This window comes from Strongylocentrotus purpuratus, unplaced genomic scaffold (assembly GCF_000002235.5).
Source record: "Strongylocentrotus purpuratus isolate Spur 01 unplaced genomic scaffold, Spur_5.0 spur5_scaffold_15, whole genome shotgun sequence".
Lineage (NCBI taxonomy): Eukaryota > Metazoa > Echinodermata > Echinoidea > Camarodonta > Strongylocentrotidae > Strongylocentrotus > Strongylocentrotus purpuratus.
Window position 1 is genome coordinate 13,518,290 of NW_022145600.1, and position 144,179 is coordinate 13,662,468.

The 144,179-nt window shown below is 38.0% G+C and overlaps 4 protein-coding genes across 4 annotated transcripts; all 4 read left to right on the forward strand.

Moving 5' to 3' along the window:
* The first annotated feature begins 13,893 nt into the window (after positions 1 to 13,893).
* Positions 13,894 to 17,456, forward strand: LOC115924041 (ras-related protein Rab-21-like). The gene is made up of 4 exons (XM_030985624.1): positions 13,894 to 13,969; positions 14,783 to 14,854; positions 15,190 to 15,406; positions 16,410 to 17,456. Exons 2-4 carry the CDS (start codon positions 14,792 to 14,794, stop codon positions 16,538 to 16,540), a joined length of 411 nt encoding a protein of 136 aa, XP_030841484.1. The 5' UTR covers positions 13,894 to 13,969; positions 14,783 to 14,791; the 3' UTR covers positions 16,541 to 17,456.
* A 2,749-nt stretch (positions 17,457 to 20,205) lies between these two features.
* LOC115924139 (ras-related protein Rab-31-like) lies at positions 20,206 to 26,592 on the forward strand. Its single transcript, XM_030985959.1, has 6 exons — positions 20,206 to 20,260; positions 21,489 to 21,568; positions 22,443 to 22,524; positions 24,874 to 24,945; positions 25,261 to 25,477; positions 26,429 to 26,592. Exons 1-6 carry the CDS (start codon positions 20,225 to 20,227, stop codon positions 26,590 to 26,592), a joined length of 651 nt encoding a protein of 216 aa, XP_030841819.1. The 5' UTR covers positions 20,206 to 20,224.
* Positions 26,593 to 50,174: 23,582 nt separating this feature from the next.
* On the forward strand, positions 50,175 to 117,160 carry LOC100889688 (baculoviral IAP repeat-containing protein 1e). Its single transcript, XM_030985960.1, has 16 exons — positions 50,175 to 51,021; positions 52,116 to 52,276; positions 53,292 to 53,557; positions 63,391 to 64,964; positions 66,158 to 66,313; positions 67,554 to 67,727; positions 68,652 to 68,825; positions 69,850 to 70,038; positions 82,090 to 82,278; positions 84,768 to 84,941; positions 100,475 to 100,648; positions 107,953 to 108,126; positions 109,911 to 110,084; positions 113,240 to 113,622; positions 114,577 to 114,684; positions 117,083 to 117,160. The coding sequence occupies exons 1-16, from the start codon at positions 50,368 to 50,370 to the stop codon at positions 117,093 to 117,095; spliced, it is 4,737 nt and encodes a 1,578-aa protein (XP_030841820.1). The 5' UTR covers positions 50,175 to 50,367; the 3' UTR covers positions 117,096 to 117,160.
* Positions 117,161 to 125,354: 8,194 nt separating this feature from the next.
* On the forward strand, positions 125,355 to 133,630 carry LOC115924042. Its single transcript, XM_030985625.1, has 10 exons — positions 125,355 to 125,429; positions 126,229 to 126,510; positions 127,597 to 127,732; positions 129,022 to 129,284; positions 129,626 to 129,772; positions 131,003 to 131,226; positions 131,550 to 131,738; positions 132,027 to 132,201; positions 132,511 to 132,662; positions 133,159 to 133,630. The coding sequence occupies exons 2-10, from the start codon at positions 126,343 to 126,345 to the stop codon at positions 133,451 to 133,453; spliced, it is 1,749 nt and encodes a 582-aa protein (XP_030841485.1). The 5' UTR covers positions 125,355 to 125,429; positions 126,229 to 126,342; the 3' UTR covers positions 133,454 to 133,630.
* The last annotated feature ends 10,549 nt before the right edge of the window (positions 133,631 to 144,179 follow it).

Below are 144,179 nucleotides of genomic sequence, written 5' to 3' on the forward strand. Positions count from 1 at the left end.
CTTTTTCCATTTAGCGAAATTTTCGGGAAAAAATATTACAAGAATCCTGTGTAATCTGCAATAAATTGTTTTTTTTTCAGCTACAGTCCCACATGTACGTTTTTGATGATAGTTTGAGATCTTAGGAAATCAACAAAAATGAAAAAAAAATTGTATTGAATTTGAAAGGCCCTAATGTTTTATTAACATCCATGGCATAAGGTTAGTGATAAATCAAAGAATTAACATAAGAGGTACATTTCTTTTTTTGATGTCATGTCCTTCTTCTCATGGAATGGCCCTGCAGCATAATATTTGAGAACAGTCTCATGCACCGAATTTGGAGTTGGATCTTTAGCTATTCGATCGAATTTTGCGCTCATTAAGCGAGCGTCGTAGTTGTGTAAAATCGAAAAGGTTATGGCGCGCCATATGCCCAATAACCCCGAAAAACACGGTTTATCGCCGATAAACAAGGGTTATCGACGAAAAACAAGGTTTATCGAACGAAAAACAAGGTTTATCGAGCGATAAACCTTGTTTATCGTGAGAAACTCTGTATATCGACTGATAAGCACAGTTTCTCTCGATAAACAAGGTTTATCGATAAACAAGGTTTATCGAAAAACACGGTTATTCGTATTTCGTTAGGAGAGGGCGCTTTTTAAAGTTGCACCCAGCTAGCTCAGAGCACTGCTCCGCACCTGCGCTTTACACCGTAGAATATACCAACACCGTAACACTTGCTCGCGCTCATGACCACGATCGACATTTTCTGAGTGGAGGTATGGCGAAGTATTCCAGGCTTTTTCCCCAATTTTTGAAATGTTATGTTTATATATATATCTCTCTCTCTTTCAAACTTTCTGGCCCGAATTCACAAAGCAAGGTTTAGCTCAGACCAAGGTTTAAGTTTAAACCTCCGTTTGTTTCGCCAAACCTCCTTTTGTTATTTATAAACCTGGTTTGTAAATAACAAAAGGAGGTTTGGCGAAACAAAAGGAGGTTTAAACTTAAACCTTGGTCTGAGCTAAACCTTGCTTTGTGAATTCGGGCCAATAGGTTTTCCCCTTCTCTTATCTCTCTCACTCTCCCCCTTTCTTTCTCTCACTCTCTCTTTCTCCTACCCTCTCAATATAACCCTTCTGTCTTTCCCTCTCTTTCTTCTAATTCTCTCTTTCCCTTTCTCTTTCCTTTTTCTTTCTCTGCACTCCCTCTCTGCCTCCTCCCCTTTTATCTCTTTCCCCTAGTATGAGAAATAGGGTAGAGATAGATGGTTGGAGAGAGAGGAGAGATAAATGAGAGATAGAGGAGAGATAGAGCAGGGTAAAAGGAGAGATAGAGCGGGGATAGATGGATGGATATAGATGGAGAGAGAGAGAGAGAGAGAGAGAGAGAGGAGAGATAGAGGAGAGATATTTTAAAGATAGATGGATGAAGACAGAGGAGAGGTAGAGCAGGGATAGATGGATGGTTATTGAGGATAAATAGAGGAGAGATAGAGGAGAGATTCAGCGGGTGAAAGATGGATAGAGATGGATGGAGAGAGAGAGAGAGAGAGAGAGGAGAGATATAGAGCAGGGATATATGGATGGAGATTTGAGAGAGAGAGAGAGAGAGAGAGAGAGAACAGAATGATAGAGCAGGGAAAGATGGATGGTGAATAAGGGTAAATAGAGGAGAGATAAAGGAGAGAAAGGATAGAGATAGAGGAGAGATAGAGCAGGGGATAGATGGATGTAGAGAGAGAGAGATAGAGAAAGAGGAGATATAGGGTAGAGATAGATGGATGGAGAGAGAGGAGATATAAATGAGAGATGGAGGAGATAGAGGAGAGATAGAGCAGGGAAAGATGGTTGGAGAGAGAGGAGAGATAAATGAGAGATAGAGGAGAGCTAGAGCAGGGGAAAAGGAGAGATAGAGCGGGGATAGATGGATGGATATAGATGGAGAGAGAGAGAGAGAGAGAGAGAGAGAGGAGAGATAGAGGAGAGATATTTTAAAGATAGATGGATGAAGACAGAGGAGAGGTAGAGCAGGGAAAGATGGTTGGAGAGAGAGGAGAGATAAATGAGAGATAGAGGAGAGATAGAGCAGGGGAAAAGGAGAGATAGAGCGGGGATAAATGGATGGATATAGATGGAGAGAGAGATATAGAGGAGAGATAGAGGAGAGATAGAGCGGGGATAGATCGATATCTCTCCTCTATCTCTCCTCTATCTCTCCGTTATCTCTCCTCTCTCTCCATCCATCGAACCTGCTCTATATCTCCTTTATCTCCATCTATCTATCCCTGCTCTATCTCTCCTCTAGCTCTCATTCATCTCTATTCTCTCCTTTATCTCTCCTCTATCCCTGCTCTATCTCTCCTATCTCTTTCTCTCTCCGTCTATCTCCATCCATCTTTCCCTGCTCTATCTCTCCTCTTTCTCCTCCATCTCTAATTTATATCTCCTCTCTCTTCATCCATCTATCTCTACCCTATATCTCCTCTTTCTCTATCTCTCTCTCTACATCCATCTATCCCTGCTCTATCTCTCCGCTATCTCTCATTCATCCCTCCTCTATCTCTCCTCGATCTCTCCTCTATCTCTCCTCTATTTATCCTCAATAACCATCCATCTATCCCCGCTCTACCTCTCCTCTATCTTCATCCATCTATCTTTAAAATATCTCTCCTCTATCTCTCCTCTCTCTCTCTCTCTCTCTCTCTCTCCATCTACATCCATCCATCTATCCCCGCTCTATCTCTCCTTTTCCCCTCCTATCTCTCCTCTCTCTCCAACCATCTATCTCTACCCTATTTCTCATACTAGGGGAAAGAGATAAAAGGGGAGGAGGCAGAGAGGGAGTGCAGAGAAAGAAAAAGGAAAGAGAAAGGGAAAGAGAGAATTAGAAGAAAGAGAGGGAAAGCCAGAAGGGTTATATTGAGAGGGTAGGAGAAAGAGAGAGTGAGAGTAAGAAAGGGGGAGAGTGAGAGAGATAAGAGAAGGGGAAAACCTAGAAAGTTTGAAAGAGAGAGAGAGAGATATATAAACATAACATTTCAAAAATTGGGGAAAAAGCCTGGAATACTTCGCCATACCTCCACTCAGAAAATGTCGATCGTGGTCATGAGCGCGAGCAAGTGTTACGGTGTTGGTATATTCTACGGTGTAAAGCGCAGGTGCGGAGCAGTGCTCTGAGCTAGCTGGGTGCAACTTTAAAAAGCGCCCTCTCCTAACGAAATACGAATAACCGTGTTTTTCGATAAACCTTGTTTATCGATAAACCTTGTTTATCGTCGATAAACCTTGTTTATCGAGAGAAACTGTGCTTATCAGTCGATATACAGAGTTTCTCACGATAAACAAGGTTTATCGCTCGATAAACCTTGTTTTTCGTCGATAAACCTTGTTTATCGGCGATAAACCGTGTTTTTCGGGGTTATTGGGCACATGGCGCGCCATTAAAGGTAACGAACAACAGTCAGTGTGCCTCGTCAACCTTGCTTAAAAATGACCGCGTACGTCGCAGTCCACTTATGAACGTGCAAATCGAAAAGTCCCTATTAACTCTCATCAGGGGATTCAACATGCGATGTACGCTGACGACACTCAGATTTATATAACTCTTAAGCCTAACGGGAAGGATGATGCGACTCGGAAACTCAGCAGTTGCCTTGAAGACATTAGGTTCTGGTCTTCTAACAATAGACTTTGCCTTAATGAACGAAAATCTGAAACGATCCACATTACTTCCAAATTCAGAAACACCGATTCCTTCCCCGACTTGGTTACCGGAGATGGTTCACTGAAGGGTAGTGAATACGTTCGAGACCTGGGTGTTTTAATCGACAAAAATCTTACATTTCAGCAGCACATTAAAAACGTATGTAAATCGGCATCTTTTGGAATCTTTAAAATTGGGAAAATTAGGAAACTACTTGACCGGCCCACAACTGCAAAATTAACCCATGCATTTGTATCCTCCCACCTTGATTATTGTAATTCAATTTTTTCTGGTCTTCCGCATTCGTCCCTACTTCCACTTCAAAGAATTCAGAATACTGCTTGCAAGGCTTGTTTCTCTCTCGAGAAAGTTTGAGCACATAACCCCAATATTGCGTTCTCTTCATTGGCTTCCCATACACCATCGTATGACATTTAAAGTTCTTCTTCTTACATACAAAATTCTCCATGGCCAAGCCCCTAAATATCTTTCAGATTTGATTTCCTTACGTTCTTCTAGTTCTTTAAGACCTCTTCGATCATCATCAAGTTTGCAGTTAACCCTCGGACCTCGTACCGTTACAAAATATGGCGATCGAGCTTTCTCAGTAAATGCCCATATCCTTTGGAATAAATTACCAGCGCACTTTCATAATATTCATTCTCTTGACCAATTCAAGGCCTTGCTGAAAACGCACCTTTTTAATTCATAAATAATATTCTGCAGTTGTGAGTCGGTCAAAGGAGGTGCACACCGTCTTATTTCTTGTTTGTTCGATCCTATGTTAGATCCTATGTTTGACCTCTTGTATGTATGTTTGATCTCACTCTTAATTTGTATTATTATTTATGCATGATTTATTGAATAAAGAACAGATGTATAAGTTGTGTGTTTATTATAAGTTTTGCTAAATAATTGTTTAGTCAGAATATGGTGCGCTTAGAGACACCAGTATTAAGCGCCTTATAAATATTGTATATTATTATTATTATTATCCGCTTATTTAAGCAAAAGGCAAAAAATTGCTTTCTTCTCACCTTTAGATTTGATAAAGGTTCCTAAAAATATAAATTTTTAAGAACTTTTCAGTAAGTTAGTTTTAAAGAAAAATGTATACGTCTATGATAATGAAACATTTGCAAATAAGAGCTCAATGGTATTTGCCCCTTGGCATTTTCTTCTTTTAAAATCAATAAAATATAAATTCTTAAGAACTTTTCAGTAAGTTAGTTTTAAAGAAAAAATTATACGTCTATGATAATGAAACATTTGCAAATAAAAGCTCAATGGTATATGCCCCTTGACAATTTCTTCTTTTAAACTCAGTTATGTTCTTAACTATCCCCTTTCATTTCCTTTACTCCTAACAGGTCAAGTAGAGCTCACAAAGAGTTCAATAAAAGAAACTGGATACAAGAATCGTCAGAGTACGGTCGATGTCTCAAACTCCACCAATTCTGATGGAAACAACGGCGGTCATCGCGGTCCATGTCGATGTCAGAGCACGTGATCACATCATCAAACATGATCGCAAAGGCTTTCTGAAATCAACGTAAAAGCAATTTCAGTAGCCTTTTACATAGCCTTTTGAAATGCGCGAACCTATTACTATTACTTCAACCGAACATTCATTTCTATACAGGGAATACAATAAGATATTAAAATTTCCCCTGAGCTGATTAATCTCTTTGCGAACAGCTATTATCAGCGTTATCAAAGCTCTTTGCATGCGTCAAGTTCATCTCGGACACTCAAGAGATGTAAATCGAACTCGCAGTCAGGCACCTGGATGCTCATCTGACGGTAATTAAAACTTAAAAGCTTAAAACCCCTGACGCCAATTAGTGGCCTGCCAGTGTCGCATATAAGGTATCAAAATATGTTCATCTGACCGTAATTAAATGCCTGAAACCCATGAGTTTCTGGGGGCTTCGCCCCCTGGAACCCACACCAATTCGTGACCTGCCAGTGTCACAAATAAGGTATAAAAATATGCTCATCTGACGATAATTTAATGTATAAAACCCATGAGCTTCTGGGGGCTCCGCCCCCTGGACCCAACACCAATTTATGTCCTGCCAGTGTCACAAATAAGGTATCAAAATAAGCTCATCTGACCGTAATTTATGGCCCAAACCCCTGAGCTTCCGGGAGCCCCGCCCCTGGACCCCATCCCAATTCGTGACCTGCCAGTGTCACAAATAAGGTATAAAAATATGTTCATCTGACGATAATTTAATGTATAAAACCCATGAGCTTTTGGGGGCTCCGCCCCCTGGACCCAACCCCAATTTATGTCCTGCCAGTGTCACAAATAAGGTATCAAAATAAGCTCATCTGACCGTAATTTATGGCCCAAACCCCTGAGCTTCCGGGGGCTCCGCCCCTGGACCCCACCCCAATTCGTGACCTGCCAGTGTCACAAATAAGGTATAAAAATATGCTCATCTGACCGTAATTTATGGCCAAAAACCCCTGAGCTTCCGGGGGCTCTGCACCCTGGACCCAACACCAGTCCTGCCAGTGTCACAAATAAGGTATCAAAATAAGCTCATCTGACCGTAATTTATGGCCCAAAACCCCTGAGCTACCGGGGGCTCCGCCCCTGGACCCCACCCCAATTCGTGACCTGCCAGTGTCACAAATAAGGTATAAAAATATGCTCATCTGACGATAAATTAATCTATAAAACCCCTGAGCTTCTGGGGGCTCCGCCCCCGGGACCCCACACCAATTTGTGTCCTGCCAGTGTCACAAATAAGGTATCAAAATATGCTCATCGACAGTAATTAAATGCCTATATCCCCTGAGCTTCTTGGGGCTCCACCCCTTGACCCCCGCCGAGAAACGTTCAGCGGGGCATGTAAGAGTGGGGTGATGGGGATCTTTTGTTTCCCCCCCCCCCCCCCCAAAAAAAAAAAAAAAAAAAAAAACGTTTTTGCCACCACTGCCGGTGTCACAATTAGGTACCAATATTTGGCTCGCATAATCTCAAATTTGGGCCCCCTCCCTAAGAAATCCTGGATCCGCGCCTGCGTGTCGCTGTCACATGTTATTACCAATTCTAGAAGCGATTAACTTAACTAGTATCAATATACCGGTACGAAGAAAATGTGATTAGATCAGCACGTAATTGTGTCCTTGGTTGAGTTGCGATCGGAAAGATCGAGTGCGGTCGAGAAGTTCTCGGGATGTGATCGAGAAGCAGTCGAGAAGTGAGAGAGTTCGGTCGAGTAACTGTTTAGGGCAGACATCTTCCGATTGTGAAGCGGTTGAGTTGTTGATCGAGTTGATCGGGAACCAATCGTGTAGAAGTTGTGTATAAATCGAGATGATCGGGTAGTGATCGGCGGAAAAAACCCACCCCGACCAAACTAGACCTCTATACGATCGATTCCCGATCAGCTCGACCTCTACTCGACAAATACACGATCGCTGTACGATCGCTTGCCTTCTCGACCCCTACACGATATTTTTTGACATGCCAAAAATTGTCGTGTAGGAAGCCAGATCGATACCGATCAAGGTAGACCGACCCCGATCAAGGTAGACCGACCCCGATCGCCCTTGCCGACTGAGCCCAACCAGGCCAAAATAGCTTGATCGGGCTTGGTCGGGTTGGTTTGATCGGCGGTGGGAACCTACCATTAGAATGGGAAAAATGCCCTGAAGTAAATATAAATTGGGGGAGGGGAATAGGAGGAGGAAGGTGGAAGAGAGAGGGGGAGAGAGAGAGAGAGGGGGGGGGCAACATTGTCCTTCCCCCTTTTTTCATTATTATTTAAGAGAAGGATCGAGGAAGCAGTCCGTTTTCTATATTAAGGAGATAATTATCATAATAAACATAATCAGGACTGTGGTACTGAAATAAAAGTTGCAGTGTATTCAATTTATTGGGTCATGAAAGGGGTTGAAATTTCGTTAAAATTCTATTAATTTCATTTGACTTAAGCTAGAACATGACGTCATTTAGTTAATGACTGACTTTAAGTCTGTGAATAATGAGTTATGATATTGGGTATCCAGCAAATAAGGTATTGCCCAACGAATTACACGGCCTTTCAAGGTCCTAGAAATGTCAATATCGCAGAGGATACGGGGCTACACTCCTTTCTCACGGCTAGGGAGAACCCCCCCACCTTTATGAGAACACAGAGATAAGCTGGTGAAAGAGGGCGATGTTTCGTACTCTATGGAACGCTCTCTCTCTCTCTCTCTCTGTTCATGTTGTTGGAAACATTTCAGATAATGGGCTTCAAGCCTTTAATAGTAGAAGATATGGATACTCGCCTCCTTCTTTTTTTTTTGTTGCTTTTATTGCTTGTTGGTATGCTTGTTCTTTGTATCGCCTGTTTTGTAATCATTCAGTGATTCTGAGATGCAGTGGACCATATTGGCCTCACCATAGTTTTCGGAGAGAGAGTCTGTTGTTTCAGCATATTTCGTAAAATATTTGGTGAAGCTATTTTCATATTTTGTCAGTTTTAAAAGGTAAACATTACTTGGGTGCTCCAGGGAAAAATCCACCACCTTACAACCCTTTTCTTTCCTTTTTTAAGTAACCAAATATAGAATGCATGTGGAGCTAGTGGCAAGTTTGGTTGCCCCTCCCTCATCCATCACGTGATTTTTATCAAGCATAATTCTGATTAGTACGTTGCTCATAAGGCCTGTGGTACAGCATATGTCTATTCATCTAAATAAGTTGCATATGCTTTTATAATTTAATTAATAATCAAGACCTATAAGTATAGTTTGATGTTTGTGATAGTAACACTAGTATCTGATGGTAGATATAGGCCTATATACATCCATTAATGATTTCAATGTAAGATGGCATGCTTAACCGAACTATTTGTACCTGTCTGTATCAATGATATATCTCTGTCAACGAAAATTTTTGATAATGGAGACATGTAAATCCAATAAAAACATATTTATGATATATATTACCAATGATGACATTTTTTCTTTCGTATTTCATTTTTTAGAAGGCAATATGGTATGGGTTCTTAATTGACAAGAATTAATCCAAAGATGGACTGTGATGTAGATATCAGGCATGATCGGGGGGGGGGGGCTTCCTCGATAAGTAAAAAAATGAAAAAGACTCACAGAGAGAGAGAGAGGGAGAGAGAGAAAGAGAGAAGACGGAGGAGGAGAAGCGAAAGAGAAGCGAGAGGGAATGTGAAGTGGCAAGAATATGAAAGACCCTTCCACATTGAGCCTTTCCATTTCATCCACCTAACTGTTTATCCTGTGGTACAGTAGACTTGTTCTTTCCAGTTTGATATTGGTAAAGCCCTTATTCAATGTATCGAGGGGTCAGTGACACAAAGACGTAAATCCATTTTGGCCATTTTGAGAAAAAGTGTTAATGTGTCACTGAGCACTTGGGCCTTAAGGAGTTAAGTCTATGTTTCACCATTGACTTCAATGGGTTTTTTTTGTTTTTTTTTGTAATAATTTTTTTTTTTTTTTTTTTTGTTGAAATTGTGGTAATGGGTACCCCAAAAAAGCTTACCTTACCCGCCCCCCCCCCCCCCCAACGAAACGAAATATCGATCGGCCAAATTTTGGACTAAAAAAAAAAGGTGTATATAATGCATTTATTTTTAGCATTGCCAGAAATATATCTAAAAAGATGGGTCCGCTTTCATTCACAGATGGCTTGAAAATTTCGGGTGGGGGGGGGGGGGGGATTCACCTTTTCCAATCCATGATTTCTGCCTTTAACTTTTGCATTAGTTGTGCTGCCCATATCTTCAACAGCTTGCTGAGTACCGAAGTGCTAACGTCGTATTCGCTCCTCGTCTCGGTTATTGGTTCCTATAACAACAGAGCCTGCGCATGAATTTCACCGCGATATCATTTAAGCAACGGGCTGGAGCAGGAAAAATTGTTTGGCGCTGGTGTGAGCATTGTTTGGAGCCAGCTACCTTGACAACTTAGCTAATATGACGTCATACTTCGGTACTCTATTGATCGGAGAGTAAAGGTTGGTTTTGAGTACATAAACAGGTTACAAATCTGAAGAATTTGGAACCTTTCAGTAATTTTCGCCTTGTAATTTATACTGCTTGGAAAATAATGTTCATATTTCGACCCATCACTGAGTGCGATCATAAACAGTTCGCAGGATCAATATTTATTTGAGGTTTTGTTCCGTTTTCGGTGCAGCTTTGGAAATCCCCCAATTTAATTGGACTTTGACTTCAGCGTCTGAAAGAAAATGCTGTCAGTCTCTGGTCCGATCGCCCACGGAATATTATTGTCGCTGAGAATATGCCACAGAAGTCGATTAAAGTGTGCCTTCTCGGCGTAAGTATATCACACAGACAATCTTTTCGAGAGTGTTTTAGTTGCTATATTTTGTCAACAGGAATTCGAAGCGCGCTTAATCATTTTTCTTTTGCATTTCCTTGATATTGATTGTAATTGAAAGAGTGTAATCAAATGAGGTATTTAGGTATTATCTCAGTCAGGCATATAGATTATCTTATCAACCTCATAACGTGAATTTCCTACGAATAATAGTTATGCCTCACTGACATACGCATGGTACATGCTTGCTTAATCATTAAAAAGCACAAAATGTTATTGCTCTCATTTCCTGCCATGACGTTGGTTTGTAAAACACAACGGTATATAAGACATTTCATGGTCCTACGTATCATCTGCGTTGAAAATATAATTCACTTGACATCATTACGTGCGCATGTCTGTGCGAGGTTTGGGTAACAAAAGGGGACTTCCTCATTCCTGCCGGGTAGTGTGTGTGTGTGGGGGGGGGGGGGGAGGGAGATGTTCACTAAGATCGAATTTAAGTCGGAATTAACTAAGGCAGGCTGTTCATGCCACTACATGATTAGTTCCTCTTACCTTTCCTGGCATTGGTTTCTCAAGGGACGTACAAATCATTGTCACAAATCTACAACATTTGCATTGTTGATAGTTCATTATAATTGAAGGACAAAATATTATCTAAAGATCATAATTGAGAGACCAATGGTAAGAGCAACAAGTGGCATGAATGGCCTGTCATAGTTAAGTCCAACTTAAAGTCGATCTTAGTCTTTTTGAAACACCCCCCCCCCCCTGATCAGGCATGCGTGAGTTCTAAACTGTAACAATGGGATGCGTAACACTCCACTTGGCTTTCAAGTTCCTTGCTCCGAGGCGCTCTTCATCTGCGGGAATCTCGGAGGCCAGGCACAGTTTCACATTCAAAATACCGGCAAAATGTCAGTGTAAATTATCAAATTTGTTTGGGGATTGTATTGGGAATAGTGCATCGAACAATTTGTAATGAATACCATGTACTGTAGACATTATGATCGATCTCTGTACCCCCCCCCCTCTCTCTCTCTCTCTCTCTCTCTCTTTCTCTCTCTTCAAGACGCCTATATACTGCCGTGTCGCTCCACATTTTCCTTTCTCAAAGATTCTTGGAGCCCTACCCTTCCTTCCCACAATCATGATGATGATGTGTGTTTACTTTCATGTCATTTATTATAGAGTCTCTGTGTAGGGAAAACCTGTATAACCACGCGATTCGTCAAAGGAAAGTTTAATGAGGAATACTTCAGCACTATCGGGTAAGCTTCTACCCTCCTGACCACTTTCACAATACAATACACAATACCGCTAATTTATTATTATACAATGTATCATATTACAACAATTTCCTACGGCAGGAGTCTAGTCAAAATATAGATGTAAATTTCTTTTCAACGAGAATTTCGTTGTTGTACATGTCTGTACCAAATACCGCCTTAAACATTGGTTGAATGGCCAATATGTTTTAAAGCGTAATCTTTAATCTCAATAAGGTTTTTCTTGGCTTTATTGAAATTATAGTAATGTCTTTATGAAACTAATTAGAAGGAAGTAAGTCTAGAACAGTAATATGAATAGCAAAGTCCGACTCGTACCATTCTGGATACACTGTTAGAACGGTGTTTAAAATATCACTGTTTAAAAGAATGTTGTTTAAAAAAGTAAACAACGTTGTTCAAAATCGAAAAATCAGTGCTCGATTGGCTTAAACAACTATGTATTAAAAAACAAAATAATTTAATTAAACAGAGTTGTTTAAAAAGTCCCGGGGGCGTCGTTGATATTTTCTCGATACGCGATTGCAATTTGCGCACACACATGCGATATGCACAAAGAACGTACATAATACATGCATGCAAGCATGCAGTGCTACTGCTAGTGTGCAGTGCAAGTGCTAGTGCAGTGCAGTGCAGACGAAAATGGCGGAACACGGGGCAAGGCGACGACTTGGTTCTTCTCGGCTTCGCCGATGGGGTTTAGGTGAAGTTATAGAGACAAATAATAATGTTGTCTGTCACTGCCATGAATATGATGAACAAATGTTGAAGTAAATTGGCAACAAGCTCTGCATGTTACACTGTTACAGTGTATAAATCGTTGTGATTATTGCAGGAGTGGTTGCAGTAGGTCATTTCACAAATTCAAACAACCAGATAATAACCATTAAACAGTTCTGTTTAAAATTTAAGCAACTCCTTTTAAACAACCCAGTTGTGCAGTAATACTGAATAAACAACAGTTGCTTAGTAATTTAAACATTATTGTTTAAAATTTAAACAACTTGCTTTAAACAACCGAGTTGTGCAATTTTATTACTAAACAACTGTTGTTTAAAAGGTTTCCTAATTTTTAAACAACTAAGTGTTCAAAATGTAAACAACCTTAATTTGTTTAATTTTTAAACAACGTTGAGCGATTCACCGGTTAACTCGGGGTTGATTAAAATTTTAAACAACTTGTTTAATTTTTTTCTAACAGTGTATAAATAGATGTGAGACGTTTCTCTTGAGTCTGGGGCTAACAAATATCATAGGGGTTGCACACAATCAAATTTTCATAAACTTGTTATAATGTATACCGTAATTTTTGGTTTCATAACTATCAGAACAATGTACCTTTTACATCTTTCTTTTCAAGGACACGACTATCATTTCATGCATTACACTGTTAGAAAAAAATTAAACAAGTTGTTTAAAATTTTAAACAACCCCGAGTTAACCGGTGAATCGCTCAACGTTGTTTAAAAATTAAACAAATTAAGGTTGTTTACATTTTGAACACTTAGTTGTTTAAAAATTAGGAAACCTTTTAAACAACAGTTGTTTAGTAATAAAATTGCACAACTCGGTTGTTTAAAGCAAGTTGTTTAAATTTTAAACAATAATGTTTAAATTACTAAGCAACTGTTGTTTATTCAGTATTACTGCACAACTGGGTTGTTTAAAAGGAGTTGCTTAAATTTTAAACAGAACTGTTTGATGGTTATTATCTGGTTGTTTGAATTTGTGAAATGACCTACTGCAACCACTCCTGCAATAATCACAACGATTTATACACTGCAACATGCAGAGCTTGTTGCCAATTTACTTCAACATTTGTTCATCATATTCATGGCAGTGACAGACAACATTATTATTTGTCTCTATAACTTCACCTAAACCACATCGGCGAAGCCGAGAAGAACCAAGTCGTCGCCTTGCCCTTGTTCCGCCATTTTCGTCTGCACTGCACTGCACTAGCACTTGCATGCATGTATTATGTACGTACTTTGTGCATATCGCATGTGTGTGCGCAAATAGCAATCGCGTATCGAGAAAATATCAACGACGCCCCCGGGACTTTTTAAACAACTCTGTTTAATTAAAAAAAAATTGTCTTTTAATACATAGTTTTTTAAGTCAATCGAGCACTGATTTTTCGATTTTGAACAACGTTGTTTACTTTTTTAAACAACATTCTTTTAAACAGTGATATTTTAAACACCGTTCTAACAGTGTAGTCTTTTAATTATGAATACAATACTCTGTATTTTCTTCCTATGCATATGAAATTAGTCTAGTCCTTACTGAAACTGACATTCGCTAATTAGCTATTTTTTGGTAGTTCGCATGTTGTTTTGGTCATAAAACTTTTCTGACTTACTCTCCCTCTCCCTCCCGCTCTCTTTATGTCTCTCTCATCTTCTATTTCTTCTTCTCTCTATATATTATATTTCTTCTCTCTCCCTCTTACTCTGATTTCTCTCTCTTTCTCTGCGTCTCACTCTCACCCCTCTCTCTCTCTCTCCTCTTTTCAACTTCGTTCCTCTTCCTCCCCACTTATCATCTCTCTCTCCCCCCCCCCCCTCTCCCATCATATCCTCGCCTTCTTGTCAAGATCACTCTACTTTCAGAACATCGAATATAGTTTTGCATTATGGGATACGGCGGGACAAGAAAGGGTAACTATGATTTTCTCTTGAAGATTTATTGAGGAAAAGAAAAAAATTGCCAGCTTTATCGGAAATCATAGGTGTAAAATCATCTGATTTTCATATCATGTTTTGTCGTTGTTCACTAAATGAAATTCTGTTCCATAACAGCAAACAATAAAAGAAATGATCTCTCTTTCATAATGGGGCGACCATTATTCTCTAAATATATGGCATCATTTGTATATAACTTTGGAATTATTAAGAATTAGAATTAATATATATGTTGGTGGTTATTTAACCTGACTGCTAGAGAAGCATAAACGCTTGTTACTAGTAAGCTACAATCTAAAAACTGAAATGTTAAATCACCATTTAAAAGGGCCGAGGAGTGACCACTCTTTAAAAATGGTAGATTAACACTTTGAACATGCTGGATCCAACACTATGAAGGTTGAATCTAGGATGTTAAAAGAAACAATCTGACATTTTGAAAGAGTGGTCACTCCTCGGCCCTTTTAAATTGACATTTTACATTTCAGTTTTTAGAGTGTACAGGTCCACTCCAAGGGACCTGGTAATGAGGATTAATGCCTTACCAAAGGGCACTAGCGCATCGACATGGTATCGAACCCGGCCACCAGATTACGAGACCACTGCTCTAGCAACGAAGCTATGGCGCCTCCTTATCAATAGACAGCCAGTTTGATGACAAACGAGTATAATGTGTATCTAAATGTCATAAGATATCTACATGGCATAATTCTTATTGATTCACGAATAGCAGGAAATATAATTCCATACAGTTTTTGTTATTAGCACCTGTTTATTTGTCTCACACAGTTTCGTTCAATGGCCCCTCTGACGTACAGGTCTGCAGCCGCCGCACTCATCGTTTATGACATCACAAATCAGGTAAAAGAAAAATATAGATTTTTCTCTTAGGGTGACTGAAGCTAAGTGGTATCCCACCGGGGAGGGAATATGTTGCCCCGCCGATGCATACAAACAATTTTCAACCGATTTACTCTTTTTTCTTCTTCTTCTTCTTCTTCGTGTTTTTTAAAAATTTCTTTTGATGAAAAATCGACATTCTTGTGTGGTGTGATCTGAGGGGTAAGACTTTTGTATGCAAACACTGCATAAATACAAACGCAATATCGCATTGGGGAGGAGGGGCAACTGCCCAAATAAAAATAGCAGCAAAGGTCAAGGACGTTTCATTTTTCTTCATAACAAACAATATTTAGAAATCGTTCGAAGATGTCGATTTCTGGATCTCAGAGCTGAGGAGGGATGGTCCTGAGGAAATCTTGATTTATGTGATTGGGAACAAAGTAGACCTCGAATCGTCCCGTGTTGTCGACCGGGAAGTGGCAGAGGGTTACGCCCAAACCAAAGGAGTGTTTCACTTTCATTCCAGCGCCAAGACTGGCCAGGGTGTCGACGAAATCTTCTACGATATCTGTAAGTATTTCCATTTTTTAACACCTATTCTATGTATTTCCAGACTTAATCACGAGCGATAAAGGGATGCCATTTATCCGAATCGACGGCAAGTAGCTAAAGTTTAAATGCTATTTTCACAACAGTACTCTTGAAAATATGGGGCGCAGTTGATCAATAATTTACATAATTTTATATAAGTGTAATCATTATGATCTCGTCTCGTCTTGTTCTTTCACGTGAAGCAAATTTGGGAAACGACAAGGCAGAGGCGGATTTCCAGAAAACAGGGGAGTCGAAGGAAAGATTAAATGTAGTCCATAAGATAAACCCAAGGGAGGGTCCCTGAGTGTGACCCTTTTTTTAGGGGGGGGGTCTGTCCTTTTCTTGGATCCGCTAGAGCAAAAGGCAATCATTGCCTTCTTCTCATCTTTAGATTTGATTAAGAATCCTAAAAATCTGAATTCTAAAGAACTTAGTTAGTTTTGAAGAAGAACAAAATTACGTCTATAATTTAAAAAAACAAACATTTGCGAATACTAAAAGTTATTACTGCACCATGCTCGAAAGGGATTTAACAAAATTACAACGACTTAGTGATAAGCTTGTTATCAATTAAAGAGAAACTTTAAACCATATGAGGGCATTCTCTAAAAAGTCATTGGTTTTAACCATTCATTATAATAAAATTGTGCATGTTATGCTTTGTTAAAATAATGATTAAATAGAGAGATCATCAACAAGTATTTAAAAATATTCGTTTGAAAACTGTAAGCATTTTTTTGTCTTTCAACAGCCGGTTCAAAATTATCGAATATTTGTTGGGCCCCACAAATATTAGCAATGGTTATATTTATGGATATTTCAGCCGTCTGTGAACTGATTTTGATCAAACAAAGATGATTTTGTCATTTAAATTGTATATGTTCTTTCGAACTCGCCACTCAGTTTTTCATTATCTCACAAAGAAATTGAATCAGTTATGTTCTTGAATATTCCTTTTCATTTCATATCCTCCAAACAGGTCAAATGACAAGATCAATACAAGAAAATAGATGCAAGAATCGTCAGAGTACGGTCGATGTCTCTAACTCTACCAATTCCGATGAAAACAGAGAAGGTGATCGCGGTCGATGTCGATGTCAGAGCAAGTGATCACATCATCAAACATGATCGCAAAGGCTTTCTAAAATCAACGTAAAAGCAATTTCAGTAGCCTTTTACATCGCCTTTTGAAATGCGCGAACCTATTACTTCAACCAAACATGATTCCTATACAGGTAATACAGCAGGATATTGAAATTTCTTTGAGCTAATTAATCTCTTTGCTAACAGCTATTATCAGGCTTTATAAACTCTTTGCCTGCATCAAGAAAAAATCTGATGTCATGGCTTAAGATTTACATGGAATTAAAACGAAAAAATCATTGCTATTATCCGTATATTCATATTAGACTTCCTAAACTGACGTTCTGCGAAATTCTACTCTGGCGACAGTGATGATTGATCCGCGCTAAATATTCTTCACTAACCGAATTCTTAATTTCAAACCAGTCTAACCCTAACCAAAGAATACCCGAATCAATTGCTCCAGAAACATAATATCTTTCAACATTTCTTGCCAATGAACAGTGCGATATAAACTTACTTATAATGAGAGAAAAAAAATGCCCTAATGTTAGGTGAGGGAGAGAGACAGAGAGACAGACAGAGATAGGGGGCAACATTGTTGTTGTTTTTTCATCATCATTTATGAGATTGATCATGAAAGCAATTTGTCTTCTATGATTAAGGAGATGTTTCTCATAAGATGCATATTCAGAACTGTGGTACTGAAATAAAAGTTGCGGTGTATTCAAATCATTTTGGCCTGAAAGGGGTTGAAATTTAGTTAAAATTCGATTAATTTCATTTGACTTTATAAGCTAGAACATGACGCCGTTCAATATTAATGGGTGATTTTAAGTCTGGTATTTGGTATTTGGTATCCAGTATAATATTTATAGCCGACGTATGGGCCGGCCTCCGTCTTGTCATTGCCCTAGAAATGTCAACAAATTGGATGTTCTGAACGGAGGGGGTGGGGTGGGGGGGGGAGGCTACTTTCATATCCCACGTCTAGGGAAAATTCCCCCACCTTTTATTAATATCTAAATACGCCACTTTTAAGATCACTCATAAGGGGGTGAAGGAGGGCGATATTCCGCACTCTACGGAATGCTCTCCCTGCACATTTGAACTTCAAGTCTGTACAAATAGGATATAATGGATACTTCCTGACTAGAGGCTGTCTTATTTTCAAGTAATTTGCTGACAAATTGTATTATGTTTGACGAAATTTAGAATTGTTGACAGTTAGTTTATCATTTCGTTTTTGAAAAAATAAATTATTATATATATTAGCTTATTTATGATTCATTGTCAGAAAAATACTTATTGTATTTTATATTACTACTCGAAAAACATTGTATTTATATAAATGCAGAAGAAAATCAAATCAAATCAAATCAAATACATGACTTTTGTGTGTGTGTGTGTGTGTGTGTGTGTGTGCGTGTGTTTGTGTATGTGTGTGTGCATGTAGGCGCGTTTAATGATTGAGCATCATCCCAATACATACACAGAGAGAGAGAGGAAGGAAACTAGAGAGCTAAAAAGATAGGTGAAGAGAGAGAAAGAGAGAGAAAAAAATATACTGCAACATTAACCAGTTTAGGCCATCTAATGTATTTCAGTTCATTGGAACTTAACGGCAGAACCCCTATCAATTATTTCACTTTAAAGTTCATTGCAATCTATATAGACGGCATCTACCGTTTAATGCAAGGGTTATTAGGCCTTGTAAACCTCGGGGAAGTCTTTAAGTCATTTTCTAATGTATGCACGCATAATAACAATGAATATGTTTTAACATGATTGCTGATGAACTGCCAAATGTATAAAAAGCAAAGTTTTGCTATTATGATTAAGACAAAATAGAGTCAATAGGACAAGAAATGAATACCTTTAATAGTCATATACGAATTACTTAATTAACTCAATGATGGAATCACATTAACCTGTAGTGGGTATTTTTCGGGTAGGTGGTATGTCGGTGAGAATTCAAAAACTAAAGTATGATATTATAATACTCTTTCATTTTATTTTCAAGTCTAGGGTTGGTTGGCTCTAGTTCATTTAAAGGGATAGTTGAGTTCTGTTTTCAGACCGCAAATGCCTTCAAAGTGCATGGTTATTGCTCTTATTCTTATCTATGACATTTCTAGTGCCCTTTTAGGACCTAAAAATTGCTATGAAGGTAATTTTAGACCCCAAAATGTGTGAAATTTAGCCAATACGATCATACCAATTCAACTCTATTTTCAAAAAATACGGTGACCGATAATTAATTGATTAATTAATAATAACAATACATGGGCCGACTGGTTGTGTGTAATATAACCAAAAAGCCAACAAACAAAAACCAACATCGGCATTGGCTGAAATACAACGTAAAAGGCGCTATTTCGTTTTTTTCAACGGCTTTTTCATATTATCGAATATTTGTGGTGGTACACAAATATTATAAATTGTTACATTTATGGATATTCCAGCCGTCTCTGAACTGATTTTGATGAAGCAAAGATGATTTTGTCATTTAACAGAAGTGCTAACGTCGTATTTGCTCCTTGTCTCGGTTATTGGTTCCTATATCAACAGGGCCTTCGCATGAATTTCACCGTGATATCATTCAAGCAACGGGCTGGAGCAGGGCAAGTTGTTTGGAGCTGGTGTGATGACCACGCCATTGTTTAGCACAAAATTGTTTTGAACCAACTACCTTGACAACTTGGCTAATATGATGTCATACTTTGGTACTCTATTGATCGTAGAGTAAAGGTTGGTGTTGAATACATAAACAGGTTTACAAATCTGAAGATACATTTGGAACCTTTCCGCCTTGTAATTTATACCGCTTAGAAGATAATGTTCATATTTCGACCCATCACTGAGTGCGATCATAAACAGTTCGCAGGGTCAATACATGACCTGGGAAGCGGGGGTGCTGGGGGTGCTGCAGCACCCCCGGAATTTTTCCAGGGGTGCATAGCACCCCTTGCAAATTTTTTCGGTATGATATATTTACTGTATATATACGAAATTATAACGTTTCTTTCACAAAATCATATAAAATTCCCCCTTCGAAACGTTTTTTTTATTTTTTTTTTTATATAAAAATAAAGAAATTGTGATAATTGGTGACCAAAAATGACAGACCTTACCCCACCCCAATACCGATCGACCAAATTTTCAAATTATGGAGATTTTTTGCGAAAAAAAAAATGTCCTCTTACCCCCCCCCCCCCCCCGCTTATTCAACGGCTGGCTGAGTCGTTGCGATTTTTCTTTGCGCCCCCCAAAAAAAAAAAAAAAAAAAGTGTACGCTTACACCCCCCCCCCCCCCCCCCCCCCCCCACTGCGACATTTCGGCTGGCTGAGTCGTTGCGATTTTTTTTGGCGTAAAAAAAAAAAAAAAAAAAGTGTACGCTTACCCCCCCCCCCCCCTCCCCCCCCCCCCCCCCGCCCCCCCCCCCCCCGCGTATTAAACGGCTGGCTGAGTCGTTGCGTAAATTTCGCAATATATATATCTCAGCGGCTCCGGTGAAAAAATCGTTCCCAGGACCCTGAGCACCCCCGGTGAAAAAATCGTTCCCAGGGGCCTGGGTCAATATTTATTTGAGGTTTTCGGTGCAGCTTTAGAAATCCCCCAATTTAATTGGACTTTGACTTCAGCGTCTAAAAGAAAATGCTGTCAGTCTCTGGCCCGATCGTCTACGTAATATTATTGTCGCTGAGAATATGCCACAGAAGTCGATCAAAGTGTGCCTTCTTGGCGTAAGTATATTACACTGAAAATCTTTTCGAGAGTGTTTTAGTTGTTCTAATTTGTCAATGAGCCCTTTGGTCAATAGGAATTCGAAGCGCGCTTAATCATTTTCTTTTGCATTTCCTTTATATTGATTGTAATTGAAAGAGTGTAATATAATGAGGTATCTATCTAGGTATTATCTCAGTCAGGCCTATAGGTTAACTTATCAACCTCACAACGTGAATTTCCTACGAATAATAATTATGCCCCACTGACATACGTATGGTAAATGTTTGCTTAATCATTGAAAAGCGCAAAATGTTATTATTCTCGTTAACTCCCATGACGTTGGCCTGTACAACACAACGGAATAACGCCTTTTCATGGTCCAACGTATAATCTGCGTTGAAAATATGTTACGTGCCCATGTCTGTGCGAGGTTTGGGTAACAAAAGGGGACTTCCCCATGTCGGCGGAGTAACCGCTGTCCTGTCCTGAATTGTTATATCGAATAGACAGTGTGTGTGTGTGAGGGGGGGGGGGGAGGGGGGATGTTTCACAAATACTAAAACTTCAAGTTGGACTTAACTTTGGCAGGCCGTTCATGCCACTAGTTCCTTTTACCATTCCTGGCATTGGTTTTTCAAGGGACGTACAAATCATTGTCACAAATCTACAAAATTTGCATTGTTGATAGTTCATTATAATTGAAGGACAAAATATTATCTAAAGATCATAATTGAGAGACCAATGGTAAGAGCAACAAGTGGCATGAATGGAATGTCATAGTTAAGTCCAACTTAAAGTCGATCTTAGTCTTTTTGAAACCCCCCCCCCCACCTGATCAGGCATGCGTGGGTTCTAAACTATAACAATGGGATGCGTAACACTCCACTTGGCTTTCAAGTTCCTTGCTCCGAGGCGCTCTTCATCTGCGGGGAATCTCGGAGGCCAGGCATAGTTTCACATTTAAAATACCGGCAAAATGTCAGTGTAAATTATAAAATTTGTTTGGGGATTGTATTGGGAATAGTGCATCGAACAATTTGTAATGAATACCATGTACTGTAGACATTATGATCGATCTCTGCACCCCTCCCTCTCTCTCTCTCTCTCTCTCTCTTTATCTCTCTTAAAGACGCCTATACTGCCGTTTCGCTCCACAATTCCCTTTCTCAAGATTCTTGGAGCCCTACTCTTCCTTACCACAATCATGATGATGATGTGTGTTTACTTTCATGTCATTTATTATAGACTACCTGCGTAGGGAAAACCAGTATAACTACACGATTCGTCAAAGGAAAGTTTGATGAGAACTGCGTCAGCACTATCGGGTAAGCTTCTACCCTCTTGACCACTTTCTCAATACAATACCGCTAATTTATCATTATACAATGTATCATATTACAACAATTTCTTACGACATGAGCCTGGTCAAAATATAAATGTAAACGTCTGTTCAACGAGAATTTCGTTGATGCACATGTCTGCACCTAATGGTGCTTTAAACATTGGTTGAATGGCCAATATGATTTAAAGCATAACCTTCATTCTCAATAAGGTCTTCCTTGGCTTTATTGAAATTATAGGAATGTCTTTATGAAACTAGTTACTAGAAGGAAGTAATTCTAGAACAGTAATATGAATAACAAAATCCGACTCGTACCATTCTGGATATAAAAAGATGCGAGACGTTTCTCTCGAGTCTTAGGCTAACAAATATCATAGGGTTTTCACAAGCTTGTTATAATGTATACACTAATTTTTCGTTTCATAACTATCAAAAGAATGTGTCTTTTACATCTTTGTTTTCAAGGATAAGACTATCATTTCATTCATAAATCTTTTAATTATGCATACAATACGCTCTATTTTCTTCTTATGCATATGAAATTAGTCTAGTTCTTACTGAAACTAGCATTCGCTATTGAGCTATTGTTGGGTAGTTGGCATGTTGTTTTGGTCATAAAACTTTTCTGACTTACTCTCCCTCTCCCTCTCTCTTTTTCTGTCTCTCTCATTCCCTGTCTCTATTTCTTCTTCTCTCTATATATTTATTCTCTCTCCCCCCTCTCTCTCTCCCTCTTACTCCGATCTCCCCCTCTGCGTCTCACTCTCATCTCTCTTTCTCTCTCTCTCTCTCTCCTCTTTTCAACTTCCTCTTCCTCCCCTCTCGTCATCTCTCTCTCTTTCCCTCTCCCATCATAGCGCCGCCTTCTTGTCAAGATTACTCTACTTTCAGAACATCGAATATAGTTTTGCATTATGGGATACGGCGGGGCAAGAGCAGGTAACTATGATTTTCTCTTGAAGATTTATTGAGGAGAAGGAGGATTTTGTGTGTCAGCGTTATTGAAACTTATAGGTGTAAAATCGTTTATCTAATTTATCAAATTTTGTTGTTCACTAAATAAATGACATTCTGTTCCATAACAGCAAACATTAAAGAAATCATCCCTATTTCTTATTGCGGTGTCCATTATTCCCTAAATATATGGCATAATTCCTATTTAACTTTGGAATTACTAAGAATTAGAGTTATTATATGTGGTGGTGGTTATTTTACCTAACTGCTAAGAAAGCATAAATGCTTGTAAGTAAGCAACCAGTGGACCGACGGATGTAGGTTCTCTCCGAGGGATCTGGTAATGAGGATTAATGCCCTACCCAAAGGGCACTGGCGCAACGACTTTGTTTCGAACCCAGTTCACCGGATTACGAGACCACTGCTCTATACTTCTACTTCTACTTCTACGACGATACTCAGCAGGATCCATAAGTCAGGATGTATAATGCTGAGGAATAAACTATCTAGTTCTTGGTCTAGATGCTGGGTGGAAGCGCTCCCTTTAAGCCCTCCAGTGAAGTAGCGTGTCAAGAGTGATCTTTGAAAGTGCATTCCACGCAGTTACTGTCCGAGGGAAAAATGAGTTCTGGTAGAGCTGGGTGCGGGATGGGATAGCCAGCAACTTCTTTGAGTGATACTGTCGTGTGTTGCTGGCAATCATGGTGCTGTGACTGTGTAATGGTGTGCATTGGTGGCTACTGTGTTGTTTTGGATCTTGTACATGAGGTGGAGGCTTGCAGCATTTCTTCTCCTCTCCAGGCTCTCCCATTTCAGATGTTGAATCATGGCCGAGACACTGGCAATGCAACGATATCTCTGGAGGGTGAATCTTGCTGCTCGCCTTTGTACTGCCTCGATTTTGATATTATGCTTGTTTGTGTGAGGGTTCCAGACCGAGCAACAGTATTCCAGATGAGGTCTAACAAGAGAGAAGTAGGCTTGTTGGCGGATCTTTTGTGAGGTTTTGCGGAGATTTCTGCTGACTAGTCCCAGCATCCGATTGGCTCGGGATGTGATGCTGTTCATGTGGCCTTGCCAGGACAAGTTGGATGAGAAAGTCAGTCCTAGATACCGGAGATCTGTTACCAACGCAAGAGGAGTGTCTCCTAGCGTGTATGTCGTGGTGATGGCTTTTCGACGTAGGGAGAATGTGATGTGGTAGCATTTCTCGGTGTTGAATTTCATCTGCCATGTGTTAGCCCATGAATGCAGCCTGTTGAGATCTTGTTGTAGGGCTTGGCTATCAGTGGCATCAGTGATCGGACGGTATAGAAGACAATCATCAGCAAAGAGTCGGATTTTGGAAGAGATCCCATCTACTATGTCATTGATGAAGGATATAAACAGAAGTGGGCCGAGAACTGTGCCCTGCGGTACCCCAGAGGTGACTGGAACCCATTCAGATGACTCTCCATCTACAACAACACGTTGTACCAACTGAGCTATCGCGCTTTCGTATCAATAGGCAGCCATTTTGATGACAAACGAGTATAATGTGTATCTAAATGTCATAATATATCTACATGACATAATTCTTATTGATTCACGAATAGCAGGAAATATAATAGTGAGCTAAAATGAAGACTATTGGCAATTTGCCAATACCAACAACGTTTTATTTTATGTTAACTTGATAAAACACAGGAAAGAAAACAATTGTAAGTCGAGTATTTGGTCATTTGGTGTCATGTTCATTACACATCAACATTTCATAAAATTATACTTCATGTTTTGTCTCATCGAAGTTAAAGTATAGGCTACTAGCGTAATTGAATTGAATTTAACTTACCATAACTTAAAATGTCTCATTTAAGTTAAAGTATAAGCTATTAGCGTAATTGAATTGAATTTAACTTACCATAAATTAAAATGATTCAACCTAAGTTAACTTATCTTCACTTAATTTTACTTAGGCTAACCATTATTATTTCATTTCAATTCAATTATTTCCACAATAACAGCAAATGAAATTTACAAAGCTTTTCGTTTTATAAAGTCATTCCAATTAAAATATTTACAAACGAAAAATATACATAGGGTACTTGCAATGCAGTAAAAAAATATTCAATTGAGACTAATTGCTTGCTGTATTGCGGAGGAAACCTAGGAAAGCAGGGCTTGTAATTTAGGTTCCCTAGCATAAAATATCATAGAAACATAAAGTAGAAAATGCAAGGAAAAGAAAAGACGGGGAAAACTGGACAATACAAAACAAGAAAGTTTGCATTCTGCAGCTATATCATGAACTAAAGGCATCATGATTAGCATCATCTGTTTATTTGTCTCATACAGTTTCGTTCACTGGCCCCTCTGACGTATAGGTCTGCAGCCGCCGCACTCATCGTTTATGACATCACAAATCAGGTAAGGGAATACAGATTTTTCTCTTAGGGTGACTGACGCTAAGCGGTATCCCACCGGGGAGGAAAAATGTTGCCCCGCCGATCCATACAAAAATGTTTCGATCGTTTTACTCTTTTTTTTCTTCTTCTTCTTCGTGTTTTTAAAAATTTCTTTTGATGAAAATCGACATTCTTGTGCGGTGTGAGGGGTAAGACTTTTTTATGCAAACACTGCATAAATATAAACGCAATATCGCATTGGGGAGGAGGGGCAACTGCCCAAATAAAATTGGGGCAAATGTAAACAGATTATTTATTTCTTCCTCTTAAAAAATAGGATTCCTTTGATGAGGTGGATTTCTGGATCTCAGAGCTGAGAAAAATGGGTCCTGAGGAAATCTTGATTTATGTGATTGGGAACAAAGTAGACCTTGAATCATACCGTGTTGTCGACCGTAAAGTGGCAGAGAGTTACGCCCAAACCAAAGGAGTGTTTCACTTTCATTCCAGCGCCAAGACTGGTCAGGGTGTCGACGAAATCTTCTATCATATCTGTAAGTATTCCCATTTTTTTATCGCCTATTCTATGTATTTCCAGACTTATTCCCCGAGCGATAAAGGGATGCCATTTATCCGAATCGACGGCAAGTAACTAAAGTTTGCATGCTATTTTCACAACAGTACTCTTGAAAACATGGGGCGCAGTTGATTAATAATTTACATAATTTTACATAAGTCTAATCATTATGATCTCGTCTCATCTCGTTCTTTCACGTGAAGCAAATTTGGGAAACGACAAGGCAGAAGCGGATTTCCAGAAAACAGGGGAGTGGAAGGAAAAATTAAATGTAGTCAGGGAGGGTCACTGAGAGACCCTTTTTAGGGGGGGGGGGGTTCTGTCCTTTCCTGGATCCGCTAAAGCAAAAAGCAAATCCTAAAAATCTAAATTCTAAAGAACTTAGTTAGTTTTGAAGAAGAACAAAATTACGTCTATAATTAAAAAAAAAACATTTGCGAATACTAAAAGTTATTACTGCACCATGCTTGAAATGGATTTAACTAAATTACAACGACTAAGTGATAAGCCTGTTATCAATTAAAGAGAAACTTTAAACCACATGAGGGCATTCTCTAAAAAGTCATTGGTTTTAACCATTCATTATAATAAAATTGTGCATGTTATGCTTTGTTAAAATCATGATTAAATAGAGAGATCATCAACAAGTATTTAAAAATATTCGTTTGAAAACTGTAAGCATTTTTTTGTCTTTCAACAGCCGGTTAAAAATTATCGAACATTTGTGGGGCCCCACAAATATTAGGAATGGTTATATTTATGGATATTTCAGCCGTCTGTGAACTGATTTTGATCAAACAAAGATGATTTTGTCATTTAAATAGTATATGTTCTTTCGAACTGGCCACTCAGTTTTTCATTATCTCACAAAGAAATTGAATAAGTTATGTTCTTGAATATTCCTTTTCATTTCCTTTACTCCTAACAGGTCAAATGACAAGATCAATACAAGAAAATAGATGCAAGAATCGTCAGAGTACGGTCGATGTCTCCAACTCTACCAATTCCGATGGAACAGAGAAGGTGATCGCGGTCGATGTCGATGTCAGAGCAAGTGATTACATCAGCAAACATGATCGCAAGGCTTTCTAAAATCAACGTAAAAGCAATTTCAGTAGCCTTTAACATAGCCTTTTGAAATGGGCGAACCTATTACTTCAACCGAACATAACAGGTAATACAACAGGATATTGAAATTTCCTTTGAACTGATTAATCTCTTTGCAAAAAGCAATTATCAGACTTTATCAAACTCTTTGCATGCATCAAGAAAATCTGATGTCATAGCTTAAGATTTACATGGAATTAAAACGAAAAAAACATTGCTATTATCCGTATATTCATATTAGACTTCCTAAACTAACGTTCTGCGTAATTCTACTCAGGCGACAGTGATGATTGTTCCGCGCTAAATATTCTTTACCAACCTAATTCTTTATCCCCAAGCCAGCCTAACCCCAACATTACACGCCAATGAATACCCGCATCAATTGCTCCGCAAACATTATCTTTCAACATTTCTTGCCAATGAACAATGCGAGATAAACTTATTTATAGTGACACAAAATGCCCTGAAGTTAAAGAATCTGGGTGGGGGTAGGAGGAGGAGGGTAGGAAAGAGAGAGAGAGAGAGAGAGGGAGGGAGAAAGAGAGAGAGAGAGAGAGAGAGAGAGGGGGGGAGGGGGCAACACTGTTTTTTGTTTTTCATTATCATTAATGAGATGGATGGATCATGTAAGCAATCTGTCTTTTATGTTTAAAGAGATGTTTATCATAATATACATAATCAGGACTGTAGTACTGAAATAAAAGTTGCAGCTTATTAAAATCATTTAGACCTGAAAGGGGTCGAAATTTAGTTAAAATTCTATTAATTTCATTTGAATTTATAAGCTAGAACATGACGCCATTCAATATTAATGGGTGACTTTAAGTCTATGAATGTTATTATAAGTTATGACATTTGGTATCCAGTATAATATTTAAAGTCGATGTATGGCGCGGCCCGGCCGCCGCCATTTCTAGGCCCTAGAAATGACAATAAATTGGATGTTCTGAACGGAGGGGATGGGGTGGGGGGCTACTCTCATATCCCACGTCTAGGGATAATCCCCCACCTTTTATTAATATCTGAATACGCCACTTTTTATACTCATTAGGGGGTGAAGGAGGGCGATGTTCCGCACTCTATGGAATGCTCTCCCTGCACATTTGAACTTCAAGTCTGTACAAGTAGAATATAATGGAAACCTCCTGACTGGGGCTGTCTTATTTTTAAGTAATTTGCTAGAAAATTGTATAATGTTTGATGTTTGATGAAATTTAGTATTTTTGACAGTTAGTTTATCATTTCGTTTTTGAAAAAAAAATTATTATATATATTTGCTTATTTATGATTCATTGTCAGAAAAATACTTATTGTATTTTATATTACTACTCGAAAAACATTGTATTTATATGAATGCAGAAGAAAATAAAATAAAATCAAATAAAATCAAATAAAATATGTGACTTTTGTGTGTGCGTGTGCGTGTGTGTGTGTGTGCATAACGGCGCGTTTAATGTTGATGTGGCTGCAGCGAGGTCGATAATAAATCAAAAGTCTGAACAAAGGCTTCTACAGGAATTCATAGCTTTAATTGGAGTAATCATGTCGTTCCAATTCATTCTGTGAAAACTGTGGATAAATCACAGATAAAGAATCATAAATACAAGTACATCATAGCATCATCAATATAGCAATAAACACAGTCTCTTTGAGAAACTTATAAAATAATGTACATTGTGTTATGATCTTCATAACTCATTAAAATAACCCCAGTCACTATTCTACTCCATATGTATTAAATGGCTTTACATAAATACAAATCACACTACAAGTGTCTCAACTAGACTTCACTATATCTTGAATAAACGATTAACTAAACAATTATAAATTCTGAATCTCTACTTACTGCTTCAGCACTCTCATAATAATCTTCAAAGTATTTAACAATATCTTCACTAGTTATCACTGTTCTTAATATAAAGTCAAATGTACATATATCATAACAGCATGGGCTTGCATGGCTTACATTACATTACATACTAACATCAACATCTCTTAGTATGAAGTACAAAATACACACACTAATTTACACTTTATGTTTCAACAATTCATAGAAATAGATTCAATATACAACAGAACTAACCTCTTTGCCTGACATAATGACAAACTTATATGCGCTGGCAAAAAGGGGATCCTTGGACCTCAACACAACCATGTTAATGTAGCCTTCTGAGAGTTTGATATCAAGAGGTTATCAATATGTGGCGCTATACGCACTTTGCCTGAGGAAGTGGTATTACAAATATATGTGTATTCATGTCATGCATCAATAATACAAGAAACAAATGACTTGGGTGATAACGTATTTAAGTGCAACTGTCACAACAGTTTAAGTATCATCCCATATAGAGAGAGAGAGTGAGAGAGAGAAAGAGAGAGAGAGAGAGAGAGCTAAAAAGATAGAGGAAGATAGAAAAAGAGAGAGAGAGATATACTGCAACAATAAACTAGTTTAGGTCATCTAATGTATTTCAGTTCATTGGAACTTAACGGCAGAGGGCGCCCCTATTAATCTGTTTACTTTACAGTTCATTGCCATCTATATAGACAGCATCTACCGTTTAATGTAGGCTAAGTGTTAGTAGGCCTTCTAAACCTCGGGGGAAGTCTTTAAGTCATTTTTTAATGTATGCACGCATGATATCAGTGAATATGTTTTAACGTGATTGCTGATGAACTGCCAAATGTATAGAGAGCAAAGTTTCGTTATTATAATAAAGACAAAATAGAATCAATAGGACAAGAAATTAATACATTTAAGAGTCATATAAGCATTGCTTAATTAATTCAATTATGGATTCATATTTACCTGTAGTGGGTATTTTTCGGGTAGGTGTTATGTCGCTGAGAAGTAAAAAACTGAAGTATGATAGTATAATACTCTTTTATTTCATTTTCAAGTCTAAGGTTGGTTGGTTCCAGTTCATTTAAATCTTTTAGGACAAGGTTTTATGAGGATTATATTGAAGATAAATAGTTCTTCAAATTGACAAGACTATCAGTTTCTTTTATTTCTACATTGGAATCTCTGAAATCAATTAATAGACAAACGCAAAAAGACTTTGTCGAAAATTTGAAACAACGGCTTACTTTGATTGAAAAACAATGTCAGACAAGCTTCAATTAAAATTCCCCTCTTCAGAATGTATTTTACAAAGGCATGTTTTTCACCCGCGTTCCAAAGATCTCTTACATTAACCATAATAATTTACTTTTAATGATAACAAAGCTGCGTAAAGAACGTAAAAATATCATTTCAAGGTGTTATTTGAGATCCAGCCTTCATATCATAGGAAAATGATACTTGAGGTTGTGGTGGAGGTGTGTGTGTGGGCCAGGGGCGTACGCAGGGGGGGGGGGGGGGGGGGGGGGGTTGGGGGGTTGAACCCCCCTTTTGGTATTTTAATATGTGTAAACCCCCCTTAAACCCCCCTTAAACCCCCCCCCCCCCCCTTTGGTTTTTTTTTATTTTTTTTTACTTATTTATTTTTTATTATTAAAAAAAAAAAAAAAAAAAATTATGCCCATGGCTGACCTAAAAAAGGAAACCTTACCCCCCCCCCAACGAAAAAAAAATGTCAAATTTCCAAATTTGGAGACCCCCCCCCCCCCCCCCCCCCCAAAAAAAAAAAAAAAAAAAAAAAAGGATCCTATTACTAACGTTTAAAGTTTACAGATAGGACATACGTGACATATTCAAAATTCCTGCAAAGTTCTACAGAATTGGATGTTGGCTGCAAAGTGGACATAGTACCTTTACAAATTATTTTTAGGTACCCCCTCCAACCTAAAGAAGAAAAAACATGATGAAGAAGAGAAGAGAGAAGGCACCATTGAAAACTACAATGGCATAAAGTTAAAGGTAATACAAAGTTTTGGGTAATTTTGAAAATTGGGTGGATAGTGAATCTTTACAATTTTGATATATTTGGATGCCCATGTGGATGTATTATAATCACTGAAAAAATTAACCCCTAAAACACTTCTGTTTTCGAGAAAAATTGAATATAAAAATTTACCGGTGCTCCCGGTAAATTTTGATAAATTTCAAATAGCGCCTACGGCCGTACAATGGTAGCTGCGACCATGAACATCTCAGAATATGTAGTTGTGATATATAATTTCCAAACGGGAATAGCTATCGGTCGATTTTAGTCAAGAAACATTGTTTCATAGCTAATTTAATATCTTGACCTTGAGAGGGAGCTATACAACATACAGAGTTTATTATTTATAATTTCATATCTTTAGACTCCATTTCAACCGGGACAACGATCAATGAGTATTGTAGGAACGCATATGCTTCCAATATGTTGATTTGAACCAAATTCATGATCCCATACCAAAACTTTGTAATACCTTTAAGACATACCTTTAAGACAGAGTATCACTAACCCGAACATTCTCATACTTCTATCAAAGTTGTTCGGCAGAAATTATTAGGTTGTTACTTACAAACAGTCCGTCTCAATCGGTTGGAGTCAGTAAGATTTGGTAGTTGTTTATATCGAATTCACATCTCTATTAAACAAAAATTTACTTTTGATCTGTAAATCAGAGTAGCTCTTAATCCATCAGTAAATCAAAGTGAACCATATGAAAAGCTTATACCAACAGCTCTACGATGCGACGGGTTGGGGTGTGGTGGTCGCAGCTCCCCCTCCCCGCCCTAAAAATTTGAAATATGCCTATCAACATTATTAATATTTATTGTCTATATTTAGACAGCGAGATCCAAGCACGAGTTATACCTTCAGATTTTTTACAGATGATTAAATAACACTAAAGTGTTTTTTTCCCGGCTCAATCGCAAAGTTCATGAGCTGGAACATTTCAAATTCAGGCAAAAGGTGTTAGCACCCTTGCGAAAAATGTGCCTGTACACCTGTTTGATTCTGGGGAAGTCTAACGAATCTTATTATGTAGGTTACCTAGTTTGCAGGCACAAACTCTTGTCATCGAGCAAAGAGTGTCTGCAAAATTAGACTATATTAGGCACTGTGCTTTAGCTTCTGTTTGACCAGGGTTTGACACAGCCAGAGCCCAACATATCTAGGATCGGCTCAAGGCTTTAAGAATTGTTGTAACGTATCCAATTGGGGTCTGTGATTTCAGACTATGTAATGTATGTGCTACCGACCTCACCACAGACTTTTGCATTTCGGTGGTTTTATCATGTTGACAGTCCTGCGAGAGCTTGAATAAGAACAAAGAACATTGTCATTCATGATGCCAGTTTTTAGTTATCCTCTGATTGTTATGTTCGGAACGGCAAATTATTAGTAATTGGGATCAGATTCCCACATGCCTGAATTGCCTCCCCCCCCCCCCCTTTTTTTTGTCCCCTCCCTTCTCTCTCTCTCTCTCTCTCCCTTTTTATCTCTCTCTCTCTATCGTTTTTTATTGAGTTTGCGCGCTCTCATTCCCTTTCTCTCTCCTGCTCTCTCTTTTTCAATTGCTCTCTCTCTCTCTCTCTCTGTCGCTCTCAGACTCCCGAATACCGTGTGAGTCAAAAAAAAAAAGTTCACACGTAGAAAATTGCTAATCTTTTCAAAAAAACTTATCTATGAGCAGTAAATTATTATACATCTAATGGAAGAGCGTTTTATCCCAAATCATTTGGTATCATTTTTGTGTGGTATGTGTTCACGCTTGGATGAACAGGAGGCATCGTTTGCGAGAGTCCAAAAATCGACTTGAGCCAAAGTAATGCCTACAGTATGTGATATGTTGGGATTAAAGTGAGAGAATGAATTGAATGTATCACATGAGATGCGTTGCATATGCTTTTTGCAGAAGCAAAGTCACACACACACACACGCGCACAAACTTTCGTTGATTATGTGTGTCAAGATTAATTTTGTTAGGGATGTTTATTTGGATGTGCAATGACCGAATTAATGCCCAAATCCCAATTGTTTTATTTGAGATCACATTAGCAACTTTGGCGCAGGTCGATGTTTGCACTATAGCAAACAATCTTTGTTTGGGCATTATGCCTCCTGGAGTCCTGTTCATCCAAGCGTGAACACATACCACACAAAAATGATACTTAATGATTCGGTATAAAACACTCTTTCATGAGATGTATAATAATTTACTGCGTATAGATGATTTATAAAATAATTAGCAATTTAGGTGTAAACATTTTTTTGACTCACACTGTAGTACTCTTTTAGACAGCTAGCTCGGGCCAAGTATATGATTTGCATAACAAATAGTTTTTCCGACTGACTGTGCAATAAATATGTATTGAAATGTATGCTGACATGGTCATGGGGATGACTTTGCAAAGCATTGCATATGAAACGTTTCATACACATGCACTCTAGCTACACCACCTTTCTGTACAAAGTAGATTTACGCACCGATGTGCCTTTCATTATCTAAGTCATGGTTTCTTGTTCGTTGATTCTACATTGGACTCGGATTATAATTATGGATAAACATAACATGCAAACGGAATCTGTATTGAGAATAATTTCTGGGGCTAGTGCAGTGCGTGTTTCAACATAGTGCCAATACCGTATTCGCTGTTTTATGAACGCCACCCCTTCTGTTTCTGAGCGTGCGCAATACAAGTATTTCAACCTCATTTTGTTTCTTCATCACACGTTCAAGAACAAACCTTTCAAATGAGTTATTACCTGTTATTTGGACTGAAATTTGAACAAGATCATGTGAACTTAGTAGCTGGGAAACATTTTGTTAATATAGTCAACACTGTTGATGAGAGGAAATATTGAAGGCCTCTTTTCATCGTTTATTGGACATAGCAGAGATTTAAGCAAACGGTAAGCTTCCACGTTAAAATTATCATGTGAATATAAAACATAACTGTATCTCTTTAAACAAAATTCTGTGTGTAATTAAAAGAAAATAAGGTCAATCACTTTAACTGTAAATAGACTACAGATGATAAAAGTCCGTTTAAGGCCATATACAAAAAACATGCTTAGCGTCCTGCCTTTATGAAAAATAGTAAGGGGGCGGTCCTCTTTTTTTTCTTCCTTAAAAATGGCCGCTCAAAATGGCCACTCGGTAAATTTTGCCTGACAGTCGGGCTATTTTTAAGATGGCCGCCGGCATTTTTTTATAATTTTTTAAAATCAGAAATAGATCATTTTAGCAGTGTTTGTCATGTTTGTTTTGTTTTGTTTTTGTTTTCTAAAAAATGAGGCGGCCCCAAAAAGGAAGCGGGCGGGGACGCTAAACATGAATACTTTTTGTACTTGGCCTAAACCTATCTACACTGATTGAGCGTGATGTTATTTGAGATACCATGATTATTATTTGCAGGCAGCAATGCATTGATCCTTGCGCGGTCCTCCGTTATATGAACACAGCTAGCAAAACAAATCTGAGGACCAATCTGAATTGTATTTGTTCAGTGTAGAACCCATAATGTCTATCCTTTGGGCAATTCCATGGAACATGGTCACTTTTTTTAGTCAAAAATCTTTAAAAACGGCGATATCTCCAAAAATATACGGGCTACCATGACAAATTTTAATTCGAACAATATATCGCTTTCCCATTCTAGCGGTATGTGAAATGGATGAGAATAAATTAAAACATGACTTTACTTAAAATAACAAACGTTTGGGGCAAAATGTGGCAACCTTTTTTGCCGAAACATACGTAGATACCATTTTTACACTAAAGCCCTTGCCCATGTTGGTATTCGTGTTAACAATGTGCCTGTGCAATACTTGTGGCCAATTCGTTGATTCCCCCCCTCCATAATGGCCCGAAATTCACAAAGCAAGGTTTGCGCTCAGACCAAGGTTTGAGCTCAAACCTCCTTTTGTTTCGCCAAACCTCCTTTTGTTCTTTACAAACCAGGTTTGTAAAAAACGCGTAAAACGCGTCATATGACGTACGAAAACCAAGGTTTGAGCTCAAACCTCCTTTGTGAATTCGGGCCAATATGTCTGTATTTTTAATCATGATAACATGTCAACATAATACGACACAGGACTGCATTTAAGATGCTTTTATTTGTTTACAAAGCTTTTAAACGTTACACCCCAAACTATATATAAAAATCAACATCTTTATAATTCCATCTATATACACTTTACTGCTTCGAAAATTAAATCAAAAGAACTCTTGAAGACTTTTGCCGCTCCAAAGCCTTTGAACGACCTTCAACTTGAAATAACAAAATACTAATCTGTTGTCATCTTTAAACCTTCGATGAACCAGTTGTTTTGGATAGTAAATGTAGAGTAGCTAGATGATATAAAAACATCTTAACATTATGATATATAATTTCCGAAATACACATGTGTTTGAAATATCCCCCATGCTCTGGAAAAACATACACAATCGATGGTAATTGGAAGAATGATATTGTAATATTATATCGTATACTGGTTAGTCATCGATAAGAATTAGTGGAAGGGATTAGCACTTACAAGTAAACCTCATTTTGGAACAATAATTAACTTGACCCATATTTTACCCATAATGCGAGGCAAACTTCTTAGCCCAGATTGGTCCTAGATGATGCTACGAATATGCAAATGATATGATTCGGAATATGCTCATTCCAATGGGTTAATTGAGTTGAGTATAATAAACCACGAATGATCGGATCAAAGGTTACAAATCGTCTTGATTTTCTTATATTGTATTAATTTAATTTTAAGTTGTGAAAGGGGATAATGTGAATTAATTGCCCCGGCTCAACAGATTGGGGGCTTGTCTCAAGAGCTAGATATGTTTGCTATTTTTGTTGCTTTTCCGATCTGAAATGTGTATCGTTTGGAGTTTGCCTCTTGCCCTATTATTGAGTTTGTGTGTCCTCGCACACATTTTAGTGACTTGTTGACTGTATGTATGTATCGCGTCCATGCTAGGGCTAGGCCTAGCGCCTACACATTTTGATTTTGTTTTGTACTGGATGATAGCTCAAGTCTTGTCTGGGGTACATCAGGGAGATGAAGACTGTCTCATTGGTATGAAATTCACTGCACATCTGCTGCGGTTGTCTGGTATTCTGGTCCTGGTTTTACTTGTTGCCTTGCTGGTTGTTAATTGCATGGCAGTCGTTGAAGAAGTTTAGTCGGAATTGACTTTTAACTTTGCCCCGGCTTCGTTTCTACTTCTAGGGTAACGGTCTAGATAAGTTGTTTGCATGCAATCTAGTGTGGGACCGTGGGTACTGGACTTTCTGGAATTTATTACCATGTGTTACATGTGTGTGCGTGTGATATTAAGACTATAACTTATTTTAAGACTAAGAGTTGATGAAGTTTGACAAAAAATTGCTCGAATTGTGGAGGTGGAGTCTCAATATAACTCTTGTGATAGGTTAATGCTTAATCAATTTTGTCTGCTTGGTCTGTTGATCAATTTCGTTGTTTGATCTGTTGTTGGACTAGAATTTGTGTTGATTCACATTCAACATTTTGTTTGTTGGATTTTCCTTACATCAGGACAATTGACCTACTTTGTGAAATTTGTGTAATTGAGAGCTATATAAAAACTAAATATTATTATTATTATTAATTAATACAGACTGGATTTATACCATGGCTGACTTAGATGTTGACAAGTTTTTGAGTCAGGAATTGACTATTGGCCGGTTACTGTGCCTACATCATACGTGTATAATGATTTCATGTCTTTTCTTGATTCTGTTTGTAAGTTAAGCCTCGGTCACAAATGCCAATACGAACTGCCACGAACGCCGTACGAACGATTTTCAGACAATGGAAATTCGGGAAGACAATGGAAAAACAGGGAGATTCGTACGAATTTATCGTTCGTACGAACCTTTGTGACCGTAGCATAATTCAGAATTGTTTTCTTGTGATCAAAAGAGAACAGTTATTGTACATACCCAGCACTGTTAACTATGCTACGCAAAGTTTGATGCATTTACAATTTCATAACAACAAAATAATTATGATAATAATTTGCAGAAAAGGCAACTGTTATCAATGTTATAGGTGTAAAACAAATTGAAAGCAAAACAAAAGTGTAGCATCACAATATGCATAATGTTGTTATACAGCTTTCAAAGATTGTTGACTGCCAGTATGGCATATTATGTGTTTGTGAGTTAACTTGATAAGTCTTGCTTATTTGTTTGTATTTAAACAAGTTTCAATTTATAGCTTGCAGCAGTCACTCAACAGGTTATGCTTCTCATGCAGTGTGTACACGAAATATGAATGTACCCTTATCCTTGCATTTAATGTCAGAAATATTTCAAATCGAGCTGTACACAGTTATGTGGATCATAACATTTTGCTTATGTACCGACATATTTAATAAGACACTGCATTCCGACATAGTAATGAGGTGTTTTGTCATAGCAACGCGTCATGTCATTCATTGTGTGATGTGTAGAGACGTGTTTCGACCACTACAGTTTGTGGTTCTTTACACAAAATACAGGCATTGTGTCTGATTTCCTGGTACGTACTTACGGGTTTCAGGAAGAGAACAAATACTGTTATCTATCGAATTTGTTTTCCTTTTTTTGCAGTTTGTGTTGTGTTGCTGAATGTTGGAATGAAGAGACCTAATCGGCTGTCTTCGATATTAGAAAGATGATGTTCATGCTAGATTTTTATACCTTTTTGTGTGGTTAATTTCACGCCTTTACTATTGTTCAGAAGAAAGTTCTAACTACTTAAAGAACCTTTCTTTTATGGAGAGAGATATGTTACGAATATGCAAATGATATGATTCGGAATATGCTAATTCCAAGGGGTTGATTGAGTTGAGTATAATAAACCAAGAATGATCGGATCAAAAGTAACAAATCGTCTTAATTTCCTATTGTATTAATTTAATTCTAAGTTGTGGAAGGGAACAATGTGAGTTAATTGCCCCGACCCAACAATGGTGCCAATGGTGCCAGATGAATGGGCCGTACTATATAGATTGGTCCATATTGTCCCCACCGTTTACGTCAAGTCAATTCAAATGATTTTATTTCTCCTGTTAAAAATAATGCAATAAAATTGCAATGTAATTTGCATTTTAATATTAGTATATTACAAAAAATAAACAATGAAACACGACAAATATAATAGTGATGGCACGAGAAAAGAGGTACTAAAAAGAAGGGCGCTTTGTTGAAGTATTAGTTCTCCAGAGGACTTTTTTACAATATGTCTGGAAAACGTAGAAAATCAGTAAGTTAAACAATATGTAACAATAAAGAAATTATGAATTTGGGGAAGGAGATTTTTTTTTGTAAAGGAAAATAGGGGAAATTGAAGAAGGCAGAAAAGAAAGAAACATAGAAAAGGAAAATGTATCATTGCAAAAGCTCTAAAAAGAGGAGGTTAGATCAGCAGAACGGAAAAGAAAGGGATTGAGTCGAGAGTCAAACAAACCGAGATTCATGCATACTACGTTCTTGTATGCGAGACCCATGTTTGAGCACTTTTAAGGCCTAGACAATACTAATGATGCCAATGATAAATGAACCTTCCTGTATGGCTTGACCTATAATTTGCCCATTTTTCTTGGAATCGAGACCAACTGAGACCAGACGGGACATAGACAATGCAAATGGAGCAAATGGTAAATGAATCGTGGTATGCCTTGACATCCATATTTTGCCCAGGGTTTTTTCATCATAATTTTCATACAGTACAACAATCATACACATCGTTTTGTAAAATTCCAAAACACAGAAAAAGCTTACGTGAACAAAAACAATTTTTGTATCGTATTTTGTTATACAAATTGGCGAGAGGGAGAGCGCCTGTTTTCAGCATTCGGCTAAAGAAAATTGTTCTTACGACAGTCAGTATACCAGGAAAGGCATGATTATTACATTTTTTAAAAACTCGAATTATTTAAATTTTGTTTGTTAAAACTTTTATCATATTATTAGGCTATATACATAATACTCTACTGAATCTATTATACAAACTTGTTTTTCACTCATGCTACCCGGGTGCCAGTCATTAACAATCATAATTGACAACATTGTCCAAGTGGTACAGTATATATTGTCCCCGCATGGCAATGAACATTAACGTGTATGCAGGTCTAAACCATAGGCCAATACAAAACATTTAATGATTTCTGACCTTCCTACCATGCAAAATTAGTCTTCCTGATCTTAATAAAAACAATGGTAATTCATTCGTTTTCCAAACAGCTTTAGTTTTTAACAATTATGCTATTTCAGGTTTTAACATAGATCTACTTGTACTTGAAATTTACTCTAGAGAATCTGCGGCACAAACTTTTTCTTTCATCCAAGCTACGGTTTCGGACGTTAACAATAATCTTTGTATGCAGTACCCATCCGCGTGAACAATACAATAATAGTTTTCAGTGAAGGTAACTTTCCATTCTGTGTATAAAAGTAAGTCATTCTTTTCAGAATATAGACGCTTGTGATGGCACTCTCCCATGTTATAGATTTTTTTATTCGTGAATGGCAATGAACATGATGGGGATGTGCGCATCTTCGGGTATACTTGTTCAGGCGCGGATACGGGGGGGGCGAGCGTGCCTTGGCCCCCCCCCCCCCCCCCACGCAAAAAAAAAAAAAAAAAAAAAAAAAGGAGAGAGAGAGAAGGAAAAGAAGGGAAAGAGGAGAGAAAGGGGAAAAAGAAGAGGAAGAAGAAAAGAAAAGAGGGAAGAAGGAGATCGGGGGGAAGGACTTGCCTCCCCCTCCCCCCCCCCCCCAATAAAAAAATAAAAGAGAAGGAAGGAAAGGGAAAGAAAAAAGATAAAGAGGAGATAAAGGGAAGGACAAAATAGGAAGAAGAAAAGAAAAGAAGAGGGATATCAGTTGCAATTTTCCCGTGTGGATCGAGGGGAGGGCAAAAGACCCTAGCCCCCCCCCCCCCCCCGTCCCCGCTAAAAAAAAAGAGAGAAGGAAGGAAAAGGAAAAGAGGAGAGCTAAAAGGGAACAAAAAGAGGAAGAAAAAAAGAAAGGGAAAAAAGAAGCGGAGATCAGTTGCGGTTAATCCCGCCAACAATGTGTGGAGCGGGTTGGGGACCAAAATGACCGTGCCCCTCCTCCCCCCCCCCCCCCACCCAGCAAACCTAAAAGAGAGATAAGGAAGGGAAGGAAAAGTGAAAGAGGAGAGAAAGGGAAAGGAAAAAAAGAGAATGAAGAAAGGTAAGGGATATCAGTTGCAATTTTCCCGCCAACAAGGTGTAGATCGGAGGGGGGGGGGGGAGCACTGGCATACTGATAGGGGAGGGGGGGGGGGGTTGGAGAAATAGAATTAAAACGTAGTTTATTTATAATTCCATAACGGTGGTTAACAAATAATGCTGAAATGAGATAATTTTCCTCACTTCATGCGTTTGTTAGAAAATGACAAATTCCTAAATTTACAGCCAGACAAGAAAATGCTTCTTGAGATGCCTCCATATCAGGGCCCGCGGAACGGCGGGGATCGGGTTCCTCGAGCCCCTCCCCCACACTTTCTTTGAAAAAGTATATTAAAGAGAAATAGAAAGAAAAAGAGCGAGAAAGAAAAAATAGTTAACTGCCAGTGTCACATTATAATGGGGTATCAAAATATGCTCATCTATGATTAAAATTAATGCCTAAAATCCTAAGGGCTCTGCCCCCTGGATTCCACCTAGGGCCCTAAGGCGGGCCCTTAGATGCTCATAATATTATGATGGTCATTTAATGCCTAAAACCCCTGATTTCTGGGGGCTCTGCCCCCTGGACCCCACGCCAAATAGTGTCCTACTAGTGTCACAAATAATAAGGTATCAAAATGCTCATCTGACTGTAATTAAACGCCTAAAACCCCTGAGCTTCAAGGGGCTCTACCCCCTGGACCCAACCAAGAGCCCTTAGGCGGGCCCCTCGATACTCATCTGACCGTAATTGAGTGCCTAAAACCCCTGAGATTCCGGGGCTCCGCCCCCTGAACCCCTAGCCAATTAGTGACCTGCCTTTGTAACAATTAGGTATCAAAATAATGCTCATCTGACCGTAATTAAATGCCTAAACTCCTGAACTTCCGGGGCTCTGCCCCCTGGACCCCGTCTAGGGCGCTAAGGCGGACCTCTGAATGCCAATCTTACCGTAAATTAAAACCTTAAACCCCTGAGCTTCCGGGGCGGACAAGGTATCAACATAATATGTTCATCTGACAGCAGGCGCGTAGCCAGGGGGTGGTGGGGAAAGGAAGAGGACGTAGGAAGAAAAGGGAATAGACAAAGAACATATTTGAAATTCAGACAAGGATTCGAGAGTTCAGACAAAGAGTCGAGAACGGTACAACGAATCGTCTTCTTTCTGTAATGAATTAATGAAACGTCAAAGCTTCCGCGCTACGCGCGGGGAGGGCAGGGGGAACTTAATTCAGACGAGGATAATTTTCGGGAACGGTACAACGAATCGTCTTCTTTCTATAATAATTTAATGAAACGTCGAAGCTTCCGCGCTTCGCGCGGGGGGAGGGGGGGGGGAATTGATTTAGACAAGGATTAAGAGTCGAGAACGGTACGACGAATCTTCCTCTTTCTCTAATGATTTAATGAAAAGTAAAAGCTTCCGCGCTTCTCGTGGGTGGGGGAAACTAAATTATTTTCGAGAGCGGAACAACGAATCGTCTTCATTCTCTAAAAATTTAATGAAACGTCGAAGCGGGGGGAAAACTGAATTTAGACAAGGATTAAGAGTCGAGAACGGTACAACGAATCGTCTTCTTTCTCTAATGATTTAATGAAACGTAAAAGCTTCCGAGCTTTGCGCGGGAGAGGGGGATGAATTAAAACGAGGATTTAAGAGTAAAAAACTGTACAACGAATTGTCTTCTTTTTCTAATGATTTAATGAAACGTAAAAGTTTCCGCGCTTTGCGCGGGAGGGGATAAACTATTTTCAGACGAGTAGGCACGTACGGAAGGGGGGAGGGGGTAGGGGGTTAGGGGGTTGACCCTCCCCCCTTCGGTTTTTTATGTGTGTATTTGGGAGCAACCCGGCCCCCTTTCTGTGTTTTTGTTTTTGTTTTTGTTTAATTTTTTTTTTTAAATTAAAAAAAATATGCCAATGGCTGACCTAAAAAAGGTGACCTCACTTCCCCCCCCCCCCAACGGAACAAAATGTCAAATTTTCAAATTTCGAGACCAAAAAAAAAAGTGTCCTCTTCCCCCCGCTTATTTAGCGGCTGGCTGAGTCGTTACGATTTTTTTTTCGGACCAAAAAAAAAGTGGGCCCCCCCCCCCCCTAAGAAATCCTGGATCCGCGCCTGTACTTGTTAGTCATCCATGCTGTGGTCGATGCATCGTTGGGTAGTTGTTCTCTGAGAGTATTTTGTAAATAGTTTTATATATTCCATATTTGTCGTTGTATTCATGAATAAGTTATCTTTGTCACATCATATGAGGGGGCCTTAACTTAACAAGCTCTGCTTCAACCAAGATCTCCTCGTCTTCCTTTATTCTACATTGTACTGTTATGATTATACTCTATTATATTTTGTCACATGTGTTTTCTGGAAGACAAATAAACTTGATACTTGATATTTGATACAAAAGTCTACATCATGGACTTTGTTAAAGTACTGGTATTAACAACCATGATATGGCAAAGGGGTGTATTAAGTAGTAATTTGTGTTAAAAACATTTCATGGTGAAAAAATTGAAATTGAAAAAATTGAAACTCCACAACTTAACTACTTCAGAGATGGTATGATGTATCTCAAATATTGTTTCACAAAATCATTTATTTTGTTGCACTCATTAGGTCAAACAATGGTTGGCAGTAATGCGGCAACAGGGCGTATCTTGACAAATCCAATACAAGCCCCTTTTCCAAATTACGGCCGAGTATTATTTTGGCAAACTGATACGCCCTTTAACCTGACTAACAAATTATTTTGGTTTGGTGAGGAAAAAATGTGTTGTTTTCAAAAGTTTCCTTTTTGTTCATACAAAATTGTTTTTTAAACTATTGGATAGATCTTTAAATATTGTTAGGGTATTTTACAGGACGATTTGAGCGGGAAACGAATTGTGAATAAATTTTAAGATCCATTTGGACAGGAAAAAAAGGAAGTAACTAACCCAGATGCGCTCTCCCGCTAAAGCGTTGTTACTTTGACAAAGTGCGTTTTTGTGTGTGTATACCATGTGAGCCCCCCAAAAAGTTTACACCGAGAAAATTGCTAATTATTTTAAAAATCATCTATGAACAGTAAATTGTTATACATCTTATGAAAGAGTGTTCTATCTTAAATCATTTGGTATCAATGTGGGGTGGTATGTGTTCACGCTTGGATGAATAGGAGGCATTGTTTGCAAGAGTGCAAAAATCGACTTGCGCCAAAGTGATGCCTACAGGATGTATTATGTTGGGATTAGCAGAGTGAGAGAATGAATTGAATGTATCAAATAAAATGCATTGCATATGCTTTTTGCAAAAGCAAAGTCACAAAAAGACACACACGCACGCACAAATGTTCGTTGATATTTGATATTTGATACCAAACGATTTTGGATAAAATAGTCTTTCATAAGATGTATAATAATTTACTGCTCATAGATGATTTTTAAAATAATTAGCAATTTTCTAGGTGAAAACTTTTTTGTTTTTGTTTGACTGACACTGTAGTTACAACCAGAAATAAGCACCTTTGATAATGATTTAAGAAACTAGCTGATCATTTTGTCCAAAATTTATTTTCAAGTAATATAATTACGATATAATTTCACACGATTTTAATGTCGAGTTTACAATTTGCAGCAAGGGCTAAAATATTTTAGATTATGACTAAATATTGCTGATGAAAATCTGAAATAAATTGACATGTAATTTACATGTATTCTGCATAGCTAAGAAAATGATACGTAAGGGTGTGAGTGTGCGTGTGTGTGGTGTGTGTGTGTGTGTTTGGAAGTGTGGATTCCTACTCTTTTTTCCATCAAAGTGAATTTGCATGTGCAAGCATGGTTCAGACGATCTGAAGGACACTTTTAAGAATATTTAGGAAGGAAAACTGCCTTATCCACTCAATTAGATAATATTTCCTAACGATTTGGCTAACTATCAAACAGAATGGGGCTCTATGCCTAAGGGTTCAGGCTGTATGGAGTTACGATGTTAGATACGTGTGTACATGGTTGGGTGTTGTATGAATTTTGTACAATGTTTTACGTGTTGGGTGGATAAGTGTTTTGTTTGGTGTGAATGGGAGTGTCTTTGGTGTGCGGGTCTTGTGGTGATTGGCTGGAGTTCCAGTGTTGTGCGCGTGTGAATCTGTGTATGTTTGTGAGTGTGAATGTGAACGGGGGAGGGGGGTGAGGTAGTAAAAGGGGTTGAGGGGTGGCGGGGGTATTAACGGAAGAGGCATCGTATACAAATATGTATATGTTATTAAAAACAAACAAAAACAAAAACAAAAATATATATGTATATGTATATGTTATTTTCCATGAATGATGGTAATTACTAAGTTCAGTATGTGATTATTATTTTTAGAAAAATTTAGTGATTTCATTCCATTATCCTTCTTCTTTGCTTACTGTTTTGTGAATAATGTATTCGTGTTATGAAAACAAAATGAAGATTTGTATTTGTATGGAATTATTTTTATATGATTTATTATGTAATGATTTATTTTGAATGAAATCTCTAATTAAAAAAATAAGGAAAAAAAGTGTACCCCATTAAATACACACGTGAAATGGTAAAATTAAGGAAACTTGAAATAGAGGCGTTGGAAACTGAAATTTAGAAAATCAGTTAGTCATTTAGGTTTATTATTAATATTATCAAGTTGAAAAAAGATAATTTGAATAAGTTTAATGATTCTCTGTCATAAGAGAATTGTATAAGAAAAGTGGAGAAATTATTAGGGATAGAAATTGAATTTTAAAGAGGTAAAGATACTTTATGCACACTTATATTCCTTGAGGAATGATAAAGGTCAAAATAATGGTTTATTTTTCAATGATGTTTCAAGTTAAATGATCAGAACAGAGAATTATGTGAAGGTAAAATGACAAAAGATGGATGTTTAAGGTTTTGAAAGAAATGAAATGGAATAAAGCCGCTAGAAATGAAGGTTTCACAGTGGAATTTTATTATAAATTTTGGCCAATGTTGGGGTATTAATTCTTCATTCGAATTTAAATTAAAAGATGATTTGAATTATAAAGAAATAATAAGTCAAATAAAAAATAAAAAAAGCTTCTGGGTTAGTAGAAACAACGGGTTTTTACTATCCTGGGCAAAATACGTTTATTGAAAACTTATGCATTAACAAAGTCAAATTAGGTTTCATCCCTCCTTGTTGTCCCTTTATGGGTATATAAAGAAGTGGATAAAATATTATTGAATTTATATGGGGAGGGAAAGATCGTATAAAAAAAGAAAAATTATGTATCAGAATGATAATTATGGTGGAGTTAAAATGATTTATTTTCAAATATTTGTTAGAACGCGGCGTATAATGTGGATAAAACGGAAATTATTTTGGGGTTACTATATGTACTTTAATTTCAGTGGGAGAAAGAGTAATTAGGTTGTAATTTGATAAAGATTTATAAGAACGAGGGATCATTATGTTGAAATATGTTATTGAAAATGGACTTTTGTTAACCTTGGTATGAGAAGTGAGAATTTGTTACAATTGATATAAATCATTCGATTCCGAGGGGTTGGAAGAATGGGTTAGGTTTGTACGATTTTATGAGGTAGACTTTAATAATAAATTATAATATAAACTAACGTCTTTTGGAGAAAATATTAAGCTTTAAGGACGTACCATCAAGAAAAATGTCTATTATTTTTATTAAAGAATTGCAATAGTCATATCATTACAGATAAGGGATTGGTAAAATAATTATAATTATACAGATAAAGAAATGAGTGACTGTTTTTTTAGACCAAGAATAACATTAAAGATAGGCAGGCCGGCAGAGAGAGTTTCAATTTAAAGGTATAGACCAGTTTTGGAACCCCCCCCCCCCCCCTTTCAAAAATATGAAATGAAAGCTCTTATTACCAATCAAGTAAAAGGATATGTTTTGACTAATACGTGATGATACAAATTTGCCGGGAAACCGCCTACTAATTGATATATTTGGTAAATTATCATATCTATCCGGCCTGGATAGATATCCCGTAGTCCCTTATACATCTTTCTGTGTACAGTGCCTGTAGCTTTACCAAGACTGAGCCAAATTTCTTATGCTTTTGATGATTCCTGAACCTTGCAGTAGCCTACACACCAATACGTATACTAGGTATAGCACACCAAAAGTAAGTACAACAAACACATGTTATTTGATGATTGCAAATGATCAAGCTTTATGAAAGCTTCAAAAAACAAAAAACAGAATTGAAATCGGTCAATGCGTTGGGATTTTATACCATTTTTTTTAATCGCAAAATTGCTGAAAAACCTGCCAGAAATGGTCAAATTGGCAAAAATGGCAAAATTCGACAAAGTTGACAACTTAATTCATCACTTTTTCGGACACAAATACTAAATTTAATTATCAGACACTAAAATATCATCTTTGTGAAAAAAAAATAAAAAATTCATATATCTATTACCGTTTTGAAAACAGAAGCCAACAAAATGAGTAATTATTGCCATTTTTGCGAATCTGTAGATATGAAAAAGTTGTGAAAATAACTAAGTCCACCTATTTAATATGCGCATATGTAAGCAAATCAAAACCGAACATGATACATCAGTGAAACCTATGTATATCAGACAGGTATGGAAATATTTTTTTAAAAATCATGAATATTCATCAAATATGCAAATTAGGTCATTTCAGCTAATTATATATTCGCGCACTAATTATGCGAATTAGGAAAGTCAAACTATTCATTTTTTGGGCATTTTTTAAATCATATATTCATAATATAGATCATATTTACTCCAAATATTAACCTTAAATTCCAAATATTTTTGCAATGCCAATAAAATATGGCGATGGAAATTACTTGGATCACCGTCACAGCTATTTTCTCATGTGTTTCACAAATTATTCAGAAAAACCGATCATATGATAAGAATTTGTAGACTTTCAGCTACATCACAGTATATTTGGCTATTTAAAATATGTCAGATTTGAGGATTTATGACGATTTTCCGAGAAACCATTCAAGAGGCCATAAAATTCCACAGGGACTGAAATTTAGAGTACCAAAAAGTTTGGTGACCCTAGTACAGTTGTGGCTACCTTCATTGTAAATAACAAATTGATTCAATGAGTAAAACATATGAGGATATTGCATTGTGTTGGGGAGTTTTATACATTGAGGCGCATTTTCACCACGCAGAATAGCAGTGCGAGTCAATGGGCGATCAGCGAGCCATGTCACACATGGCTGAAAAGACAATATTCTTATTAAATAATTTAACATATATCCCAATTAAATTTAAAAAAATATTGTTTAGTTTTTTTAAAAATAAATTTACAAAAATTGCTATTTCTACCAACTGACTGCTGTTGTGTGTGTGTGTGTTCGCGGGGCAGACTGTGTGCACAGGCAGCGTGATCACCCTACTTATATGCTAGATGATCAACCTTTTCTGATCGATTCTATGTTTCTTTCACAATGCAATCGCATGACCAGAACTGGTCTACACTTTAAGTTAGGCCTACTACATGGGGCAAGATTTGTTGAAGTTAAATCATCATCATACTGTAAACAGGAAAGGGAAACATATTCACATATATTTTTGTCTTTTTAAATGTTAAATTGATATGGAAAGCTATAGTACATTGTTTTGACTTAGATAAAAACAAACAACTTAAATTGGCGAGATATATATTTGTTGGCTTGTGAGATACTCAAATAAAATAAAAAAATTGTAACACTATCAATTTTATTGTAAAATATATTTTATTTGTATTAAGGAAAGAGGGTGTATTACCAACCATTAATAACATAAAGAAACTCTTATTGGATTATAAGGATCAAGAAAAGAAATAGCAATTAAAATTGGGAAATAAGGGCTACACTTACAAAACTTGGAAACAGTAAAATTAGAATAAGATTTAAATTGTAAGGCAGTATAGAAAAAACCCTATATCCGCGATGTTTCTCCCGTGAGCTGGTAACATTTTAGAATATTGATAATTATGTATTTGTATAAAATATTTCTAAAGGAATGTGAGCAGATTTCCAGGACAGGTAACATCAAGTACAGAGTATGCAGGGGTTAATGTTGTTGTTGATTTTATTTAGACATGGTAAAAACACACTTTCAGCCAAAAAGGCTGTATTTAGTATGTCCGTGTGTATGGTACTACACAAATAAAATTGAGAACAAAATTACCAACAAACGTATTTCAAAACATAAAGCATTACATATAAATGAGTGATTAGTTATATAGAGTTTTACATTATAGGTCCTAGGGTGGGATGGATGGGGGTGTAGGGGGTAAAGGGTGATTCTCTTCTTTTTGTTTTAGTAGGATGGGTGGTGGTTGGGGGTTGAGGGTGTTTTTGTGTGTTTTTTTCTTTCTTTCTTTTTTCTTTCTTTTTCTTGGCTTTAAAAAAAAAATCAAGATTTTCGTTATTCGTACGTAGTTCATAATTATGTGATGTATTTTGTTTTATGTATGTTATTTCTTTTCTGTAAATAGAGCATCCATGTATATAATGCAAGATTATGTTCACGAAATTGTTATTGATGTTTTTATCTGCTTATTTGCAGGAATAATACATTAGCAAAATAAAAGTGTGTGTGTGCATGTTAGTGCATGTAGGAGCATGTGACTGGGTTTTACAGACGTGTGCCAATCATGCATGATCAATTGGGTCTCGGGACCGAACTCTTTAACAATAACCGTCACAAGAAGTCTTAATTTTCATGTTTATGGAACTGGTCATAACAAGCAGTTATTTAATATGGGTTCAACATGAAAAATCCTTGGTTATGGGGAAATATTCCCCTTCATTTTTTTTTTAAGTTTTCGCCCTCAAACCTCAAGAAGAAGACAAAGTGAAAAAGAAAGAAAGCATCAGCGAAAAATGACGACGGTATAACTTTAAGACAAAGTAACACTAACCCGGACATCCTCATACATCTATCAAAGTTGTTCGGCAGAAATGATTAGGCTTTCAAGACTAACAATAAAACAAATAAGAGGATTGTGTCGCCAAGAAAAAAATATTGTGTACCAGTTCAAGTTTGGGAGGCATACATAATATTCATTTGTTTAAGTTGTGGAAGAAGAAAGCACAGCAAAGAAAATTTGATAGCAAGAAATCAGAAATAATACAGAGATAGTCCTACTATATGCGATCACATTAATGTTTTCATTGCATGTGTATTATATATACATTTCTTTTATATTACATTTTGTATTACATATACAACGAAACCACCCCCTTTCCAATGAAAATAAATAGGAGGTGTTTAATTTCTTACAAAAGAAACGAGAAGTTGTGGCAAAATAACATCACCTACCGTCACCGACTCATCCAAAGGAGTAGCTCCATATCAATTTGAGTGTTTCAACACGGTCAATACATTTGTGCATCTAGAGACGCCTCAGTCAGAATAGAGTCAGAGACTGTCTGAGGGTTTGCGTCATATATCACCATATGGAACGAATATAATAATAATCGCGCCCAACTTCACACGTTGAATAATGAAAAACACCCTAATTACCCGATAATATAGACATCTGGGAGGGAACCCTTTGTTGTTTGAAGGCTAGCAATCCTTTGTGCGTGAACTTGGCGCGTCAGCGCCACTTCATTTTTTACCCCATTATGCCCCCCCCCCCCCCCAAAAAAAAAAAAAAAAAAAAAAAAAAAAATCAAAAAGGATTGACGCCCCTGGCCACTAAACATTGGTTCCCATGGATATAAATTAGGTGTTTAAGAACCTGTCCGCAGCAGCCACATGTCTATTAAGGCAATTTTTCACCCTGGGTAGCCATTACCGTGCGTCCCAAAAAAGACTCTACACTTTTGAAATGGCTGCCGAATAAAAAAATATATAATTTTGGGGAAAAGTTTTATATGTATGAAAAGCTCATAAACTCAACTTTCATATGCTTGGGTGAGCACTGCTTACTTTTGTAAAGGGTATGAAAATTAGTTGGTGCAGGGATTAGCCTTCCAATTTGTGAGAGGTAAATCCTTTGGGCTTACAAAATTGAGGATGATATGATACATTCATGATTTGCTGAGTGAATCTCATGGTTTATTAAACCAAACTTTTATGCATGAGTGAACAGGAATTGCATTTTTTATTGTAGCATTGTAACTTTCCCTGGTAGACTCAGTGGTGTGTTCATGGGAGTCAGGATGGGGTGATGGTACATGTTGTAATTTCCGTGTTACAAATGTTTTTTTTTTTTTACATCTGTGACTTTGAATGAAAACCTTTACCCCACATTTCAGTTACCATTAGTGAAGAATAAGTAGCCGACATCTTGGACATTCCTTTTTTCAACAAACCGTATTTGAATATTCAATTTACATAATCCCTACCTGGGTATTAAGTAAATCAATGAGATGTTTAACTAATCTTACAATAATTGAAATGTGGGGTGAAGGTTTTTATACAAATTCACAGATGTAAAAAATAACAGTTCGTAATATGGAAATTACAACACATGTATGACGCAGTAATCGCCAACACGACAACCACTGGCGATCGGGAAATTGGCGGCTTACTGAGAAAGACGTCTGAACTCTAGACATTGAAACTGTTACAGGTAAATTTTCTTTTTGAATGTGATGGAATAACTTTAAAATAAGTTCTAATAGTAATTGTTTTCTTTATTTAATTTGTCACACAGCATCTGGATGTCACCATGCCTGTGTCTCTCGGTGAGTGGCGTGTCAGGATTGGCACGTTTATACGTCGGCGGAAGAAAGAATATGACTACAACTACTTTTCGAGGAAACTTTTCAACTTGATCAAAAGAGCCAAGAATTTTCAGTCACCCGAAGAAAACAACTCAGAATGTAATACTTCTCAGACTCAGTCACAATGTGACGGTCCAGAGTGTGATGCTGTCAAGGAGAGTGGATCCTCGTGTGATGTTAAAAGCCCCGGACCTAACGAGGTCTCTCACTCTGAGTCTTCGTGCGCTGAAAACAGTAGTTCTCCAACAGCAAATGAGACCAACCCTCTCCATGATACCACTGACGTTCAGAACCCAGATCCCCGACCATGTACGGAAGATACAGTGGACAATAAAAACATAGCCATTAATCTCATGTCACCTGACTACCCCACCAAATCCTCTCAAATAAGTAAAACAGACCAACCCGAAGTTGGCACATCAGAGTCGTACTCACATGTACCTGCAGCCGTTCCTGGTGAGCCAGCTCGTATCAAACTACACAAGGAGGAGACATCAAACTCTACACCGTCGAGGATAGAGGACCAATCATTGGGCTTATCGCCTAAACCCAGCCAAGATACAACGAGAAATACCGAGCAAACAACACCATCTATCAAGGTATGATTGCGATTTTTTATGTATTTCCGAGAACCACCCCTCTCACATGAAAACAACAAACAAACAGACAACTTTACAGTGCATCTCTGAAAATAAAGAAAAACGATAAAGAATTCAATTGGTTATATTCAACAAACTGTGAGCTGTATAATTATACTTCTTTGCTTTCCATAAAGTAATAGGCTTTCAAATAATACAATGATCGCATTAATCTTCACTGTGGAACATTGTTTTGAATCCATTTTTCCGGATTTTTGTAAGCCGTGGAAACGTTAATATCGCATGCGAACATGTCGTAAATGAAATGTAAGTGTGAAAAGATGATTAGGGTAATGTGCAGCAAAAGAAACAAAGGCAGGGCCGCACACCACAAGATATTCCCCCGAAACAAAACAAAAAATAGCCCTTGAGAAATGAATAGTTCGTCTTTTGTGGTTGAAAAGGGTGCACTTCCTGAGAGAAAAATGACACATTATGACCCATTTTAGTACAATAAATATATACCCTATTTACCCTTAACATCGACATTATCTCCACTGTCCATTTTTGTTGTTATAATAGCATAACTCTTGTCCTCATTACCAAAGAAACATGTTAAATCAATCTTCGTATTAGATTTTAAAGTTTTTGTTTCTCTCAGGTCATGTGATCCTAACATTTTTAAGGCTTTAGCCAAATCTTGCACTATTGGATTTTGACACGAAACTGTCAAAAACTTTTGCTCAGTGGAGCGTGTATGGATTAATATAATCATTGTATCTTTTGAAAGCATACAGCTCATAGTTCACAATAATCATTTTTTGGAGGGTTTCATGCTTTTTTGTGTGAGACGCACTGTATATGATATTTCTTTTTGTCATGTTTGTAAGAAGGACTCTTTTTTTGAAAGAGTTATAAATGAGAACGATCTAGATTGCTATGGAGATTATATTTTTGACGTCCATTACACTGTAATCAATAGTTAAAATGCCCTTTACTCTTAGATAAAAAAAAATATTCATTCGTGATTCTATATACTTGTATCATGGTCTTCTTAACAAAAAATGTCTGATCATCCTTTTCAAAACTTTCTTCCGTCCGTAATTGTCCTCCAGAAAGTAAGGGAATATCATGGATCACCGACCTTTCCGGTCCTCGGATCAGGGATAACTAGCGGTAAAGCAGATGCAATCAAAGGGAATGGCTGTCCAGGCATGAACAACATACTCCTATTGAGATCCGGTGACGTAGAACGAAACCCTGGTCCTAACGATAAGTAAGCAGCATGAAGAGTAACTAAATGACGATTGAATTCCATTATTCTATATTCTACTAACCCGACTCTGGATCTAAAATCACGTTTACCGAACGATAATTCAATTATACCTCAGAATAATTTCCTTTGTTAATCCCGAGGCTGAACAAAGCGTCAGGTTTGAATTTACGTAGAATAACTGCAATTTACTTGCTGGTAAACATTAATCGTTTCCATTGATGAATGAAATCAAAATGTGTAGACATTTTGCATATTCTCATAATTTTTAACAGGACCAAATATCTTTTAATATTTTGTAGTGTTGTTGGAGTGGCAGCATTATAGGTAATGTGAATAATTATCATAAAACAGAAAACAGTGAATTCGCTATATGAATTTAATCACATATGGCTCCGTTTAGTCTCATTTCACGACGCCCCTATCGTCAGAGCATGGTCAGCGTCAGCAGCCTAACATGTTAGCCTATGGACGTTTTTTTAAAAAATCGTTAAAAAATTCATTTTTTTTGTTTAAACGAAAAGCACATCCACCCCGACGTACGTTATCACTAGCTCTTTCATTTGAGCCCTCATGTCTCATTGACTTTTGAAAGTTCACCCACCGTAATTTTTCAAAATAGGTTGCAAGCACGTCATTGCCTATAATACACATGTGAAACAAGTCTAACTTTGGACTCAGTTTACCAAGCGATTTGAAGATTATAGGTCGAGCACACGAAACATAAAACGCATGAATTATCATAGATCACTTCTGCCTATTTCATTATGTCCATTTCATCCAACCCCCCACCGTAATTTGTTCATTTAGTAAAAGCAAACATTTTGCCAAGTTTAGCAAAAACATGAATATTCATGAACGGTCAGACAATACAGCCTTTTAGTACGTAACGTATAGTGAATGGGAATGGGCGATGATCCGTTCAGGAGGTAGAGGTCAGTGGTTTGTGCTGGCAATGTTCACGCGAGCGAAAATGAGACAATCGAAGCAATATGTTTTTCTTTTGCCTATAATTTAGCCCTGGAATTCTTACCGAGCTCGAGCTCTATCTCCTTGCCGACGGTATGGATCCCTCAGATTTCAGGAAGGTCGGACTAGCTTTAGGATCCACTGAGGCTCAACTAAGTCGGTTTGAGAAAGACAAGCCTGGCAACTCCATGGGAGCTACCTATCAGATGCTTTACGAATGGCGGAAGACAGTACAAGAAAGTGAGGCGAGGGATATACTAGTCAACAAGTTAGACAGCATTAAACTGGTTCAACTTGCTGATAGTGTACGGAGAGGTAAAGTATTACACACATACATATACACACAAACACACACACACATCCTCATCAAACATGTAAGGCCTATATATGCAGTATCCAACAAAAGTGAGCACACCCCAACAATAAAGTTGATTATACAACGCCTACTAAGATTCTTGCAACCTCATTAGTCAATTATTTATCACATGACATGCGCTATAAGTACTGTTGAACGGCATCATTCTCCAGCCGTGCAATTCCGTTTGATCATTTCGCACCATTGCACGCTGACGTCACTAACGATGTACAAAGTATATGGTGAGGTTAGTGACGTCGCCGTGCAATGGTACCAATGGATCAAACAAAATTGCACTCCGCGTCACAATAAACATAAAGCTTGGTACGCGTGGCGCATGGTATGCGCACGGTTTGCTGCCTGCATGCTTAATAGTATAGTATTAATGACTGCTTTGAGAGAAATAGTTGTTTTTATACGCTCAAGGGAAGGTTAGAATTGTGCTATTGCCCCGAGGCGTGCCGAGGGCAATAGCCCAATTGTAACCTTCCCGAGAGCGTATAAAAACAACTATTTCTCGAATATTAAAGCAGTCATTAATACTTTTATATGCCGAAAACAAAAGAGGCAACTATAATGACACCACCTTGGCCTTTCTCTAGTTTATCTGCACGATTGTTTTTTATGAGTGTATCTTTGAGAGTAGACTAGATCTAGATTCTAGTCTAAGCAAGATATTTTTACAATTTTGGGGGTGGACCGGCCCTGTGGGGAATAGAGAGAAGAACCTGCGCTTTCATATGACACCTCACTTATTGAGTATCACCTTCAGGATCACAACAGATAAAGGTTTGAATCTCGAATTGAAAAAAAACTTTTTTTGCATGGTCGCGCAATGCACGTAGACTGCATAGAGACTGCATTGCGTGTAATCTCTATGGGAAGAATATAGCACACAACATCGGGTGCGCGATCAGACACCCTGACAACTAGATCTATTTTCGTCTACGTCTATGCTGGTACTCCATTTTCAGCAACTAAACTAACATGATTATGGATAATTTCACGTACCCTTTTTGTTGTTCTTGCTGTCAGCGAGTCTTGCATTTGATAAGTTGAAATCTTGGGACAGTTTCTTTAGCCATTTTTGTCTTGTTTGGAATTGTCTTGTCTTGTATAAAAATACCGACCAATTCTTCGCACACGTACGGTATCCTCGATCGCTCAAACCATTTTTTAACATGTAAACCGATGGGGTAACCATGGAGACTGAACTATTTTCCCGGTAACCATGGTTACTGGGATTTTAGAACTGTTTTAACCATGGTTACTGGGAATTTTACAGAAATAGTTAAAGTTTATGAATGCAATTTCGACCAATCAGATGGCTGGATTTCTTAAGTGAGGTATATAATGCGCGCTCGATCACTATCGGCAATTTCATGAATACACCAGTTTACGGTAATATCAGTGCGCATGCGCAGACATGTAATTGGCTTTGAAACAAAGCCAATGACCTGAGGTTAGTGGTATTTATGCGTAAATTAAGATTGCGCCCATGCAAATTATGATGTGAGCGCACAACGCAGCGCGCAGGCAGTAATATCATCATAATTTGCATGGGCGCAATCTTAATTTACGCATAAACCACTGACCTCTAGAGGTCATTGGCTTTGTTTAAATGGCGCCCGTAACCATAAACTGGTGTATTAAAAACAAACAAAAACATCGCTGAGATTAAGGCCCAGGAAAACTGTTTTAAGCCCATAAACGTCCGAGGTGTGATATAAAACAAATAGTGAATGGTCTTCATTCGTGCAATGAAACAAGATTTTGCAAATCGGTGAAAGACGAGACGCTCCATTCAACTCGGCTGCGCCTCGTTGAATACAGCGTCTCTTATCTTTCACCTCGTGCACAATCTTGTACCATTGCACTCATGGCCATTCACTATTTGTATAATATTCAACCTTAACTTTTAACAAGTCTATTTTTAAAAGGCGGTGCATACTGATAAAGCTATAGGTAAACTTACGTATTCCATTAAAACAATGCAGCAAACTAATGAGTAGCCTTAAATCACGGCGGCTTTGGTGCTCTGGCACGTCGATCCCATGGTCGATTCTCAAAACGCGCGAAATAGTCCTCTGATTGCACGGGAAGTCGACACACACATGTGCGTCTCATCCACAATCTGGACGTTTAAAAAAAAATCTTTTTCCCAATCGCGATTTCTCCCATCTCTTACCTGAGGTACAACATCTTGACAACATCTTTGTGCGATTAGGGGAGATCATGGTTCAGTAGTGGAGATTATTGACAATTATATTTCATAGCATTTTTTTAAAAGTCTACAGATGGTTAATATATTTCCAGGTGCTAGGCAGTGAGACCGCACAAATGAAATTCAAAGGAATTTAATATTCAAATGAAGTATAATAGGCCAGTGTGCGGTAGTAGTGTCACGGCAGGGAGCAGCATTAAGACAGCAGAGCAGTTCAGGGTCTACTACTACAGTTGCAATGCAGCAACCACCAGCAGCCAGGAGAACCGGGGTTCCAAAGACTGGCCTATATTAGATAGCAGCTCAGCTGAACCAGCCTTGGTGGTTAGTTTGTGGACATGTCGTCCAACAAACGCTTACAGCCAACTCCGCCATTTGGTTAAGCAGGTGGAGACTGCAGATCTTCTGATGCGATGGATTTGTTGCATTGCCTCTAACAGCTACGATACCTATTTAAAGTGGACATAAAAGCTTTAGACCATCTTCTTCATCAAGTGCTTTCTAACGGAAAGATCGATGGTTATGACGCCGTATGACGGCATAAATAGAGCTGTCAATGTCTGCATAATATATATATACATATATATTTAACCTATACGATAAAGGCCTTAACTCATAGCCTGACATAAGACTGCATGCACGCTATCGCTATGCTGCTTTGTCCATGCGAGAGAGCTACCACTCGAGTGCCATCCCCAGGTCGAAATTCCAGTTGATACCAGTTGATAAAATTTGGAAACTAGTAGAAATACCCGGCCCCCCCCCCCACACTCCGAGAACGGACGGACCCCATGCGTGTTACCAAAATGTCCTTTCGTAACAAAAGAAAAAGGTCGACCCGTATTGACTTTACACACCGGACTTTTGCTGAAAAGGGGGGGGGGGGGGTGCTGAAAAAGGCTCGTATAACAAAAGAAAAAGGTCGACCCGTATTGACTTTACACACCGGCCTTTTGCTGAAAAGGGGGGGGGGTCGCTTTAAACACGCATGTGCGTACCCTAAATAACACTGAGTGGGGGGGGGGGCCGGGTAGAAATACCAGTTGACATCTGAGATCAGTTGATATTACCAGTTGATTTACCAGTTGCTTTACCAGTTGAGTAGATGATTACCAGTTGATTTACCAGTTGAAAACCAGTATACGATTTACCAGTTGATTTACCAGTTGAAAACCAGTAGATGATCACCAGTTGATTTACCAGTTGAAAACCAGGAGATGATTACCAGTTGATTTACCAGTTGAAAACCAGTAGATGATTACCAGTTGCTTTACCAGTTGAGTAGATGATTACCAGTTGATTTACCAGTTGAAAACCAGTATACGATTTACCAGTTGATTTACCAGTTGAAAACCAGTAGATGATCACCAGTTGATTTACCAGTTGAAAACCAGGAGATGATTACCAGTTGATTTACCAGTTGAAAACCAGTAGATGATTACGAGTTGATTTACCAGTTGAAAACCAGTAGATGATCACCAGTTGATTTACCAGTTGAAAACCAGGAGATGATTACCAGTTGATTTACCAGTTGAAAACCAGTAGATGATCACGAGTTGATTTACCAGTTGAAAACCAGTAGATGATCACCAGTTGATTTACCAGTTGAAAACCAGGAGATGATTACCAGTTGATTTACCAGTTGAAAACCAGGAGATGATTACCAGTTGATTTACCAGTTGAAAACCAGTAGATGATTACCAGTTGATTTACCAGTTGAAAACCTTTAGATGAGCACCAGTTGATTTACCAGTTGAAAACCAGTATATGATTACCAGTTGATTTACCAGTTGAAAACCAATAGATGATTACCAGTTGATTTCCCAGTTGAAAACCTTTAGATGAGCACCAGTTGATTTACCAGTTGAAAACCAGTAGATGATTACGAGTTGATTTACCAGTTGAAAACCAGTACGATTACCAGTTGATTTACCAGTTGAAAACCAGTACGATTACCAGTTTATTTACCAGTTAAAAACCAGTAGATGATTACCAGTTGATTTACCAGTTGAAAACCAGTACGAACACTAGTTGATTTACCACTTGAAAAACCAGTTCAATGTATCTTATGCATATTCATGATTGATATGCATGTTTTCACAGAAAATCTAATTATCATGATCTGTCAAGCAAATGTGACAATACACATAAATGTTGTGATTTACATTTTCTTAGTTGATTATTGACAAATATATTACACATGTCTGATCATGTTCATCTAATTTAAGACGTAAAATTTGATATATTGATATATGTAATTACTAACCAGAAATAAAGTGTATAAATTTGTATATATGTATGCACGAATTTTAAATGTCGACTCACATGATACACATCTGTAATCTACTTCAAATGATCATTGTGATGGGGTAATTGCAAGAGTTAGTATATGTGGTCAAGTTGGTGGCCAGATGCTAATAATGATTATCGATTATCAGTTGATTGCTTACTGGATAATCATCTGAAAAATCAACTGGTAATTCAACTGGTAAATCAACCGGTAAAACAACTGGTAATTCAACTGGTAAATCAACTGGTCCCGGTAAGTGTTGTTTTCAATTTCCATATTAAAAACCAGTTGAACCTACCAGTTGTACCTACTGAACCTACTGGTGTCAACTGGTACCAGTTGCCTACTGGTTTCAACTGGAATTCCGACCTGGGCGTGCAACGCAGCATTCGTAATAGCAGTTATTGTTCATGCTCATTGGACTGTATTTTGCACTCGCTATTCATAGAACCATCGTGTTAATCAGATTATCTCCAAACAACCTGGCAAGGGGGGATTTGGGGCTTGGCACAATGGGGATTAGCGCTGTGGCATGATAAGAGTTAAAGGTAAAGAACAATTTGGGAAACGTCCTCCTCTCAAAAAATGAAATGGAAGCTCTTATTACCAATCATGTGAAAGAATATGTTTTGACTAGTACGTGATGATACAAATTTTGCTGGGAAACCGCCTACTAATTGAAATATTTGGTAAATTATTATATCTATCCGGACTGGATAGATATAGGGTAGTCCCATATACATCTATGTACAGTGTTTGTAACTTTACCAAGACTGGGCCAAATTTCTTATCATTTTGATGATTCCAGAACCTTGTAGTACACACCAATACTTATATGCTAGATGATCAACCTTTTGTGATCGATTCCACAACGTTTCTTCAAAATGCAATCGCATGACCAGAATTGGTCTATACCTTTCAGTATAGGAACATCTCATGGATGTTAGACGTATTCATTAATTAAATGCATATGTTTCGTTTTGTTTCATTTAGATTTACTGCACCAGTTTCATTTTTAAAAAGCCCATATTTTGTTGCTGATGTATCTCCGTAGATAATTGACGTCATTTTAAACTAAGATGTAAGACAATATGCAATCAATTTCCTCGGAAAGATCTGCTTTCAGTTCACACCCAATTTCATTTCCTTTGAGTTATCATATAAGGTATCACGAAGGGAGCCACCCTGTGCCGATCCTGAGCGACTCAGGTTTTTGTGTTTTTTTTCTCTAACAATTTCCGAGAAACCCTAGTTTTATACGAGCGGGTTTGTCAGGAAGGTGCCGAAAGAAAGGACATGATTCGGTAAAGCCCCCATCACACCGAACTAGTTCTCAATACGTTCGGGAAAATGTTGCCAAACGGGTTCAAACTGTGTGCGACCGGATTTGAACGAAGTAGATCTGTTTAAGAACTTTACGGACGGGCTCGGACTGCTGGCTATACGGGAGAGTGCTCTAGAAGTTAGAGCCTGTTCAAAATTGTCCGCGTCCTGCAATTAGGCGGAGTGACTACGTACTTAAAACGAGGAGGACGTACTACAAACGGACTGATTGCCGTACTATGAACGGAATTGCCGGGCTTCGAGCCTACTAGGAACGTGTTACATCGTAATGTGGTCGAGCATCAATCAGCAGCAGCTAAGCCCCCATCACTCCAAACAAGTTCTCACTACGTTCCAGAACCGTCCTAGAAAACATTTTTTAAGGTAATGGTCGTGGCAGATTGTGTAAATAATGTTTATGATACGATCCTAGATCGTTCATAAACCGTCCTCAATACGTCCATCTCGTATGTACCCCGTCCATAGTCAGTTCATATCGAGTTCAGATCGGGTACATTTGCCATTTCCAAGCAGTCTAAGCTCGTCCGTAATCAGTTTAAACTACTTCTTAACTAGTTCTACCTCGTTCCCAATACGTCCAAACCAAGCTAATTCGTAACACTTTCGTAACACGTTCATAATAGGACCGAAGAACGGCAATTCCGTTCGTAGTATGTCCATCTCGTTTAAAGTATGTTGTCAATCCGTCTAATTGCAGGACGGGGACAATTTTAAACAGGCTCAAAGTTTTAGAGCACCCTTTCGGTCCAAGCCAGTCCGAGCCCGTCCATAGTGTTCTTAAACAGACCGTAAACAGTTGCTTCTACGTTCACTCCTTTCGCACACAGTTTGAGCAAGTTTGGCAACATTTTAGAGAACATAGTATACAAATATACACTGTCTTGAGAGGTTCTGGTTAAAACTATTGGCAAGAGGTGACTCCAATAGTACTTTTGGAGTCACCGAGTGCCAATAGTTTTAACCAGTTCCTCAAAAAGAAGGCAGGGTATATTTGTTTTATATCCTACATCAAAAATTTATAATCAAGCAAAATAATTCACAAATTTATAATCAAGCAAAATAAGTCACCTTTAATATTTGCTCGGTTGCTCCTGCCTTGAGGTCTCCAACTGGTTTTCCACTGAATCCAAACATTCCAAATCATCTTACTCTAAGTCTAACTCGAACAAGTTCCAACGTCAACGATTGTCAACGATAACATATTTACAGTGTTTCAAACGTTTAACAAACAATGTTTCAAACATATATACATCCTTCCATGTTACATCTGGTCTACTTGTAAAAATTCACCACACAGCTATTAAAATGAAACGGTTGTGGGTAAAGATTCTGCTGGTTCATGTCAATGTTTATAGTTCCAAACATCCTGTCTTGCTGTTGTTGTGGTTGTGGAAGTTGGGCTGGTGGGATCACTTGCAAGGGAAGGGCATCCATAACGCGTAGAAGCTGACTATCTGTGAAGTCAAAGATGTCTGGATCATCGTCATTGTCAATGTTTTCTATCTCATCTAGATTAGAGGTTGACGCTGTTGCTGTTGATGTTGATGGTTGATCTGGATGAATTCTAGAAAGAGTTTCTGACATTTCACGCTTCTTTAGCTCACTAGTACGAACATAGTTTTTGATCGATGTTTCGGAGCGGTGGCCTGAAACGGACATGATATCTCTCGATGCATGCCCTGTATGATCGAGCAAAGTAATACTTGTTGCACGCACGGAGTGGTTGGTGTAGTGATTTGTGCAACCAGCGGCTTTACAAATGTTCTTCGTCATTTGAGAAAGGGTCCACTTCCCAACAGGGGGATTCGAATACCACACATCTTCCTCACCGACTCTCTGCTTTGGCCTCTGCCACATCCATTCACACTGAGGATTCAGTTTCGACAAGTTCTTTTTCATGTTCATGACAGGGCACCTGGGGTCTCCTGGGAGTGCATGCATTTGTCCACCCTGAACTGCGACAGAAACTGCAAAATTCGCCAAACACTGACATTCCATACTTAATTTGTTTCTTTGTGTTGTCGCTGTCCATAGAATAAATAAAATCATTCAGATCTTCTTCTTCTTTGACATTGTCAAATCTCCGATTTGCGGAGGCCGCCATCTTTGCAGACGATCATAACAACCACAAATTCAAGACCGAATGCTGGCGCTATACAGGTAATGCAGTTTATACTGTGACTCAAGCGTAATCTTTACGTCTTGAGTGCCGTGACACCGCGACTGCAGGCATTTGAAATCGTGTACGCTCGCTGAATTTTCAAAAAAAAGATCAACTCCCAAATAGTACTTCTAATCCCGAATAGTACTCTCATATAGTACTTTTTCAGAGCAACCTTAAAATAGTTGGAATATTTCTGGTTATGTGACGAGCTCTCAACCAACCAAAAACAAATAAATTGTTGATGCATGATGTAATGAGAACTAGTTTGGTGTGATGGGGGCTTCACTTAAATATCTTGATTTGCACACCTTGAATCATTGAAGTTGAGCGGGAATAAGGAATGGCAAGAACGCGCTGGGGTTTTATAACCAGGACGTGATTTCACACGCTCTAGGAGCGCGTTCGATCGCACTAAGAACGAGATGAGGACGAGCCGAACTCTCTCTAAACTTTTTAGAATGGGTTTGGTCGAATTGGGAACGAGGTAGAACTAGTTATAGACGGGTATAGACTGACTACGGACTGGCTTGAACTGCCTGGAAATGGCAAATTTACCCGATCTGAACTTGATATGAACTGACTGTGGACGGGGTGCTGACGAGATGGACGTATTGAGGACTATTTATGAACAAACTAGGGTCGTATTATCGATATCTTTTACAAATCCTACTCCGACCACAACCCGTTTTACGATTTTCTAGGACGGTTCCAAAACGTAGTGAGAACTAGTTTGGTGTGATAAAGACTTAACCTGGCGTAATAACATAACTATTAAAAAAAAAAATTGAGACAAATCCAGCGACATCAATAGTAAACACAAATAATATAAGAGAGAGGTCAATTAATTTTCATAATTAAAGTTTCTATTAAGAAACGAGAATTTGGTTGGTGATAATAATAAAAAACTGACTAATTGCCATATAACACTGAACGACTACAACAACATTATGCAGTGGGTAAAGGCGGCGTGCAGCAAGCTATGTCGCATTCCCGCGCAATCAGAGAACTATAATTCCGCGCTTCAGTTCGAGGATCGACCATGGGATCGACAGAGAAATAAAACCGCTGTGATTGAAGGCTAACTAAGGAGTTAAATTGTAATATTTAAAGTTTTTTATAAAATAGGGGGTCATAAATAATGGTAGATACTGCATTGAAAGAGAGAGAGGAATGGGGGAGGAGGAAAGGGAGAGAGAGAGAGGGAGAGAGAGAATAAGAGAGATAGAAAGAGAGAGAGAGAGAGAGAGAGGAGGGGGTGGCAATTACAAGGGGATTTCTTCCACGCGCCAGTGACCCAAATATAATTTTACTGCCAACATTTATGAAGTTAATAGCCTTACAAGAGATTGGATCAGACCACAAAATAATGTAGTGAAATTGCACATTTGTTCATGTACGTTCTATATAACATTTACGTTATTTGCTTAATAGAATATGGGCCCGAACCCAAATTTTTGACCAAATAGGTTGACATTTTAGCATCGACCCGAGTAACCCTTCCCCAGGGCAGTGACATCGGGGCACAATGTCAATCCATTACTCAATGTGAGGGCCCATTTCAAAGAAATGAATGATTTCTCAGCCATTGGTTATGATCCGCGTGCAAATTCAAATTGAGATTTGAAAGTAAGTTGAACGTCCATTGATAATACATTTCTGTGATTCATGTGTTTTGTTTTTGTTGCTGTTGTTAATGCTGTTGTTGCTGTTGTTTTACTTTTAAATACCAGTGTCAATTAAGAGTCAACGTTCTTCCCCCATTCCATCACAGGTCAGGTTGGTGATCATATACCGTCAATGACAGAGAAGGAAATCGATCGGGTTGCTGAAGATGTCAAACGCTATTTGGCAATTCTTCTATGTCAGATTCAAGCCGATCCACTGAACAGCGAACTTGTACTTGCATTTGAACGCATCTTCACCAATCTAACGTTAATGGAAGAAGACAAAGGTACCAAGCGCAAGGCACCGCTTCTATACGACGACCTCCTCGGGACCAAAGTCAACGGAATCTATCCTAAACGCTTGTTGGTGGAAGGTGAAGGTGGTGTGGGGAAGACCACTTTTTGCGCCAAGATTGCTTGGGATTGGATCCACGGAAAAGGCTACAAAGATTTCAAACTTGTCCTTGTCGTCCTCCTTCGCGAGGCAAAGGACAAGACTGTTGGAGAGGTAGTGAAGTCATATCTTTCTGACAACAATCCGGTCACAGCCAAGCAGCTAGACAAGTACATCCTCTCAAATCCAGATGACGTCCTTCTAGTCCTGGACGGCCTAGATGAGTTTGCTGTCGATCTTAACAGCACTCAGCAAATCGCCCTGATCACCCTCAATCGGTTGTTCAAATCAGGCACAGTACTAATCACATCACGGCAATGGAGATCAGATGAGATTAGGAAGAATGCCTATCTCAGGAAGGTGTTTGCTTTCATTGCCATAGAAGGTTTCTCTCCTGAAAACCTCTCTTCTTACATCACCAAGTTCTTTCATCCAGACAAAGCTTCCTCTGAAGATCTGAGCCGATTCATATCAAATAACGCTGTGATAAGAGAGAACATGGCTCCCTACCCCATATACACAGCCATGCTGTGTATCATGTGGAAAGAGTTTGATGGAGAGCGCCGAGAGGCAATGTCCAAGCTGCAAACATTCTCCCAGCTATTCGATGAGATGGTTCGATTTTTGGTTGATCATTACCTCTCCAAGCTCACTGTACCCTCAGCAGATGCTGATGAAAAATTGGATGAAAACCGCTCGGAAATTCTTAATCATGAGATTTACATTGGTTGTGTTGCCTTCCAGGGTCTTCTCGAGAGACGGTTGGTGTTCAGTGAAGAAGAGTTTCAGAGCTGCCCGGGATCTGTGGATACAGGTTGTAAAGTTGGAGTACTTACTAAAGAAAAGCATATTCCTTCGAGGAGAGACAGAAGACATCATTCCCACTCTGCAGGCTTAGCTGTGCAGTTTCCCCATAAGCTATTCCAGGAGTATCTATCTGGAATGTATCTTGCATCTCTCTACAACTCGAACCGTAATGAGTATGACAAGTTGATAGCGAATATCATACCGAAAGCAGAGGAATACCGGTACCTACTGTATTTCACCGCGGCCCAGCAGAAGGAGATCGGCTTGGATATTGTATCTCTTCTCATAACGTCGAAGAGTGAGCATCGCCCTACTGAAAACTTCATCGTTGATGTAGCATTTGAGAGCCAAGACCAATCAGTAGCCAAATCAGTGGCGGATCATCTCTACCGTTATCCCGGTAAGACACTGGAGATCACTGGAGAGATGCAGGTACACACAGTATCAGGGCATATTTTCGTGATGAATCACCGTGAACCGGTAAGGATGTAACGTCGAATTGTAGCAACGTATAAATTGCATAGTTGTATGCTCTCTTTGAGTGATAAAGTTTCTATTTGATTTAAATTTTATTATATAAGACTTAGGATGACATCGTTTGATTTTAACACTAATTGACCGTCTACATAAACCTTGTATACAAACGATGCTTTGAATCCCGACATGCGCTAATAACGTAATGCATCCTGACCAACTTCTCTTCACCCAAATGTTAAAAAGAAGCTTGATATAATCCATTTTCTTTAATCACGAAGCATGTTTAAAACCACTTCTTCGGATCTTGCATGGGTAAAACTCTGATCATCATTTATAATCTGAAAACTGCAATGTACACAAACAACATTTACTATTAATATTTACAATAGTTAATGAGTATTAGGACTTTTATTTGGTAATTGTAATTTATTGTCATTGCAGCACAACCCGTGTTGCATGTACATGTACAATGCACATGTATTTGAAATGAATCCTTGTGTAATAATGCAACATTTTTAATCTCACGAATCCCAATAGGATTTGTGCGTTCATACTGTTCAAACCAGTATAATAAAGACACACACGGAAAAATGGAAACAAAATCCGTATCCATTACGCCAAATAACAGAAATAACGAGTTTTTCGTCTGGACTTTTTCATAAAAGGAGGGGCAGGGCATTACTATTTACTATTTTTCATTTTTTTTTGCTTTATTTTCGAAGACGGCCGCCATGCTAAATATAGCTGGTCAAGGTATATTTATTCACATAATTATATTGCGCTATTTGAGTATACTAATTGTATGACTTAACAAATCATTTTAGTCCACTTGCTGAGCAAGTTTCAAAATTCACAAACCACCTGTGGAAATGTACATGTGTTCAGCTTGAATAGCTTTAGAAGCTTTTTATAAAAAATGTACGGCCTTTTTTTCTTCTTCTTTTTCCGAATAGTATACAAAAAAGAAGGCGGCGATGTGTGCAACTTAACTGTGTGTATATGCAGCTATAGACGCAAGACCCAGTCGTTTTGAATACTTTAAGCTTCACATCATTATAAAGATAAGATATACACAAGATAGCCGACATAGGGGGATTTGGGGTGTACATATTTAGCTTAGACATTCATATTTCAATTATTTCCATGCTTTTATGTTTCTTGCCTTAAAATATTGTTTGTGTACATGTACCTTGTAGGATGACCTGATTATTAGGGGTTCACGTGGACGGACGGTTTCAGAGGATCTGGCTGAATTCATATGCTCATCACGATCACTGAGATTTGTGGCGATCGTTCATGTTATACATGACGTCTTCTACTCGGTGCTTGCGAATAAAGCTGTCGATTCCAAGGTCAGAATAATTTCTGATTTCTAATTTCTGATTTCTGATAATGTTTTAAGCCTTACTATCATGAAGGACCATCACGAGGCAACTGCTTCACTCATATATACACACTTTCCCCCACAGGCAACCGGTCATATGATTATTTGTATCGCTTATCCTCTTCACCCCCCCCCCCCTCCCACTATAAAAGGTCTAGCGATGCCCCTGCGCAAAGCGTGCGAGTGGACGGGCGAATAAGCATTGGAGACGTTCATTTGACCTATGACATTTTGACATCATACGACTCCATGCAGTGGCTAATTACGAACTCGCTTATTAGGGGTATATTAACAATCAGAATCAGAGTAGCATCTTTCGTAGGAATTCAAATTGATGAAACCTTGATGTGGAAGGAGGAAATTCAGTGTATACGGAGGAAAATTGGACTGCTGTGTAAGTTGAGACACTATGTGCCTAATAAGCACATTATCATGCTCTTGTATAAATCCTTTATTCAGCCACACATACTTTATGGTATTGAAGTTTGGGAAATTTGCTATAAAAATAATTTAAATTGCATACTATTGGCACAGAAAATGGCCATGTGTATGACGACATGTCCCTATTTGTATTAGATGTGCACAATCTGTTCGAGCATTCAGTATCAACATTTGTTTATGACCTGCAGAAAGGACATTTATCACAAAAGTGAGAGAACATCTAATGCTACGATTACCTAAATGTAGTACGACACCTGGGACTCTTTCAATTTCTTTCATTGGAGCAAAGCTGTGGAATAATTTGCCCATCAATATAAGAGAATAAACAAGATCATCATTTCGTAAGAATCTCAGAATTTAACTCATAGGATCATTAATATAATATTAAGAAATGATATCGTACGAAGGGCGATATATATGGTTTACATTCTTTAGTGACAGCACGCGGGTATAGGGGGTGGCGACACTTTTGTGGTGTCCTTTGGAGGCATCTTGAAAGAAAATAATAACTTGCCGGCGCTCTTTCTTTAAGTGGTTAATTCACAGGTTTGATATGACATGGAATTATGATTAATTTTGTACATTATGGTTCAACTATTGATATTTTCTTTTTCTTTGTAACTCATGTAGGGATATGTATGCGACATTGTTTAATTGTTGTTATTTTGTTACCCACTTGAATACATTTGTAACATTTTGTTATGTTGTTAATAAATTATAATTCAACTCAAATCAATCATTCAATAAAATTTTTACTATCATAACAGATGGAGACTCTTCACACCCAGCTTGATGATCTCAAAGAACGTCCCGCTGCATCACGTGATCTCGCTCAGTTCATCTGCAAGATGCCTCATCTGAAGAAACTGACACTCCGTTATATAGGCCGCATGCACGATGCCTTCTACTCAACATTATCGTCAGAAGCGTCATCTGCAAAGGTAGTGATTAGAGAATATATTTTATAATATAAGTAAATCCCTACGCGTTTTGTTATAATGATGTCTACTCATTTCTAAAGTACACGAAACGGGATGATGTTACTGTCAAAATTAGTACACTGTTAACATGAAGCAGTGAGGAAAAGCTAGAGATTTATAAAGTAGGGGGCAAATGAGCGTAAGTCGGAATGCGCTACCTACCGAAAAAAAAAATCTTATAACAGTTGACAGTAGATAATATATTCCATATTGTTCATTCATAGGTGGCATTCAAAGCTACTTTTTAAAATGAATGATGATGGCAACTGTAAAATTAAGACACCTGACATCCAGTATGTGAATACCTCCACCCCTCCCCTTCCTCACTCAGTCTGTCGTGTCCTAAAAACCCTTCCATTCTGACAATCTTTGAGCCGCCACTATCAAGTGTCGTCACAACAATAATCAAAGCAATCAAGTTGTCCCCGGAACAAAATCAATGTTTTCTCTTAAAGAAAAACGACTGTTTTGCAATCTTGTTTTATTATATTTTTTCTGTAAGACTTTAGATCATGATTTAACTCCTTCATGCGGGTCAATTGTGAACTAGAGAATATTCACGATGTCTCATTTCATCCGTACTGTCACATTATACTTCTGAACATATTCTAATTGGATCATTCTATACAAAGAAATCTTCACCTTGACATAGCAGTAATGTATGAACACCATTTTCAATCTCAAAATAATACACGAACTATCAAAATTGGTGCAAATTTCAGGTGATAAGACTTGTACATTGTTACAAAATAAAGGATGGATGTGTTGATGTTTTCATCGTGACAACGATATTAATATAATTTTTAAGCAAATAGTTTCTTCTTAAATATACTTTGACTTGGTTATTGTTAAGTAATCATTCAACACATGCTACTATCCTAAAAGATTGAGACTCTTGACATCCAGCTTGATGATCTCAGTGAACGTCCCGCTGCATCACGTGATCTCGCTCAGTTCTTCTGCAAGATGCCTTATCTGAAGAAACTGACATTCCGTTGTGGAGGCCTTATGCACGATGACTTCTACTCAACATCTTCGTCGATAGCGTCATCTGCAAAGGTTATTGATTAGAGCATATATATTATTTTATAATCTAAGCAAATCACCAGGCGTTTTATTATACTGACGTGTACTCATTTCTATAGTACACGAAATGGGATGAGGCTACTCTCCAAATTAGACAACCCTTGAGAGAAAGCAGCTAGGAAAAGTTAAAGTTTAATGAAATAGGGGCAAATGAGCGTAAGTGGATATGAGCTCCCTACAGAAAAATATTAGCAAAATTGATAGTAAGTAATATATACAATATTTGTCATTCCTACGTGGCAATAAAAAGCAACGTACCGGCAATTATATTTACAAAGTACTATTTAAATTAAATGTAAGAATATTAAATCGTTTTTTGTTTTAATTGAATGACGATGACAACTGCACAAATTGATACCCTTAACATCTAGTATTTGAATACCCCCCCCCCCCTCTCACTCGGTGTGTCGTGCAAATGCAGAAGAGATAGCGAGATCACCAAATCATATGTCCGGTAAATCCCCTCCTTTCTGAAAACCTTTGAGCCGCCACTTCACAATATCGTCGACATAATTAGGGTGTTCAAGTTGTCTCTGGTTTATAGAAAGCGACCTTTCTGCCACCTTCTAGTTTTATTATATATTTTTTCTGTAAGATATTAGATCATGATGTAACTCCTTCACCATGTCGAATGTGATTTAGAGAATATTTATGATGTCCCATTTTCCCGTAATATCACATTATACTTCTGAACATATTCTGATGTCCCCTATTTGATGTTAGTTATGCCACAGTCCTAATTCGAACACCTGAACATAGCAGCAATGTATGAACACCATGTTCAATCTCAAATGAATACAGAAACTATCAAAATTAGAGCTTATTTCAGGTGTCGAGACTTGTAGACCTATATCATTACAAAATAAAGGTGGATAGGTTAAGACGTTTTCATTGTGGCAACGATATCAATACAATTTTTAAGCAAATTGTTTCATCTCGAATATACTTTTAGTTGGTTATTAATTAATCAGTCAACATGACATTACTACCATAACAGATTGAGACTCTTGCCATCCAGCTCGATGATCTCAGTGAACGTCCCTTTGCATCTCGCGGTCTTGCTGAGTTCATCTGCAAGATGCCTCATCTGAAGAACCTTACACTCTATGGGCAAGAGAGCTGGGATAATTACAAACTTCACGATGCCTTCTACTCAACATTTTCGTCGATGGCGTCATCTTCAAAGGTTTGATAACTTTGATTAGTGCATATATTTTACAATCTAAACAAATCACTACGCGTTATATACTGACGTGTACTCATTTCTATAGTACACGAAACGGGATGATGATACTGTCCAAATTAGAACACCGTTAATGGGAAAAACTAACGTTCTATGAAGTAGGGGAAAAGGAGCGTAAGTGGAAATGCACTACCTACAGAAAAAAGCATTATAAAAAAAATGACAGTACATAACTATATTCTCCATTCTTATGTGGCAATACAAAGCTACGTAAAATTAGATTTACACATTACCATTTCAATTGAATGTAAGAATAATCCTTTTTTGTTTGTTTAAATGATTGATAATGGCAACTGTAAAATTGGGACCCATCACATCGAGAATTTGAACCCCCCCCCCCCCTCACTCAGTCTGTCGTGCAAATGCGAGAGAGATAGCGAGATTACCAAATCATAATTATGTCCGATATTCCCTCCTTTCTGAGAATCTTCGAACCGCCACTACACATAATCAGGGTGTTCAAATTGTCACCCAAAAAAATAATTGTTTTCTCTTGAAGAAAAACGACCGTTCTGCCCTCTTGTTTTATTATATTTTTGCTGTAAGACTTTAGATCATGATAGGAGGTGTCAGATAGGGGCCAATTATCTAGAAAATAGCTATCTAGATAAAAGCTATCTAGATAATTTGCTGTCTGTCATCAATTAGCCCGCGAAAAATCTAACAACTTCGTACAAAAGAAAATTGTCCCTTATAGAGAAATTTCAAGTGAATTTTCGCGGGAAATTTCAGTTTTTTTACCTATCTGTGACCTACTTAGGTGATTTGTCTAGATAGCTATTAGGTTATTCAAAATGGATCAGGAAATTGTGTCTGACAACGGCTGATCTAACATCGCTTTAAACGATGGATATGTCATAACATTTACGAGTCTTACTCTATTGGAATGTATCATTTCATGTAACGAGGCATATTTCATCCGTTATGACCGGCTATATTATATTCATCTTGGTGGAAACTGAATAACTTGTTATTCTTGTATTGCTATATTATCACACATTGTTGATAGTATAGGCCTTATATATTCTTTCGATCCTGAACTTGAATATGCGTTTCTGATTGAAATACGATATACCAAACAGACTTATAATCAGTAAATCAATTTTTTTTATTATATTGCCATCACACTTTCAAAATGGTGAGCCCCCTCGCCACAACCAGATCGAAAGCTAAAGCCAAATTGGATCAAAAAGAACAAAAGGTTGAGACCACGATTATTCAAGCAGTGCAGGATTACCTAAAAGCAACGCCTTTTTTAAAGCAATTGATTCAGCAGTGGAAAAGGCAATCGACAGACAATTGAAAAAGTTATTTGATCGGATCGAGGGATTGGAGGAAAGTAATACTGCTACAACAGAACGACTAGAGATCAACGATGGAAGAATAATGGACTTAAAATCCAACGTCCAGGCCAAAGAAAATGAAATCAAGCAATTGAATAGTACGATCTCCACCCAAGCAACAACTTTCAACAACCTCCAACTTTCTGTGAATGACATGGAGCAGTATTCAAGAAGAGACTGCTTAAAATTCTACGGCATTCCTGAAAACACAGATGAGAATACTGTAACGAAACCGGAGCTCTGTCGAATACTCCCCAGCAGCTTATCTTGTCAGGATGCCTTCTGCTGGTATGTTTGCCTAGTCCGGTACCAATTTCGCCGTGGATCCGTTTGGCAGAGATATACTGCCCCGTTGACCTTGCACCACCTCTCGACCACCGTCCAGTCGACACTACCAGACCGTTTACAGGTCTGTACTTCACCACCGTCTTCTACCAACCCAGCCGACTAAACCAGTCCGCTTCTGCACCTTTCAAACGTCTATACTAGTCTGCTTGTGCATGCAACTCCATTTGGCCGCACCAGTTTGCTTCATGCACCTTTCAGACGTCTATACCAGTCTGCTTGTGCATGCAACTTCCATTGGCCGCACCAGTTTGCTTCATGCATGCACCTTCAAACAACCAGACCGTCTGTCTTTGTACAGTCAGCTTACTCGACCATGCCACTGGCTCTGCTACGCAGTAAGTCCCTACCAGCCGTCTACTCCAGACCACCGAAAGAGCAATCCCTGGTATCGTCTAATGCTAGAACGCAAAAGATCCAACAAACACAACCTAGATCCTAACCATGGTCGTCACCCAAGATCAGAAATCAATCTTAGGCTTCCTCATGGATAGACATGCAAACGATCATCTCAATCATTTCGTTGCACGCAATACTTTATTGGGCAAATATCCAAACATAGCCTAATTGCCTTACAGTGTAAGTGTGCCCAGTGGGCGACGGCAATTATGTAGACTATGACAGGAAACTCGTCTACAAGAATGACACTTGATTTATATACACATTTCTTAAATATTTGTTATTCTCGTTAGGTTTCCAAGAATTACATAAACATTGATATAACTTCACTTTCCAATATCAGATTGAAACAAACCATATATCAAATGAAAGCAGTAGTTTTAATCTATAAAACTAAACAGAAGAGAACAAGTAATTATTCATGGTAGAAAAGTAATTAGACTAAAACTGTCGAAAACATGCACGATCAAACATTCTTGAAATTGACACGTGACTATAGCATCGTTTATTTAACTTGAATTACGCCATCTACGCCGAAATAGCTATCTACGAAATGAAACCAATTTCGTGACACAACTCCCTTATTTTCCTTAGCTCGGTTACCGAGCGATATCTAACAACAATCTGCAAACTGCATATAACACATTTACAGAGAATAACGTCCATGGGCATCTAGGTATCCTTCCCACCGGAACCAGCGGTTCTAAGTTTATGCAGTACTGACTGAATTCTTCAACGAGAACTATCAGTGTCAGTTTGAGTTTCAGCATTCTTACTAGCAATTTCAGTCCACTCACTAGCCCATGCAGTCTCCGACGCCATTTTCCTAGATGAATATCGCAAGTCAAGTGGTGAAGGGGATCTTTCGTCGTTATCCAACTCTTCTTCTGGTTCGGGCGTAGATTGTCGGCTATGTCGAGGGGAAGCTTCCGATCCATCATGCTGTGGAGACTCCGGGGTCTTTTGACATGACGATTTCGTTGGGTCTCTTTGGGGCGATTTGGATTTTCGTCGCGATGAGCGGTAACGACGTGGTGACCTCCCTCGAGGTCGGTCCAATCTTGGATCATCACGTAGTGGCGACCGCCAGTCCATTCTTACATGACGCCACGATGCATCAGCTTTTTCAGAGGTCCCTGTTATTGGCGTGGAAGTGGGTTTGCATCTTGGCGAAGAAACAGGCGTTAAGCTGTGTTTTCTCACGGGAACCACAGCTACAGCGTGGGCTCCCTGATGCCGCTCTATCTCAGTCTTCCTACCCGTGCGATAATCACATTGGCCGCAACGATACTTCCGGATATGCACTTCCCGCTTGTGTCTTTGCAAAGAGTCTTTCTTCTCATAACTTTTGGTACAAGAGTCACATTGAAAGAAGTGGGTAGTCGCACGTCGGGCATCACCGTCTCTGTTTCTCTGCTTGTCGGATGTCATGTTCTTGCTTGCACTGGTTTCAGTGGGCATCGTCTGCTTGCACATTTCTGTGCCCATTTCTTCCAGCGCTGACAATGAGGCAATGGCAGTGCCTGCCTTTATGATCCCCTGTTCCCTTGTTGGATTGAACACCCTGACAGGCAACACATCTTCATCTGCCTTCACGACAGATCTGGCAACGATGGGTCCCTTTTTCCATAATTCGGTTGGGTTCACAGGAGATTCTACCAGTCCTTCACAAAGTGCTACCCTTTTACCTGTTACTCTGTCTGCTAGCACAATTTCGTGTCCTGGAGGAATTGAGTATTCCTTCCCCGCTACTATCCTTCTGCAGAATGATTCTCCTTCACTATCTAGGCATGGAATTATGCCCCATTCGGTCCTCAATTCCATCATCTGGCAGTCAAGTACGGCATTAATTTGAACTAGGAAATCTAGCCCAAGAATACCTTCGTTCTTGAGGCTGGCCACAGTAACCATTGTAGTGACAAGTGAATCTCCGATCTGCACTTCCAGCCTTGATTTACCTCTGGTCCTCAACGGGGTCCCATCTGCTTGTAGTACCACGCTGGTCACTGGTAATAACTCAGGTCTTCTATTATCCTCTATCCGGTCAAACACCTTATCTGAAATCAAAGTGTTGGTGGCTCCGGTGTCGATCAGTAATTTCAAGGACTGTCCATTGATTTTCCCTTCCAGGAAAAGTCCTTTCCTGTTAGGATCCTGAGACGAACCAACTCTGGTCTGCTCCTCTTCATCTGTCATCCCATTTGCAGTTGCCCACTGCAAGTTTGTATTTGCTTTCTCTGCTGCTGGTGGTGCTGTTCCTCCCCTAACTTTCCTTGGATAATGACATTGGTTCCTCCAGTGTCCCAATTCATTACAGTTGAAACACCGGTTATCTTCCCGTTCCGAGACTTTAGTTGGCATGGTTTGTTCCGGTCTCCTATCTGGTACATCTGGTTTAATTGTATTTCTCCCATTTCTCATGTCTAAGGCATCTAATACCTTCTTTACTATCTCATCGATAGTAGGATTCCTTGGTTGCTGTTCTCGGATGGGTGAAACCTCACACTCTTCCAGTGCTCGACTGTACGTGGTTGAACGCTTCACTTCGTTTCTCTGATCCTCCATCTTCAGGAAGGCCTCTGTATTTAAAGCTGCTTCCACGGCATCATCAAGCGTGCGAGGTTGAGCACGGAACAATCCTTCTCTTATTTCTGGTGTTACTACGGCATCCAGAAAATGCCCACGGGCTAGTCGGTCTTGTCCTTTTTCGTCGAACTCGGGGTAGGACAAAGCACACAGCTCCCGTATCGTTTGTCCTAATTCCTGGAGACTTTCCTTTGGTTGCCGACGACGCTGTCTCAACTCTGCTAGGTATACCTCAGCTTTACTTCCAAGACCAAACCGGTTCATGAGCCTGTATGCCAACTCGTCGTATGTCAAATCCACTCCAGGCTGTTGGGTTAACAACTTCACAGCAGATCCTCTCAAACTTGCAGCAAGAAACTGCACTGCTTCTACTTTGGTCCATCTGTTTACTCCAGCACATGCCTCAAAATGGTGCAAGTAATCCTCGACAGGAGTGTGACCGTCAAATCTGTCTGGTACCATATGGGGTCGTCTGCCGATTAATGCATCATTTGCCCTCCCCACATCATGCATAGGTGGAGAGAAAAGCGGTGGTGTAATATGAACTCCAGTTCCTGCAGTAGGCAGCCGCCTACTTTGTTCTCGGGGCGTTGAACTAAATCTAACCCACTGTGCCGCTGGCATCTGTGAATCTGCAGTTGATCCTGATGCAGTTTGTCCACTCAGAGTTGGGGAAAATGCCTCCTGGTGACCTGGTTCTGAGTCTGCAACTGGTGCCTGCCTCATCGAAGCACGTAGTTGCTCCATCATTTGATCTATTTCTGTCATACTGCTTTCTAAATGCGTCATCATTTCTCCTGGCGTTGGTCGAGTCTGCATATTTCTTCCTTGTGCCATTGTCACTGGATCCCACTTCTGACACCACATGTAACGAAACCGGAGCTCTGTCGAATACTCCCCAGCAGCTTATCTTGTCAGGATGCCTTCTGCTGGTATGTTTGCCTAGTCCGGTACCAATTTCGCCGTGGATCCGTTTGGCAGAGATATACTGCCCCGTTGACCTTGCACCACCTCTCGACCACCGTCCAGTCGACACTACCAGACCGTTTACAGGTCTGTACTTCACCACCGTCTTCTACCAACCGTTGTACCGTCGTGTACAACCAGCCGACTAAACCAGTCCGCTTCTGCACCTTTCAAACGTCTATACTAGTCTGCTTGTGCATGCAACTCCATTTGGCCGCACCAGTTTGCTTCATGCACCTTTCAGACGTCTATACCAGTCTGCTTGTGCATGCAACTTCCATTGGCCGCACCAGTTTGCTTCATGCATGCACCTTCAAACAACCAGACCGTCTGTCTTTGTACAGTCAGCTTACTCGACCATGCCACTGGCTCTGCTACGCAGTAAGTCCCTACCAGCCGTTTACTCCAGACCACCGAAAGAGCAATCCCTGGTATCGTCTAATGCTAGAACGCAAAAGATCCAACAAACACAACCTAGATCCTAACCATGGTCGTCACCCAAGATCAGAAATCAATCTTAGGCTTCCTCATGGAAAGACATGCAAACGATCATCTCAATCATTTCGTTGCACGCAATACTTTATTGGGCAAATATCCAAACATAGCCTAATTGCCTTACAGTGTAAGTGTGCCCAGTGGGCGACGGCAATTATGTAGACTATGACAGGAAACTCGTCTACAAGAATGACACTTGATTTATATACACATTTCTTAAATATTTGTTATTCTCGTTAGGTTTCCAAGAATTACATAAACATTGATATAACTTCACTTTCCAATATCAGATTGAAACAAACCATATATCAAATGAAAGCAGTAGTTTTAATCTATAAAACTAAACAGAAGAGAACAAGTAATTATTCATGGTAGAAAAGTAATTAGACTAAAACTGTCGAAAACATGCACGATCAAACATTCTTGAAATTGACACGTGACTATAGCATCGTTTATTTAACTTGAATTACGCCATCTACGCCGAAATAGCTATCTACGAAATGAAACCAATTTCGTGACAATACGGATGGTCAGATCTGCAGCCTTATGTCCGAGCGATTAGGCGTTCAATTGTCCGCGGAGGAGATTGACAGATCTCATCGTGTCTCACCCAGGGTGCAAAGCAGCTCGTCGAAGAGCGGAGATGCAACAACTACTACTACCGCGGATGGCGCTACAACCAGGAAGAAAAAGCCGAGAGCAATAATAGTGAAGTTCCGCTCCTATCGGAAGCGGTCAGCTGTTCTTCACGCTAGACGCAAACTGAAGGGGTCTGGCTTAGCTAGTAGGGACTTTTAGATTTGCACGTTGACAGCTTTGACTGCAACGCGTGACGTCATTTTAAGGCACTGCGCATGCGTCACGTCGTGTCAGTCGGCGATCGAGAGGGTGTCAACCTTGATTTTCCTAAATCTAGTACGGTACTAGTATATGCCGCGTAGGCATAAAATATACAGTTCCTCAGGTAGACAAAGGAACATCCTTTCCCTGATATTATGTACAAATGTGTAGAACAGGTGTCACATGCAGATTTACCTGTTCTACACATTTTTACATAATAGCAGTGAAGGGATGTTCTACCACAGTAATAGGCCATTTTCGTAATGTAACCAAATTTAATGCATAGGTCTTTGTGAAGTGCCTCAATACAAACTATTTCATTCACCTGATAAGAATAATAGTATTTCAATAGACAGAATCCTAACTGCATACATTAGTTGTTGCCAGGTTGGACAAACATTATACCTACCTAGCAACACTTAATATATGCATTTGCATTCTGACTATTGAAATACTATTATTCCTATCAGGTGAATGAAATAATTTGTATTGAGGCACTTCACAAAGACCTATGCATTAAATTTGGTTACATTTCGAAAATGGCCTATTATTGAGGGTAGAATGAGGAACTGTATATTTTGTCCTCTTTCTTTGTCTGTCATGTTCATAGTGTTACTTCCTGCATGCATGTATATCGTCGAGTGCAATCTAAAAGATTTCTAATTGTAGTCAACATGGGCAGTTGAGTACGTTGACACGCATGATCAGTCGGCGTTCGTCGTGTTCTCGTCCACTCAATCTAAAAGTCCCTATTGATGAAGCACTTACGGCATACAACCTAGATCTTTTTTTAAAAGTCAAGCATCACGAAAAGGTCAAAGAAGCCTGGACATCAGATGGTCACGTGATAGTTCTGATTGCCGCTACGAGAGGAAAAACTACAAAAAAAGATCATACGGAACTTAAATGATTTGAACAAACTACCATAATAAACCAATGGACACATGCATGCGATGATACATTCCACTACTTTGACTAGCATTTTCCCCACAATTGACTAAATTAGTCCTGATTTGCTTTTAATATTTCGTGTTGTATTTTTATTGTAAGTAAATTTTGAATGTTACTTGTTGTCATTAATTTTTTAGTTAATTTTTTCTTCCATTTATGAATTGTTCTTCTATTTCAACAATATTTCTCTGAACGTTTGTGTAGTTTGTTTAAGTTGTAGAACTGTTTTAAGTTATTGGTTTTAATCGTGTGTGTTTTAAGCTTTGGTTTCGTAACCTTAGTTTTGTATGTTCGTTTATATTATCTGTGTCATGTACACGTTTTTCTATTTTCTCTTTATTTCGTATGTCAAAATGCCAGTGAAAATGATCGGAATAAATGTGAAATATAGATGCCTATAGAACCCCAAGATATACATCAGTTATTGAGTCCCACTACAGAGGAGGATGAAGAATATGGACCAAATAGTTTTTGTTATACGTCTGAGGAATTTAATTCATGTTTAAACACTTTTAATTCTCATTCTAAAGTATATTTTACATCAAGTTACCTTCATATAAATTTTCGTAGTTTAAATAAGAATTATAGTGCAATATGTTCGCTTTAAGATGCTATTGATGTGCAATTTTCTGCAATTGGTTTTACTGAAATTTGGATTAAAGAGGCTGACCCATTCTACAATTTTAATAATTATATTTTTTTATTGAATGTAAGACAAGGTAAGAAAGGAGGAGGTGTAGGACTTTTATTAAATGAGAAATTGAAATATAAACAACGTAAGGATTTAGATTTAAATAATGAATGTTTTGAGTCAATGTTTGTAGAAATTGAAAAGGTAAAGAAAAATGTTTTAATTGGTGTTATTTACCGGCCTCCAAATCAACCAGTGCAATCGTTTTTAGATATTTTAGAAGATACTTTAAATGTTGTTCATAAGGAAAATAAAGACATATATCTTATGGGCGATTTTAATATTAATTTATTTGATGTTAACTCTTGCCAATCTGTTAATGATCTTTTAGAATTATTGATGACTTATTTTTTATATCCCATGATTCATTGTCCAACCCGAATAACTGACAGGTCTTGTACTTTAATTGATAATATTTTTACGAACAATTTAGAAGAAGTTTGGTGTGGAACAATTTTAAGTGACGTAAGTGACCATTTGCCAGTATTTTTAATCAATAAAAAACAGTGCATACAAATTTTGTTTTACGTGATCTAAATGAGGAAAATATTGGAAAATTTATGCATGAAATATATAACTCTGATTGGAATTTATGTTCTAATGATCCAAATTATAGTTATGAATGTTTTTTAAGACAGTATGTTTGTATTTTTAATAAATGTTTTCCTTTGAAAAAATGTTTAAAGAGTAAAAAATATAATAACCGATGGTTTACTAAAGAGTTACGCAAAATGTGCAAAAAAAAGTGTGAATTATATAAGAAGTACTTGAAAGATCCAATTGAATATAAAAAACATAAATACAACAAATATAGAAATATGGTGAATGGTAAAATTAAAAAAGCTAAAATAGAATATTTTAAGGCCAAATTTAGAAATGCATCAGGAAACATACGGAAAACATGGAAGTTAATCAATGAAAGTCTCGGTAAGAGTACGAGTAAGCATAATATGCCCGACTCGGCTATGTGTAATGATCAAGCTATATGTGATAAGAAAGAAATATGCTCTGTTTTTAATAAAAAAAATTATTAATATAGGACCTAGCTTGACTGATAATTTAGACAACAACATAGATAATGATTTTAGTAATGACATTTATAGTAATATTGATTTTAATTCATGTACAGCTTTTTTTAATCCAATTACCCCCACAGAAATAATCAATATTGTAAGTAAATTACAAAATAATAAGAGTTGTGGTTATGATGATGTAAGTGTTAAATTATTGGAAAAAGTTGTTCGTATTATATCATGTCCTTTAAGTGCAATATTCAATATTTCTTTATCTGCTGGTATAGTACCAGAGCAATTAAAACTTGAAAAGGTTATTCCTGTTTTTAAAAATGGCACTAAAGAAAATGTTTCTAATTATCGACCTATATCTATTCTCCCTGTTTTCTCAAAGATTTTAGAAAGAGCTGTTTATAATCGACTTTTTATGTTTTTAAATAAGTGTAATATTATCACAGAATTTCGATATGGTTTTAGACCTGGGCACTCTACATCTAATGCAATTATGCATTTTATTAATAATGTTTTGAAAACTTTTGAAAATAATCATATCTTAATGGGCCTTTTTTTTAGATTTAAGTAAAGCATTTGATACATTAGACCACACTATTTTATTGAAAAAGTTATATTATTATGGTATTCGTGGAGTAACTTTAAAATGGTTTGAAAGTTATTTAGAAAATAGAACCCAATTTGTACAAATAAATAAAGAAAAGTCTAATATTGAAAAGCTTAGATGTGGAGTGCCTCAAGGATCCATCCTTGGACCTCTTTTATTTATTATTTATGTTAATGACATGTGCAATATTTCTGACAAACTAAAGTTTATTTTATTTGCTGATGACACAAGTGTTTTTATGTCTCATTCTGATGTCCAGGTTTTACAAAATGTTTTTAAGCAAGAAATTTTGAAACTTTCTAATTGGTTTTTATATAATAAATTGGTTTTAAATTATGATAAAACTAAGTTTATGGTTTTTACAAATAGAAATATTGATTTTAACAACATTCACTTACGAGTAAATGATCATAATTTTGAACGTGTAGATAATCTTAAGTTTTTAGGTATTGTAATTAATCATAAATTGAAGTGGCATGAGCATATAAATGTGGTGTGCAATAAAATAGCAAAAAATATTGGTATTTTATATAAAGTTCATTTTTATCCCTTAAATATTTTGAAAATGTTGTATCATACTTTAATAACACCATATTTTAATTACTGTATAGTTGCATGGGCAAATTTTAATAAAAATGATATGTTAAGGTTACTTAAGCTTCAAAAGAAAGCAATACGCATTATAACTCATTCCCAATATTATGCTCACTGTAATCCTTTATTTTGTAATCTTGGAATTTTGAATGTAATCGATATGCATAATTTTCATATTGCAGTTTTCATGTTTTCATGTTTTAATGGCAACTTGCCTACCTTTTTATTAACATGTTTTAACTTGAATTGTGATGTGCATAATTTTAATACTAGAAATGCCCTAAATTATCACCTCCCCAAGATAAGAACGACTTGTATGAAAAATTCACTATTTTTTAAAGGACCATTAATATGGAATAGTATACCTTAGGAAATAAAAAAATGCAAAACTCTCAATCTTTTTAAAATTAAATATAAACAATTTCTGTTAAACAAGTATAATAATCAGTATTAATAGTATGGGCCAATTTTTGACATTTTTTTTGATATACTCTGATCGTGCATGATGGTAAGTTATAATATGTTCTTTGTTTTTTGTTCTGTTCTTTTGTTCTTGTTTTCATGTATGTGTGTTTTTAGGGGTAGGCTTTTATATAAGGAACTTCCCTCCTTTCTGCCTATCCCAAATGCTCTTATAAATTGCCATTGTATTTGTTATCACTTTCTTGTGTTTTTTTATATTTATAACTTCATTCTGTATTTGTATGTTTTAAATGTTTTTATGAAGAGTGTTGAATAAACTTTGAATTTGAATTTGAATTATTCAGGTCAACTCTGATCAGAGAATATTTATGATGTTTAATTTCATTCGTAATTTCACATTAACTTCTGAACAAATTATACTGTCTCCTATTTGCTATCAGTCATGCCACAGTCCTAATTCGATCACTCAAAACATGTTGTTCACCTTAACATAGAAGTAATGTATAAACACCATTTTCAATCTCAAATTAATACAGAAGCTATCGAAATTAGTGCTTATTTCAGTGTAGAGACTTGTACATCATTACAAAATAATTGGTAGATGGGTTAAGACGATTTCATCGTGATAACGATATTGATATAATTTTTAAGCAAATAGTTTCTTCTTGAATATACTTTGACTTAGTTATTTTTAAATGATCATTCAACATAATGTTACTTTCATAACAGATTGAGACTCTTCACATCCATCTTGATAATCTCAGTGAACGTCCCTCTGCATCACGTGATCTCGCTCAGGTCATCTGCAAGTTGCCTCATCTGAAGAACCTTACACTCAATGGGCAAAAGGGCTGGGATGATTTCTCACTTCACAATGACTTCTTCTCAACATTTTCGTCAATGGCGTCATCTGCAAAGGTATTGATTAGAGCGTATATTTTATAATCTAAGTAAATCACTACGCGTTTTGTTATACTGGCGAGTACTCATTTCTATAGACGAGACGGGATGATGTTACTGTCCAAATTAGTACACCGTTACAGAGGTAGCGGGTAGGGAAAGCTAACGTTTTATGAAATAGGGGGCAAATGATAGTTGTAAGTGGGAATGCACTACCTACAGAACAATATAACAATTTACAGTAAATAATATCTACCATGTTTTCACTTACACGTGTCTATACTTAGCTACGAAAAATTGAGTTTTCAAAGTACTATTTTAATAACATGTAAAAAAATAACATTGTCTATTAAAATTATCTACCCCCCCCCCCTCCTCCTCCTTACCTGATTTATTGTGCAAATGCGGGGAGCTAAAGCGAGATTTCCGAATCATATATCTGGTAAATCCCCTCCTTTTGGACAATCTCTGAGCCGAAAATACACAATGTCGTCGATAACATAATCAGGGTGTTCGAGTTGTCCCCGTAACAAAATCATTGTTTTCTCTTAAAGAAAAGCGACCGTTCTGCCATCTTGTTTTATCATATTGTTTAATGTAAGAATAGAATCTTAAAGAAAATTTAAATTTAGATCAAACTCCTTCATTCAGGTCAATTATAATCTAGAGAATACTAACGATGTCTCATTTTATCCATTATGTCGCATTATACTTCTGGACATATTCTTCTGTCTCCCATTTGCTTTAAGTCATGCCACAGGCCTAATTGGATAAGTCAAAACATATTGTTCACCTTAAAGGCCGGCTCACACTATGACGAATAGGGGGGAGGGGGGGGGGGTACCACATGCTACGTTAAGCCTCGAATTGAATTATTGAATTTCCCGCCAATCATCGTGTGTTGTCTTTAATTGTCGCTAACGAATCCGCCAGCGACCGCAGACGGCCGAAATTACCAGTCACGTCCGTGGGCAAATTGTCAGCAAATTGAAAATTTTGAGGCGGCAAAAAAAATCGTTGTGACTCCGTTTAGATTTCGTTGGAGACAGCAACCCTTATTTCCTTGACGTTTCTATGCGCGCGATTCCGTCTCTAGTCGTTTTGCGGTCGTCACAATTTCGTTGGTATTCGTTGTCGTTGTCGTTGTCGTTGTCAACGATCATTGACGGCAAAACAACGGCAAGTGACGTCACATCCCGAACCCTGATGGATTGCGAATTTTGGCCGGAGGGTGACGGTTGATGACTGTTGATGGCGGGTCGTTTGCGAGTACCTGCGGCATTGCAACGGTGGTCTGCGACGGTTACGATTTTGCAACGATGGTCCGCGATTTTAAACTTTTTTTGCGATTTTTTACGCTTTGTGACGTCAGTGACCCGCACAAACACAGACTTTGATGTCGACCGCTGAGTCACGTCATCGTCGCCGAAACCCACCGTCAGCCGCCGTTCCTTGCCCCCAGCTAATCCGCTGTCAGCCGTCTGACCTCGTTCCTTGTTGCCGGGCTCCGTCGAGACATCGTCACTCGCCGCACAGACAACGTCCGATTTTGGTCGCTAGACTCCGTTCGCTGCCGCAGCCATTCGCCCCTTACCGCCGTGTTGTCGCTGAAGGTCGTTCCACTCATCAGCGAATCTTGGTTTTCCCCTTTTGCCGTCGCTTTACCGCCAGAATGTAATGATTTTCACATCCGTCTCCTTTCGCGGGGTCTTTGCCGCTACAATGTAAGCCGGCCTTAAGCTAGCAGCATGAACACCATTTTCATTCAGAAAATAATACAGGAACTATCGAGAATAGTGCTTATTACAGGTGTCAAGACTTGTACATCATTCTACAAAATATGATGCATGCGCATGAGTTCATTATACGATCTATCCGCACTCGAGTTGAGGCTGTGTGTATCTATCACACGAAGCCGTTAGGCTGAGTGCGATAGATACACACAGCATCAACGAGGGCGGATAGATCGTATAATAAACGAATGAAAACATGCATCATTTGTTTTATACAACGAAACTCCTAGATCCTTGTTATTTGATGTAAACAGAATTAATCCAAGATTGTTTCGTGACAGTATATGGCTGACAAATAAATCTCAAGTTTGAATAAGTCTCTATTTAGTGCACACACATAAGTATAGATATAGCAAGCGCTTACCTCTGCACCCATAGTGCTGCGCAGGAATAGCAGTATAAAGCGCTCTAACCCTACGCGCACTATTGCGCGCTCTGAAAACGAGTTTAATAGTACTTGAAAATATTGCACTCCTTTTCATGAAAACGAGTGCAATAGGCTCAGTTATTGAATCACACGCGACCGCGCATGACCAATCATTTGATTAGGATCTGGGAGTGAGATGTATAAGACAAAATAAAGGTGGATGGGTTAAGACGTTTTCATTGTGGCAACGATATCAATACAATTTTAAACAAATTGTTTAATCTTGAATATACTTTTAGTTGGTCGTTATTAATTAATCAATCAACATAATGTTACTATCATAACAGATTGAGACTCTTGACATCCAGCTTGATGATCTCAGTGAACGTCCCTCTGCATCACGTGATCTCGCTCAGGTCCTCTGCAAGATGCCTCATCTGAAGAACCTGACAGTCAGTTGTGAACGCCAAATGCATGATGCCTTCTACTCAACATTATCGTCGGAAGCCTCGTCTGCAAAGGTATTGATTAGAGTATATATTTTATGATCTAAGCAAGTCATTACGCGTTTTGTTATAGAGTCTACGGACGTGTAATCAATTCTATAGTACACGAAACGGAATGATGGTACAGTCCAAATTAGAACACCGTTAAGAGGAAGCAGTTAGGAAAAGCTAGAGTTTCATGAAGTAGGGGGTTAAAAAAGCGAAAGTGGTTATTAGCTCCCTATAGAAAATTATTAGAAAAAAATGATAGTAAGCAAATATTAATCGACTATGAGGGTAATGGTGCAAACTATCATCGCCGAGGTGATCTCGGGGCTACTATCTTCCCGAGCCGCAAGGCGAGGGAAGATGGTAGCCCCGAGATCACCGAGGCGATGATAGTTTGTATTCATTGCCCGAGTAAAGGAGGTTAATATTTGTTTTATATCCCACATCGGCAATAAGGTCTATTTAAAGTGAATTTACATAATTAAAACAACTGATTTCGCAGACAGTTTAGCTTCAGCTCGATTTTACAAAGCACAACATGCGTACATGTAATACAGTCGATGCGCGCTCATTCTTTATGTTTAGAAAGATACTTAATCGATCTCATTAAAAGAGATCGGACAATATTAAGTCGTTTTCGCTGTGGCAATCATTACCTGCCGATTGTAGCTGGTAGATATTCAAATACTCCAAGGGAAATGAGGCTACCGGTATGTACGCTGTGCAATTTGCAATCGCTTGGGGATGAGTTTCATTACTTGTTTGTATGCCCTACCTTTCGTTCAGAAAGAAAATTGTTCATCGATAAATATTTTATTGAAAGACCAAATACACTGAAAAATGGATCAGCTGTTTAACTCCAATAATGTACAAACACGTTTAAACTTAGTAAAATTCTGTCGAAAAATAATGCTTCGTTTTCATTAATTTAAGTATGTGCAAAAACATGTTATGAGTTCAATACTAACTTTATGTTTCTCTTTTTTGTCTTATGTCAATTTATTAAATTGATATCAAGAATATTTTCAGTAATTCATTAATTCAGATATCAATTTACTGGTGCCAGTAAATTTCTTTTTCAATTGCTTCCATTAATTTCGTCATTAATTATCGTTTTAATTAATATTATCGTTTTGTTTTTGATTATTATTATTATTATCATCATCAATATTGTTATTATCATTATCATCATAATTGTTCTCACTATTGTCGATAGTGTTAGTTTGTATGGATTAACATTAATTCTATTTGTATTGTATATTTCACAGTGTTTAATTGACAAATTCAAATTGATTGTAAACTTCTCCAATACCCCAATGTGGGTGACATGAGAATAAATAATTGTCAATTGTCATTGTCATTGTCTTACATTGACATTGAATTTGACATTTCGCGTAACCTACTTTGCTATGCGCTATTCAATGCGCACGTCGCGCAAGTGGGGCAGCAGCAAAAAATTACTTTACAAAAAGACCTATCTCAGGTAGATAGTACTTATCTATACCTTTTTCGTGCTCTGTACAATCGCAATGCAAACAACTATACATGAGGGATATAATAAGTATTATATCCTGCATCAAAAATTTGTTGGCTTTTGATTGGTTGAGAGCTCGTCACATGACCAAAAATATTTGAGCTATTTTTAGAAAGTACTATATGAGAGTACTATTTTGGTTTACTATTTGGGAGTTGAAAAAAAATTGTAAATTTTTTTTTTTAAATTGAATCAATTTTTTTTTCAAATCTTTATTTAATGAAAACAAAATATTTTAAATCTTTTTAGATAAAAATTAACATTTTTTTTGTTCCAAATTTTTTTTCTTTCCCAAAAATGTTTTTTTATATTTTTTTTTATTTATTTTTTAAATAATTTTTTGATGCAGGATATAAAACAAATATACCATGCCTTCTATTCGAGGTACTGGTTAAACTATGGGCCTCGGTGACTCCAAAAGTACCATTTGCTTCGGGGCTGCGCCCCTCAGCAAATAGTACTATTGGAGTCACCTCTTGCGCATAGTTTTAACCAGAACCTCTCAAGGCAGTGTATATTTGTATAATATAAACCATATTTACCACAATAAATCAATGTATCTACCTATTATTTGTTAGTTTATCTAAACTACGCTACCTTCGAGAACTCTTTAAAAACGTCACACTCGTGTATGCCCCCACCTCCATACATCGCCTTCACGTGCGCATCGCACGTCCGCCACTCATCCTCTTTCTATTCTCCCCTATCGGTAGAGACATCGTATACAGCTGAGTAACATTAAAATCAAGGATTTTGTCCTTTTTTTCGTTGGGCTTAGCTCTTTTTACGTATTGAATTCCGTCCTCATTTTAATTACTATTAATTTGGTGGTATGGGTTCCCTAGTCACGATTTTTCGGTGAACATGGGGGCAAACAAAAAATCGTACAGAGATTGTAGACTCGTGGGGCATTCGCATGGCCATTGCACAGCTATCGCAAGGTTACTGCTCGCTGCCCGTGCAGTATCCGTGATATTGAGCATTCAAATCTCCGAGCAGCCTCTGTACGGATTTGCTCCGTCCTGCCCCTGAGGGCCAATACAATAAATGGCACGATGCTCGTAGATAATGTTAACACAAACATCGTAGCCCGTAGCCTCCTACGTTGTCTACGAAAAATCATAGACTAATTTATCGTACGACGCCCGGGGCAAATGTAATCCCGGCATAATCTCGCTCGCTCCTTTTGTCTGGCGTTTCTCTTTGTTTACTTTTCGTGTATTTAGGTTCGTGATGGATGCATCGTAGCCTGGTACTCGTGTTTCTCCTCCAGCTGGTGCAGCTACGGGAGGGATGTTTGACAAGCCGACCACTCGTTTATTCAGTGTGGCGGCAGGTTAGTTAGGGAGCGCTACTAGCGTCTCTCGGACAGGCTCGTTTATAATTACCGGCTCGACTTTTTCGGGCTCGGTAAGACAGCCATTGTTTGGACCCAGGGTCCCAGGAAGGGGGCGATCGGTTTACCGATCGTTAGCCCCCAACACACGATAGAGAAGGGCGTCATTGGTCTGCCGGCCTCTGACGTTCATGCTCTGGGGATGAGTGTCGCCATTGCGGCCACTCACACTCGGACCCGGGTGAAGAGTGTCGCCATTGCGGCCACTCACACTCGGAACCCGATCACTGGCTTTGCTCCCGCTATTGACACGTGCAACACCTTGAGCGATTCCGCAGTCCTCAATACTAGCTTGAATCCTCAGGGGCCGGCTTCCTCCCGTCGGGTGGAAGTCGTAAGAGACTTTCCGACCGCCCAGCTAGGGTACTGTCCGTCAGTCTTGAGTGTTTACTCGAGTGATTACGCAGCACCCCGTGCCGTCTTGATAACTCAGGAGAAAAAGAGCAACAACTTGAGCGATTCCGTAGTCCTCGAGACTAGCTTGAATCCTCAGGGGCCGGCTCTCTCCCTTTGGGTGGAAGTCGTAAGAGACTTTCCGACCGACCCACTAGGGTACTGTCCGTCAGTCTCAAGCGTGTACTCGAGTGATTCCACAGCACCCCGTGCCGCCTTGATCACTCAATAGTAGTACACTCTTGCTAGCTCTCTCGCTCCTGTCACAGTCGGGTGCTTATGAGACGAGCTAAATATATATCCATCGCCTGCTCAGCAGTGCCGTCCGATATAATCTGTATCAGTTTAACGGTTCGGTAAATTGCGCAAATATACGCTCTTGCTAGCTCTTTTGCTCCCGTCCGCGGGTAGGCATGGAGTATAGCCATGTCCCGGCCATGTCTCAGTCATGTCTCTTCTGAGTCGATGTCTGCCTTGGGCACACATTAGGCTACGGCTGGGAGGAGGGGTTCGGCCTCGTTTAGACGCCTACCCTTCTCCGTTGCCATCGATCAGGCTGAGCCTCTCGATTATTTGGAGCTCTTTGCTGAGAGAAGTTGGCGGGGTAGTAACCCAGCCCTCTCGGCCGACCTCTGGTGGTACAGGCCTTCCTTTTTCATGGTCGGCTGTGTCATGTCTTTGGACACGGGCGTCCAGGGCCTAGGTCCGGTTTTACCTTGGTGGCTTAATCTGGAACCACTTGCCTAGATAGTGTCCGATATTTTGGATAGCCCCTTCTGGTACCCAGACATGTTTACATGCCCCTCCTATCTCTGTCGACGCCCAGCGAGGAGATTAATGTTTGTGGTTGCGCCCGCCCCCTTGGGGCCAGGTTCTCCACTGGTTGTGCGAGGTGCGGCCAAGGCTTCCCATCTCCTTCCGCGGGAATACAGCTCATGGGGGTTTGCCAGTCCGGTGACGGGTATCTTGTGTGTGAGGAGGGTTTCCCATCTCCGGTGATCTCCTCCCGTTATAGTTTTAACGAGCGCCGCACATTGGGTGGGTCAGTTATGTAGAAGTAATCGCACTTAGCTCCTCCTTTGGGTCAAGTTTTGTGTCTTAGGGCTTTGTTGCAATGCAACGGCACGCCAATTTTTTGTTGGTGTAGCTCCGGTTTCACCCACGTCGTGGTTTCATCCAGTCGTGATACGCAAAATCCCGGTTTCGCGGAGGCTCTCGGGTCTTGATTGATGAGCCTCTGGCGCAGTGGAGTGGTTTGGTCCCGGTTTATTGGTATATAAATTTCGGGGTTTACGAAGTCTAGTATGGCCGCTATACTCGCTTCTTCTCCCGTACCTGCGGGTAAGAAGCGCAAGCGTTCTGACGTCCAGCTGCCGACTGGGTCAAGGGAGAGAAGGCTGAGTTAGGTGTTACGTCAGTCGGTGTGTTCTCTAGCCGCTCAGGCTGGGCTTCGTGGCTTCTTGGTGATTCTGGTGTCTGGGGATACCAGCCACCAAAATACCTAAAAGACATTTTGGGTTTTGGCGGAGGCCCACCTTCTGCTCCTTCCCGTGCCTCTGCTGGTAATGAGCCGGCCCTGGTCACACCTGGCTTTGGGTTTGTTCAGATTTCGCGGGTATTGTTACTCAGGCATCCGAGACACTTTTAGGTCCGGGTCGCCTGGTGCTGTTGGCCTTCCACCATGGGCCGTCGGCCGGTTGGTGGGAGTTGGGCCTGTAGTTCCTGCCTTCGCGGTTGTTTTCGGCATCTGCAGCGGGGTTTCAGTTGAGTTCGCCACTCGACAGAAGGTTGTCGGCCACACGACAGGAGGTTGTCGACCACACGTAAGCCTTTCGCACCATGCTCTTGCGGCTACTGGCCATGCTGGGCCTATTTCGCTGAACCTTCCAGTTTAGCAAGGCCCGAGAACAAGCTTCGTCACTCGACGCTTTGGCGAGGGGCACGAAGCTGTGGTTGGGTTGTTATGTTTATTGTGGCCTTCTAATGTCAAGTCTCTGACTGTTATTTAGGCGGAGAGAGCTGTGGTAATTTTTAGACCTCACCTTGCCTCTTCTCCAACCGTTTAGGCTGGGCTTTGCGCGGTGTCGAAGTAGCTTGGTGGGCGACAGGGTTTACCCTGGTCTCATCCGGCTGGTCTGCGGCCCAGTTTTGCTGGTCTGGTGTAAGCCGGTACCCGTTTTGGTTTGGGGATCGTCTTACCGAGTTCGGCCTCGGGGAGGCTCAGTTCGGTGGTTGGCATTTCTCCTCGGGCTTTTTGCCTGTTGGTGATGGTTAAGCTCTTTTCTCCAGCTTCTTTTGCTACACCTCCAAGAGAGGAGTGGGTAGCTGGGTCGGGACTCACCCTTCCCCTCTGGGTTTTTTTTCTAAATGACGGCTATGTCTGTGACTCTTCTCGCAGATGGCTTCGCCATCTGTGATAGGTCTCAATGAAGCCTAGTCATGCGGCTGACCAAACGGCTGTGTCGCCTTTTCCGAGGGATTTATCTCTTACAACTAGCTGAAATAGCTCAGTTGGGAGATCGTTAGACTGAAGATCTAAGGTCCCTGGTTCGAAACCACCTGGAGAACTCGCATAAGTTTTGAACTGTCCTGGGTTTCAGCATGTTCCTTTCTGTTTTAACGGACATAGTTCCCTAGCTCATTTGGAGGGTAATCAGTGTCAATCGTTGATGTTTGGGGCAACGGGCTCTCCGGCGAGTTTCCGTTTTTGGCTGGTTTCAGTTCATTGCTATGGACATCTGTCCCTTCTCCCGGGCCTGTTGTCCCAGTCTCTATCGGGGATTTTCTGTCATCGCCCTGCGGTGCATACTCTCTCTGGCCGCTAGGCCGGTGTCGGGGAGTACGCTATGGCTTCTGGACTCTCTGAGAGAGCCTCGCGGTTTATAGTCTAGAGTCGTAGGGATTCCACGAGGACCCTTAACAACTCTCGTTTGGAGCCCTGCTCCATTTGGTGTGGAGACCTCGGGGTCTCGCCTGTAGGCTTCAGTAGGTGTTATAGCTGGATGTTGATTTACTTGTTTGACAAGTGTAAAGTCCTTCCGCTTTTCGTGGTTATCGTTCGGCCACCGCCTCTCATGTCTGGTTTCCGGTAGGCTCGGGGGTTATCTCCCGTTTCTTGTTGAAGTTACTGCGTTCTTTTCTGCAGTGGCCGGCTATCCCGAGGCTGGCTCCTGCTTGGAGTTTTCCTAAGGTTTTGGATTTGGCAAAGCCTCTTTTTGAGCATTTGTCTAAGGCCTCACCAATAGCTTCCGGACAGCGGAGGAGTACGCTCCATGCGCTGTCTACCTCCCCCGGCCATATCAGGTGGGAGAGGTGGGGAGTTTGGTTGGTCCCACGACCTTCCTCTGGACCGACGGAGGTTTCCTCAGTCCTCTTTCGAAATTCTCGGTCGCTCAGGACAAGGTCTGGTGCCCAGGGCACTCAGGTAGTTCTTAGATAGGACTAAGGTTCATCGAAAGGATATCCAGTTGTTCCTCATTTCGCGGGACCTCCTTTCTTCTGCGTCTCGAGAATCCATCTCCAGATGGATAGTGGACGCTATTCAGGCGACGGGTCCTGAGGCCCTGTTCGCAGAGGGCAGGGCCAGTGCCCATATTTCCAGATGTAGTGGTACTTCCTGGGCGTTGTTCCAGGGAGTGAGTTTGGATGTCATTTTGAAGGCCGCGTTTTGGCGGTCTCCCAATGCCCTTCCGTCTTTTTATCTTCGGGGACGTCACCTCTAGGGAGGTGTTGTGGTGTTGTTTGCAACTGTGTCCCTGCGGGCGGCTTCGGCTGTCTTTGTTCCCCAGTAATCTCCAGTAATCTCCTTCTTGTCCGATAGATGCCTCCAGGTTCATTTGTGTGCTTGTCTAGCAAATGATAGGTAGATACATTGATTTATTGTGGTAAATCAGTTCTGATTTTTATTATTTACTATATAAATCTATGTATCTACCTATGTCCCTCCCTCCGTCCCCTCTCCTTGCGGGCAACATGTCCGAAGCTATGTCTTTTGAGGCTCGTGAAAGAGGATGAATGGCGGACGTGCTATGCGCACGTGAAGGCGATGTATGGGGGTGGGGACATGCACGAGTGTGACGTTTTTAAAGAGCTCTCGAAGGTAGCGTAGTTTAGATTACCTAGCAAATAATAGGTAGAAACATAGATTTATATAATAAATGATAAAATCAGTTCTGATTTTTCATTCCTACACTGCAAAAACCAGGGTTTTAAATTTCTAACACCAGCACGGAATAGAGAAAAAAGCACACTTGATGTTCATTTCACGTCCGTCCACGTCCGTTCGACACCAACAGTGTCGACATATTTAATGACAGGTTGGTGTTCCGAGTCTTGGTGTTATACATGGTGTTGAACTTGCGCTTGCGCATAAGTTAGTGGATTCGAGCAAAATCATTGGAAGACAGTTGTCATATATGATATGATGTCGTATCGTGCATGCGCACGCGCGAGCTAGCTGTCGAGAATCTCTTCGGGATATCGTGGTTATGGAATTTTTAGTCAAGGTCTAAATAACCTATTTCATCAGCGCTATCATGCCGTTAAGTATGAAAATTTATCCTGCAGACAGAAACGTTAGAAAATTGTTACCACTAAATCCAACAGACATCGCAGGATTCTTTAAATTGAGTGTTAAATCATTGGTATTGCTTTTAACAAAAAAAATCAGGGCTAAATTCTACACACCACTGGTGTTAAAAGAAATGGTGTTGGAGTTTTTAACATAAAAACTAGAATTGAACTTTAACACCAAGCTGAAATAATGGTGTTAGATTTTAACACCAAGAGTGAAATTGAATTGTTTAATTCCAAACCCTGGTGCTAAATAACACCATCTGGTGTTTTCCGATATAAATACCGGAAAAGTGTTAAAATCAACACCCATGGTGTTGAATTTAACACCCTCGTTTTTGCAGTGTATGTGGCAATACAAAGCTACGTACAATTCGATTTACAAAGTACTATTTCAATTAAATGTTAGAATAATCTTGTGTTTTAAAATGAATGATGATAGCAACTGCAAAATTGAGACCCTTGACATCCAGCCCTTGACATCACGTATTTCAATACCCCCCCCCCCCTAACTCTGTGTGTCGTACAGATGCGGGAGAGATAGCGAGATTATCAAATCATATGTCCGGTATTAAATCTCCTCCTTTCTGAAAATCTTTGAGCCACCACTACACAATGTCTTCAAAAACATAATCAGGGTGTTCAAGTTGTCCCCGAAAAGAAACCATTAAAGAAAAGCGACCATTCTGTTACCTTCTAGTTTTATGTTATCTTTTTCGTGAGACTTAAGATCATGATCTAACTTCTTCATTCAGATCAATTATTTTTTTTTTTCTCTTTGCCTCTTAGAGGTGTTTATTCAATATTCAAACAGTAACATAATTTTGCTTACAATTTAGCAAATCAATGGAACATCAATAATACACAAGTTATTTACTCAAATATAACTAAGCAAGTTCGCAGGAAATTTCATATTTTGTACTTTCAAATGTTCGTTTATTTCTATTCTGTCAGTCATTTCTCTCTTAAATAAGTAAATCAAACTCAAATCTCTATTATCATATCCATACTTATTACGAAAAATAATCATTTTATAAATCGACCAAAAAGCAATAGTCATTATCAAATCGATTTCGATTTGCGAATTCATTTTGAGTAATAAAACAATATCTATCTCTATTCTAAGATTGAAAGCACGTAAAACTAAGTCCTTTAAATACTTAAAGAACCTTTCATTTGCCTTACATGAAATGAAAGCATGAAGCACATCTTCAGTTTTTTTGCATTTTAAACAAAGGTTATCGTATGCGAGGCCCCACTTGAACAGATTGTTACGGACTGGTAACATATTATATAAAAGCTTGAAATTAAATTCACGTAGACGAAAATCTTTTATCCCAATCAAATTCCTATCAAAAACAGAAGACCATTTAACGTCCTTCTGCAAGACATCTTCCCAATACAAACAACATTTATTTATTTTAATTTGTTCAAAACTGATCATATTATACCACTGTTTACTACTCAAAAGACTAACAGGCTTAACTGATTTTCCAAATACAAAGTGGGGGATAGAGAGATTATGGTCTTTGAAAACCAAAGGTACCCTATGTTTATCATTTATCCAAATTTTTGGAATTGATTTTTGTAGCTTTGTATAGTCAAAAATCAAAAATTGTTTACTTCTTCTAGTATTAAGGCGGATACATAATTCATTTACTGAAACAAAAGTACCATCTTTAAAGATATCATTTAAGTATATAATACCACTTTTATACCAGTCTTCATAAAATAACATTTTCTTTTCAAAAACAATATCTTGATTATACCATAAAATATTTTCGTCGACATGCTTCTGTGTCTGACATTCAGCGGATGTGTATTTGTTTATGAGGTACCATGCATGTAATATTTCTATGTAAAAATGTGGGACGTTTCTAAGTTTTAAGAGATTTAAAGTATAATCAGTATAATTGCAATTGAGGAGTAGATGCAGCCCTCCCAAACAGTCAAACCAATGTTTACACATATCTTTCCAATTTCCTGTTGTATTATCTAAAAACATCCCAAGCCACTTCAACCTAAAACTAAACATTTGCCTTTTAACATCAATCATTCGTAATCCTCCTTCACAATAATCCTCAGTAACAATACATCGTTTTACCTTTTCAATTTTACTTTTCCAAAGAAATTTAAATATCAGGCTATTAAGTTTTATCAAAAAAGTAGACGGTATTGTATCAACAATCATTAAATGTATAACTTGACTAATTGCAAGTGATTTAATAATAGTCAGTCTTCCAAACAAAGTCAGGTTTCTTTTTCTCCAGTTATCTAGCAGTTTTTGCATTTTTTCTAATTTATTTTCCCAATCAATCTTTAAAGCACACTGCAGATCAGGTGCGATATGATGTCCTAAGTATTTTACTGGCCCATCTGTCCAATGTAAACCAAAACAAGTTAGCGACCATCGTTGACAGGCTGTTCCAATCCAAATCAAGACAGTCTTTTCTCTATTTAACTTCGGTCCTGCAATATTGCCAAAAACCTCTAATTCGATTAAAATATTTTCAAAAGAATTTATATCAGATACATAAAATAAGGTGTCATCTGCATATTGCAGCAATTTCAGATCAATACCTTTATCATCAATATCTAGACCTTTGATTTCCTTATTTTCTCTCACTTTATTTGCCATTAATTCTGCGGCCATTACAAACAATAAGGCCGAGAGGGGACACCCTTGGCGTATTCCTCTCAGAACACTAAAAGTTTCAGATAACCAACCATTTACAATTACAGAACTTGAAATATTTGTGTATAAAATTGTTACCCACTTCTGGAAAACAGGTCCAAAATTAAATTTACTCAGACATTTTTTGATAAAAGTTACATCAATTACATCAAAGGCTTTAGAAAAATCTACCATCATAAGAGCACCGTTTTTACCGTTCCTTGTCATGTATTCGATGATATCTTTAGTAAGTCTTACATTACAAGCCGCCAGACGACCTCTTATGTAACCCGACTGGTTTTCATGAATAATTTTACCAATTACTTTTTGAAAACGTTTTGCAAGCACTGTTGCAATTATTTTATAATCACTATTCAGCAATGTGATCGGTCTCCAATTCTTCAGCTCCCGATGATCCCCTTTCTTGTATATCAAAGTAATTATTCCTTTCCTTTGAGTATCCGACATTTTCTCATTAGCATAACACTCGTTAAGAGCGGCAACTAAAATATCACAGATCTCATTCCAGAACACCTGATAGAATTCCGCGGTTATTCCGTCAGAACCTGGAGTTTTGTTTTTCTTCATTGCGAATACAGCTTGTTTACATTCTCTGTGTGTTAATAAACCTTCACATATTTTATTTTCATCGTCAGAGAGAGATGAAATATTTTGAGAAAAAATATAATCTTCTGCATTTTTAACATCAATATCTTCTTTAGTATACAACTTACTATAAAAATCAACGGTTTCTTTCAATATTTCGTCTTGTTTTTCAATAATTCTTTTCCCATTTCCTGTCTTCAACTGATTTATGTTTTTTCTGCTAGCATTTCTCTTTTCTAAGCTAAGAAAATATTTAGTACTTCTTTCTCCCTCTTCCATCCATCTTGCCTTAGCTCTGATACCAGCTCCTTTAGATTCTACTTTATATATATTTTCCAGCTCTTCTTTTATGACCCTATATTCGTTTTCATTATCATTATTTCCACTTTGGTTATCAATACATTTTTGTAATACATTAAGCTTCATTTCTAAGAACCCTTTTCTATTTTTTTTGATCTGCAACTTTATGTTTACAATATTTTTGTGTAAATTCACGTATCTTTATTTTCAAAAGTTCCCATTTCTGTAGGGGACTCATATTTTGAGAATTCATTGAACTAATAACATCACAAATATTTTTATGATAACAGTCATCAGATCAATTATGATCTAGAGAATATTTAAGATGTCTCATTTTATCCGTAATGTCACATCATACTTCTGGACATATGTTACTGTCTCCCATTATTTCGATGTTAGCCACGCAGCAGTCCTGATTGGATCAGTCAAAACATATTGTTCACCTTAACATAGCGGTACTGTATGAACTCCATTTTCAACCTCAAAATAATACACGAACTATCGAAATTACTAGTACCTATTTCAGGTGTCAAGACATGTACATCATTACAAATTAAAGGTGGATATGTTAAACGTTATCATCGTGACTACGATATTAATACCATTTTAAACAAATTGTTTAATCTTGAATATACATTTAGTTTTTTTTTTAATTTTATGTTACCTCTTCAGGGGGACTTTATTGTTCAATTTCAAAATACATATATATTATTTACAAAACAAATAAAATGAAACAGATGAATTATATACAAGATCAACATAATTTCTTAAAATGATTATTTTAACATTTCTAATACTTTCTTAACTTCTTCATTATCGAAGTATCTTACATTTTCTTTGTATTTCAAATAACATTTTAATGATGAAATAAAATTATTTATTAACCTCTTTGGATTGGTTGGAACTTCCCCAAAGTTCCGCTTTACGTAGTTTTTGTAAGTTTACCAGTTGAGCATAATTTATCAAACAATTAAATTATAGTAACTTTTCGCTTCAGTACATTCAACGTTTATAACATCTAAAGTTGTTTCAATGTACATTGTTTCATTGAGACTTGAAGCTTTGTTTAAACGTAATTTTGTGACTAATATTTTGGGAATGCTTTTTTAATTTTCACATTTTTAATAAAAACAACAGATTTTTTTAACATCAAAATGGTTATTGAATAGTGAGTTATCTGTCCATGTACGTCGATTTATAACATGTTTGATTTAAAAAATTCCTTCTTTTATCCACGACGGGAAATACAGAGGTTTATTATCAATTACAATATTACTATTATTCCAAAGTATTTCATTGGGAATATCTTTTACTTCATATTCATTTACATATCGAATTTCTGACCATGTGCAAAGCGAATCCATATAAAACATTGGTAAATTTCTTTTATTTAAATATCATTTTCATGTGTTTAATATGACAATTATACTGTGAACGTAACGGCATCCCGCCAACTCTTTCAGTCCAAAATGAAAATAATGTCTTCCACATTGCATCATCTGCATTAAAAAACTTATATACCCAAGATAATCTAAGTGAATTAGCTTTCAAAATCAAATCAACCATACCAACCCCCCCCCCCCCTTATCTTTCTGACTTGATACAAACATTCCGTTTTACTTTTCACGTTTGCAAGCACTACTTTAAACAAACAGAACTTTGGTATTTCCAGCCCATTTTTCCTGATTATGGTGTCATATGAAAGAACAGAAACTTAACTTTCTAGAAATTTGATTTTCCCTTTGAAATTCAGATACCGTCCGCCAAATGACTTTTTGGTTTCCTCTCTTCAAATTCATTTTAATGTTTCATTTATCAATTAAAATTATGATTAAGTTATGATAAAACATCGATAATTCTCGGTTTCGTTTTTTCTGGGACGCACTGTACATCATCTTATACAAATTGTTGAATCTCTTTTAAAATATCTTCACTGTTCACAATTCTGTTACCATCTTTCTCTATATAATGTAACTCTTTCTTTTTCCATCTTTGTTTCTCAAGCTGTACAAAAATACTTAGTAAATTTTTACCCTGTTCTAGCCATTTTTCTCTTGATCTGACATAAAAGTGTGGTACGGTATGTCACTGAAACAGCTCCCGTAGGACTTTTGTGCCAAAATTGATGCATTTTTGGATTCATTGGGGTCCAAGCTATCAAAAATTGATGGGGTTCAAATTTTCACGAAGACACCAAATTTCCCTATTGCGCTTTATATAAGCCATTTGGCGCCCAATATGGACCCACAGGAAGTGAAGGAGGGGTCTGAAAACTTGAACCCCATCATTTTTGGCCAATTGGGACCCTTTTGAAGCCAAAAACAACAAAAATTTATTATGGCAAAAAAAATCCTTCGGGATTACATACCATACCGCACTATAAGCTCCTTGATATTTTATAGGAAACCATTTGTATAGCTCTCGTTTTAAGTTATCTAGTTTTTCTTTATCAGTATCATTTAAATTTTTATCTTTTACTGAGCACAATTGTCTTAATTCCTTTTCCATGTTCACATAATACCGTTTCATTTTTCCTTGTTTTAATCTTGCGTAACTTATACTATATTCTTTTAATTTAAATTTACAAACTTCCCACTGTAGTTGTTTACTCATAGTACTTGTTTCAATCTTAATCTTCCGTATCAAGTCTTTAACATTTTGTCCATACACATTATCATCTAGCAAAAAATTATTTAACTTCCAATAACCTTTTCCCTTTTTCTCTTGGGATATTTTGATTTTCAAAGATATTGCATTGTGGTCACATTTTAAACATGGTCGAATATCTGTCGAAAAAACTGAACATTTAAATCTTTTGTTATTGACCAATAGTCCAGACGAGAGTATAGTTTTAATGACAACTGTCGCCAGGTAAACTGTTTCTTGTCTGGAAAAAAATTCCTCCATATATCTAAAAGCTTATTTCTTGTTTGGAATAATTTATAATACTTTTTGGATAAATATGCATGAGATATCCCGTAAGTATCTAGGGTTCTGTTCTGCACACAATTCCAGTCACCACCTGCAATCATAATACTACTATCTGGCCTATGAAGTTTTATCCATTGGTCAAGTGATTTATAGAATGTTTCCTTTACCAAACCTTTCGCTGGTGAATATAAATTTACACAAAAATATGTTTTCAAATTACATGAGAATTCCACAATTATCGCTCTTCCATCTCCTTGTAAATGAACATTGATTATATCAATTGGAAGACCACTGCGAATCAAGATTTCTACCCCTTTTGAGTGGTTGGTTTCGTGATCGAAAAAAAAATGCCCTGACCATTCACGATTTATACTATTTCCATTGTCACGCTTCAAAAAAGTTTCCTGTAGAAATACGATGTCACATTGTTGATGTTTCAACCACAGAAATATCTCATCTCTTTTCAATTTATTACGCAAACCCCTTACATTAAGGGATATCAAATGAATATTAGAATTGATCCTAGTTAATCAAGAACTTCTCAGCATTTTCTTCATATATCTCAGTTTCAACTCACTTCTTCTTTTTCGATTCCTTTCTTTTTCTCTTTGCTGCTTTCCTCTTCTCTCGTGCTGCCTTTGGCGGCGTTTCTGCTGAGAGCGTGGATTCCGAGCTTTCGTCGTCGCTATCGCGATCGCTTATCTCGGAGTTCAAAGCACTGTCGCTTGAGGAATTGCTGTTGTTCTTTGGTTTATGCTTTTCCTTTTCTTTCGTTGCGCTAGTCGTGACGTCATACTCTCCATCAGTGGCAGTGACATTTCTCTCGCCGGATACACGAGTCGACTCACCGTGACTACCCTTCGAATTGTTGGATGTGTGGCTTGATGATGGTGTTGTGCTAGTGGCCTTTGCGGCTGGGGGGGGATCTTTTAGATTCGTTTGCTTTCGAACTTTATCGCTATAATTATGATTCTTGTGTGAGACTATTGGTGTCTGAACGCTGATTCTCTCGATCCGTTGCCTGGTGATGAGTAGCATTCGGACAATTACCTTTCACATGCCCACTTTGCATACACATGCGACACTTTACAACATTGTATATACATTTAGTTGGTTGATATTGATCATTCAGCATAATGTTACTATCATAACAGATTGAGACTCTTCACATCCGACTTAGTGATCTCAGTGAACGTCCCTCTGCATCACGTAATCTTGCTCAGTTCATCTGCAAGATGCCTCATTTGAAGAACCTGACACTCCTTTGTGCACGCTGCATGAACGATGACTTCTACTCAACAGCTGCGTTGATAGCGTCATCTGCAAAGGTATTTATTAGAGCATATATGTTATAATCTAAGCAAATCACGACGCGTTTTGTTATACTGACGTGTACCCATTTCCATAGAACACGAACTGGGATGATGTTATTATTCAAATAAGGAAGCAGAATGGAAAATAAACATTTCATGAAGAAAGGGGCATATGAGCGAAAGTGGTATTGCACTCTGTGGCAATACAGAGCTACGTAAAATTAGATTTACAAAGTATCATTTCAATTATATGTAAGAATAATCTTGTTTTATGTTAATGAATTATGATGGCGACTGTCAAATTGAGACCCTTGACATCCAGTATTTATTTCCCATCACTTGGTGTGTCTTGCAAATGCAGGAGATAGCGAGATTACCAAATCATGTGTCCGGTAAATCCCCTCCTTTCTGACAACCTTCGAGCCGCCACGACACAATGTCGTCGACACCATAGTTGTCCCTGAAACGAAATCATAGTTTTCTTTAAAAGAAAAAGCGACCGTTCTGCCTCGTTCTATTTTTATTATATTTTTTCAAAAGATCATGATCCAACTCCTTCATCCAGGTCAATTATGATCTAGAGAATATTTACGTACATTTCATCCGTAATGTCACATTATCGCATTATCGTATCCGAACCGTATCAGGACAATTACCCCCTGGGCAATCACCCCCCGGAAAATTACCCCCGGAAAACTACCCCCCAAAGACAATTACCCCCTGGAAATTTACCCCCCGGAGAATTACCCCCCGAGGACAACTACCCCCCAAGGACAATTACCCCCCGGAAAATTACCACCCGGAGAATTACCCCCCGAGGACAATAACCCCCCGGAAAATTACCCCCCGGAGAATTACCCCCCAAGGACAACTACCCCCGAGGACAATTACCCCCCGAGGACAACTACCCCCGAGGACAATTACCACCCGAGGACAACTACCCCCCGAGGACAATTACCCCCCCCCCCCCCCCCCTCGAAACACCATTACCGCGGCCCGAGGACAATCACACCCAGGGAATTTGTAACACTGTGACGTATAATGCGAGCTCCTCTTCAAATTGCTATTTAGAGAAAATGTCATGAACTTTAATTTTCTTAGTTATTTATGACGGAATAGATTTGTTTCGTACAGGGGTTGTGTATAAATTATATTTATATTCGTAGCTCACATTCAAAGCCCTCGTACCCATCTGCCAAATCTTTTTGCTTGACGTACATGTATCCTCCTAGGAGGAGATTTCACCCACCCCTCTCGCTCTGTATCCATTCCACCTTTGTGAAGTATGACTTAATATGCCACGTGTATTGAATCAAATTCAATTGCCAGAAGACGCATGTATCAAATCGAATTCAATTGCCAGAAGACGCATGTATCAAATCAAAGTACGGAATTTACATTTCTGAGAAATTTAACAATACATTGCGCGCAGATGAGTACGCGTTAATACAGCTAGTCTCCCCTAAAATGGCCCAACAAAGAAATTAGGATGTAAGATATCATTATTTATGCATCCTCTGTAACTTTTCTAATCAGCTGATCGTATATTTGTCTTTGTATGTATAATAATCCATGATCTATTCCAAAATTAAGGTTCTCTTCATGTTTATAAATGTAATGTAATATATATATATATATATATATATATTTCTGTTGTCATGGTGAACTAAAATATGTTTTCTTGTACTGTAATTTATTTTGAAATAAAAATTGCCGTCAAGTTAAATATATGGTATGTACGGTGCTATATTAAAAGAAAATAAGTATCCGCACTTGGGTACATTCATCTCAATGATTTTGTAATTCCAGAGCAGCGTTTTTTTCAACTGGGGTGCCGCAAGAGAATGTTAGTTACATGACAAATTTTTTTTGGCAAACGTTGATTTTGTGAAAAACAAATATCAGAAACGGGTAGAGTATTTATTTTCATGAGAAAATAAAATGTAAACAAATAATAAAATGTCTTTCTTCCTCGCTCGCTGACAATATTTTGCGAATATATATCTTTTATTTCGACATTACATTGTTACCACACTCATCACAATTATAAACATGATGAATCAAGGCAACGAGATGCCCAAATATCCTCATATTCATGTATCAAGGTCATGACCGAATATTTCACTTTATATTAGTGTACATTCGGCGGTGAGGCGCCCGCATACCTTAAATCTGTGCTAGTGTGTTGATTACAACATTATGTTTTACCATTTTGAAAATGTCTTGTCCTTGTTTTTCTTGCTCGTTCACTAAATCAAGAAACAAATGTGCCCATACGTGTGTACATAGCACTTGACGAGTGCCAGAGTGATGCAAAATAAATAGTTTGTGAAGAATTTAAGATTGGGCGAAACTTTTCATTTCTTAAGAGGGCATCGTGTCGAACAAAAAGTTGAAATAACGCTGCACAAGAGAAATCCTTCGTAGAAAACAGCAACCACAGTGTTGTTGCATACATTATAGTTAAAGAAAAATGTGTAGTAAAGAGGAAGATCACGCGCAAGTATTTGAACGAATGTGGGTTCATGCACGGGATTTTATGGGCTCGTAGCCTTCACAGCATCTCTCAACGTGTCAGATCGTCTTTTGCTATTGAATCCTGATTGTCCCCGGGGGGGGGGAATTGTCCTCGGGGGCGGGTAATTGTCCTCGTGGGGTAATTCCTCAAGGGGTAGTTTTCCGGGGGGTAATTGTCCTCGGGGTAGTTGTCCTCGGGGGGTAATTGTCCTCGGGGGTAGTTGTCCTCGGGGGGTAATTTTCCGGGGGGTAATTATACTTGGGAGGTAATTTTCCTCGGGGGGTAATTCTCCGGGGGGTAATTTTCCGGGGGTAATATTTATGGGGGTAATTGTCCTTGGGGGGTAATTGTCCTCAGGGGGTAATTCTCCGGGGGGTAATTTTCCGGGGGGTAATTGTCCTTAGGGGGTTATTGTCCTCGGGTGGTAATTCTCCGGGGGTAATTCTCCGGGGGGTAATTGTCCTTGGGGGGTTAGTTTTCCGGGGGGTAACTTTCCGGGGGGTGATTGCCCAGGGGGTAATTGTCCTAGAACCATCCGAACAAATACCCCCTGGACAACTACCCCGCCCCCGGATAACACCCTCTTGGACATCTACCCCTAGGGTGACTCTAACCCCGAGACAACTATCACCTAGGAGAACACCATCCAGGAAAACTACCCCCGGACAACTACCATCCAGACAACTACCCCCAGGACATCCACCCTCTAGGACTACTACCCCCGGACCACCACCCCCATATTGCTCCGGTTGTCTCATTTTCGCTCGCTGGAACATTGCCAGCACAAACCACTGACTTCTACCTCCTGGACGGATCATCGCCCATTCCCATTCACTATACGTTACGTACTAAAAGGTTGTATTGTCTGACCGTTCATGAATATTCATGTTTTTGCTTACCTCGGCAAAATGCTTGCCTCTACTAAATGAAAAAATTACGGTGGGGGGGGGTGGATGTAATGGAAATAATGAACAAATCAGAACTGATCTATGATGATTCATGCTTCTTATCATTCGTGTGCTTGAGTTATAACCTTACAATCGCGTGGTAAATTGAGTCCAAAGTTCGACTTGTTGTACATGTGTTATATAGGCAATGGCGAACTTGCGACCCATTTTGATGAAATTACGGTGGGTGAAATTTCAAAATTCAATGAGACATGAGGGTTCCAATGAAAGAGCTAGTGATAACGTATGTCGGGGTGGATGTACTTTTCGTTTAAACAAAAAAAAAATGAATTTTTAACGATTTTTTTTTGTAAATGTCCATGGGCTAACATGTTAGGCTGCTGACTCTGACGATAGGGGGCGTTGTCAAATGAAACTAAACGGAGCTATATGCAGACAACTATCCCCTAGGATAATTTCCTAGAGGATGGTTGTCGTAGGGGGTGGTTGTCCGAGAATAGTTGTCCGGGGGTACTTGTCCGAGGGGTTTTCCTAAAGGGTGGCTGCCCTAAGGGGTTAGTTGTCCTAGTGAGTAGGTGTCCTATAGGGTGGTTATCCTAGGGGTGGTTATCATGAGGGTGGTTGTCCAGGGGGTAGGTGTCCTAGAACCCACATTATACACTGTCGCTCTTAAAGTTGAAATATTTTTGTGTCCATGCCTTGAGCCCTAATGCATGGCCGTCCAGAGGATTTTTTTTATGTTGGGGACCGGGGTAAAATGCAATAAATTATTGAAAATGTATTGCATTTTCTTTGTTGTTTTTTATTTACGGAAACTGCCCCCTACCCTCCCGATAAACAAAATCACGTGAAAATCACGTCAATATCAAGGTATCGACTTGAGGAGAGTTACGTTCTTCAAACACCGGACATTTACGTAAATGTGTTAATACGTTTATTGCATTAGGTAACTTGAAACACACGTTCACTAAAGCACGCAATTGTCACTGCAATATCACCATTATAATAACGTGATTATCCCTACCTTGGAGACCATGGTTTGTAAACCTAATACTCCCGTGTTTGTTTGGTTATGAAATTACATCTTCATAAACGAAATTATCGCGTCACAGAAACACGTGAAGCGTTAGTGATAGTTTTAGTCAAAATATCTGCGTGAAATTCTCGTGAATATTACGAGGCTGACTTGAGATGAATCATGTTCTTCATTCACGTGAAATTTACGTCGAAGAGGAAGTATGTTACTGTAACCCGCGTTCAACCCAATAATTACGCAAATGTTACACAATAAATGAACCAAAATAATGACGTTCTCATCCCGTTTCTGAACATCGTGTCTTGGGTCCAAGCGCGCCGGAAGCAGTTTGGGATAAGAGGGGGTTGGGTGGGGGTGGGGGGTGCAAACATCCCAGAAGAGAAAGCTAGTTGCAACTGGTCCAGTTGATGAACCATTTAATGCCATCTGGTAACCCTGGAAATTGAAATGGGCTAAATGATCCAGTTGATCCAGGCCAGTTATAATTCAACTGGTCTAGCTGAGCCATTAGAACCATTTGGTAAAACTTCCAACCAGTTGAACAGCAACAATACTTCAATACTGGTACGTCTGTATTTCCAATGTAAGGGCATTGGTAATAAGTAGACTTACATAATTGAATTAATCGAAAAAAATTCGTATACTTGTACTTTATTGAAATTATTTTAGTTCACAGTTAATGTTTCCCTTATTCATGTTTAACTATTTATACGAAGTAGCGAAATGTCCTAATAACTGGTAATTTATATTTGTAGTATTTTCGAAATGAATTGCATATAACTAAATCATCAGTAATTAAGAAATATGCTGTAAATTCAGATAAATTGTTTAAAAAACATAGATCTGCACGCACCCCATATTCAATATGCAAATGAATTGGTGTCAGCTGGGTCAACTCGAAATATGCCAACGCTCAGTCATCAACTGGTGCAACTGGAAATATGCACACTCCAGTTATCAACTGGTGCAATGAAAATATGCCAACAGTCAGTTATCAACTGGTGAAAATAGAAATATGCCAACAGTCACGGGATTATCACCACGGAACTTAAATGGTAACTGTGAAACCATCAAGACACCCAAGAATAACTCATGTTCACACATGGAAAACACGGAATACCCAGCTTATATTAATAATCCGTTTGAGTCACGCGATCATCACCGCGGAACTGCTGGCAACTTTGACTACGATTTAAATAGGTGTTTTAAGACACCTTATAATGACTATTTGTTCACACCTAAAAGTCACGTATGCCCTGCTTAGATTAATATTCCGTTTGAGTCACGAGATCACCACCGCGGAAGTGCTGGCAACTTTGACTACCATTTAAATAGGTGTTTTAAGACACATAATAATTACTAATTTTTCACACCTAAATATCACGGATTCACAGCTTAGATTAGTAATCAGTTTTAACTACGTGATCATCACCAAGAAATTTATGGTATCTTTGAAACCATTTAAATAGGTGTTTTAAGACACCTAATAATGACTAATTTTTCACACCTAAAAGTCACGTATGCCCTGCTTAGATCAATAATCCGTTTGAGTCACGAGATCATCACCGCGGAACTTATGGCAACTTTGACTACCATTTAAAAAGGTGTTTTAAAACACTTAATAATTACTAATTTTCACACCTACATATCACGTTTTCACAGCTTAGATTAGTAATCAGCTTGAGCCACGTGATCATAACCAAGAAATTTAGGGTAACTTTGAAACCTTTTAAAGAGGTGTGTAAGACACCTCAGAATTACTAGTTGAATATAACCAGAGATTCACGGACAGAACAATAAGACGATTAGCCGGTGTACGTAACGTGATTATTACCATCAACCTTGGATAACCTGTGAAACCAATCAATAAAGGTGCTTACAAGACCAAATAATTACGTATTTATCGCCACCATCGGTTAACTGACAAAAAACTCGTTGCTTGGTCAAGTGGTTATTTGGTCATAAACACTTGATTTACAGAGGTAAGTGGAATCACGTTACTCCAGTCGCGTGATAAACTGGTGGTTTTTAGGTTAGATGAAAACGTGAACAGAAGTACCTTTTTTGTTTAAATGAAGGCACGTGTCGATAACGTTTAAATCTAGCTCAAAAGGCACTATACTTTAAAATCACTTAAAATACACTCCCAAAAGAGGTTACTTTTTGGTGTTCTGTTTATTGGGCTAGCCCCCGCTGCGTACAGTCATGGTCCAGTGATAAAGCAATGACCTCGTAACTGTGAGGCCCCAGGATCAAAACCGTGGCGATGTGCTATATTAGTGCCCTTTTGTGGGGCATTAATCGTCATTACAGTCATTTATGACTTAAGGGCGTAGGTCCCCTAGTTGAAAAGCATAGTAGCATACACATGCTTTAGCATTCACGCAAAACACACATTGGCAAATTATTATTCAATAAAATCTAAGAATGTATACTTTTATCTAGATCTATTATTTTTAAATTATTTTTAAAATAATTCCATAAATTAGGGTAAAACAAAAAAATATTCCAACTTTATGAGCGACAGTGTACTTCTGAACGTATTTTGCTGTCACCTATTTGCTGTAAGTCATGCCACAGTCCTAATTCGATCAGTCAGAACATATTGTTCACCTTAACATAGCAGCAATGTATGAACACCATTTTCAATCTCAAAATAATACAGGAACTATCCAAATTAGTGTTTCGTTCAAATATCAAGACTTGTATATCATTACCAAAAAAAAGGTGAAGTGTTAAGACATTTTTATCGTGGTAAGGATATAAATATAATTTTAAACAAATTGTTTAATCGTGAATATACTTTTAGTTGGTTATTATTAATTAATCATTCGACATAATGTTACTATCATAACAGATTGAGACTCTTGTCATCAGGCTCCACAATCTCAGTGATCGTCCTTCTGAATCTCGCGGTCTTGCTGAGTTCATCTGCAAGATGCCTCATCTGAAGAACCTGACACTCACTAGTCGAGGTAGCCTAAACGATGACTTCTACTCAAAATCTTCGTCGCTAGCGTCATCTGCAAAGGTATTTATTAGTGTGCTCATTTCTATAGTACACGAAACGGAATGATGTTACTCCCCACATTAGTACACCGTTAGGCCAAAAAAAAAATCATTTGGTTGTCCTCGACCACCCGCTCGTCATTCTCGGGCCTCTCGTATTCATTTTTTTTCTTTTTTTAATATTTTTTTTTTTTTTTGGGGGGGGAGCAATCTTAAATTCCAACATACCATTTTATGCATTTGCAAGGATCAAAATGCGTCCTTTTGCCAGTTTGGTCTTTTCAGCACTTCAGCAATTAGGTATTTATTTAACTTGCCATTCTTATTTTTCTATGTCAAAATGCCGTTCATTCAAATCAGGTTCTGAGCATTCATAAACTCATTTTAAAGCCCATCTGTACTATTGTACAGGAGGGATTAGACCACCCTGCCAGGTCACTGGACAGGTAGTTATCTCATCAAATTAACTCTCGGTTAACATAAGATAAAGAGGATTATGGGGGACCAATTAATGGTTACCGATTAGGCAGCGTTTGCTACATAGAGGGCGCAAGTAGCTATAAGTAGTAGAATGGAGATTTAAAAGGTGCTGTATTTCAAAGCCAAAAATACTTTCTGTGTTGGTCTTGATATTCATCCTACATTAGACAAGTCTTTTACCACATTAAAGTGTTTTATTGACTTTGTTTGTTTAGATGCTTGACGATGGATAAACAAATTATTATGTTTTTATTTTTTTAAATGGGGAAAAAAATAAAAAAAGACACACAAAAAACGAAGTTAAAAAAAATATTTTAAAAAAAATCCGCCCGCCCGCCCCTACTCCAGAAGAGCAATCGAGGACAACCAAATGACTTTTGGGGGCCTTAAGATGAAGCAGGTATAATAGAAAAAGCTAAAGTTTTTTAAGTAAGGGGCAAATGAGCATAAGTGGATGGGAATGCGCTCTATTTACAGAAAAATATTATAAAGATTGACAGGAAATAATATCTACCAACATTTTTTATTCACACGTGGCAATACAATTACAAAGCTACGTGAAATTAGTTCTACAAAGTACTATTTCAATAAAAGAATAATATTGCTTTTTTTTAAATGAATGATGATGGCAACTGTAAAATTGAAACCCTTGACATCCGGTATTTGAACCCCCCCCCCCCCCCCCCACTCTGTGTGTCGTAAAAATGCGGGAGAGATGGCGAGATTACCGAATCATATGTCCGGGAAAACATCATCTTTCTAGCAATCTTTGAGCCGCCACTATTCGATTTCGTCGGTAACATGATCAGGGTGTTCAAGTTGTCCCGGGAACAAAATCACCGTTTTCTCTCAAAGAAAAGCAACTGTTCTGCCATTTTGTTTTATTATATTTTTTTCTGTAAAACTTTAGATCATGATCTGACTCCTTCATTCAGGTAAATTATGATCTGGAGAATATTCACGATGTCTCATATTACCCGTAATGTCACATTATACTTCTAACTAAAACATATTCTACTGTCCCCTATTTGCTGTTAGTCATACCACAGTCCTAATGCGATCAGTCAAAACATATTGTTCATCTTAACAAAGCAGCAATGTATCACCATTTTCAATCTCAAAATGATACAGGAATTACTATAGAAATTAGTGCTCATTTTCAGTGTCAAGCCTTGTTCATCATTACAAAATAAAGGCGGATGTGTTGAGATGTTTTCATCGTGGCAAAGATATTAGTACAATTTTAAACAAATTTGTTAATATTGAAAATACTTTAAGTTGGTTTGTATCAATTTATCATTCAATATAATGTTATTATCATAACAGATTGAGACACTTGACTTCCAGCTTGATGATTTCAGTGAACGTCCCACTGCATCCCGTGATCTCGCTCAGTTCTTCTGCAAGATGCCTTATCTGAAAAACCTTACACTCAGTTGTGGAGACTGCATGAACGATACCTTCTACTCAACATCACCGCCGATGGCATTGTCTGCAAAGGTACTGATATAGTCATTTATACAACTCACTCCCAGATCCTAATCAAATGATTGGTCATGCGCGGTCACGTGTGATTCAATTACTGAGCCTATTGCACTCGCAACATGAAAAGGAGTGCAATATTTTTCAGTACTATTTAACTCATTTTCAGAGCACGCAGCCTCAACTCGAGTGCGGATAGATCGTATATTGAACTCATGCGCATGCATCCTTTGTATAATATCTATAATATATAAGTAAATCAAACCATGATTTAAGTTGTACCTGAGTTGCACTTATGCCTTTTTTTTAATTCAAAGTAACTTGATGAGTTTACTTTTCAAACTTGGAAGGGACAAATGGGCTCTTTTCATGAAACGAAAACAGACAAAATCTATAAGATGGATAGCAAAAAATACCATATTGTTCATTCCATAGGGTAGCACGGAAGGCTATGGACATGCTGATAGAAGGATTGCTATTTGAATTGTGACTAAAGTAAGATAAAATGCAATCTTTCCCTTCCCATTGCCATCTTACTTGTTGGGGAATTTTGGAGTATGTCATCTGAGAAATTTAATGACATTTGTATGTTTTTTTTTAATACTGCTTGACACACATTTTCGGGCAAGTGCATCCAGCTAGATTATCTTTAATCCGCCACGGGATAACCAAGTCTTGTTGATTCGAATTTATTCCATTTCATATATCAATTGTCTTCCAATCATCTTTATTAATTAGTTTTTTTTACTTTATGGGCATTTATTGAATGTTTAATAGTTCATTCATTTTCCGATTGTTACTTCAATTTTATCCTTAGTACAGGTGATATAATGCACTTTGGTGTTTTAATGATTTGTATTCATATAAAACATATAGAATATGCATTAAATATTCGACAAGACCATGGTGGTAAGACCAAAAAGAGGTGTTCTACCCATAAAAATGCCTTGTTTCTCTTTTAATTTTCTTCGATGGGGGAACATTCTCATATTATAGCAGAAAATTTGTCTGGCATGGGTCATTCAGTGCTCTGTGGCATTCCTGCATTTAGTTAACACTGGTTTCAAGTGGTACCTCGTTCGTTTGATCAAATGCATTTTTAGGGGGCCCCTTTGGGGGCGTCTGGCGGGCCCTTAGCAGCAGAGATTTTGTCTGGCATGGGCCATTCAGTGCTCTGTGGCATTCATGCATTTAGTTAACACTGGTTTCAAGTGGTACCTCGTTCGTTTGATCAAATGCATTTTTAGAGGGCCCCCTTAGCAGCAGAAATTTTGTCTGGCATGGGCCATTCAGTGCTCTGTGGCATTCATGCATTTAGTTAACACTGGTTTCAAGTGGTACCTCGTTCGTTTGATCAAATGCATTTTTAGAGGGCCCCCTTAGCAGCAGAAATTTTGTCTGGCATGGGCCATTCAGTGCTCTGTGGCATTCATGCATTTAGTTAACACTGGTTTCAAGTGGTACCTCGTTCGTTTGATCAAATGCATTTTTAGAGGGCCCCCTTAGCAGCAGAAATTTTGTCTGGCATGGGCCATTCAGTGCTCTGTGGCATTCATGCATTTAGTTAACACTGGTTTCAAGTGGTACCTCGTCCGTTTGATCAAAGTGCTCCGGGCTGCCGGCTACGTTGTATGGACAATTAATAGAATAAATACTGATGGTATCTTAAGGTTGCAAAAGAAAGCCATGAGACTTTGTTGTGGCTCTGGGTATTTTGATCACACTGACCCATTATTTTTCAGATTAAGAAGTTTGAAAATCACCGAAATTCATTTTCTGCAAATTGCAGTGTTCATGTACCGACTTAATGAAAAAGAACTGTCTTTTTGTAACAATTTTATTCTAAATAGAGACATACATGACTACCCAACCAGACATTTTTTCTGATTTCCATTTGTTTACGCCAAGAAGTACCTTAGCCCACAGATCGATTAGATATGCAGGCCCCGACATTCGGAACGTATTGCCACCTGATATACAAACTTATAATAGCATTTGTGTTATTTAAAAAGAAACTGTAGGAACTTTTTCTCTGCTAATATGTTTGTCATGTTGTGATGTACACTATAATAGTGCTATTTTTGTCAATAAGAGGTATGTATTTCCTTGATTTACTTGTTATTTAAATACGTTAAGGGGCATGATTTTGATTTAAACATTTATTTTGTATTTTGTTTTTATTTTTATAACTACAGAATGTCTTACTTTATGCCGTGCTCTATCTCAACCTAATAATTACCAGCTATGTTATCTTAGAGACGTTGCGCTTCAAAAAAATTGTTTATGCACTGTTCCTACTATGTTTTATATCTCGATGTTACCCACTGAATTTTATTATCTGTAAACAATTATTTTACATGGTGAATATATAAAACAAACAAACATGGCCACTTTGCCCGTCTTCCTCACGATAGGCCTATTCATTATAACACCTAATATTACTTCATACGAACAATTTCATGGTGGTATATTAGTACCGGTAGACATGTTTATTATGAAATATGTGTTAATCCTGCAGTATGATGTCATGGTGCATACTTAAACGACCCACTGTACGTCGCATTTCAAGTAATATTAGTGATTCGTATTATATAAATCGCCATATGTTTGAAATGTACTAATCTTAATACTGATTTTTTTTTCTTTAAACAAAAATCATTTTTAATGTTACTATTTTAGATCCTAATACATTTATGTCAGTTACATTATATTTGATTATTGCATATCAAAGGCATTAAACAAACATGAAGTTCTGATCAAGGCATTTGACTGACTTGAAATGATTTAGTAGGTGTTTAGTCTAAACCATTGCTAAATTAGCCTGGTCTTCGTTCATTGAAGCTACATGCTTCACTTTTTTATCATATTTATGTTGCAAAATAATGAATGATGTACAATTACAATGTATAAGAGCAAAGAAATTAAGGCTTACTATGTATTATTTTATCATGCAATTTATACTTGCAGTTACATAAGCCTTTAAAATTCTCGCATTTTCTCGGATCATGTCATATTTAAAACCCTTGTTTATGTTTTACAATACCCCTGAGGCTAGCATGATCTATTTTCATGATTTTGTCGCTTTTTTCATGAAACTTAAAGACGCAATCATATATCTACTAACAATCGTACCTAATATATTTGTCATTGCACTTGCTCTTTCTTCACTGGAGGGTGAGAGTGGTAGCACGGGCTTGGCCACCCTGACTGAGCTGACAGTGGATAATATGACACTACGAGGATGGCGGGATTGTGGTTCGATGTTTGACAATGTGAAGAAGGTCACGATAAGGGTACGGAGCACGATCACATATGACGTCATCCGGAGGATCCATCTCCCAGGAGCAACAGAACTCACCATTCTAAAAGAGGTGTATGGAGATCGACATTCTGGTTTCATAAAGGAGCCCCCTTTAATACCCAATGCCCTTCTGAATATCTCCCCTCAGCTAGTCAAGGTGACATTTAGCGATCTTGCCATTGGTAACATTTACATGGAACGAATCTTACTAGCTTTCAGAATACCTCACAACCTCAAACATCTGAAGACTATCAGGTAAGACAAAGTGTGGTTTTTTTCAAAGAGCACTTTGACATTTTTTCTTTTTAATTCTCCCCTTCCCATCTAGAAATGGAAGAAAATGTTTATGTTTCTTTGAATTGAATAGATTGTGTTTCTCCCTTTCTCTATCTCTCTCTCTCTCTCTCAGTGTTTGACTTGATATGATTAGAATCGATTTGAACTTAAAACAGATAACAAATCATAAATAACAACATGAGTAGGCCTAAATACTAAGTATGAATAGCTCTGCTCATCTGTACCATATGCATGACAGCTGCACGTTTTATTAATTGAGGGGTCTACATGATAAAATAAATAAGAGAAAAAGTTACATCATTATTACCAGTTATATACCAAACATTATTGTTAACTCCGATGACATGCCCCCATCCCCAATCACTTAAAGGTATTACAAAGTTTTGGGAAATTTTGAAAAATGGGTGGATAGTGATTCTTTACAATTTGATATATTTGGATGCCTCTGGGGATGAATTAAAAGGACTAGAAATTTTAGCCCCTAAAACACTTCTGCTTTCGAGAAAAATTGAATATAAAGATTTACCGGTGCTCCCGGTAAATTTTGAAAAATTTCAAATAGCTCCTACGGCCGTACAATGGTAGCTTCGACCATGAAAATCTCAGAATATGTAGTTGTGGTATATAATTTCCGAACGGGAATAGCTAATCGGTCGATTTTAGTCAAGAAACATTGTTTTACAGCTTAATGAATATTTGACCTTGAGAGGGAGCTATACAACATAAAGTGTTTATTATTTACAATTTCATAACTTTAGGGTCGATTTCGACCGCGACAACGATCAGTGAATATTGTAGGATCGCATATGCTTCCAATATGTTCATTTGAACCAAATTCACGACCCCATACCAAAACTTTGTATTACCTTTAAAGTCGTTAATACCGTGTACCGTCGATCTTGATACTGGTAGATTCATAAGATGCCGGACAGATGAGAGAGTGGATGATGTCATCATTGCTTGTAATGAAGATCAGGTCATTAAGGTGGAGGTGCAGCATGGCGAACCACGTGGCCTTGGGTAAGTCCTTAAAACGTTTACTTCAAGACATTGCATCGCTGCATGACGTTTAAGGATGGTTGCATAATCAGTGCTCGTGTATCGTACGTACGATCACATGTACTTTTTCCTTCAGGGAGGGCCGGGGTGCAATAAAAAGCCGCCTTTCTCTTTTTCGATTAAACAGATAAGCTAGAGTTTTGGTAATGATAGAAAATATACTCTCACAGAATCCAACAAAACTTAAACTGAATGTTCAAGATTCCAAATAAATGACATCTGCCAAACGATTTTGGGTAGACAAAATGTACAGGGGCTTGATAATGAGCAAAACAAGATAAGGAAATCAAGGTAGGTATAGGTAGGCCCGAAACCTTGTGCTTTACACATGTCACTACCGGTATGTGCAATGGAGGGTTGTGGTTTTTATTGAAGATGATTTCCAGCAAGTTTTTTGAGGTTATTTTTATGTTACTGGTTCAAACAATCAAGCTATACTGCAGAATTAACAATCCAGAATGAATTATAGCAATGTTCTCTCGACATATATGCCCATACCAGAGCGCTTAGAAACATTGTAATAATTAAGCGCTCTAGAAATATAATGTATTATTATTGTTATTATATAGCTCCGTTTAGTCTCATTTGACAACGCCCTCTATCGGCAGAGTCCAGCAGCCTAGCATGTAAGTTAGCCTATGGACTTTTACAAAAACAAATCGTTACAAATTCATTTTTTTGTTTAAACGAAAAGCACATCCACCCTGACGTACGTTATCACTAGCTCTTCCTTTGGAACCCTCATGTCCCATTGACTTTTGAAAGTTCACCCACCGTAATTTGATCAATTTACCACGCGATTGTAAGGTTATAAGTCAAGCACATAAAGGATAAGAAGCATGAACTATCATAGATCGGTTCTGATTTGTTCATTATGTCCATTTCATCCAATCCCTCACCGTAATTTTTCCATTTAATATAGGCAAGCATTTGGCCGAGGTAAGCAAAAACATGAATATTCATGAACACCGTGAACTATTCGATTATTAACAGAGGGGTGGAATTGTGCACCTTATCAAATTCTCCTAATTTCAGTCATGTATTTGATTGTATTATGTAGTTTGGTATGTTTATTTTACTAACTGTTTAATTATCAGATATCAATGATAGTGTAAAGATATGGAAAAGATTCTTGTACTTTATATTTAGCAAAGCAATCTCACATACAAAATCACTATCAAGTGTCGTCTGATCCGACGATTTCCGTCTGCTATATACTCGAACTAGCTACGTTTGTGCTGGCGAAAATGAGACAACCGGAGCAATATGTTAGCTTTAATGACTTACTGGCTGACTATGCAACATCAATGAAGTCTAGTGTTAGAATTAGCTGGAGACTAGCACGCGTGCCTGTCTTCTCATGCCAGTCGTTTGTTATATTCATTCAGCCGCGAGGTCTGCTCGAAAAGCCATGAATGTGTTTAGATATACAGAAATAGAAAAAAAGTGTCTTAAATATCTTATAACCATGTAGTTATTTCCCGTCTCGGGAGCAGCGGGGTTATGAATGTTCCACGGTGCCCATTGGAAAATGTAGAATGTTTTTTTACTGGATAAACGAAGTGATATTAAAGATAAACTCCAGTTCTGGAGAAAAAAAAAGAAAATTAATTCTCACAGAATCTAACGAAACTTACACTGAATGTTCAAGGTTACAAATAAATGACATGTGCCAAACAATTTTGAAAGAAAATGTATACTGGCTGAGTAATGAGCATAGAAAGACAAGGAAATCAAGGTAGTACTAGCCCCGACACCATGTGTGTTGTCCCATATATAGCTTTCTGTGTACAGTGCTTGTTACTTTACCAAGACTCGGTCAAATTTATTATGATTTTGATGACTCCAGAACCTTGCAATGCACACCAATACTTACATGCTACTGATCAACTGTTTCTGATCCTTTCCACACCTTTTCTTTCACAATGCAATGGCATTACCAGTACTAAAGTTTATCTTTAAACTTAAGTTGTTTTTTACCAAATTATATGTAGGCCTATTTTAATTAAATTATTCGCATTTTTTTGTATTATGACATTTTCTACAAATAGTTACCATATTGGTAAAGATGGTTTTGACGGAAAGCTGTAAGGTATTCAAGCTCTCTCTTCATGCAGCGCTGCTTTTTTATTGATGCACGCATTTATACTTCTCTCTCTCTCTCTCTTTCTCTCTATATCTCTCTCTTTCTCTATATATATATATATATATCTATCTATCTCTCTCTCTCTCTCTCTATATATATATATATATCTTTCTCTCTCTCTCTTTTTTTCTCGCTCTCTCTATCTCTCATTTCTCTCTCTCTCTCTCTCTCTATCTCTCGCTCTCTCTCTCTCTCTCTCTTCTCTCACGTCAGTGAATGGGCTTAACTTATCTGGCAGATGACATCCTACTCGATCTGATCACTGAGACGGATGACGAAATACCAGCTCAAGTGACAACTACATAAAACACCATTGTATACGTATCAGATAATTGCTAAACGATTGAATGAATTCATGACCCATTTTTGCTATTACAAAGACAATTGTTATGCAATGGAGTTATTCATTCAATGAATCACGTAGATCTTCATGAAATATTACAAGGATGTGTATTCTTGACCTCAGTTTTGGGGGCTCTTTTTTCTTTCATTGAAGAAGGTGTGATCTTGAATTCTCTTAAAAGGTGTTCAGGGATTTCCATGATGAAAATATCAAGACCTTCGAAAGGGTCAAAATGTTGTAAAATAATATATATATAATTTAAAATGTTCCCATAAGTAAGACGGCAAAATATTTATTGTCAGCAAAATCTCATTCTTTTTTAAATTGTATTTTGCCACTGGCAGTGTTTTATTTACCACGCTTGTTTTGTACAAAATTAGGGCTTCGACTTTCTTTTCTGGGCCAAGTAACCCTGAAGTTTTAAGTACCATATTTCCCTAATACACAGTATTGGACATGGTAACGCGTTTGCTTACTCGCAGGCCTATATTTGTTATGTGCATGGTAATGTAAGACAAAAAGACAAATCGATTTCCATAAGATCGAGTCCATCATCCTTGAAAGTACATGCTGAATGAAGAGTATTCTCCTTGATATTAATGAACGTGGATACTCAGAAACAATTTTATCATTCAGATTTGCAGATGGACGATAATTTCAGCAACAGTTCTAATGTGATTTCAAAAAAGAGTGTTTACGGTAAACTTTTCTTAGATGTATCCACAAATAGAAAATAAAGGAAATGTTTACTGGACATGTATCCTTTCATGGCCCTTGTAAAAAGGACAAAATAATGAAGTCCGCATTTCTTTCACAAATATAACACTGAATACGTGTTTTACCCAAAATATTTTGTGCATGAACTGTTGAATTTGTAACGTAAAAGGTTTGATTGTATTTGTTAACTTAACAGTTTAATTTGGAAAGGGAAACTGTTTTGTGTGATATATATGTATGAGTTGCTAATTTTGCCTGTAGATAATTTGTAAATAACGTAGCCAAATGATTGGTGCCCATCCAAAGGAGTGTCCTTGCAACGCAAGTTATTAACTACCGACTAAGTATACATGTATAGGAATGTCAAATATCCTATGAGATATTTTGTTTCTACAAGTTCAACTAGTGATTTTATACTATTTATACTAAATAAAATTGTTAAGTTAATTCACGTAGCATAAAGAAAGCTTAATATTAGGAATGTTTTTCTGCACTTTCTGTAATCATGGTAAATTTCTGCATTATGCGAACAGCCAAACTTATCACCAGTAATAGTAATAGTATACATATAGTCGTCAATAGTAGTTGTAGTAATAGTAACACATAATTATGTATAGTTGTTTGGTGTAGTTATTGTCTCGTTTATGATGTTGTTGTTGTGGCAGTACATTTGTATTAGTATAAGTAGTTGAATTGGTTAATTTCAGACATGATCTATCAATAGCGATTATTCCGTTCAGTGTGAGTGATATATTGTTAAAACGCCAAATTTTGTTTACTGAATCCATGGACCTACTACGACTTGGACCTACTACGACATGGGTCCATGCTGAAACTGATTATTTTGTATACAGTTGATTAGATTAATAAGAATGACGTTTGTCGTTAATTTACATGTAGGTCTAATTTTTTTGACACATGACTAAGTATATATAGTGAAATCCATTATGTTGAATTTAAGTTAAATTCATGTATTGTAATATGAATTCATGAGAATGCATGACAATGTTTTGACGCGGTTATACGTTATAATGTAGGCCATATTAATTTAATGTAAATAATTTAATATGCCTTTATTCTATCTACTGATGCTTTTTGTATATTTTGTTTGTTCCTAATTATCTGTAGTTTGATGTATTTGAATATACATGGTTATATAATCGTTATTTGTTTTAAATCTCATATGGAATAAACCGGCAGTTAAATTATTGTTATTAGTAATACAGAACTAAGGCATTAATATTTATTCTCGCAATGAATCTATGTACAGTACCATGAACCCATACTGATCTGATAATTCAATTTTTTTTGAAATATTTTCAAGTAGCTTTTTCACGTTATTGAGGTCATTTAGTTTTATTCTATAAAGGTTTCATTAATTTTAAATCAAGTCTTTGATTCAGATGCTTAGGCGTTATTACCCACACCGCACCCTGCGTGTTTGTATTGCTAGTAGTCTGTTCCTGTGTATTGCCTGTTTTTTAATCACTGCATTAATTTGTTATGAGATGCAGTGGACCACATTGGCCCACCATAGTTCTCAGTGAAATTCTAGTGCTTTTTGAGCACATTTTGTAAAATGTTTGGTACGTGAAGCCATTCTTCACATTTGTGGCAACTTATATAAACATTTAAAAATTGCTTAGGTGTTCTTTTTCATTATTTTCTGTTTAAGTAACCAAGTATAGAATTCATATGGACTCAGAGGAATGTCTGTATGCCCCTCTCTCATCCATCACGTGAATTTTATCAAGCATGTTTCCGATAAGCACGTTGCTCCTTGGGCCTATAGGACACCATAATCTATTCATCTAAATAAGTTGCATATGCTTTTATACTTTAAAGGTAAAGACCAGTATTGGAAATGCCCCAATTTCAAAAAATGAAATGGAAGCTCTTATAACCAATCATGTGAAAGAATATGTTTTGACTAATACATGATGATAACATTTTTGCCGGGAAACCGCCTACTAATTGATATATTTGGTAAATTAGTTTATCTATTGGTGTGTGAGAGATAAACGTACGTGTCGCACACGTGTGCGTAGTCCCATATACATCTTTCTGTGTACAGTGCTTATAACTTTACGAAGACTGGGCCAAATTTCTTATCATTTTGATGATTCCAGAACCTTGCAGTACACACCAATACTTATATGCTAGATGATCAACCTTTTCTGATCGATTCCACAACGTTTCTTTCACAATGCAATCGCATGACCATAACTGGTCTTTATCTTTAACCAATATTTAATCACAAGCTATAAGTATAGGCTGATGTTTGTTATAGTAACACTATATGATGGTATATATAGGCCTTCATCTATTAATGATTTCAATTTAAGATGAACTAATTGTTAACGTTGTAAATAACTTTCTGTATCAATGATGTATCTCTGTCAAAGAATATTTTTGAGAATGGAGACATGTTAATCCAATAAAATCGTATTCATGATATTACAAATGAAGAAAAATTGTATTTTATATTCGATGTTTCAGAAGGCAATGGGGTATAAGTTCTTCTTTGACAAGAATGAATCGAAACTAGATGCACTGTGATGTAGCTATATCGGGCACGGTCGAGGGGGAGGGGGCTTCCTCGAAAAGAGAGAAAAAAGAAGAAAGACTCAGAGAGAGTGAGAGAGAGAGAGAGAAGCGAGATGGAATGTGAAGTGGCAAGCCGATAAAAGACCCCCCCCCCCAACAATGAGCTCTTCCATTTCCCCACCTTACCTGAAGAAAACAAATAATTTGCATTATCATTGTTATCATCATAATTATCATTATTATTCTTAATATCATCATCTCCATCATCACCATAATTTGTCTGTAATCTACTTTTTCTTCATTGATATATATGCAGTACAAGTGTACAATATAAACAAAACGAAATAATTAACTGAATTTAATCAACTTTAATGTAATATAATTACTATAAAATGGTATAATACAGATATTGACCACGATCTCCAACATAAACAAATCCTCTGTGTGGCCATGCCTTGAACCATAATGCGTGATCCATTATGACAGAAGAATTTTTCCTGTTGGGGGCCGGGGGGAAATGCAATGAATTATTGATAATTGATTACATTTTCTTTGTTTTTGTTTATTTGTGGGGGCTTGCCCCCTACGCTAACCCCCGTCGCGTACAGTCATGATTCAGTGGCAAAGCAATGGCCTCGTAACTGTGAGGCCCCAGGATCAAAACCGTGCCGATGTGCTATATTAGTGCCCTTTTGTGAAGCATTAATCCTCGTTACTGTCAGTTATGACTTAAGGCCGTAGGTCCCTAGTTGATAACCATAATAGCACACACATGCTTTAGCAGTCACGTAAAAGAAACACTGTATTATTTAATAAAATCTGAGAATGTATAATTTAAAATAATAAATTATCATTTTGATCTATTAGGAATGAATCATTGTTAAAACCGTTCAATAAACTGGGGTAAAAAAAAAGTTATTCCACCTTTAATGACCAACAATGTACTTTAACTCAATTACACGCGCATTAAAAAAAAAGTAATTTTGTTTTATTTCTCCAAATGTGTAATACAAACAAAAACATACGATTGAATAATAAACGTTTTCAATATTGATTGCTTATACGTAAACATAATTAAACAAAAACTCATTTGCAGTATATATAACTTAGCAACAAAGTTAACTTACATGTATAAGTAAACAAACATATTATGTATGTCAACTGTAAATGGTATTCACTTATTTAAAAAAATTAAACAAATCTGGTAGTTATTTTACCGAAACAATGCCTACTCCTCCCTGCCACCATCACACAAACTTACCCACCCACCCACCCACATACACACACACATACGCACACGCACCCACCCACACACACACGCACACACACACACACACACACACACACATAGAAAGAGTCACCAATTGAATGAAGGATTGCTTTGCGCAACAAAATGGCTTTGCAAAATGACCCATTTCCAGTCTTGATTAGCTCCATGATAATGTTGCTCAGTGAAGCGTGTATAGAGTTATGTAAACAATATATCATTTAAAAGCATATAACTTCTAATATACAGCTCATAGCTTGTTCACAATCACAATTTTTTGTCAGGTTTCCATTTTTGGGGTACACACTCACTGTAGAATGTAGAAGCAACAGTTTCATGTAATTTTCTATTAATCAAACACAATTGAGGAAATTATGATTATACGGCTCATAGTTTGTTCACAATTAACGTTTGAAAATGAAAAATAGACATAGCAAAAATCCATAGAGGTGGTGCGCAATAAATGGGAAATATGCTCAACATTGTGGGGTCCACATATGGGCGTCTATACTTGTTTGGCTCGAAATTCAGAGGGATTACATCTCCTCCCGAACCCCTACTTAACATTCAGATAAGTACATATAAATATTAAATATCATACTCAAGAGCATAGTATTGCATGGTTATTTTGATCAGATTTAGACATTTATTAAAAAAATCTAGACCACATTAATAGCCTTTGCACTTTCAGTTTCTTGCTGATAATTCCTCTCACCACCTAGAACATTGTTTTAAGAAACAAATGTCAAGTACAAATTAATATGTTCCTATTCTTTATCATTCAAACCTCATATATATCATGATCTTTATCTATTCATTTGTGTCTCCTTACAACACTCGACTGTCTTTAGCTGCATGTATACATCTCATTTTTACTTTGTAGATTTATTTTCCTTAAGTGAACAGGAACAGACATGAAGGCTATATATGCAACTTCATCTCACTCATCATCTAGTCCATTAAGCTGCATTTCACTTCTTGAACATTGATTCAGAATATTATTCTTTTAAGATTCTATACAGGATTGCAGTCTGCAATCCTATTGTCCTGTTGCAGCTTCATTTCAGGGAAGATACCTTTGCCGATAGCCTCGTATTCCTCAATATTGTATATTTAATCTAATGCGCTGTGTTTGTTTTACTGTCTGCATTCATCCACAAAATGTAGCAACAGGAGTGTCATTTTCAGATCATAATGGAGAACAACATTGCCTTGCCCCCTTCATTCTCTCTCCTATATGCTCCTCCTCCACTCTTGAATCTCCCTTCCCACCTCCGACGCCATGTGCTTTGTCATGTTCATCTCCTTTTCCTCCTCACGTGTCTGTCATCATGCACTCCTTCATATCTTTTATATTTCAGCCATATCCTAATTTCATCTCCATCTTTGATAATAATAATAATAATAATAATAATAATAATAATAATCTTTTAAAGTAGATATTCATTGATTTCAAAAACTAACTTTATTCTCATTATTGCAAAGTTGAAACTTTGATTCGACAAGCTTATCAAAATTCAATGCTTGGAAACATTCGAAGTAATGATTATTATAAATTAAAAAACGCTAAAATACAGCCCCGGCATAGCACCTGAAGAGCTCTCCGAACGCTGCTGAGATGTGTGAGATCACAGTATGGACATGACTTACACAAGCAGACGATGTCCCATGACATCTCACACACTTTCAGTGCCTGTGTTTTCATCCTCCTTGGGTTCTTTCTCTTACTTCACTACCGTCAGGCTAAATGTATAATCTATTGCCTCACTCTAAACCCCGCGCATGGTTTTATTTTGATGACAAATGCAGCGATACAAAAATAAAGGAATCTGTCGCTTGTAAACAAAATAAGACGCCATTGTATATTCAGCTGCACACACCGGTGTATGTTCGGCGTTTCAAGAGGGAACAAATGCCGTCCTTAATATCATTCCGGGGGTTTCCAATTTGAAAGTCTGGTTTCTTTGATTGTTAATTAACTCCTATCCTGTGTATTTACAAGCAAAAGATTTTAGTTATCAGAATCAGGTCATATCCCCTTTTGAATGGTTTGGCATGCTATTACGTTTATATTCAATAAACTCATTATAATTTGAGAAATAATAGCTTTGCAATAAAGGGATGTCGTCTGCTTGGGCAGTGTTGGTCCATATAGTGACGTCATTAAAACATCGTTATTTTTTCCGGCGAATCTCTCGTAAATCCCAGCTGCTATGGAGGTGGTTGTATTTGTATTTTTATAAATCACCCAATATGTAGTTGACCTAAAACTTGTCCTCTTGCCATCTGTTAGCATACCAGTTTCTAGTGATACATTAGTTGACATATTTGTGATCTTCTTTGAATTTCACCTTTAAAGTCCACTCCAAATTTTATTAAAACGAAAATGGAAATTCTTTTTGCCCAATTCATCGTGAGCCCGGCAGCCAATGAGCAGCGCCAGATCGACGTTGCTCTATCCCTTAGTGTTGAACGCCAAACAAGGTAGCAGCAACTCCCGTCTTTTAACGTCTTTTGGTATGACGCGGCCGGGGTTCGAACCCACGACCTATATTGTACTATCCATAACTTCAGCCTTTTCTGTTGCCTAGGTAAGTCTTTTCCTTCTTCTTTTTTATTTGGTAGGACTGTCAAAGAGGCTTTAAGAAATCAACCTAACACTATTTCGTATGATGGATCAACTTTAAAATTGTGATCAGTACAATGACAGGTTACCTAATCAAAACATAACAGCCGGCCATCCAAAAGGGCACCAAATTACTGTGAAGCTGACTCCTTGATAGTTTTTTTATATTGGATCATCTTGAATTTCCCCTCAACCTTCTAGTTTTTCTCTCTCCCTTTTTGGGGTCCATTTAGGATTATTAAAGAGGCTTTAAGAAACAACCTAATACAATTCCAATAAACTCGATGGATCAACTGTTCAAATTGTGCTCAGTACAATAACAGGTTATCAAAACATATCAGCAAACCAAAAGGGCAATGAAATCGCTATGAAGCTGACTTCTTGATAGTTATTGAAATTTCATCATCTTGAATTTCTAGCTTCTCAGCCTTTCCTGGTTTTCAAAGGTCTGGACAAGACATCTTTCCCGTTTGTCTTCAGCCTTCCGTCCAACATGTTTACCTATATTTTCTCTTATCCCTTCAAATTCCTATTGGAACAATACCTTTCATTATTATCTGCAATTTTCGTTTTTCTCAGAAATGTTATATTTTACCCTGGGATCATGACTGTGTGGACATACTGCTTTGGCATCATATCATGTTAAATAATGAACAACATGTAATGAATCTCAAATCTAGTCTAGAAGTGAAGCTGTTCCATGATGAGGCATTTTTCTGCAGTACTTCAATCTTGAGTATAGCTTGACAAACAATCCTAAAGTATGATACTAACAGTGGCTGACGCATATGACAAAGAATGATCGAAACACCAATTCTCCCATAAGGGTCTGATTTTTTAGACTAGCAGCTAGCAATTTCCCAGTGATTGCGTTGTTCAAAATGTACAGTCACCAACAAGATGTGTGTCAACGTATGGTGCAAGAATTGTCGGCTGCTGATGTGGCCCAGGCCGAGAATATTACATGTATAAAAGAGCTTCTGCCAGTTTTGGATAACAACATTATAATCAGAACTGGTGGATAATTGAAGGTGAAGGACTTGTGCAATGAAGCTGATAGGTAAGTCTGTTACTTTGTCTTTCATACAAGATAAGCATTAAAGTTAAAGACCAGTTCTGGTTGTGCGATTGCAATATCACGGTGAAATAAAAGGTGTGGAATGGATCAGAAAAGGTTGATCATCTAGTATATAAGTATTGGTGTGTACATTTAATTTTTTGAGAGGGGGGCGTTTCCAAAAACTGGTCTTTACCTTTAAGCTGCAAGGGAAGATTCGGTTCTCGATGGCGACCGCGCCCCCTCGTCTCGATCTGTCCCTGCTCGTAGAGTCAATTACGTCAGCTGTGGCGATCGGGAGGGTCGTAGGGAAACCGAGTGGATTAAAGAAAGGGAGTTGAATATTACGACCATGGTATTATTGTTGTTTTGTTGTAATGATTATGATTATCATGATATCATTGAATATTACGACCATGATTTTATTATTGTTTTTGTTGTAATGATTATGATTATCATGATATCATTGAATATTACGACCATGGTATTATTATTTTTTGTTTGTTATGATTATGATTATCATGATCTATAGTCATCTAAATATATATATATATATATATATATATATATATATATATATATTTATAGAATTACAGGATACAAATGATTCTGTGAAACATCTGAAATTTCAAATTTGTGCCTATACTGGCTATAGGGTTTCATCAGGTAAAAATTCAATTATCTAGAAATCGTCAAACATAGCAACGGAATGCAGTGATGAAGAAGTTGTGTAAATTCCTTGTCTGTATGCGTTGCTGCGAAAGACAGTTCTAAAGTTTTCAAAATAATTGATTTCTTACAGGTAATTGACACTCGGGAATCTCCTGAGCCACACACAAGATACAGCAAATATCACTTGATAAAAGTCTAGCCTTCCAAATTCAACACCCCAGATCACATATATATAATTACAAAAATGCCTGGACGAGGTCGAGGTCGTGGTCGTGGACGTGGTCGTGGACGTGGTCGTGGCCGAGGTGGTGGCCGAGGGACTGGAAGAAATCGGGGCGATCAAGGACATCAGCCTGATCAGGATACAGATGAATGGAATCTCACTGAAACAGCTACTTCTGATCAGGACTTTGTAAGTCTTTGGTGTTTTTTTCGAAACAAAAAGGTAGTCTGATTTGGAACTATTCCACATACCATTTTTATTTTGTGATACTTATTATGTGATATGATTCCACCATCAGAGTGGTAAGTATGTGTCAAAATGTAGCCAGGAAAAAAGTTGGACATAATGAAAAATTAATCAAATAACTATTAAGTTTGCAGGAATATAGTGCAGTTATCGACTTATTGTGTAAGAAATATTTATGTAGAGTTCTTGAGAAATAATCTGTCTATTTCATATGCGCAATTTGAAATAGATTCATATACACTCCAAATACAGTTAAATACCGCCTTCAAAGGCTTGCATATTGTTTTCTATATGAATATCCCCAGTTCGTATCCGGACACCTACCCCCTGGAAATCCACCCCCGGATAACCACCCCCGGTCAACTACCCCTAGGACAACTACCCCCTGAGAGAACTATCCCCTAGGGCAACCACCCTCTAGGACAACTACCCCCGGGACAACGACTCTCCGGACAATTACCCCCAGACAACTACCCCCTAGGACATTTACACCCAGACAACTACCCCCGGACAACTACCACTAGGATAGTTGCCCAGGGGGTAGTTGTCCTAGAGGATGGTTGCCGTAAGGGGTAGTTGTCAGGGATAGTTGTCCTAAGGGGTAGTTGTCCGGGGTTAGTTGTCCTAGGGGCAGTTGTCTGGGGTTAGTTTTCCGGGGTAGTTGTACCGAGGGGTAGTCGTCCTAGAGGGTGGTTGCCCTAGGATGTAGTTGTCCTAGAGGGTAGTTGTCCTGGGGGTAGTTGACTGGGGGTGGTTATCCGGGGGTGGATGTCCAGGGGGTAGGTGTCCTAGAACCTCCCCACTTGTGTATTGTGTGTACAAGTGAATCTTTGAATATAGGATTATGAATATTAAATATAATCACTTATTCCAATCACTTTTATCTTCTAGTGTTTTGAGAAAATGCAGCAATTGACAGAGTCAAGAAAGACATATTGATACGACCTGATTTGAAAAGTACCAAAATGTCTTCATGTTTACATCCAATTAATATAATTTATTTGCAACATTTCATTTTGTTGGTGACAGGAGAAACGACCCGAGTTGCTCTTCACATCATCCAAAGTGACCTTTGACCAGCACTTCGCTGCTCAGGAAAGCTACAGGAATGTTTATCTGGCTACTATGAAGGTCCTGCTTGCCAATGGCGTCAGTATCTCACAAGGTAAAGGATTGTCACAAAATGTGATCTGATGCGGTAATTAACAACCCCCCCCCCCCCCAAAAAAAAAAAAAAAAAAAAAATGCGTATTTTTAACGTTTAAATGAATGACAACTAGCTACACGCAAAAAGGGTCGTATGTGTATAAATCTAGCTCTGTTTTATGGGACACATACATGTGAGTCGTATTACACTTAAAGTCATCACGAAAAAATCGCCCGCGGATTTGCCGCGTCATATGTAACCATGACTTCGTTCGTCCTTTCGCATGTCCTTGAACATTGCGTACATGGCGTGTGATATACATCAGCAGTGGCGGACCTACGGGGGGGGGGGGTTTAACCCCCCCCCCCCCCCCCCCCCCCCCTCTTGGGTTGCCAAGTGAAATATGATGTGCATAGAAAAACGCCATCATGTGTCCAGACCCACACAGTATCCGCATCGTCATCCCCCCCCCCTCCCTTAGCAAAAAGCTAGATCCGCCCCTGCAGATACTAACTATAGGCCACACGTTTTGTCTTATCTAGCTGTAAGTAGGACTACATCAGAAAATAACCAGGGAAGTGCCCCCTCAAAAGAGAAAGCAAACATCAGTGAAAGACTTTTTCAGGTAGGTCTCCGTTGTGTTAGTACATGCCAGGAAAACATCACTTTGATACGGGGGTTCAAAATAGCACCAAAAAAAAAATCGCATCCCGCTAAGCGGCTCGTGGACGTGGTCTCCATTGTGTTAGTAGATGCCAGGAAAACATCACTTACGGGGGATCAAAAAAGCAAAAAAAAGATCGCCTCGCCGCTATGCGGCTCGTAGGCGATACTCCGCATCGTCATTGGCTCAACTCCCCCCCCCCCCCCCCTAGCAAAAAGCTAGATTCGCCCCTGACCAGTGAGGGCCAACATGTCTAAAGAAAATGTTAACTTGAATAGCATCAGCATAGCATAGGAATCACAAAATTCAAGTGTAGAATAATTTTCTGCTATGATAGTGTTGGGCTTGAAACCACGTTAATTGAATGGCTAGGAATCGGTTCCTATAACACATCCAAAAGGTATTTACCTGTAACAGTTTTGATATATGTGGTTCAGACACCTTGTGATCATACTTCCTTGTACTGGCAAACTATAAAGTTAGCTGCCTTTCTTAACCAGGGTATTATCAAAATATGTTGGTTTTTATTATTGTGTTTATTTTGTTTTCCTTATTAAGCTTGTAAGTTAAGTATGTAAAGTGCTTTTGTTTTTATATACCACATGTGGAAATAAACTTAAATTGAAATTTGGACTTGAAACAGGGATTAAAGTTCGTGCATTGGCTGTAGCATGGGCTCGTACGGACCATGACCTGGCTGAGACCTTGCTTAAGGACTCTGAAACCTTCACCATGGTAGAGATCCTGAAGGCTCTTAACCTCCTGGATGCAGGGCGTAGGATGCGAGAGAAAGAGCGTCGCCTCAGGCAGCTTCAGGTTCAGATACAGGAGAAGGTCAAAGTCAACCCTAAGAAGGTGTCAAAGGTCAAATCGGATATATTCAACCTCAATGCCACCAAGCTTAAGGTAAATTATCTGTTTTGAAAAATTAAATATATAGTTTTATAAACAAATCATAGTTATTCCACTTTGCATTCATTGAGAGTTATATTGCCTCAGGATTTTATAATGTTTTTAAATTCAAGGTAGTTTACTGTGTTATGGACATGTGAGTGAGCTAGGGTTAAGAATATATTTCTAATTATGACTTAATGTATGTGGAATCACACTCTTAAAGAAAATGTCTGCAAGAGAATGTAATGACATACATCTACGAGCTACAAACACAGGACAAATAAACCATTTAGCAAGCACACAGTATTGAATTGCTATGTTTTGATTGGCGTATGTGTGTGTTCGCATGACAGGTTGGTTCAGTGAGTGGAGCACTGAGTCGTCATATCCGCCGGTGGGTACGCAGTCTGACTAGTGCTCAGCTCGAATTCTATGCTCTGCACTATCCCAAGGAACCATGGAAAACTCTGGCTGATATTTGCCATCTCAATCCAAAGAAGGTAACATAAATTTCGCTCATTTTCCTTTATGCTTTAAATTAACAATAGCACCTACATGTATGTGATAAAGCAACTTTTATTCTTAAATGGGTGTAACATTGTACAGTTTTGAGCTTTAAGAGGGAAATGAGGGTAAACAATTTGTTTTGTAAACTCTATGACCCGAATTCACAAAGCAAGGTTTGAGCTCAAACCTCCTTTTGTTTCGCCAAACCTCCTTTTGTTCTTTACAAACCAGGTTTGTAAAAAAACGCGTAAAACGCGTCATATGACGTACGAAAATCAAGGTTTGTCGACGAACCTCCATTTGTAAATTCGAGCCTATTAGTTTGCCAACTTCTGAACTCAAAGAATTTTCATGAGTTGTTCTAGATCAGGGCGTTTTTGTATTGTATACTTTATGTGCTTAGTATACTGTAGTTTCTGGCATTTCATTTTACATTAACATGTATTCCTTTCACTTCATATGTTTCCATCACCCCCTCCATCTCACATATATGTCACTCCTCCCTTCTCTCTTTCTCTCTCTCTCACTCAGCCACGCACTTCCGTGTTATTCTCTTATTCTTCCTCCTTTTTATCTCCATCTCCTTCTAAATCTCTATCCCTTTCCATCTATCTATGTATATATTGTATCTGTCTTTCATGTGTCACCCCTTCTTCCTTTTCAATTGCCTGTCCCTTTCTCATCAATGCCTTTGTTTCTGTATGCCATGGTTCCATCCCATTTCTATTTCTATTAATCGATGCTCTGATCTATTGAATGCATGCCGCTCATGAATCCTTCACCACAACTCCTTTTGTTGTGGTTGCTCAAATGAATGGCTCTATGAATTTTAATTTAGAGCCATTAAAATGTACTAGATGCATGATAAGAAAGAGTGACAAATTCTGCACACATTGTTGCCTCTTTTGTTGCATTACCATATTTTGGTTGACACCATGAATAAAAAAATTAAAAACGGGCCTTAAAATTCTTAAATTTGCACTTGTTCAGGTTTCAAAATCAATTTTCTTTCTGATAATATTTGCAGCTTCATACTTTTTTTTATAACATTCTATTCCATATAATACTACCATGAACATTGTTTTCTGAAACAGGACTTTTTATTCGAGCAATGTAGCAATGAAAGAAAATATTGTTTCCAATTGAAGAAGACAAGTTAATTAATCTATCCCCTCAATATTCGCTTAAATTATCCCTGTACCTAAAATATGTTTATAATGTAGGACTTTCCTGAGAAGCCATGGTTCCTGGCATACTGCTTTGGTGAGCCAGCACCAAGTGGGAGCTTGGTTGCCAAGTGTGCTGGGATGAATACTGAAAACATCAATGAATTGGTAAAGGGAGTGGATGTTCCGTACAGTCACATCAAGCAGTTTACCCTCAATCTCACAGAGGAGAGCAAGGAACGTATAGCATCCTACGAGGAGAAAGTCGACACCCTCCTGTGGTGAGTGCCATGAAGCTTTTGTCAGTGACTCATTCATCGAACGTAGCTCTTGTCACTTTACTGGGATGGTTTTATATCCCACCGCTGCCACCGGCATAGAAGACGACGACACTTCAATCTCAATATGAGCCAGACAGACAGTCATAGAGTTTTGGACAAACACTACAGAACTAGTTTTAATGACACTTCTCTGAAAATAAAGTCATTTCTAGAACTAATGATTACATCTAGGTGATCTAGCTATACTTCTTGAGCTCTAAAATATCATTTCATCATTAGAATCCAAGATTATCTACTCTAATGATCCCTATCTCTCTGTCAAGGTACTATGAGGATCTGCATTGCCCTAAGGTAGATGAGGTGATCTGCCGTCGTATCAGCGATGGGGAGGCAGTGACTCTACCCTCAGGCAAGCTGATTGAGAGGTTGCTTTTGATGAAGACCCAAGGAATTGGAGCCTGCGTCATGGAGTCTCTCATCCCCGAGGCAGCAAAGAGGCTCAAAACCATGAAGTGAGTTTACAGCTCAGTAACTGATATACAAAACGATAATGTAGGTGATTTGAGTGATTTCATCACTTGACTGGAGATTTAAAGGTCACAATTTTGAGCCCGAGTGAATCACCAATGTCCTTAAATTGGCAAGACATTAATCCGCATTTACCACTCTAAACCGATGGAATAACAATGAACAATCCAAACCTGTAACAAAGCATCTGTCTCTGGTTGGTCAAGTGAAAGATATGTTACTTTTAAGCCATATATGATTAAACTGGAAACTATAATTTTTTTCTTGATCAGGGTTTCCTTGGAGGCTCCTGTAGCTATACTAGGTGATCGTTCACCTTCCATGGAGGTTGCCATCAAGACCAGTACTATCATAGCAGGTCTTCTGACTGCCATCACAGATGCAAAACTCTCTTTCTTCTCGCATAAGGACTATGTACCTGAAAAGATCCCGAAAACCATAACTGAGGTAGGTGATCGAACCCTCAAACTCCTTTTGTCTGATGACTTAAAAAGGGCTTAGCTCTACCGCTGCTCAAACTTTAATGTGAAAGGAATTTCCATGACAATTTAAATGATATACTAGCTAGTTTCACTGAGAAAGGTTATCTACTATTAAAATGCTATAATTTGATCCAAACCTCTTTGATTTCCAATTGCCATTAGAGTGGATCAAAGCTCTTCTAGTAAGTCTAGAATAATTACACAATTTTGGGGAAGAATTGAGCAATTATTTGAAAATAAAGGAATTGTTATCACGATATGCTATGATTGACAGATTCTTGAGATGGCCTCTACGCTGAGGACAGATGGAATGACGGCCCCTGCAGCCAGTCTTTTGCCATATTATGAACGCAAGGAGGTTATCAAGACATTCGTAGTTGTGACGGATGAAGAGGAAAACTGTAGAGAGGAAAATAATGACTACCTGTAAGTTCAAGATTCAGATTTGAATCTGATAGGATGAGCAACGTCATTATGCAAAAGTTTACAAAATCATGATGTAAAGCTAATTGATGACTTTTTCATTGGTTCGTACCTGTTTTACCCAAGGGAATATGGAAGTTGTGAATAAAATATTTTGAAATCTAGTGAATGAATTTAGTTATGTAAGTTTTTATCTCATCAAGAACGCACCAAATGCGTATCATGTAGACAGTCTATATATTCATATATGGTCTGCTTTCTTTGGCGTTATGTTACTAGTGTCATCTTGTCCATCCTTCAGCAGTTTCAACTCAATTTTCTCGCAACACTGGCTAGGTGTGCGCGAAATATTTTTCAGACAATTCTAAACAAATTATCTAAATGCATACATGTTGGCTTACATAGCTGTTGCCTCTATCTCTATTTCACTGATTATACATCATTGTACAGTGTATGCAGCGAATACCGAGATAAACTCTGTTTCTTTCTCTACCTTCAGCTTCAAAGCACTATTCAAGAAATACCAGGAGGAGGTGTACGCCGATGCCAAACTGGTCTTCATCTCCTTCCTTGACAACCAGCACGCTGTTGGTCAGATGGTTAAGCGGCTGACCGCTGATGGTATCCACCCGATGCAGTTCAAGTTCAGTCGTGACCGGCCTGATCTGACCAAGCTTGACAGTGTCCTGGGTCTACTGTCCACTTCGACCGGTGATTTCAAGAAGGAGGTGAATTGCATCGCCCAAGAAATGACTGATGCTCAGACCAACGCTCGGAAACGGGCTGAACCATGAATGAAGAAATTATGTGAAGACTTAGTCCATCATTTCAAAATAATTGCAATCTAATTAATCAATTAAGCACCCCTTACCAATATTACCCAACAAAAGCATACATTATGATTCAAATGATTTTATTTCTCATGCAATGAAACGACAAATATAATGGGAAAAAAGCACGAGAAAAAAGGAACTAACTTGAAGCAGAGCTTGATGAAGTGTTAGTTCCTCATATGCAGTTTTACAATAAAACATGAACAAAGTATGCTTATAAATCAAGAAATAGACAAATATGTAGCTAAGAAATTCTATAATTTTTTAATTTTTTTTGAGGGGGGGGATTTAAAAAATGAAGGAAAAAAATGGAGGAAATTAGTAGAAGGCAAAAAGAAAGAAAGATACAAAAAAGGGAAAATGAATGATTGCAAAAGCTCTAGAAAAGGGAGATTAGATCAGTCGAATGAGGGAGAAAGAGATTGAGAAATAGATTGAGTCGAGAGTCAAATAAACCGAGATTCGATCATGTATATGTGTTCAAAAGTTTAATCTTTAACTTTTTTTTAAATGTGTATAGTCTGGAACTTTGTTTAATTGTAGTCTCCAAAATGGGAATGTTAAAGTACTACGAGCAAATTCTTTGTCATACCAACTGTTCTTTTCGACCTTTCTGACTAGCAATTATCTGATAATCTGGGATCTGTATTGTTACTACCTGTTCTGCAGAGGCCTTATCATGGTCATCTTGATTATTGTTTCCTGTCAGTCATTTTCCATGGCAACACTAAGAACAGGAAGATGATTAAATAGAACCCTGTTCTAGTCTACATTCCAGACAGATTGTGTCCTTCCAAAGCCTCCTACAGATATGCAGTGGTAAATCGCAGCGGTTTTTTAACAAAATGATAATTTGTTACTACACAGAGCTCAATGAATACACGTATGCCATTTGTTACACTCAGTACCGTGTCATATGTGACCGTGCCTTAAGAGTACAAATCAAACCTGGGAAATATGAACTAAATCACTTTCAATTCTATCTTCTTTAAATTAAAAGAATGTATGAACACAGTGTTATGTATGGGAACGTCTGTAGATGAAAAATGAAGTTGGATTGGTTAGCAAGGCAGTCTAGATAAAAGACAACCACAAGTGGAAATTTCCTTGTAAAACAGATGATGAAATTGTGGATAATTACAGCAAGTATCTTGCCAGTTCTAAAGCAGGGCTCCCACTTTGCCGAGTTGGAGCCTCGAGTTGTGGCGAGCTGGCGCGATCTTATGGCAAGCAGTTTTATCATTAAAACATATTTCTTGATATCAAGAATTCAATTCTTGATATCACGAAATCGAATTCCTGATATTACGAAATCGAATTCTTGATATCAAGAATTACCATTGCTTCACGACGTAAAATTATTTCTTGATATCAAGAATTGATTTCTTGATATCAATTAATAATAAAACGGCTTGCCATAAGATCGCGCCAGCTCGCCACAACTCGAGGTTTCAACTCGGCTAAGTGGGAGCCTTGCCTAAAGGGATTACAGTTAACAACTATATCATTCATACCTCTTGTAAATTCGATGTCTTTTGTGTTATTTGCAACTCAGGGATGAAAGGTGGATTGATTGAACTAGGTGCTTCTTTGAATAATGTTAGATGTAAGCTTTAATATGCCACATTCTCAAGAAACATAAATCAATTTTTCACATACTCCAAAAAAGTTATACAACTTGGTAAGGGTATGAATAATTTAGTTGTTTAATGTATGTGTTGAGCATGATACCAAAATGGTTTGTCTTGTCTTTCTTTGTTTATACCCCCTTCACATACACTGATTTTTCTTACGAGTCCTTACGGATAGCACAAATTCACGGATCTTTCACGGATCCTTACGATTTGGCCACTTTTACGACCGATTTAAAGAGTTGTTACGAGTTATTACGAGCTATTTACGGTTTGTTACGGATTATTACGAGTTATTACGATATTCTTACGGCAGAATTCCACGATTTGTTACGAGTTGTCACGGATAACTACGAGCAACTTACGTGTTACTAACGACCTGTTAACGTGTTGTTACGAATAGTTACGAGTTAGTTACGAGTATCTACGAGTCCTTACGATTTTTAACCAAAAAATAACAACTGAAAATGAGGTGTTCAAATTTGCAGCTTTTATACGATACTTTGACGAGCTATTAACGAATACCAGCGAGTTTTTTACGGATGCTTGCAATTGACTACGAGTTGGCGATCCGTAAGGACTCGTAAGAAAAATCCGTGTATACTGTTCATTCGTTACCAATCCTCCATCAGATATTCACAATAATGTTTTGTTTGATCGTTTGGAGGATTATTTTTTGTCATTACCCGATCCTTTTAACCACTGACTTAATTTTGTTTTAGTGTTTCATGCACTATTTCATAGAATCTATCCCAAGTAGTTTTATTATTTTCACTGGGCAAACTTAAAGCACAAGCATTCCTAGAATCAACATCCCTGGATGATAAAGAGTGTGTACCTATCGTTAGACGGAGGGAAATGGTAAATGGAACCTTTAAACCAAATTTCATTGAAACTGGATCACATTTCGTATTGCCACTCAAGATGTGTAAGAGTCCATGAATATACATGGATCCTGTTCTATTTTAAGTGTCAACTCCTACAGAATTCCTTGTGGATCCTGAAATAGATTCAGGTCATGTGATATCGATAAAGTGCTTGATTTTGTAATTATGTACAGAAATTCCAAGAGCATTCTTACAATAATTTCAGATTTACGTTGAATTAAAATTTGCAACAAAAATCCTTTTATCACATGTTTTTCTGTTTATATTTTGTTATTTATATTTTACTACATGTAGTGATTAACGCTATGCAACATATTCTTACATCTTGTTAAAGTGCAATTGGTAAAATACTTTTTTCTGATGAAATGTTACAAATTTTCCATTTTTTTCATTTTTAAAACCTTAGATTTTTAAGCATATAGAATGAGAATAGTATTAATAAAATTTATCATAGAATTACAGTAATTATGTGATACACGATTGAAAATTTCTTGTATTTCTTCATTGTTATTATGTTTTAATAGGGTAATTTACTACAAAACAATATGTTCATGACCATTATCATGTATTTTAATTGTTATCATAGCAAGTATCTAAAACATCTCATACTCATATTATTTGCTGCATTACTTAGGTAATATAGCCTTTAATAAATTTGTCACAGATAATTCGTTAATGTGTAATTATAAGGTAAAGCCTCGGTCACAAATACCGTAACGGGCTGCTACGAACGATTTTCAGACCACTTCGTAAGATCTACTTAAGAAGGCCGTACTAAACAAGCGTTCGTAGACCATTCGTTAGTTCGAAAATTGGTCGGTGGTCTTGTCCAAGATTTTTTGTTTACCTCGTACGAAACCCTTTCTTCGAAAGGCAGCCGTACGAAGGTCGTAATACCGTCGTAAAAACCATGCAAGATCTTTTTTACATTTCGTAGGGTCGAGAGACAATTCTAGAAGTCTCACATTCTTACGATGATCGGAAGAACGCATTAAGTTGTTCATAGAGGGCTCTTACGGCGTTCGTAAGGCGTTCGTAAGGTGCTCGTAAGGAGTACGTACATAATCTATGCAATTTGTGCAGCGCCTTTTTGCAAACCCACAAAATGTCACATTACTCACAATTGGCGTGAACTAGATAGGGCATTTGCTTCAGGAAATCAAGCTAAACAAATTAGCTTATATGCCTCTAGTTGGTTTTGTTACAAATTTAATCTGTGTATCAATGATTCAATGAAATAGAGGAGAGAAAGAGAGAGACACACACACACACACACACGCGCACACACAAGACACACACAGAAAGAGTCACCAATAATATTGAAGGAATCCTTCCTTGAGAAAAGAAAATGTTGCTTCTGCGAACAGTGTCTGTGTGTGTTTGTGTGTGTGTTTGTGTGCATGTATTTTGGCTTTGCTTTGCAAAATTACCAATTTCCAGTCTTGATTAGCTCCATGATAATGTTGCTCAGTGATACATAACAATATATCATATAAAATCATATTACTTCTTCTTAATACAAATCATGGAATGATATTTCTACAGCTCATAGCTTGTACACAATCACCATTCGGTGTCAGGTTTCCATTTTTCTTGGACATACTGTAGCTTTGCAGAAGCAACAGTTTCATGTCATTTTCTATTAAACACGATTGAGGCCAAATTATAATTATATTGCTCATAGTTTGTTCACATTTATACAGTTTGTTTTCAGTTTTCAGTTTTTCTTGGAGGCACACACACACACACACACACTCTCTCTCTCTCTCTCTCCCTCTCTCTCTCTCTCCCTCCCTATTTATATATATATATATATATATATATACGTATAGAACATGCACACACAAATGCACGCACCCGCACGCACACATACAAAAGTCACGGAGTCAGAAGGTATCCATGTATTCTACTTGTAAAAACTTGAAGCTGAACTGTTTCCGACAACATGGGCAGAGAGAGCGTTCCATAGAGTGCGGAGCATCGCCCTCCTTCACCTGCTTATCTCAGTGATCTCATAAAGTGGCGTATTCAGATACTGATAAAAGAAGGGGGATTATCGCTAGACGTGGGAACTGAGAATAGCCCCTCCCCGTTCAGAACATCCAATTTATTGTAATTTCTAGGGCCTTGTAAAGGCGGAGGCTGGGATTTAAATATTATACTGGATACCAAATGTCATAACTCATAATTCACAGACTTAAAGTCAGCCATTAACTGAATTTCATTTCATTTCATTTCATTTATTTATTTAAACGCGGTAACTCTCTTAATCTAAACGGTTTTTCAGAAAGCCCGTGTTAACTGAATAAAAAATATTCTAACTATATTACAAACAAAAGCCAGTAACAAAAGATAACAAAACATAACCATATGCAAAATAAATGAATCAAATCAAACAAAGGAAAACATACACTGTTGGTCATAATGGTGGAATATTTATTTTTACCCCAGTTTAGGGAAGGATTTTTAAAAATTATTTATTTCTAATAGATCTAAATAATGGCATACATTCTCAGATTTTATTGAATATTAATTTGCGAGTGTTTGTTTTGCGTGACTGCTTAATCATATGTGTGCTACTATGCTAATCAGCTAAGGGACCTACGTCCTTAAGTCATAATTGACAGTAATGAGGATTAATGCCTCACAAAAGGGCACTAATATATAGCTGATCGATACGATTTTTATCCTGGGGCCTCACAGTAACGAGGCCACTGCTTAGCCCCTGAATCATGACTGTACGCAGTGTTTGCTAGGGTACGCGGCCCCTTCCACAAATCCCCCAAAACGAAGAAAATGCAATAAATTGTCAAAAATTCATTGCATTTTCCCCCGGCCCCCTACAGGAAAAATTCCTCTGTAGGGCCATGCATTATGGTTCAAGGCATGGCCACACAGAGGAATTTTTCCTGTAGGGGGCTGGGGGAAAATGCAATGAATTTTTGACAATTTATTGCATTTTCTTCGTTTTGGGGGATTTGTGGAAGGGGCCGCGTACCCTAGCAAACACTGCGTACAGTCATGATTCAGGGGCTAAGCAATAGCCTCGTTACTGTGAGGCCCCAGGATAAAAATCGTGCTGATCAGCTATATAAGTGCCCTTTTGTGAGGCATTAATCCTCATTACTGTCAATTATGATTTAAGGACGTAGGTTCCCTAGCTGATTAGCATAGTAGCACACATATGATATAGCAGTCACGCAAAACAAACACTCGCAATTTAATATTCAATAAAATCTGAGAATTTATGCCATTATTTAGATCTATTAGAAATAAATAATTTTTAAAAATCCTTCCCTAAACTGGGGTAAAAATGAATATTCCACCATTATGACCAACCGTGTAATTGACATGGGTAACTATGAATACTAAGAAAAGAAGACTAAAAACAATAATTATTATAATGTACAAAATAAAAATTAACAATGAATCAAAAGTAGATAATTAATATAGAAGTGTATTGTAAGCCGAGAGTCTGGTAGACTCTCCTCCCAAGGGTCAGTCCCCACCCCCGCATCGTTTATTACCTAGGTGGTGACATGATGTGTTTTTTTTTTTTTTTACATTTCTATTCTCTATGGTTTTCAGTTCCTGTAAAATTGTGTTCCAGCATTTCGCCCCTCCATAACTTAAACTCCTTATTTTATAATTCGTTTGGCCCTTAGCTACTGCGAAATTATGAAAAGAGTGTCGGGTATTATACACAGATTTGCGCTTTTCAAAGAAACGTAGAATAGGTTTGGGTGCATTATTATAAATAATTTGGTGCATCACTTTTAATGTCCTTTTGTTAAATATTTCTATAATGTTATCTAAATTCAAAAATAGGAAAAATGATCTGTTGAGAATCTTTGGTCTTTTCTTCAGACAATTTTTAGCGCTTTATTTTGTAAGGTTTGAAGTTTTCGTAAGTTCGTAGCCCCTGTATTTGCATAGACCATATCACAGTAATAAAAATGAGATGGTATCATGGATTTATAAAAACAATTCTGCTTGGCGCTGTGTAATAATTGGACGAATTCTCCTTAGTATATATATCATTTAAACAAAACTTTTCTTATTATTTCGTTGATATGTAGGTTCCATCTTAGATTTTCGTCTAGAGTTACGCCGAGATACTTACATGATGAAACTCTTGGAATGGGTTTAACTCTCTACTAGTAAATGTATATTAGGTCAAGTCTGTTTTACTTACATCCGGTACCTACAACAAGAAACTCACATTTCTTAACATTTAATTTTAGTTTGTTGCATTTTAGATATTCACATACGGATTCTAGGTCTTTGTTTAGAGTTGTATTGAACATGGTTACTACTGACATATAAAAACGTATCGTCAGGATACCTTAGAATGATTCACTTTAGTTGGTAGGTCATTCAGGTATATCAAAAACAGCATAGGTCCTACGATAGAACCTTGCGGTATTCCGCGTGTAAGTTCTTTAGTATCCGAGCTTATACCAGGGACTTGGGATACATGCTTTCTCCCTATAAGATAACATTCAAACCATTTGGTAACCTTTTCAGACATACCGATAAAACGTAATTTTTGCAGAAGGATGTGATGATCAATGCAGTCAAATGTTTTTGTAAATCGAGCATAACAGTTCCTGTTGTGCACCCTTTGTCTATATTATCAAATAAATCTTCTGTGATATTTAAAAGTGTAGTAGTCATTGAGTGTGTTGGCCGAAAACCTGACTGATTATCACATGGTAAGTTGTTGTCATTGACAAAAGTCATATATCTTCTTGAAAACAGGAAAAACAATTCTATCACTTTTGCTAGTACTGGAATAACCGATATTGGTCTGTAATTGCTTTTTTTCTTGTTTATCTACCTTTTTATAAATTAGAGTTACACGTGACATTTTTCATCGAAGCTGTACAATTCCTTGAGTCAAGGACATATTTATTATATGACACATTAGTCCGGTAGAAGTTGTTAGACTCGGAAAAGTTAATAAGTACAAGGTTTTTTGGTTGAATCGTGTTCTAGATGAGTTAAGAGGTAAATTCAACTTAGTTGCCATCTTGGCGACCTTGAGCAACTTTTTTATAAGCTTAATTAGCATAATCATCAAATTAGCATATGTGCAATACGTAATATGTTGCTTATCTTAATCCGGGAATCCTAAAAACATGGATAATACTACTTTTCAAGTGTTTTCTATGACGGGGAATTCATGTATGACACTGGTTCTTATTTTTAAGTAATGCAATTGTCTTAAATAGCATAATTAGCATAATTAATGAACTAATTCATATGTACAATATATGGACTTAATTCTCATTGTCAATCTAGAAAGCCTAAAAAGCGATTAACAATGTTGCATTGCACCATTTTTAAACACATTAATTTAGTAGAAGATATTCCATTTAGATGTAGTACAATTAGCCTAATTAACATAATTAGTAAATTTGCATTTATTGATTTTGGTCCAGTTTTATCCAGAAAAATCTGGAATGACAATTTCAATGTGTATTTTTTTAAAGACAACCAATATTTATCTCAAAGGTAAATCATGTTGAATGAAATTAATTAGCCTTGCTAGTTTAATTAACCTAATTAGCATATTTTCAGGCAATTGGCTAATGGCCTTGTGGATTTCTGTCCACCAAGACATAATACATAGGTATTCATTTTTAATGTCCCACTGTACCAGTGATGAGAGCAGAATTAACAGTCATTACAGAGACCACTCAGTTATTAAAGATAAACAGAAATGGTTTGGGTCGACTGAAATATCAGAATATGCAGAGAGAGGTTTGCATGTGTTAGTGGCAAAGCCATGACTTTGAGGTGCTTTCCATGTTTCCGTGTGTACAGCTGGTAAAATGCCTCTGCCATGGATGAACCTAAAGGAAGGCCATACAATGCTCAGACGAAATCTTCCCTTGTCGCTATCAGATCAGAGTGATTGGCCCCAAGTTCGCCTATAAGGCAGTGTCGAGTCCCTCAAAATCCCCATTCAAAATAGGTTTAAGGGCTGAAAGCTTGCCCTTTCTGTAGAAATATGAAGTAATGTCAGATCCTGTTAGAAAAGGCATGCCAAGTAGTTGGAAACTCATTGGATAAAGCTTCTTACATGTAGCATTAACTATGAAAAACCATACCCATGCCAGTTCTTCATCAGAACTGCCGAGGTAACCGGAGTGTTGGCTCAGTCAGTAGAGCGTCCGCCTCACAACCGGGAGGTCGTGGGTTCGAACCCCGGCCGCGTCATACCAAAAGACGTTAAAAGATGGGAGTTGTTGCTACCTTGTTTGGCGTTCGACAATAAGGGATAGAGCAACGTCGATCTGGCGCTGCTCAGTGGCTGCCGGGCTCACGATCAAATGGGCAAAAAGAATTTCCGTTTCGGTTTAATAAAATTTGGAGTGGACTATTAGGCTATTATTAATATTATTATGTATAATATACGAGCCTTCTACACCCAATCATGTGATCAGATATATCAGATTATGACTTTGTGGCAATCGCTTGCGGTTTGAAGTACATATGATACAACTGTGACAGGCCAACTCCTCGACCTCACTCAATTCATTGAGGATGGCTATGATAGTACGGTAATCACTGGAGCTGCTTTCGTTGACCTCTCTGCTGCCGACGCACAGTGGGCCAGGGAGGAACCAAAGTGCGCCAAAACTCATGTTTGGGGACTTGTTTTTTATAAATCCAGAGGAAATGTTTGGATTTCCAGGGATTTTCGCTTAAAGTTTATTACCAACATTTTCTCTGATGTCTAAGCTTTAAGTTGATACCAGATTTGGCTGCCCGATTCTGCCCGTTATTATGTTAGAGCCGTTTTCCTTGCAACATTGCCCCGAAAAATGTGTTATTTTGGTCCGCGGTGTCAGAACAAGTGTTACGCGCCCCCTCGCGCCGTGATTTATGACCATGAATCCTTCATGATTCAGCCGCGGACCCCAAAACCCCACATTTTTCGGGGCAATGTGGCAAGAAAATCGGCTCTAACATAACAACGGGCAAGATCGGGCAGCCAAATTTGGTATCAACTTGAAGCTTAGACATCAGATAAAATGGTGGTATTAAAATTTAAGCGGTACACCGCGGAGATCTAAACATTTCTTCTGGATTTATAAAATACATGGATAATTAGTCCATTTTTCAGTGAATTACCCTATAATATATCATGAATATAGTGTTTCTATTAATTTTAACCCATTCATTCAACGAAATGAACTATCAGGAATATGTGAGAGCAATTTCATATCAATAACTTAAAAACTTCATGTTGAATTGAAAGATTTTTAAAAAAAAGTCACTTTTGCACTAAAACTGTGAATATGTAGGATTTTGCTGTTTGAAGTAGTAAATCTATACCCTTATTGTGCATACCGGAATTAAATATTTCACTGAGGTACTCCTCTATGTATTACCTTTCAACTGGGCAAGAAAAAAAATGAAAAAAATAAATCACCCAAATTTAGTTTTGGCGCACTTTGGTTCCTCCCTGGCCCACTGTGCGACGTCATCGTGAACCACAGAATCCTCACCAGGAAGATATTTGACCTGACAAAGAATGCGAGACACCCAGCGTTTTTTGGTGGTTCTTTAACGGCAATCGCAGGAGATGGTCCAGACCAACAAAAAAAGCCTCCCACAAGGAAGAGTGCTTGCACGGTTGCACCACTGCGCTTTAACTTGTACAGGAACGACCAACCAATCCATCCAAACACCAGGAGCTTCCTCTACGATGATGATCTCTGCATCGCCACCCAGAACCAGTCTTTTGTGAAGCTAGAGCAGTCCCTCAGCGATGCCCTGGCCGGACTCGTCCCATACCACGCGACAAACCACCTGAGAGCTAACCCTGACAGAATTCAGATAAATGCATTCCACCTCAAGAACAGGTATGCCAACCATCAACTAAGGATCAGCTGGTATTTTTTTCTCTCTAAAGGAAATTTAAGTGGAGAAAAAAAAATATTGTGGAAGAAAAGAAATAATTTGAAATTTGTACGCAAACTGGTCGATGAAATAGTACAAACTTTATTTGCGATTTGTTAAAAATGTAAAAATATAATTTTGTTTATGTGAATATTTTTCATCTGTAAATGTGTAATTTTATTTGTAACCTTGTATGGAAATGTAAAAGTTCACTTGCAAATATATTTAGACCTATATGAAGATTATTTTGGTAAT

Excerpts from the sequence above, each read along its gene's own strand:
- LOC115924041 (XM_030985624.1), top strand. The coding sequence starts at position 14,792 with ATGGCCCCTCTGACGTACAGGTCTGCAGCCGCCGCACTCATCGTTTAT. Across the intron at positions 14,855-15,189 it reads TTTATGACATCACAAATCAG|AAATCGTTCGAAGATGTCGA; the intron begins GTAAAAGAAAAA and ends AACAATATTTAG. Across the intron at positions 15,407-16,409 it reads CGAAATCTTCTACGATATCT|GTCAAATGACAAGATCAATA; the intron begins GTAAGTATTTCC and ends TCCTCCAAACAG.
- LOC115924139 (XM_030985959.1), top strand. The coding sequence starts at position 20,225 with ATGCCACAGAAGTCGATCAAAGTGTGCCTTCTTGGC. Across the intron at positions 21,569-22,442 it reads AACTGCGTCAGCACTATCGG|CGCCGCCTTCTTGTCAAGAT; the intron begins GTAAGCTTCTAC and ends CTCCCATCATAG. Across the intron at positions 22,525-24,873 it reads ATACGGCGGGGCAAGAGCAG|TTTCGTTCACTGGCCCCTCT; the intron begins GTAACTATGATT and ends TGTCTCATACAG.
- LOC100889688 (XM_030985960.1), top strand. The coding sequence starts at position 50,368 with ATGCCTGTGTCTCTCGGTGAGTGGCGTGTCAGGATTGGCACGTTTATA. Across the intron at positions 52,277-53,291 it reads AACCCTGGTCCTAACGATAA|CCCTGGAATTCTTACCGAGC; the intron begins GTAAGCAGCATG and ends CCTATAATTTAG. Across the intron at positions 64,965-66,157 it reads TGATGAATCACCGTGAACCG|GATGACCTGATTATTAGGGG; the intron begins GTAAGGATGTAA and ends TGTACCTTGTAG.
- LOC115924042 (XM_030985625.1), top strand. The coding sequence starts at position 126,343 with ATGCCTGGACGAGGTCGAGGTCGTGGTCGTGGACGTGGTCGTGGACGT. Across the intron at positions 129,773-131,002 it reads GCCATCTCAATCCAAAGAAG|GACTTTCCTGAGAAGCCATG; the intron begins GTAACATAAATT and ends TTTATAATGTAG. Across the intron at positions 132,202-132,510 it reads TCCCGAAAACCATAACTGAG|ATTCTTGAGATGGCCTCTAC; the intron begins GTAGGTGATCGA and ends TATGATTGACAG.